Below are 144179 nucleotides of genomic sequence, written 5' to 3' on the forward strand. Positions count from 1 at the left end.
TTATGATGTGAGATTAACTTTGAGGGAAACCTTTTTCCTGCTTGAGGTCTGAGGAAGTAAGAGCTGCTCAAGTTTTTTCCTTTATTTTTATCCCAGGTATCAGTTTTTGAACAGTTATGCGTGTATATATATATATATATATATATATATATATATATTAAGATTTTATTTATTTGACAAACCGAGATCACAAGTAGGCAGAGAGGCAGGCAGAGGCGTGGGGGTGGGGGGAAGCAGGCTCCCTGATGAGCAGAGAGCCCCATGCGGGGCTCGATCCCTGGATCCTGAGATCATGACCTGAGCCAAAGGCAGAGGCTTAACCCACTGAGCCACCCAGGCGCCCTGCATCTATATTTTATATATTTAAAAATCACTCATCTTTAATTGAAATTGAAGTTTAAAATCTTGAGTATTTGTTTCTTTAGTTGTCTCCTCTATAATTTGTTATGTTCACTGTTTTCTAGGGGATTATAAAAAAGGAAAATAAGGTAAAATTGTCTTTTTCATTTAAATCGTAATTCCTTTCTTGATACTGGATATTTGGTACTAAACAGAAAAAACACATAGCTATTAATTTAGTTGTATTATTACTTCAATATATTTTTTGAAGATTTTATTTATTTATTTGACAGACAGAGATCACAAGTAGGCAGAGAGGCAGGCAGAGAGAGAGGGAAGAAGGCTCCCTGCTGAGCAGAAAGCCCCATGTGGGGCTCGATCCCAGGACTCTGAGATCAAGACCTGAGCCGAAGGTAGAGGCTTTAACCCACTGAGCCACCCAGGTGCCCCTACTTCAATATTTTTAAGTCAGATCTTGCATGTCTCAAGAGGAGTATATATCAAAGGTATAAAAAATTGATTCTAGAATTTCCAGTATTCCTCTTGAATTTAGTTCTTGTTTCTACCCAGTACTTCCCCTTGTACTTTTTTCACATAGAATTCTTGGGTCACAAACTTTCTGAGCTATCTTGCACGTATGCAAATAATTCTTGCTTTATAAGCCTATTTCTTTGGAATTGTGAAGCCACTGCAGAGATGCCAAGGCAGAAATTACAAACTTCCAGTTTCCAGGTAAGGACTCTTGCCGCATATGAAGCGCTAACCCTATACATCAGGAGATAATTTATTTTACTATTTTTGATTTTACCCTTTTCCAGGTGAAGGAGAAAATATTGCCTGTTTCCTGATCTCTGGTGTGGTTTTTGTGGTAGAGGCGGGGCAAAAGTTATGTGGTCAAAACAGTTTCCTTCAGATGAGCCACAGAAGTGTTACATGAGCCACGGAAGTGTTACATTCTTGCCTTTCTGATTCTAATCTACTTCACACCAGCTGCCCTTTGCCATTCCCCCTGAGATTTCAAGCAAATGAGTCATGCTGGGATGCCATAAGAAGGGGGGCAGAAGATGGCCGCTGGATGGCAGGAAGGGGATATTTGCAGAGTTTCAAGTATTTGTCTTTTCTAGTAAATAAGATTTGACCTTTATCTTAGATTGGAAACAGATGTAGGCCCTGCCTCACATAGTAGAAGGCTAGACATAAAATCCTCTTGTGTGTAGCGGGCGATACTGAACATCCAGTTTCTTAGCCCTGAACGACACTGCTAGCTTTGCCTCACCTCCATGCTGGGGGCTGTCATCCATTGTCCAGTGAGCACAAGATGGTGGCTGGCGAAGATGGAAAATGGCTGGGGTTGCTGGAAGCACACACAGACTCGGTACCTTTTTAACTTTTATTCTTGCCTACCATAGAGCATATTTTGCATATTCTGCAAAAATTATGAGTTAAATATAATTTAATGGAGATAGGGTATTTAAAATATAATCGTGACAATTTAAAAACGCTCATGAATACAGAAGGAGAAAGAGCCAGCCAGTAAACCAAACCAAAACCAAAACCAAACAAATGGGAGTAAGAACACAATCTCTTCAGTTTAGAGACAGTCCATCTATTCTTCTTTCCCAGGGGGCAGCTTCCCGGAGCCACTGTTGAGATCAGACTCCAGAGTAAAAGGTAATTTTTGCACCACGTGTGTACATCTGATTTACAGAAGCCAGTCTGTGTTTCCGCCCTGGCAGCCAAGGCCAAGCAGAGCCCATCACAGTCTGCCGCTGCTTGGAGGTCTCTGGGACACTTGAGGCCACTGCCTTAGTGCAGCTGTGCTTAATTTGCGTGGCTGCTCTCCTTGTCGGTCGTGTTCAGCTGCAAGTACTCCAGAGTGCCCCGTTTGTAGCTGGCCACCCGTGTGGGTTTTCGGCTTCTTATCCCCGCCGCCTGCCTTTTCTGTAAAGAGTTCGCGAGCATGTCAGAAAATTCGGCTTGCAAGCGCTGCTGATTCTCCCTGGGAAGAGAGTGGGGAGGGAAAACGGAACTTCTCAGCAATTCATAAAGACTATTTAGTCCTTCCGGAACAATCAGTTCCGTTTACCAAATACTTATTTGAGTGCTTAGTCCGCGCTAACCACGGGAAGCCCAGAGAACAGAGAAAGAGCCTTGCTTTTGATGGGCTTATAAGAGCTGTCATCCCTGCTCTGTGCATTTGTGGAAAAAGCAGGATACATTTCAAACAGAAAATTCTATTTCACCTTAGGTGAGCCTGGTGATGGGTACTAAGGAGGGCACGTATTGCATGGAGCACTGGGTGTGGTGCATAAACAATGAATCTTAGAACACTGAATAAATTAAAAAAAAATATATTTCAATTTCAAAGTGGAATGACACGCTGCTCGGCTTTGGAAGAGCGGTTACGTTTCCACATGCCACTGCAGGGAGGGCAAACAACGCCAGGACAATAGCGGCGGGGCCCTGCAACCCAACCCTGAGGACTTGGTCTCACACGTTCTGGGGTGTGGATCTTGTCTGGGGAGGCCTCCGAAGGGATGGAGGGTTTTAAGAGTTTGGAGTGGACCTGGGGGCTCCAATAAGGGGCCAGGTCCCCTGTGCCCCGGGAAGAGCTGGCTTGTTTCGGCTTCCCTAGAGGCTTGCCAGATCTGGGTCCAGCATCTGAGAATCTGCAAGCCAGGGTCTCTCGACCATATCAAGAGCCACCCCAACAGCCATGTGACTGATTGCAGCAACCAAATGTGCAATGGGGTGACCCTCTTGGTCACCATGAAGAGAACTGAAACCTGTTCGTTAGACCTGAAACTTGGCCTTCCTCATCTGTGGGAGAACACAGCTTCCATGTGATCACCCAGAACCACAGGCCTGGGGGAGAGGCGGGGGAGGGGAGGTCCTGTTTCCATCAGGCAGCCTAGCAGAAAGCTGCTGGCAGGGGTGCAGTTGCAGAGTGCCTCTTGGCCACCAGAACGCCCTCCTCTGGTCTGAACCAGATCTGTGGGAGGTGAGCTGTCCGCTCTCCTCCATTCTGAGTGTGCCTGGAACACCCAGCTTCTGGCAGCCAGAGAAAGGAGGTTTCTAGACTTCTCATGTAAGTAGTCCCTGGCCGTGTATTTGATGTATCATTGCCACAGGCGGAGCACTTGTCAACAGTTATGGCTGTACACAGCAGGGATGATAAAGCCAAGACTTCCACTGCCCTGCCCCGCCCTGCCACACCCAGCAGCTTACACAGTAGGAGGGGTCGGCAGGTTGTACTCCTGGCCCTTCACCCCCGTCAGCCAGTAGGTAGTCTCAGTTCCTCTTCCCTGGGGAGACAAGAAAGGTGGGCGCCATGGAGGTCAGTGAGATAGGTCTGTTCTAGCCCACCGCGCTGACAAACATCCATTTCCAAGAGACCCCTCACTTCCCTGTTTCTTATGAGTGTCCACACTTCAGCGGAACCCATGTTCTTTTTTTTTTTTTTAAAGATTTTATTTATTTATTTGACAGACAGAGATTACAAGTAGGCAGAGAGGCAGACAGAGAGAGAGAAGGGGAAGCAGGCTCCCTGCTGAGCAGAGAGCCCGATTCGGGGCTCGATCCCAGGACCCTGGGATCATGACCTGAGCCGAAGGCAGAGGCTTAACCCACTGAGCCACCCAGGCGCCCCCGGAACCCATGTTCTGATGAGATTTGCATTCCCTCCAGACACATGTTTCTTTCCAAGTGTCTTTTTAAAAATACATCTCTCGTTCCCCAGATGTATTTTTTTTTCAAAGTACAGTTCTCTTTTTTCCCCAAAAGATATTTCAAAGTGTCGTTATAGCAACATCAAAAGAACTCTAAATGAAAAAAGAAGAAAATTTGTGTCCAATCCTGCTTCACTAAGACATCCAACTGGTTTTCATCACCCACTTTTTCTTCGAGCCCTTTTTGCCACAAGATTTCATCACAAACCTTCTGCCAGTTTCCCCACCTTAAGCATGTAAATTACAAACATGTGTTCATCTTAAGACATGCTTATTAAGTGACATTTGCTGGACCCATCTGGAGACTATAAAATGAATGGAAATGTATTGGAAATCCTGTTTTCGCTAAAGCTTGAAAAGGAGATGAGAAGGCTATATATTTAAAAATCACTCTTCTTTAAAGGTTTATTTATTTGAGAGAGAACGAGAGTGCATGCATGGTAGGGAGAGGGAGAGAAAGAATCCCAAGCAGACTCTAGTGTGGAGTCTGATGCGGGAATTGATCTCACGACTCTGAGATCATGACCTAAGCCTAAACCAAGAGTCAGACACTCAACTGATTGAGCCACTAGGGTCCCCCTAAAAATCACTCATCTTTAAAACGGGTAGTTGGCTGGCTGGGTTTGGACTGCAGTCATCCACACACCACTCTTATGCTGGGGGGAATGCTCTGTGCAGAAGTGTACTGATAGTGAATGTGATATGAGGACACGGTCTACACGAAAGGAGGCTTTTCCAAGTTGCAGTCACATTGTAAAGGCCAGAAGCACTGTGGCTTCTGGAGACAGATCATCTTCCAATCAGTAGTTGGCTTCAGACCATTTGTGAAAGGACTTGAACGACCTTTGAAAAGCAGCCCAAGAGCCAACTGGAGACACTTGGAGATCAACAGCCTGGGGAAGAGAGACTGGTGATTCTCCATCCTTGGCATGCTTCCTGATCACCTCGAATACTCACTAAAAATCTAGATTACTGATCTATACCCACAGAGGGTCTTTCTCAGCAAGCCTGGGGCTGCAGGTGGCAATCATAGGTCCAAAGCTTCTGAATGGTAAAGCAACCCCTGGAGAGGTGGTTTTAGAGAGAAGCAGCATTGAGAGTAAGGAAGTAAGGGAGGTATGGGGGCTTTGGCTTAAGTTAAATAAGTCCCCAGGCACCTAAGCGGTGCAGCGGGTTGTGTCCGACTCTTGGTTTCACCTCAGGTCATGATCTCAGGTCGTGGGATCGAGCCCCGTGTTGGGCTCTGTGCTCAATGAAGAGTCTGCTTGATTTTCTCTCTCCCTCTCCTTCTGCTCCTCACCCTCCTCCCCGGGCTCTCTCTCTCTCAAATAAATAAATAAATCTTAAATAAGTAAATAAATAGATAAGTTCTATCCCAGATCTTAGCTCTCAGCTTTGTGGGAAGACATGGAAGCAAAACTTGGAGGTATGTCGAAGAAATGGTGGTAGCATTTTATAACATATCAGTCTTAGTTCAAAATATGAAAAAAGCTCCGAGTTTGCATTCTTCTGGGGGTGGCTTCTCCTATAGGGGGTAATGGGAGATCACCGCAGGGAGTGCAGAAAAGGATTCTTCATCTTTTTGCTCCTTGACATTATTGACCATGGGATGTCCCGTCTCCAAGGAGAGGACCCACAAGTGAGTGCTTTTTCTGGGTCCCCTCCCTGTGGACCCCTTACCTTTAAGTATGTTTCCCCTCTCACTTCGTACAGGAACTGGCATTCGGTTCTCTTCAGGATGGCTATTGTGGAGCCGCTAACATGAATTCTCAAGGCTGGAAATGCAAAATAGTCAATGAAAATCTCCATTTTGAAGTCTATTCTAGGAACACGTTTGTTTCCACTTGATTCAGGACAGTTGTTACAGGAGTTCTTGACAGCTGAGATATTTTGGTGAAAGGACCCTTAAAAATATGACCTGTGAGACAAATACTATCACACATGGGATGAAAAAGGACCTGGCATTGCTTTTTGGGGTCCTGAGTGAAGAGGCTCCCCAGGTCGTGCTCAAAAGATTCTCCCTCCTGCTCAGAGGGGTGCCTCCTGCGTCTTGGTTTGGATTTAGTTTGTGGTGCTGAGCTTGACAGCTGCAATTTGGTCCCTGTTGTGAAAGTTCTAATTAGCAGCTTAAGTGTTGGCAGCAAGATGGAGATTCAGGAGAGAGTGACAGGGTCATGACTTTTTTAGGTGTTACTCTTTTGGGGTACTGTCATCCTTCTGACAAGCACTTGGTGAAGTCACTGACATTCATGGTCCATCGTGATATACCACCGTTCCCACCGTGGGGGCCGCAGACAATGACAATAGTAAGGATAATGGCAGTCCTATATTATATGCCTGTCATGTATCTGAGGATTACTAAATGCTTAATATACATCATGTCAACTCCTTCCAGAGACCCTTCCAGCAAGACTGGTATCCCATCCTCTATTTATTCCTTCTACCTTCTGATGCCTAGAAAGATGAGTAACTACTCCCCCACCCCCGGCTTATACAGAGAGTGACCTGTACAGTTATAATGGTAACCCAAATCTGTCCTTTCCTTTATACCATGACTTTCCTGTACAAACCAGTAACAGCTTGTCAGTAGACTGCCAAGATAACCACTCTCGCACCTGTGTTTTTGTCAGCCCCACCTACCAAAGCTTGCTTTCTCTCTTATCTAGATTTCTGTTACTATCATGGTCTCCAATATTTATTGAGCATCGGGGCTCCTGGGTGGCTCAGTGGGTTAAGCCTCTGCCTTCCACTCAGGTCATGATCCCAGAGTCCTGGGATCGAGCTCCACATCGGGCTCCTTTCCCCTTTTCCCCTCTCTGTCTGCCTGCCTCTCTGCCTGCTTATGATCTCTGTTAAATAAATGAAATCTTTTTAAAAAAAAATTTATTGAGCATCTACTACCTGGAGCTCATGGTGCCTCCACCCTGTCAGGTGAATGCAATATAGGCTTCCGCATATAATAAATACTTATATTTTCCTTTACTAAAGCCAATTCTCAGGAAAACAAAAGAGGAATAGGAAAGCGAGCTAGCGTAAGCTCCATATCTAGCCCACTGAATTTTTTTTTTTAACTTACATGGATTTATGCTAAATTTCATGACTATTCCAGGTCGAGCATGCCTGAATGCATTGCAAATGAACCAAAACAAACAGAAATAGTCTACTAATGAGCTAAAAAGGAAGAACACAGAAATTCTCAGGCAGTGGCAACAACGAAAGCAAATGTTGCAAGAACTGGACTGACTGGGGCCCATGTCTAGTCCATGTGGAAGGTGACTCTTCATCTCACTAGTTCTTTGTAGCTCCTTATTGTGCATTTTATGTTACAGTTCCCCTCTCCTGCAAGACACAATCCTCCTCTACGAAAAGCGATCTACTTTCTTACGGAGGCCCGTGGATTCCATCCTCGAGGCTGTGTTGACGGTGTCTCCAAATAGGCAATAACGAGGCATCTTGATCCCCACGACTCCAGCGGCGCAGGGCCCTGAAATGCACAGAAAGCAGGAAGTGGCGGCAGAAGCAATCATGGTGTGGACTTAAGGTGGGGAAGCCTTTTCTCAGCGTCACAGTGCTGAATCCTTCATTCTATGGAGGTGTGAAAAGTGAGCTGTGACTTTTGTTAAATGGATATATTCAATGAGGAAAGCATTGTTACAGCAAGACAAGCTTCTAAAAGATATTTTGCTACAGATAGCACTTAAAAGTACATTTGCACAAAATAGGAAGGCATCCAGAGCTCCAGGCTGCTAAGGTGGGAAGTCCTTCTTAATATGTTTAATAGGAGGTTCTCGGGAAGGATGAAAACTCTTCCGCGGCTGGCCTACTGTGCCAGGCCACACAGCGCTGAGCTCTTAACGGCTGGAGGCCATGCTTCACTCAAAGGCTCAGGGGCCACATTTTGTTTAATTTACTCAGACTAGCATTCTCAGACTGGCGACACAATGATGGGAGACACAGAAGACGAGGACTTGCATTATTGTCCCTGGGCACTTCATGCGCTGCGGCATGAATACAGACGGATTGCAGAGCCTGCAGCACAAGGGCTTTCTTACAAGAACCCAGAAACCAAGGTGAGACCGGGCCCAGCAGCATACTGGGTAGGGAAGAAGGGTGGTTACCCAAGTATTTGTGTGGACTGACCTAATGAGGAGTGACAGATTTTAGACGTTAAAGAGTAACTCAGAAATTGCAAAACCGGTTTTGGATAAAGGGAACTTGATTTTCTAGTTGGCTTATTGGGTTTTGACCTACATGAGTTTCTTTGTAGGTTTATCCTATAGATTCTCTGTGATTATGAACATTGAAAAAAAAAAAATCAAAATACCGGATCTTCCTTTGAGTGCTGAGCCCTTTGTTAGGTTCAGTGCAAAGCAACAGAAAACAACCGAACAAGAGCAACGAGAAACAAAAGCAGCGGAAGCCTACGGAAGGGAAGGGGCAGGAGAGGCAGCGACTGATTCAAATCTCTGATCTGTGCCTGAGGTCCGCTAGGTCCAATTACGCTGCCTCTTTAACTCGGGAGTGAAGCCGGGAAGGGCCAGGTGGCAGAAGATTCCTGCAGAAGTCTTGCCTTCAACTATCAATATTTAACTGCCACCTCTTAATTTCTGAGAGCTAACCCCCTCCAGGTATGTGTGCTTAATATCTCTGCTCACTCCAGCCCAATGTGGTGAACCTGAGGCCCTGGTAGTCGCCTCAGGGTTGCGTTGGTCACAGTGGGAAAGAGATGGGGCCAGAACCCAGAGCTCTGTCCTTCCTGACTCGGCTCAGTCACTGTGCTGCTGGCTCTCCGTCCAGGCCTGGCAATCTGTGATAGGTCAGAAAAGGGACAGCCTGCTGTTGCTGGCTGGGGAAACGACTAAGAAGTCCCCTCATGTATATATGGAAACATCTCTGATATATAGCTGTGGTCATGATTGTGGCAGAAATTTTTAACTTCTATTTACTTTTACTTTGAGAATCTCCTGGATCATTATCAAATCAGTAAGTGTTTACTGCCAGGCTCTGTGCCAGGCATTGTGGACAGAGAATGACTTTTGCAATGCAGTTGTCTGGTCCTCGCCACACAGCCTGGAGTGATCTTGGGTTTTCTGTATTTTGAGTCTTCTGTGAGCCATGGAAGGCAGAAAAAAAGCAATTACAGGAAAGTGTAGGAAGATGTGATTTAATTTAATACAAGGAAAGGCTGTCTAATAATTATCACTAGTAATGGAGTGAGTTGACTTTGGAAACAGTGAGTTTTCAGGGAATCCTGGGATTATTTCAAAGGTAGTTATAGTATTACTTATCTTGGAACCTCTAAAAATAAGTTGTGCCCTATAAAGGATTACTCTAGATGACTTCCGAGTTCCTTTCCAACTTCATTTTTCTATAACGTTTGTAGCTCATTTTCTCAAATCTCTATGTTCTAGGGTGAGTATCTTTCATGGCCTTTGAAGTGATCCATGTATTTTCTGTACCATAGATGGGGGTGGGGAGGACATAAATGCCCTTTCATTGTAGGAATTTTACCACCTTTTTTTTTCCCTTGTAGATAATCCGATCTGTGAGAGATACTATATTAGTGTAATGGGGAAAACAAAACAAAACAATAACAATAACAGACGTTGGGGGCAAGGGAGAGGGAAGGAAGGGAGAGGAAATAAATTAAATAGTAAATATAGGGACTTAAATAGGAGGAAGTCTGGAGGCTGTCATTTTAGTCTGTGGTTGGGGTTTATCATTCCAGGAGCCAAAGGTTGCTACAGAAGGTGTTGTTCCCTAGAACTCTGGAAGGAGGTTCGAATTATGTCAGGATGTGTAATGGGATGTCATATTTGGCAGGCAGATTCAAGAGGAACTTCATGGGAAAATCGATCACATCTGGAGACCCTTTATCCTTTCTGATTTAGTTGGTGCACAGAGGTTCATATGATTCCCATTTGGTACCCTGCTTAACTCCGTACCAGAGTGAACTCCAATGCGAATCCATATGGGGAGGCCAGGAAGATGCTCCAGCTGGAAGGTCCCCATGAAGCTGAGGATGTCCAAGGCCATCTTGGCAATGTCGATTGCATGTCGGTTGCCATTCCTCTTGGGTAAACCACTGGCCACCATGTAGGCATCGCCAATGGTTTCCACCTGTGGAAATAGTTGTTCATTAGTGGTCCTACCCCTTCAAAAGGCAGAAGAAATAAAAAACAAGCAGTTGATGGCACATCAAAACAAAAGCTTTTGAGAACTCAGTGTGAGCACAGCCCCATACTACTTTTCCTGGAACTAGCTCAAGAGCAGGTCTCTGCTAATTTCTTTATGGTTTTATAGTCTAGTTAAATGAATGGTAAAGCAGCTATAAAATATTTTGACCTATGAAAGTACTTCATAATAATATAAACCATCTAGATGTGGTGACACTTTTATAATGTTTACATAGTCTGAATGGTTGTATATAATTTCAGGAACATTTATAAGTACCAGAAAAGTCACCTTTAACACTGAACATTTTTTCTCATGTCCTATTTGAATAATTGTAGGCTCCTTCAAGATGTAATGTACATTCTCTCTCTCTTTTTTTATTATTTATTTATTTTAAAGATTTTATTTATTCATTTGACAGAGATCACAAGTAGGCAGAGAGGCAGGCAGAGAGAGAGCGGAAGCAGGCTCCCCGCTGAGCAGGGAGCCCAATGGAACCTGAGCCAAAGGCAGAGGCTGAGCCACCCAGGCACCCCTCTCTTTTTTTTTTTTTTTTTTAAGATTTTCTTTATTTATTTGACAGAGAGATCACAAGTAGGCAGAGAGACAGGTCGGGGGGGAGGGGGAAGCAGGCTCCCCACTGAGCAGAGAGCCCAATGCGGGGCTCCATCCCAGGACCCTGAGATCATGACCCGAGCTGAAGGCAGAGGCTTAACCCACTGAACCACCCAGGCGCCCCTGTAATGTACATTCTTACAGTATAGCGATTTCAAACCCTTTTCATGGTAAGTAAATTTGTATCAACAGTATCCTGTAAACATTCTTTGATAAATGACCTCTTGTTTAAGTTTATTTTCATAATCATATAGTTCATGTTTGTTTGTAGTCAACTTCTCTCTGCCAACCATCTCTAAAATGCATAACCATTTCCTATCCAACAAGAACTATTGTTCATATGCCTTTATGACCTACATAGGGCGAAGACAGTGCTAAAGACAAACCCTGAAAGGGACATCTTCTCTGTGGGTAACAGGCATTATGACAGACTGTTACATGAGTGACCTCTAAACTTTACTTGAGCTTATAGTATTTCAGGCATATTGTTTATCTCAATAGCTTTCAAATACTAACCCACTGAGTTAGGTGTTATGATCATCCCATTCTACAGAAACTTGACAAGGTTAAATGTATTTTATGAGGTCACACAGGTAGGGCCAGCGGGGGATTTGAATGAATAGCTCTAAGTTACTTGTTCCACAAGCTCTGCTGTTTTTCCAACATGAAAATGTGGGAATTCAAGTCTCCTTTACTGTTCTCAGACATTATGAGCCAAAAATGTGTCTGCACTCGAGTCAGAGTAATGAACTTACAGAGCATTCTCCCTGTTCTTCTTTAGTCTTCTATGAATGCTGCTGGCTATTTCAACAACAGATTCCTATTCTACTTTATAACTCCAGTGTCTTCTCTGCTTCCTTGGCAATCAGTCTACACACTGTCCATTTTTTTTAAAAGATGATTTGAGAGAATGCCATCTTCTCTCAGTTTAGTACCCAAAGTTCATTCCTGATGAACTTTATGTTGTTTCTTTCAAACTGCTTCTTAAAATCACAAGGGCATTTCGACTTCTGACCCTTGTTACTCTTTTACTTCCCTGCATCTTTAGCTTCAGATTCAACCATAAATTCATGAAATCTTAAATTAGGACAAGATCTGAATAATAATAGGAACCAACCAACTTTGGCTGCTGGCCAGGGGTAGTACAACCATTTCAGCCTGTTAGGTGAAGTGGTTACCTTGTACACATCATGGTGATCAAGAATGTGGTCAAAACTCTTGTAGATGTCATTGAGCATGTCCACCACTTCCATGGGGGTGCTGTATTTGCAGATGGTGGTGAAACCCACAATGTCACTGAAGTAGATTGTCACTTCCTCATACAATTCAGGCTCCACAATTCCCTTCTCCTTCAGAGACTTTACCACTAGCCTAGATGAGAAAGGGGAAAAAATGACTTTGACTTCAGTAATTTTTTTTTAATCTTACATAAATCTTTGAGACAGTAGTAACAACCCACAAGGAATTCTAGAATTGGGGTGGGGGTGACCAGGAAGCAAAGACTGGTTGCACATACTGACTGTGGCAATATATTACTTACACACACATATGATATGTGCATTTGAACTCAGACGAATATACTCAGGTTTAGCATCAACTTGGTACTTGATTATTAACTCTAATAAGCCTGTTAATATAACTCTAGCACAGATATAACCCTCATATGTATACACACTTGCCCACTTTTTGCCACTCTATTGACAGTCAGCTTCTAGATGTAGCTCTACATTCAGAAGCTGAGGAGAGTGTGTCATTAATGTAAGAGTTTGAATCACTGCAGCTGTCAGAACTGACATTTTTCTTTAAAAAATTTTAAAAAGATTTTATTTATTTGAGAGAGTGAGTGAGACAGAGCATGAGAGGGTGGAAGCTCAGAGGGAGAAGCAGACTCCCCATGGAGCTGAGATCCCGATGCGGGACTTGATCTGAGACTCTGGGATCATGGCCTGAGCCACCCAGGCGCCCCAGACCTGACTTTTTTCATTAGAGCCAAGTTTTGCCTCCCAGGCATATTTTACACGGTACTGTTTAATATCACCATAAAGGAACAATGCATTTAAAAATTAACTTTGATATATTCTGAGCAAGAACTTATTTGATATATTTTTTGAGCTAGATTTGGGTCCTTTAAAAAGCAAAGTCAGTCACCAAGTAAACAAGTTAAAATTATGGTAAAACTGCAGAGGTCAGATAAAAACAACTTAGAATATCTTTGTTGCAGAAATCAAAGGAGTAGTATATCAGACTCAGAATTCAGAGAGAACCACAAAGAAGGAATTCCACACCATACTTTTTTGACATGCCAAGTTGTCCTTCCATTGAGAAAATGGGTGGGGCCAACATGAGGCTTGCTGCGCCCTGTCTGCCCTTAGGATCTCTCTGTAAAGGATCCAAGTATGGAACCACTAGAATCAGAACATGGCTGCTGGGAGGTGCTATGGAGGTCACTGAGATCACTGAGGCTTAAAAATAAAGTATGACGCTCACAAGGCCCCATAGCCACTAAGGGCAGAGCCAGTACTCAGTAACATCCCGCCTTTCGGTCTTTTTACTGCAGGGCATCTCCTCCACAACCCAGACCTTGGGTATTCATGGAGACAAGGAAGATCTGGAGGTATGCTGATTGTATCGAGGGAGGCATGTCTGCCATTCTCCCAGAAAACAGTTCATTAACTACAAGGACATGCAACACTCGTGGTGAGAACCTCCAAAGCATCGAGGGAAGTCTTTTCAATTGGTGCAATGATAAAGCCTGGGACCTTTGAGAAACATCCCTGTGATGTGGTTGGTTCGATTCTCAGGGCACTTCTGGGGAGGTTGTTCTTGACCTGCTCAGTATAAGGGTGCAAATTTTTTGAAGGCTACATAAACGTAATGATAAAATTGGACATTTAACCATCTTTACCCTTCTTATTACTGCTTATATCTGAAAAGTCATATGGCTTGGAAACTAGTACATTACCCAGAGAGAGAAACTAATGTTGGGGGATAAATGGAAGAGCAGTGACTCAACCTGGCGAGCTTTGGTAACAGGCTGTTGCTGACGTAAGCAGATTAGCGAACACAGTGGATGTCTTGGAGAGACCCCCCACAAGAAGAAAAAACTTCTATTTTACCGTCTCAAAAGCCAAGGGGCACTGTTTAAATAAGTTAAATAAGTGTTTAAGTAGTATCTGGTTCCTACATCCTGTCTTTGTTTATTTGCAATTTTGCCATAAATATTTCTTTTTGATTCTTATAGTTACTGTTGGTGTATGTTTTAGTTTTCTTGTACAAATATACATGCTTTTTACATGTACATTTTTTACAAGTGACTTGCACTGGAGGCACAGCGTATCGCAGGTGTTGATGAGAACCGTGTTATATAACCTTTGACAATCCAATGAAAACATCTACCCACGGAGATGAGAAGTAGAACACAGGGAATACAGTCAGTACTGTGGTAATACTGTTATATGGTGACAGACGGTAATTAAACTTACTGCAGTGAGCACTGAGAAATGTATAGAATCATCAAATTACTATGTTGTACACCTGAAACTAATAGAACACGGTCTGTCAACTGTACTCAATAATTAAAACAAATAAAACATCTACCATCTAGTAGTCGAAGTGGCACATTATACCAGGAGTAAGATTAAAAGTCTGAGGTGGCGAGCCAGCTGTTACGAATCCTTTGAGTATCATTATTGGTTAAGGCCACTGAGGATGACACTCTGGGAAGGCAGCCAGATTATCTGGATGTTTTTTGTCACCACTCAGCATGAAAGGCCGGGCAAGGAATTCTGCATCATACAACTAGCATTTATGAAGCTCTGATAGAAACTGCCATCTCTGATGGGAATATTAAGGGCTCCAGCCTATGCTCGGGGTACCACTCCCAGCCTGTTCCTTGGCACTCCGGGGACACAAGGATTCTGTGATAGGCTCCCTTAGGGCACAGATGACTGAACAAAGCATGTGTGTGTCTCCTACTTCTTCACTCAGGTTTGCCAAAGAGAAACTGTCTATTTAGAAGACAGTTCCCATGGACTCAAAATCATTCCTTTTGTAACGCAGAGTTGATATTCCAAATGAAGCATGGGTTCAGAATAAAATAATAATTAACACAAGTTAAATATAAAAGTCAGACATCGCATCAACTGAGCCACCTAGGTGTCCTTCTTCTAGATATTTAGAGTACAAACCAGACCAAGTTTTAACAAAGTATTTTTTTTTAAGCTCAGTAATTTGCTGAAGAATGTGGAAAAGGGAATGATCCTATATACATATAAAGGAAAAAACAATACTAGACAAAGATGCTGATGCTTTCTTTCTGCTGGAGGGAACAAGGCAGACCTGCGGAATCCTGTGAAACTTACCAGGCAGGAGGACTTGCCTTACCTTGGGAGCAACATAAAATTAAGTCTGTCGGCTCTGTCCCTCTCTGCCTTGTACAGCTGGGTCCTTTCCTCCACCAGGTGTTCCAGATTCCGAGAATAGAGCTGGAGACGTCGGATTAAAGTGTCCATATAACTTTCACTTTTCTGGTCGTGAAATAGGCTGTATATGGTAATAGATAAAGAGCATAAACATCCAGTAACAAAGTGGGAAAATATGATACGACAGTTAATGAAAGAAAAAAAATAAAAATGGCCAACACACATTTAACAAAATTAACCTCTGGAAAAATTAAATAGAAATAGATGTAAGTTTTTTTTGTTTTTGTTTTTAAAGAAAACCAAATGTTAGAACAAGGGTAATCAATGGAGGTAAGGAAGTAAAACATACACTATGACCCTTCTGGAGGGACGGCCTGGCAAAATGTGTCATGAACTTAAAAAGGACACACTGATCAGTCCACCAGTGCTACTTCTAGGAACTATCCAAAGGAAGCAACAGGAATGTGCTGAGAAGTAACTACAAGAGAAGCTGGAGCATTCTTTATAATAACAAACATATTAAGAAAAAAAAGTTGATAAAATGGCAAAAATGATTGTTTTTAACTTCTGAAAACCAGTGATCATCTACTGACAAATGGGTGATGTTTCTTCTTTCTTGTTTGCTTATACCTGTTTTCTGAAATTTTAATAATTTACAGTACAGGGAGAACTTTTTTTTTTTTTTTTTGAAGGTTCTAGCAGTGGTAAATGCAACGATAAGAGAAGGATCAAGAAAAGCAAAGCCGAGGGGTGCCTGGATGGCTCAGTCAGTTAAGCACCTGCCTCAGCTCGGGTGGTGATACTGGGGTCCTTGCATCGAGCCCTGCACTGGGCTCCCTGCCTCACCGGAAGCCTGCTGCTTCTCTCTCTCCTTCTGCTGTTCCTCCTGCTTATGCGCTCTCCCCCTCTCTTTCTCTCTCCTTCTGTCAAGTAAATAAATAAAATATTTAGAAACAACAACAACAACAACAACAACTCTGAGCCTTCTATTACCTCCTTAGAACAGAGAGCCGGGCTCCCACAGCAAAAAACCCAACTCGAATGATTTGTTAGGCCAAGGAGACTTAGAGCAGATGCCAGCTTTTGGCAATGCCAGGTGGGTCTCGGTGCAGGGCTTGTCAGGATGTACACTGAGTGCCCGCAGCATTGTTCAGGATAGAGATAATGTTTATAACATAAATGGTGCCATTGAATGGGCTAATAAACCCTACCACCGACTATTACACCAACAATCTAAGTGCCCACTTCCAAGCTCAAGGAGAAGATGGCCTCTGTCACAATCCCCTGGGTGGGGAGGGATGTTTGTTAAAAATTCGATGTTTCTGAGTCCTACCCAGACCTAAATGACTGGAAACCACTAAGCTTGGGATTGTGAAATGGTGTTTTTTTAACAAGTTCCCCAGGGGTCCTTCCTCGAGGCCAGTACAGCATCTAGTTTGGTGAGGGAGCAGGTGTAAAGGATGAAGATAGATTACCATCCTTCATGATGAATTGATTCAATTAAAACAGTTTTCTCAACCTTGACTGCATACTTTAATCACTGGAGGAGCTATTAATACTCCTGATGCCAGCCTGCTCCCCAGAGCAATGACATCAGACTCTCTGGGGCAGGACTCTGGCACTGGTTTTTCAACCCCCCCCACCAACCCACCCCAGGCCATCTCGGTGTGCAGCCAGTTTTGAGAACCACCCTATTCAAGGCCAAGTACTGGGGGCCCGGTTTATCTTCATGAGTTTACATTTCATCTGTCACACATACAGTCCCATTTGATCTTAGTAAAAGGTCTGTGAAGAAATGAAAAATGGGCAAGAATTGCATCGTTTATTATTTTCTGCTCCGTTCACACAAATGAAAGATTAGATGTACCAATCAATGACCACCCTTCCATGATTTCACTCGACCTCATCTCAGACCTGGGCTTTTCGGCTCATTAAGTATCTGAATCATTGACTTAATGACAACTACGGAGAATTAGGGCTGGAAGGAATTGCCAAAATCGTCCTATTCAAATACAGTTTTACTAATAAGAAAATTGACATCTAGTTAGGGTAAGCATTTTGCTCAATGTCCCACAGTAAGCTACTACTAGATCCTAGTCTAGAAATCAGAACTACTCTTACTTCACAGTTATTTTTCTCACTCTGCACTGTATATAACTGAAACATGGAAAATCTAGTATTGAAACTTACTGGGTAACTGTGTGCTTTTTTGTTTTTGTTTTTGTTTTGGGTCCTGAATTATAATCTGATTCAGGGCACAAGTCTTAAGTACCAAAGGCCAAAGTTGTTGATTTTAGGATCTTAAGAAACTTCTTGAGCTTAAGAATTATTCAATGGCTTTGCAGATTCATAGGACTCATGCCGGTCTCCTAAATACCAATTACCTGCAGAAGGGTCAGGGAACTTATTCACATTTAAAGATTTTACTTATTTATGAGAGAGAGCATGAGCACACGAGTAGGGGGGAGAGGCTAAAGGGAGAAGAAGACAGATTTCTGAGCACAGAGCCAGACAGGTGGTGGGGAGGGGAGGGCTTTATCCCAGAACCCTGGGATAAAGACCTGAGCCAAAGGCAGATGCCTAACCAACTGAGCCACCCAGGTGCCCCAGGGAACTATATTTTTAACAGACATATTTATGATCAGTCAGAATTTATTTTTTAATCGGGCAAGAGCCGCTCTCGAGTATTTAACTTTTCAAGTGATTATTCCATGAGAAAATGGTCTGCCTGTCCCCATCTCCTTGTATTTTTTTTTTAAGATTTTATTATTTATTTCACAGAGAGAGAGAGAGAGACAGCAAAAGAGGGAACACAAGCAGGGGGAGTGGGAGAGGGGGAAGCAGGGACTCAATCCCAGGACCCTGGGATCATGACCTGAGCCGAAGGCAGACACTTAATGACTGAGCCACTCAGGCGCCATCCTTGTAATTTTTTTGAGCAGGTGTTGTGGCCTGAGACTTTTCATTAGAACAGGCATTCCAATCTAAGGTGCCACTGAATGCCAACTCTTATTAGAAAAATCTGAAATTAGTAAGGAAATGTGTAAATTCCCATAATACCCAAATATCTTGGCCAGTGTAGACTCAATTTTCTTGAAATCTGGTCTCTTCTCCGGATCTTCCTCCCAGCAGTTTTTTACAAGTAGATAGACCTGAAAGAAAGAAGGGGTGGACTGGCTTAGGGGGCAGCATCCAATCCTACCGTCTTCCCTCCATGGGAGTAGTTGACGCAGGGAATATTTGCAAAACAACTCAGCTCTGACAATGAGGATGAGATTTCTGAGTTCCCCTGAGTCTGTCTCTGTTTCGCCCCCCCGCACCACCTTGCCTCACTGTTCTAATGGAATGAATGGAAGGAGGCATTTCCCCCCTGAAAGGACATGTGACAAAACTACAGATCTCTCAGTAAGAACTACAAAATGGCTATTTTCCCACTAGAGTGGTCTAGTTCAGGTGTTAAACAGACACACATCCTAAATTAATGAAAAATGTGATTTGGACAAGGCTAGATTATTGGGAGAGACAAAATGCTTTACAGACGTTTGCAAGGTTTCTGTTGCCAAGGACAATAAATTGTTGGGGTTAGTGGGTACGTGGCAGTGATTCTTATAGGAGGCTCTTCCACAAGGGTTTCCAACCAGAGGTACCATCGGAATCATGTGGGAAGGTTTCCAGTTTCTTACGCCCAGACCCTGCCTCAGGAGATTCTGATTTCCAGTAGTTCTTCCGTGTCTGAGTCAACCATGGTCCGGAATCAGATGACCCTCTTTCTGACCTATCAGCAGGGTCAACAGTAACCTAACAATACCTCACCACATCTGTGTCATTCACTTCACTCTGTCTCATCATGTGTCACTTTATCATCTCACATCAAGAAGGATGAGTACAGTATAAAAGAATATTTTTGAGAGAGAGAGAGAGACCATAGTCACATACCTTCTGTTTCACTATATTGTTACAATTGTTCTATAATTATTGTTGTTAATCTCGTACTCTGCCTGATTTATAAACTAAACTTTACCATAGGTATGTATTTGTAGGGAAAAAAAAGAACAGTATTTATAGGACTCAGTGTTATCCGTGGTTTCAGGCATCCACTGGGGGTCTTGGAATGTATCCTGTTTCTAGATGCTAACATACCATTTGTAAATCAGTAGGTAGGATTTACAAGCCTAATAAGGGTGTCACACGGATATCTTGATCTTCTAGGTCCTAAAAATTGAGAATGTGATACGGGCTTCAGGAGCCAGCTCTTTCTTGAGTTGGGAGAGGTGAGAAAGTACGTGGGGAGTGTGACAGGATGATAATAATGGTACCCAAAGGGAATGACCCAGATCTGCCTCTGGAGCCTGCGAATGTCACCTTATTTGGAACAGGGATTTTTGAAGATGTGATGAAGTAATGGACCTTGAGATGGGAACCTTACTGTGGAGTATCTTGGGAGGTACCTGCAATCCCATGAATCCTTATCCATGGGGGAAGTGGAGGGAGATTAGACCAAAGAAGAGATAAGATTGTAACCATGGAGGCAGAGATTGGAGTGTTGGGGCCACATACCAAGGAATGTCAGTAGCCCACAGAAGCTCCTGAAAGAAGAAAGGAATGCAATCTCCTCTAGAGCTTCTGGAGGAAGTATGACCCATTTCAGACCTCTGGCCTCCAGAACTATTAGGCAATAAATCTCAGTTGTTTTAACCCACCGAGTTGCTGACAATTTGTTAGAGCAGCCCAGAAACTCGTGTAGGGGGAGGCACTCACTTCCAGTTCTTTTTCCTCTGCCGTTTCTAGGAATAGATCTGGACGGAAGGGCTTTACTCCGTAGGCATTCTCCACTCTGAAAATCTTCTCTGATGGGATGAGAATAATTGAAATTACAAGAAAGAATGCAGCATGAAAACACTGTAGCTGCAGCCAGACTGAGTTCGTCCCAGCCCCACCCCACAGCGATGGGTGCCCAGGGTGAAGGTCACAGAGCCAAGGCCAGCACTCCAAAGGATGACTGGGCCACCAGGTAAATGGGTCCAATGCCCACTTATACTTGGGAGGTTAGCTTAAGGTTACTAAGCCTTTAAAATGTAACTCAGATACCACTACCTTTAGCAGTTTTCCTCTGAGACCCTAGCCCTCCCTCCCTCCATCCCTTAGACACCCACCCTCCAGAGAGTCAAGACCTGGGACGTAATTGCTCAGTAAGCAAGGACTGGATGAAAGCGAGGAAGCATTTGCCCCCGCGCTGAGAGGACACGTACAAAAACTACAGATCTCCTTTCAGTAGGAACTACAACACTTATGTCCCACTAGAGTGATCTAGTTCAGGTGTTAAACAGACACATGCCTTTTGTTAGACTCGGAAGGGAAGGGGGCGGGGACTATAAAGAGAGTCTTTAACTGACAATAATAATACTGCCAGTGACAACACCTGGCATGTTACGCTCTTCTGAGCGCTCTAACATTCACAGTCGACCCTTCCGTAGCCCTGTGCCATGTGCAGGGCGGATATGCCATCAGTTTTGCAGATGAGGGGACTGAGCTGTGATCACAAAGAGGTGAGGTCAGCCTGGAATGCAGGCTCCCCGAGAGCGCAGATGAATGAGTCCGACTCCTACCATTCTGGTCCCGGCAGCTCAACGTGTAGAAGGTTTCTCTCCGCAGGATGATCTCCTGGGCAATGATCCCGTAGCTGTACACGTCTCCTTTCTGGGAGATGTTGGCTTGGCGGAGGTGCTCCGGGGCTGTCCACAGGTCTGTGCATTCAGCATTGAGATTGCAAAGTCGAGGGAGATGAGTGGCCCATAGGTCTCCAACCCGCTTTTGTTCTTGAAGTCTCTATAACATGTACCCTGAATCCGAGTGGCCTTGAATTTATATGTCCCAAACTTTGGAGGAGTTTATGCTAATGCTGGTGACAGTGGTGGGGCGGGGGACACACACCCTTGCCTTTTAAGCGGACTATGAAATGTCAGGATTTGGGTGAGGTCACATAGCAACGTCTTCCCTAAAACTTCTGGGATCAAAGTGCTGAAAACCCTCCAGCCTATCTAGAGCAGCTCCTGGTGTACAGGAAGTGCTCGGGAAATATATGTAGAACGAGAGTGGTAGAATATGAGCAGCTGAGGATTTAATAGCTTTTGGGACGTATGGCATACATCTATGAAAACCTTCATAAATAAAAAAATATATAAATTTATATATTTTTATTGTAAAATATAAAATGCATTTATATATTTTGTGTCATGTAAAAATATTATGTTTAATATATATGAATGCATGTTTAAATACATTTAAATAAAGAGCCTATCACTGATATTTTGCAGATGGGACCTATTGGCAGCCTCTAAATCCGCCATTGCTCACAGATGTGTTTTTCTGGATTCCCAAGGTATCCTTTAAAAAATAATTCATGCAATTTGGGTGCCTGGGTGGCTCAGTTGGTTAAGTGTTTGCCTTCGGCTCAGGTTATGATCCCAGGGTTTGGGGATCGAGACCCGAGCCAGGCTCCCTGTTCAGCCAGGAGTCTGCTTCTCCCTCTGACCCCCTGCCCCACTCGTGCTCTCTCTTTTTCTCATAAAAATAAAAAAAATTAAAACAAAATAATGCATACGATTTTCTCACATTTTGTGCCTGCTACTTCTGAACACTTCCCATGTAGTTCACTTCATACCAGTGAAGCGCTTCTGTGTTCCATGGTTGGTTCCTACAGACACTTGGGTTTTGAACACTATTACATAGCTTATTTAGTAACAATAAGGGCATACCATTACCTTTCCTCCATCCCATGTAAATTTTCTAGGATCACCTAGCTAGCTCCTTCTAAACTTCTTGCGATTCCTGTCTTCAGTGGTTTCAGTGAAAAGAATCTATGGACCCATGTTGTGAGGTGCAGCGGCATGCCTGAGCTGAAGAAGGTTTTCCTCATTTGGTTTGCCATCTAAATGTTCATTACCTTTTTGAATTTATGTCTTCTTAATTTAGGTGACTTGTGATTCCTATACTATTGATCCTAATGGTTTGGGGTCATAGAAAAGGTAAGCAGATCTACGTGTTAAAATTTCAGGTAACCAACAGCACAGACAGGTAGGTATAACTGGTTGGTGTTCAAGAGAAGAGCATTTGACCAGCAATTCATCTGATTTTGGGTTGTGGTGAGTCCCTAATGAAGGAGATTTGTTCCTCCACATGTAGATATTTATCAAGGATTTACTGGATTGAGTCCAATGTCATGCTTGATGTGACTGAAGAAGTAGGAGAATTATAATTTTTCTTTCATTTATTTGTTTTTTAAAATTAATTTATTTTCATTTGTTTATTTTAAGCGGGCTCCATGCCCAGTGTGGAGCCCAGTGTGGGGCTTGAACTCCCGACCCTGAGACCAAGAACCGAGCTGAGTTCAAGAGTTGTACGCTTAACCAACTGAGCCACCCAGGTGCCCCATGATTTTTCTTTTATGAAGGGAAAACTGAAGGATTGCCAAAGAAAATTAGAAACAGAATTTAAGTTTTGGATCTAGGTGGTATTTTAAGGCATTATATATGAGGGCTAGATTTCTGAGGCTGTTTGACCCTGAGTTATAGTAAAAAATGGATAAATGTTCAACATGAAAGACCCTATAAACACTGCAAATCACTTTTCTTTGTGTTACTTTTTTTGATGCTTATTACAACCCAGAAAGGGATAGGTAAGAATAATTTTACTAGTAAGAGAGTTTTTCCCCTTATCATTATAATTTCTTATCATTATCACAGATAAATGAATGAGAGTTTGGAAATAGGTCTTCGGCCTTGAATTCTGTCTTCCTGGGCAAATATCTTGGGCTCTTGGAGCCTCAATTCTGTCTTCTACAAAGGAAGAGGGTTAGAGTGGTTGATTTCTATGTCTCTTAAGACTCTAACCTTGTCTATTTTTTCACCCAGTTCTGCTTCCACAGCCAGTAATTTCTTGGTGATTTCCTCCCTGATAATCAAGAACCACACAGATGAAGGAAAGCCACAGAGAGGGTTTGCTCGACTCAAGAAGGACTTGTTGGAAACTGACAAGGGTGACGTGCTGGAGGACCAGCCAGCTCTTTCCTCCTGTGGCTCCAAGTCTTTATTTTCTGACCAGCATCACCACACCCTTACATGGACTTGTGGGAATTTTTTTCAGGGAAACCAGTAAAAATGTCATTCATTACAGACCTTTTTTGGGAGGCAAAATGGAATTGCAGCCAAAATCAGTGATCTTCACCACCATTCTACTGTCTACCACACAGTTGGTGGACTTCAGGCGGCCATGGACTTCGGTCTTACTAGAGTGCAGGTATGACATACCCTGTAATTTTTCGGATGACAGGGAGACAGATAGGACACTCTTTAGCTTCTTGATTATTTAAAGAAAGAAGTGACATTCTGAAACCATTTCAGCATGCCGATAGAATCACATGACCAGATTTTAAATTTAGTTCCATTAATTTTACTTTAAAAATACTAATGCCTTAATATTTGCCTCAGCATTGCATCTTAAGAGGCAATTGACTGTGGTTAAATGGTTACATCTAATATGAAACAAAGTGTTGATCCTAATTTTTTTTTTTTAAGTGTTTCTGCTGACCACTTACTCCATCTGTGATCTTGGGTGTATCTCTGGTCTTCTACGTCAGTTAAAAAAATATGAATAATACAGCCTTGCCTTTCTGAAAGGATGAGCTAGGCTTGTTATGTTTTAAAATATAATTGGTCTCATTCTATTTTGAAAGAGTCTGTTTCCTTCAGTTATGAAAGGGGAAGGCTTCCCCTCCACCCCACCCTAGGTTTTCGGGCTGTAGTGTTTCCCTCTGGTGGCCAGATGTGTCCTTGCAGAAATTGGTTTTCAGCCTGGATCATAGGAATGAAAAGTGGCAAAGAGGGTGGGGATTCTATAATGTTTTAAAAAATTGATTCTGATCCTAGATGACTTTCAGGTGATTTAAGACTGTATCAAACAGGTCAATCTTGGGACGGATTTTTCTTCATTCTTGAATGAGGTCCTGGTCACTGCTATCCACTTCCTTTTTCATATCTTATCTGGGAATATTCATGTTCAAAGTCATTATTGCCTTATGCAAGAGGGTTGCCTGCCCTTAATAGATTCTTGTAAAAGGTTGAAGATTGGTGTCTTGCATGTAGCTTAATATGATTTTGCTTTCTAGGAAGTCTAAGAAAATGTGTGCCCCAAACTCAGAAAGAAAAAATATGAACATAAAACGTAGAGCTTGTGTATAGAACATTTACTTGTACTAAGCATCATATGAAGCACATGCATTATTTACAAAATCCTCAAAACAACCCTCTGACATAGGTTCTATTTTTATTATCATTTTACAGGTTAAGAAACCAATGCTCAGAGAGGTTGAAAGCCTGCTAGATCTGTTTTCCTTTTTCATTTTCATAAATGCCTTCATGTTTGCAGGTCTCTTACCTTAGCAATATCATACAAGACTGAGATCTTAAACTCCCAATCCATGAATGTACCATCGGGGTAGGAGATGGTGTCATTTAAAACTTCCTGAACAACAGAAAAAGAAAAGAAGTTGTCGCAAGGAGGGATACTGTGGAGAGACGATTAGAGGTTAATAATGATCTAATCACGGGGACCTGGGGCTCAGAAACAAACTGAAAAAACTCTGTCACCCTGGGTTTCTTAAAATGTATTTCTTTTCTTCCCTACGAAACATTGGGCGGCTCTCACAGCAATGAAATGAGCAGGAGATAACCCGAGTATCCCAAATCCTGGTTCTTCTACCTGCCAGGGGTGAAGGAATGAGCAGACACCTGCCTGGAACGTGGGTTGTTGGTCCACTTCGCAGGTGGCTGGGCTGCAGGGTCTTGCTCACTGAAATTCCCCTATTGTGTTTCAACCAGGAATTGCTATTCAGGAATCCCTTCCTTAGGCTTATGTTTTATGATCAGTTGCATCCATTAGCTTACAGCCCTAAGTTTTCTTTATGTTTACCAGGTCCCCTGTCAATAAGAGTGAGATCTTGTATTTTGCATGCATTGTTTCACCTAGAATTTTGCACTCACCATTTTAATACGATGATGGTTCTATCAAGATACAGGGTTTTAGCAAAGCTAGTAACTATTCTTCACAGTAAAACTTGAACAGCCGAACAATAGCTCCATCTGACCTTTAGTTTTAACTCAGGCACTGCACCAATAATTTCCAAAGAAGGGGCCAAAGTCATTAATCATGTCAGATAAGGCTGCCTTGGCTGTGGGTTCCAGGCCAGGCTAAGGGAGGGAAATTAGGAGCAGACAGACTCTAAAGTAATTCTTTCCCTTAGCACCTGACATATTTTGTATTTTTATTTAGGATCTCTTCTCCCTATGAAAATGTAAACTCTGTGATAATCTTTGCTCTGTATCTGCAATATCTAGACCAACGTCTGGCATGAATAGATGGCTCATAACTATTTGTTGCCTAAATGAATCAATTGTTCCTAATAAGGTTAGCCAACGCGTTGTTGTATATTTATGAGATGGGAAGCATATTGTCTTTATCTAGGGAGAGACTGGTCCATTTGTTTCCTTATAAAAGTAGGTTTGGATGGGATTTGCCATGGATGGAAGCCTAAAGGGATTATGTCAGGGAGGGAACTATAAAATTTGCATTGGCACAGCCTTTGCTTTGAGATTCAAGACACAAAGGAGTCATTTCCTGGAGAAGGGTCTGCTGTCTGCTCCCAACATGAGTTAGCAATGCCAGAAGGGGGCCTAGGACCGCTCAGGTAATAGTCGTTTCCTACTTTAGGGCAGAGCGCCGAAAAACGCTACCTAAATATTGACTGGGCATTTTAGGGATTAAAAGGCCAAATGAAACCCTTGACTAAGCCCTGTGAATTGGTATTCTAAAATTTCATCTCACAGAAATCAAATGAATCAGTTTTGGTCTAGCCCTCCTATGAACAACATTTCTATAGATGGTCGCTGACTTACAATGGTTCAACTTACAATTCTTTTACTTCGTAACAGTGGTGTGAAAGTGCTATGTATCCAGTAGAGACCCTACTCTAGATTTTGAATCTGGATCATTTCCCCTGGGCTGGCGATTCATGATGCTGGGCAGTGCGCCCCCAGCCAGCCACTTGATCACGGGGTAAATAACTAATACACTTACAACCGTTCTCTGCTCATAAAGCCCTCCCGTTTCTCATTTTCAGTACAGTGTTCAGTACATTACATGAGATACTCAACTCTTTATCATGAACAGGCTTTGTGTTAGAAGACTTTGCCCAGCTATAGGCTAATAATGTAAGCATTCTGAACACATTTAAGGTTGGCCAGGCTAAGCTACACTGTTTGGTTGTTTAGATGTATTAAATGCATTTTTGACTTGAGATATTTTCAACTTAGGATGGTTTTATGGGCATGTAACCCATTGTAAATCAAGGAAGCTCTATAATTTTGAAAGACCTGAAGCTGTTATTATTAGGAATGTATGTTTATTTTATATCAGCATCAATTTAAATAATAATTTTCAGCACTGATTAAAATCATCATATGAGTTTTCCATGACCTTTTGATAATGATGTATTATATTAATATTTTTTCTTTCATAGAATTAACCATATCTGACTATATTATGCTTTTTATACACACCTGGCTTAGAGTTACTAGTATTTCATTTATAACTTTTCCACCTAATTTCATAAATGTGGTTAGTCTTTAATCATATTTTACCATCAACTTTATGTTAGCCTTGTTGAATATTAAATGAATTTAGAAGATGTTCATTTTTCATTTAACATTAGAATAGTATTTATGTGAACAACAAGAATTATTTTTTGAAGTTTTAAAGAATTAAGTTGAATCTGGTATTATCTATAATGGAAATTATAATTTCTTGTTTTTTTTTTTTTTTTTTTTTTGTTAAAGAGAGGTAGACTGTCATGTGCAGCGCCTCATTTGTTTGGAGGTTCTAGTAGGGGAGTGCAGCTACTTGTAAACCCTTGACTGAAGGATGGTCCTCTCCTCTATCGGGGAAGGTTGTCGTCCTCTCTGATGGAGTGTGCAGCTTTGGGAGGGATGTACATGGAGTGGTAAGGAAGGAAGGGGACAACTGTCTAGCCAGCCAGATCAGCCGAATCAACCCTGGTGATCAATGGGGTGAAAGATATCACAGCCAGATGGCCCTCACATCCTCTTGTATTATTATTGTCCTAAAGTTTTTAGTTTTTGAGTCAAATTTCCATGATTATTTATATTGTTCTGAAATTTTTCTTTTTTTTAAGATTTCATAATTTAATAGCCATGAAGTAATCTTTCACAACTGAAAATACCTTTTTTTCATAGCTTTATTTTTTATTCCCATTTTCATTTAAAAATTTTAATTAGAAGTAGGAGAGGCTTTTATGGGCTTTTTTTCAGTCAAAGTTCTTATTTAAATTCCAATTAGTTAACAAACAGTGTAATATTAGTTTCAGGTATAGAATTTACTAATTCAACATTTACATATAACACCCAGTGCTCATCAAAACAAGTGCCTTCCTTAATCCACATCACCCATTTAACCCATCCCTACCCACCTCCCATCTGGTAACCATCAGTTGGTTCTCTACAAAGTCTTATTTTAAAAATAATCAATTTTTAAACTGGATTATTAGGTTTTTGGGTGTTGAGTTTTATAAGTTCTTTATAGATTTTGGATACTAGCCCTTTATCAGAGATGTCATTTGTAAATATCTTCTTCCATTCCATAGGTTGCCTTTAGTTTTGCTGCTTGTTTCCTTCACTGTGCAGAAGCTTTTTATTTTGATGAAGTCCCAATAATTCATTTTTGCTTTTGATTCCCTTGCCTCAGGAGACGTGTCTATTAAGAAGTTGTTGGGGCCAATGTCAAAGCTTTTATGTTTTATATTTAAAAAACCTCATGAAAGTACTTTAAAATTCTTTTTAATAATAATTAAACTTTGTAAGTTTCCTTTCCTTGGGCCATAGTTATTCTTCTAAATTTTTCATTGAATAGATTATTTTTTAAGGAGAAAATAGCATTTAGGGCTATTATTTTTTTCCTTGGGGGTAGTTTTGAGTTTATGCCACACATTTTGAAAGCTACTCTTCTTTTTTTTGAATTGAATCAAAGCTTATTTAAAAAAATTCTAAGTGATTAATTTTAAAATTTTATTATTTAAAAATTATATTGTATTGTGACTATTTGGACCTCTTTGAAGTTGCTGCTGCCCCGATTCTTAGTATTTTGGCTTTGTTGTAGGGCAGACAATGAGGTTATTTTTAATTAAGACAATTAAGAAACTATGTCTGAATGTAGCTCAAAGGCAGTGACCACACATCCTTGCTTGCTTGGATCCAGTTACAGTTTTTATCTGCTGTTCCAACATAATTGCTATAGTATCCCTTTCCTTCTCAAAGTATTCTGATAAACTATATGGTCACCCTACTCAAAGGTATTTAGAAGGCTGAAAGCTCTTGTAACATATGCCTAGAACGTGCTCAAGGTGAGGTGCAAATATTTCCATGCTCTTTGATCCAATTATCCTGGATTCCTTTCTGCTCCTGCCCATTTCCCCATTCCAGTCCTGTTTCTGCTTGAAACTTGACTTTGTTTCTTGTACGTAAATGGTTCTCATGTATTCCTGCCCTTCTGAACTACCCAGCGATTTGATATTCCTAGCTTGAAGCTTTGTTCTTCCCAAGAACTTGGTTCAGCCCTGTCTTACTTGTTCTTTCTGCTTTGGACTTGCTCAGCCAGAATGCCTGACCACATCTGGCAACTGCTGGGCCACCCTTAATCCCTCCCAAAGGAGAGAAAGGTGGGAATTTAGACTGTAGCAGAACCAGGACTTATGGACAAGTCTCCAGTGCTTATCTGATGCTATCATAATGACTATCCATTTTTCTTTTAGTATAAAAGCAAATTTGCAAGTAAAATAAAATGAATTTAGAGGTACTCACTTTCCCACATCTATTCTCCAGCTTTTCAATCTACACTCCTATTTTTGGCTTGGTTTTTGTGTTTTGTATTTTGGTAAAGATGTAATAAGACTGGTTGAGAAAGTCTAAGTGATCTAATTGGAAAGCATATGGACCTACCACTTTTTCCTAATAATTCTCTGATATTCTTTCACTGGGTAAACAATTTAACATTTCTACTCAACACTGTTTTTCCCATACGGCTGGCCAGTTAGGAAACAGGAAATGATCACAGTTCTTACCCGGAGGGATCCTCTCTCGCAGTATTCGATCACCCCGTAGATCATGGTATCAAGCTTCACTGTGCCGTAGAACTTAGTGAGGTTGTAGTAGTCAATCTGAAGCAACTAAGATAATGTGTTTAATTATAAAGCAAGTCAGCCAGAGAGCAGGGCCACGGTAAGAACTAATATGCTAATAAGACATGCATGCCATGCTTCAGGTCTTTGGGAAGACCTACTGTTCCTGGTATATTGGAATGTCAGCACATTCCTCATGGACACTATGTCTTCCTCAACAGTTTTTCTTTTATCAGCAAGGAGACTGGAAGATGAACCTCTGACAACGTTCTAATAATATCAGGGCCATTTTCAAGGACATGCTAGTAGATTTCTAATACATTTTACACCAGTAAACACCACTCTTCAACTTCTGTTGGCTGAATTTTCAACAAGGAGAAGTAGAGTCTCTCCCATTTCTTGGTCTGAGGGTTTTTTTTTTTTTTTTTTTTTTTTTTTAAATTCCATCCCCCATAGCATCTGTATCCACCAGGAACTTGAGTGCTCTGGAAAGATGGAGTGAAGCTATTTCTCATTTAAGAATTTCAAGTAAGGGACACATACCTTGTTCAATTCTATCTTCTGTTTCTCAGTGAAATTGCCATCGTTGTGCTTGAAATCCTTTAGAATGACTCGCTGCAAAGATCATTTGAATTAAGGAGATAATGTTGTAGCATGACCACGTACGTGCATATTATAGTAATTTGTTGTGTGTCTATCTTCCCCTCATACTGCAAGCTCTGGAGAGCAGTGACATGATTTTATTGATATTCACATCCTGGGTGCGTAGACCCTGGCATAGGCTCAGGTCTGCATGTTTCTTTAAGAATGGGTAAATGAAGAGGGATGGCCCAGGGAGGAAGGAAGATACAAAACCCCCTTATAGGATTATATCCCCACTGTGGCGAGCCACGGTGTCATCCTATGGTTGGTGGTTTGGGCAATTTTCTCTTTTTCCTTCCTACTCTCTACCCCTCTTAAAAATTCTATTTGTCCTTCAGTTTGTCCAGGACTATGAGTTTTGTAACTGTGAAGCACAGCCCTGCCCATCTCTGTGAAAAGTTCCAGGAACAACCCCGTGGGTCAACCCGCGCCATTACACGGTCAATGTCAGGGACCAGGGCAACAATGAGCAGAAGGCCTGGAACACAGCCTGACTGAGAGTTCAGAGAAGCAGAGGAGACTAGTCACCTTTTTGTCGTATTTGCACTGTCGGAGTCTCTGAATTGTATCTCGTCTCTTGTCATCATCGATCTGGCACAAGAAAAGACTGATTATTAGAGAAACTTTCTATCTTGTCCCATCTACTGCAAAGTCAGAGAAAGAGGCTCTGCTGGTGGGTTGTTGGTTCACAGTGTGCTGGGCAGGCTCCCAGCAACACTGTGACAATTGCCTTGTGTTTCCCTGTCACTACTACTTCCCTCCCCACCAAGGTCTTCCCTCCAGATATCTACCTCTCCTGGCCCATTCTGCTGGGAATCATAGTCTGTGGCTACAGACAGGTGCTCCCAGGGGAGCCTGTTGAGCCCTTGAGTTTCAAACTTACACCTCAGGGCCCAATTAGCAATGCAAGTAAGGACACTGGGTGGGGTGCCTCAGGGGGCAGCCATCAGCTCTGGGTTTAGCCTAGAGTTGCCCAATCACCTGATTTGTCAAAAGAAGCTAGTAATATGGATTTTCCTATGCCATTTCCCAAATTTTTATATTTGGCAATTAATTTTAAAAGATGTTAAATAGTGACTGAAACAAGATACAGACACACACACACACACACACACACATGCACATGCACATACACACACACACATACCACTGTAGGCTAGATATGGCTCTTGGTCTGCCAGACTTCTGGTGTCAAGGCAGAAAAAAAGATTGAGAACTATTGCATCTTATAATTTGGTTCTCATAGAAACCTGTGATGTATTATGATATTGGTTCAAACTTACCCCTCAGGACCTTTTGAAATGGGAGCAAAATAAACTATATCAAATTCCAAGCATGTAGCCTGGCACAGTGCCGATTCAAAAATGTCAGATGTCTTCTCTTCCTCTTCTCATTTTACTAATGGGCCACATGCAGGTTAAATGACACTAAGTGTCACATATGGGCACGTTAAAATCCGAGCTTGCTGCCTTGTCTCATATTCTTTTTTCTGGGCCCTCGATTAGGTCATTTAAACCATTTGAACCTCAGTACTTTCTCTGGGAAATTCTGACATGGGTATTGGGCATCAAACACAACAACGTTTGTGAATTTTTTTTGCAAATTTAAGTATTTTATCCTCAAATGAGTTATCTTCATCATTGTTTTCATCTGTCACTCTTCCCTTTGACCTTCCTGACTTCTCTCTGTGTCTGGCTGCTTTGGTTTTCTGTCCCTTTCTGAACTCGTACAGGGATGTAGTCTTTCTCATCCCGTCCCTTGGTCTTGTTTCCTTATCTCTGCTTTCAGCGTGCACCGGGGACTTGAACAGCTTCCTGTCTGGTGGTGTGGCATTTCCCCTCTGGCTGACCTTCTTGGGCTTTCTCCCTGTTCCACTTGACTCACAGCACTGGAAAACCTCTCCTGACAGCTCGTCCTTGTCCACCTGCTTCCCAGCTTGCCTGAAACTCAGAGTGACTGTGACTCCTCATGCCCCGAATCACCTCTTGGGTCTTAAGCTTATTGCCCCAAAGACTCTCTTAGGCAGGTGAGTGGCTAATCTGATGAATTAATGCATAAAAGTTCTGTAATGTCTGATGAGGGATGGATGGGTTCTATGTCTAGGAATATCTACATTTGAAGAAAACAGAGACACAGTATTTTAGGCTTCATTGAAAAGAACAAATATGAAATGTGGGCTTTGAGGCAGCAGGGGAGGCTCGTGAGGAGGGGAGGCACGGCTGGATGTGTGTGGAGGTGGGCCACGTGGGAGCCCATCCTGGTCTCACACCAGAGGTGGAGGAGCACTCACTCCTTCTAGAGGTCTCCTTCCTGCTTCCGGGGGTACTGCCAGTTCATCACTTAGGTCTAGAAATTCTCCCTCGGGGAGTCCAATAATGTTACGGTCATTTGTACCTTTCTATGAATTACTGCAGGATGGATTTTATCCTGATGCTTGCCTGAGGTAGAGTGGTCTTTGCAAATAGGAGTTTTATGTGTGAGGTTCCCAGCGCCACAGAGTGTCATTCAGAACAGAGCATTATTGGCGACAAGAGAGGTCTAGTCTTGGTACAGCATGAGGGGCTCCTAGTTCTTAGAGCATGACCTGTAGGGGACAGATGGAGTGCCAGGAGCTAAGCACACACCCAACCCAGGCTGCAATTTTACTTTTGCTGATTTTAGGCAGGGAGGCAACTCAAGTCACGCTCTCCTGTTGACTTGGCCCTGGGCTGGGGAACCCCGCTATGCCCTTCATGTGGAGGTTCTGGGTCTCCTTCTTCTCTTAGTGTGTTTTGGTATAAAAACTCTGTAAGAATATGGTGAATGGTAGGTTTTAGGATCTTAGACTTCACAGTTAGACACACTAGGTTCAAACTATGACCACGTTCCCCAGGTTCTAACCCTGTTACCTCACAGGGCTCATGGGAAGACAAAACAGGTCTAAGAAGGGTTCAGTAAGTGTCCACTCTTATTATTTGCAGTAATCCTGTTCATAAGCTGTGCATGACCCTGCACTGCTTTCTAACCCCACATCCTTTGGTTTCCTCATCAGCAAAGCCGTGATAAAGTTTAACTCGTGAATTCCTTGTGGTAAGCACCGCCGATGGGACCACTGGGCTCCAGCACTGGCTGCCCTGAAGGTGAGTGATTACTCCTGGCTGCTGTTGTATGTCCTGGCTGAGGGAGATGCAGGCAAATGTCAGCAGAGGCCTTTTTCTTCCACAGCCAGCAAGATAAGCCATACATCCTTAGCGTGGGCAGAGTTGCAGCCAAGGCTTAGGGGAGCGCAAAAGCTCTGTCCGTTTCTACATTGCTTCCATGACAAATGCACACCATATGCATTTCCCTTCTGGGTCAGAAGTAAAGAGGAAGTAACACACTAAATCTTGGCCTCCATGAAGGGTTCATTGGATCCACCAGCTGACATTTAGGGCACTGGAGGATCAAAGGGAAGACGGGAAGTTGAGAATCAGAAAATGTCTAAGTCTTAGATTCTCAAGCAAATGATCCCTGCTTGGCCCATTTCTTACTGTGCTACCAGTCTTGTCAAATACCTGGCAAGTTGCACCAGCCCTAGAATTCCTCAACAGGTGAGGTTTGCCTTACCTTCAGGCTAATTTGATTGGTCTCATTGGTCTCCAGAGGAAAGATATTTTCAGGAGGAATGTGGGACCATTTTTTCTGACGAAGTTCATGTTCTTTTTTATATTTTCTATGAAAGGAACAGAACCAGTCAATAGGTATTTATTAACATTCATGTCATTTTGCTTCTGGACACTAAGAGAAATTTAGAACCCTGATTTTCTCAGGTAGATATGTGGTGAGAGTTGTTAGCCCAATGGTATGACTCCATGTTCTCCAAACTGGTGAATGCTGATCATTAGGTCATCTGTAAGGATTTCTGATGATGGTTTATTTTTTTCTTCCTTCCTCCCTTCCTTTCTTTTATTTCTTTTCTTTCCATTTCATTTCATTGTCTTAGTCCTTCACTAAGGCAGCCCTTCACTATTATAAAGAATCTGAACAGATGATATGGAAAGAGTAAGGAAAAAACAGACACAATTCAAGACTGGTAAGCTTGAAAAGCAAATATGTTAATTTTTAAGCCACCAGAGAATACACTAAATTCCTAAACAAGCCTGTTCTTTTTATGCATTTATGCCTTTGAAAAACAAGTATATGAAGAAAATAGAAAAGCACGGAGAAAATGTAACATGTATTTCAGCATTCAAAATGTCACTGTTTTACATGTTTTCCCAGATAGTACAGATAAAGCAGAATTCTTGGGTTATAAGAAACACTTACAACTTTGCAGATATTGTCAAACTGTTTCCCAAAGTGGTTATACCACTTCCCAGCCTTCCAACATGAGAATTCCCATTTCTTCCAGATTCTTAACATTTGGTAATATCAAACTTTTTTTTTTTTTAACCATTATGATGTATGTGAGATGGTGTTTATTGTTTTGGGTTTCATTTCTTTTTTTTATTATAGAGAGATCCAGTATCTTTTCAAATACTTTCTAGCTATTTTACAGAATATATAGTTATATAAATTCATTCAAAATTTTGCCCATACGTCATAATTTCATGAGTTCCCTATATATTCTACAAAACAGATCCTTAGTCCTTTTGAGTTGAAGTATTTTCTTTTAGTTTATTGCTCATTTTAACTTTGTTGTATAGAACATTTAGTTTTTATTGTGGCCACATTTATTTTGTTTCTTTTATGACTTTTCTTTTTTATCTTAACTGAGAAACATTTTCCCACTTGAGATCATAAAGTCTTTTTCTATTAATGTCCTCTTAGTTTTGAGGTTTGAATTTCACCTTTAAGTCTTTATTCCATTTATAATCCATATGGAATGAATTCTATATTTGTGTATGGTTTCAGGTAGGATTTTAATTTCATTTTTTCCATGTTGCAAACTTACTATGCCAACATCATTTCCCAATTGACTTGTAATGTCACCCCTAGCATATTCCAAATTCTCATGCTTGCTGTATCTGCTTCTGGAATCTGAATTGGCCTGTTTGTCTTTGAGTTTATCTTTGCTTGTTTGCTTATCATTATTTGACAAACTTCTACCTACGCACCTTCTTAGGTCATTCGTGATGCCCTTCTTAATGGATTCTAAGCAGAAATGACTATTTTCTTCCTATGCTTCCATCTAGCTCCGAGTATTCCTCTATTAATCACATATAAAACAGCATATCATTGACCAATGATTATGATCCTGGAGCCAAGAAGGCTTTTGGCCTTAAAGGCTCTCATCTCTTCATTTGAAGAGACTCCACATTCCAAGAGTCATGTGTCCTTCATACTGGAACAGAGGTTGTCATAAATCATTCACTACTTTCCTTATATAAGCAGTTGTAATGGAAAACTCCAAGGATAACATGTATCTACCAGATCTCCTTGTGGACACACCATTGGGAAGCCCTGTCTCTGCCTGTTTCCATCTGTTACTGTCTCTCACCTTTGATTTCCTCCCTACCTTAACCTGACACTCATTTGGACTTGGTTTCTGAAGGAAAACAGCTGCATCTCTGACCTTGCTCTTGACTGGCTTTATTCTCCTCAAATTTTGGTTTCTGGTTATCTTCAACTAAATGGCCATCATACACAATATATGTGTATACACAGCTCAAATTTGGGGTAAGCAGTTACAGCAGTCAAGTTCTTCCTTCAGACTGAACAGAACAATCGACTTCCTTTCTTGGAGAAACCGTTACCTGACATATAATAGACTGGACTCTCTCGTGAGACAGTACAGTGCTACACAGATCAAAGTGTGTGATGTGAAGAGAAAAATTGTTGTCCGGTACAGTTAGGAAATGGAGGCGATCCTGACAATATAACAGGATGGAAAGTTTTATCTATTTAACATACACAGATTAGTGTAGTGTGGCATTCACTCATTCATTTATACGTTCAACAAATATTTCTGAGTATACACTATGCCTCTAACACTGTGCTGGGCATTTCCTCTGTCCAAATTGAGTAGAACAACCATGAAACTGAGGGTCAGAAGGCTTGAGTGCTAGTTTTGGTCCTACAGCTACCTGGTGATGTGACACCAGACAAGCCATTTGGTTTTTTGGGTCTCTTTCCCCATGCTACAATGGGAGGTTTGAAGTAGATAATTTCTGGACTTTTCCAGCCTGAACACTAAATAATATAGAGATTGAAATTTCCCACAACATACCAATAAGACAGCAGAAGAGCTATTTCCACCTATAGGATGCCTATTGTATAGTAGTCACTATCCACAGCTTATTTCAAGTTCTCACAACAGTTCGGATGAGGATACTGAAGTTAAGTAACATGTAATAATACACTAAAACCCCACCACTAGTAAGTCACAGAACTGAGACAGATATGAGTTCAGGTGTCTTGAACTGATCCATTCAATACTACTCTGCCCTTGGTGTGGTCTTTGATGCAGAATGCCTTCATGATCTTAGATCTGTCTAGACACCTTCTTGTGAATGTACATTATCCTTGAATGACATCAGACTTCTGCATCTCCCTGCCCTCCCCCACCCCAACCCACTCTCTGGACACAGCAAGACAAAAAGGGTGGTGGGTACCTCAGCACCAGAAGAGCAATGAGCAGGAGCAGAACCACAGCTCCTGTGAGAGTGAAGACTGCAATCAACAGGACGTGAGGGCCTGTGGCAGAAAAGACAGTGAAAAATGCATTAGTAAGGAAACACATTGAAAGGAATAAGAAAACACATAAGGAAACACATGAAAAACATTTCAAAGATTCTAGATGTATAATCTAATTTGAAGAAGGGAGAAGGAGAGAACTTTGAAAAAAAAAAAACTCATCTTTTACGAATCTCTTCATTGGTAATATAGGTCCTGTATCTGTGGTCTCTGAGGAAAACTACCTGGATTATGCTAGGGGAAGTGGTTTAATGTCAACAGTCCTTAGAGTCTGCACACTGTATCTCTTATGGGAATCACCAAAGGTTACAAGAACATGAAATAGTTTCCAGTATGTAAATAATTTTGGTGGAAACCCACCTGATGTCCTTGAAACCAATATACCTAAGAAGAATTCACAGAGGAAGAAAGAGTCAACTATGTTTTTAAAAGATTTTATATATTTATTTGAGAGGGAGAGAGAGAGAGAGAAAAAGAGGAAGAAAGAGACTCTGCAAGCGGTGGGAGGGAGAAAGACAAGCAGTCTCCACTTGCTGAGCGTGGAGACTGACGCAGGGCTTGATCTCACAATCCTGAATCATGACCTGAGTCGAAATCAAGAGTTGGACACTTAACCGACTGAGTCACCCGAGGCCCCAGAGTCAAGTATTTTTCAATACCAAGCACAATCAGAGGAAAAGACAGTCACTGTGGAATATTTAAAGTCAGTGTTGCCTGCTGGTTCTTCCCAAGGGCTCCCAAGAAGTCAATGAAGGATATAAGTGATTTAATTTATTAAAGCACACATATGCAGGTGGAGTTGTAAAGATGAAGGAATTTAAGAGACTGGCAGAAAGGCAAGTAGAATTCAGGAAAATGGGGATCCAACACAAGGAAGCATTGAATCAGAAACTGAAAACGCAGAGGAAGAGGCCTAAACTGAGAAGGACAACAACAGTAAAACTGTACAAGAAAGTCATGGTTCATATATGCCACAATGGATTCTGGTTAGAATAGGAAGTGAGTCCAAGAAGGAAAAATGGAATAGATTCTAAGCAATAGAGTCTTATTTCGCTTTATATAAATAATAATGATGAAAATGTTACTAATTTTCAACTTATAGAATCAACTTATAGGTAAATGACAGAGCATTTATATGGTTACCAAATAAATATTATCGGCTATGACATATTAAAGAAAAATACAGGAGAATCTGGGAGGTAGGAAGGAGGTAGTAGGAAGGATAGAGATAGTAATATCTTCATCTTACCAAATTGGGAAGCAAGAAGCTTTTATTTTATTTTATTTTTTAAAGATTTTATTTATTTATCTGAGAGAGAACAAGTGGAGGGAGAAGGGCAGAGGGAGAGGAACAAGCAGATTCCCCATTGAGCAGGGAGCCCAACATGGGGCTTGGTCCCAGGACCCTGGGATCATAACCTGAGCTGAAGGCAGATGCTTAACCGACTGAGCCACCCAGGAGCTCCATGAAGTTTTTTATATAGTTTGGTAGAACAATACTAGAAGCTTATGCATATTAACTAAAATTACAAAGGTACCCAACAAATGTACTGACAAATATAACTATATTGAGAAAAGGTTAGAAAAGAAGTAGGGGGTGAAGATGAACTAAATCTTTTATCAATACAAGAAATAAACAGATAAGATCCAAAGCTTATGAATCATGAACATATGCATATTATTTAGAAATATGCAATTATGAATACATGCATACTATTATGCATATGAATTATGAATATATGCATATTATTTAGAAATATGCAACAAACTAAAGGCAGAAGTGACTCAGAGACCAGATCTGACAAAGGAGGGACCAGGCACACTCACATTCCATTATGAACATTTTTACTATTGGATTTTAACAGCACGTGCATGAATTTTCTTCACTAAAAATGTCTCCATGCTTTCTATAAGGGGTAACTTGGAAGGATTTATGCTTTGATAACTAACACAGCCCTTGGTCTCTGCTTCTTATCTTGTTTTCTGCTAAGGGGAATTTTTATTTATTATTATTACATTACGTTGGTCACCATACCAGTACATCATTAGTTTTTGATGTAGTGTTCCAAAATTCATTGTTTACATATAACAACCAGTGCTCCATTCAATATGTGCCCTCCTTAATACCCCGACCAGGGTCACCCAGCTCCCCACCCACCTCCCCTCTAAAAGCCTCAGTTTGTTTCTTGGAGTCCACAGTCTCTCATGGTTTGTCTCCCCCTCTGATTCCCCCTTTCACTTTTCCCTTCCATCTCCTAATGTCCTCATGCTATTCCTTATGTTCCACATGTAAGTGGAACCATATGATAATTGACTGTCTCTGCTTGACTTATTTCACTCAGCATAATCTCCTCTAGTCCTGTCCATGTTGATAGAAAAGTTGGGTATTCATCCTTTCTGATGGAGGCATAATATTCCATGGTATATATGGACCATATCTTCTTTATCCACTCGCTTGTTGAAGAGCATCTTAGCTCTTCCCACAGTTTGGCTATTGTGGACATTGCTGCTATGAACATTGGGGTGCATGTAGCCCTTCTTTTCACTACATCTATATCTTTGGGGTAAATGCCCAGTAGTGCAATTGCCGGGTCATAGGGTAGCTCTATTTTTAATTTTTTGAGGAATCTCCACACTGTTTTCTGAAGTGGCTATACCAACTTGCATTCCCACCAACGGTGTAAGAGGGTTAAGGGGGAAATTTTTAACAGTGAAGATGTGAGCTCTGGATTTCTCTTCTCATCACGGCAGAAACAGATTAGTATTTTGCATTTGGATGGGCATATCTGATGGTGCGAATTCTGTTTATTACTGTAATCATCACTCCTATCACCCCCCACCACCAATGCTATTACCACCACTCTCAAGGTTGGTGTGAGAAATAAATTTCTACTCATCAGCAATTCTACTCATCAGTCTACTGAAATGACACATCCCCTAGACTACAGCATGAATTGGGAGAACTGAAGGACTTCTGTCTGCTGGGTCCTCCTGCATCTCAATTCCTATCTGCCCCCGACAGCATGAACATCTCGTCACACTAAATATACTTATGATATTTAAATATACTGTATACTATTTAAATATAATGGTTGTTAATTCAACATATTTTTCAGCTTTGCTTGGTCAAGTCACAGTGGGACATTAGTTCAAAGGTTAAGCTTCAGTTGCCTTCTGGTGGCTGCTATGGTTATCACAGTCTATTTAATTAGATTGACAGTGATGGTAAAATGAGTTTATAAAACCAGGTCATACAATCTGATAGTTGGAAAGAATCTTGGAATCAGTTAACAAATCTCCTGATCTGAAGAAGGAAGAAACTCACACTTAGAGAAGTAAAATGATTAAAATTAATACAGTGTGGCTACGTGTTGAGTAGAAACTCAGGATTTATAGTTATTGTCCTTCCTTCCTTTGTCCCTTCGAAGGCACTTTGTTGGGCATATGTGAATAAAGAATAGACCCAAAACCACAATGAGATACCACTTCACACCAGTCAGAATGGCTAAAATTAACCAGTCAGGAACAACAAATGTTGGCGAGGATGTGCAGAGAGGGGAACCTCCTACACTGTTGGTGGGAAGCAAACAGTATGGAAGTTCTCCAAGAAGTTAAAAATAGAGCTACCCTACAACCCAGCAACTGTACTACTAGGTATTTATCCCAAAGATACAAATGTAGTGATCTGAAGGGGCACCTGCACCACAATGTTTATAGAAGAAATTTCCACAATAGCCAAATTGTGGGAAGAGCTGAGATGTCCATCAACAGGTGAATGGATAAAGAAGATGTGGTATATATACAGAATGGAATATTACTCAGCCATCAAAAAGAATGAAATCTTAACCATTTACATCGACATGGATGGAACTGGACGGTATTATGCTGAGTGAAATAAGTCAATCAGAGGAAGATAATTATATCATTTCACTCATATGCAGAATTTAAAAAACAGAACAGGATCATAGGGGAAGAGAGGAAAAATGAAATGGGAAGAAATCAGAGAGGGAGACAAACCATGAGAGACTCTTAATCATAGGAAACAAACTGAAGGTTGTTGTAGGGGAGGTGGGTGGGCGTATGGGGTAACTGCGTAATGGGCATTGAGGAGGGCACATGATGTGATGAGCACCAGGTGTTAAACATGCAAAGTGACGAATCACTAAACTCTACAACTGAAACTAATGATGTTCTATATGTTGGCTAAGTGAATTTAAATAAAAAAAAATTAGACCCTACATTTAAACAGTGTAGGGTTTAAAAAATGTGTAAACAAGTAAGTATGATATAAATTCTATGTTAGAAGTCTGGTGGGATATAAGCGAGATCAATAGCCTCCTGGGATGCTGAGGAACGTAGAAAAATGAAATTTAAGTTAAATGTTGAAGATGAGCAGCTTCTCATCTTTAGAGGGAGTGATACATTTTAATCAGAGAGATTAGTATCACTAAGGGCCAGGGGCATGAAATTGCAAGACGCTTCACCCTCCCTTTTTTTAAGAAGTAGGTAGAAATTGAAGGAATGGGAAAGGGATTTCAGGTAAGAAGAAAGATAAGGCTGGAGAGGAGGGAAGATTAATGGACATTTTGTGCTATAATAAGCCACTTGGACTTTATGGTTAAAGGGGAGCTGCCAATTAAGTGTTAGCAAAATGTAACAACATGACTGGATCCACGCTTTCATTCTGGTGGCAATGTTGGTTGGATGGGAGGTCGACAGGAAGCAGAACTGAAGCAGGAAGTCAGGTGGATGTTATTGTAACCCAGGAGGCAGATGATGATGGTGTGGATGAGGAACAGGAACAAATGTACCTTGTCCATTGCTGTGTCCCAGGTGCTTCGAACACTGAATGGCACTTGTAAATCTTTGTAGAATGAATGAAATAACAGTGATGATGTTATCTCAGATGAAACATTCTGTTACTTAGGGGGCAGTTGTGTACCCAGATAAAAGACCAGAGGAATATCTTATTGGTATACTATTTGAAAGATTGAGTTACTTTATTTTTAAAGTTTAAAATTAAATGTAGGAATAGCTGAGTAATGAAAAGCTCTGGCTAAATGAATTTTCTGGTTAAACGAGGATGAAGTGAAGTTGCTCAGAATGATACAATGTCCGTGTAATAAGAATAATATAATGTGAATATTTAATGTGATCTCTTTGGGGTAAATAAGGAGAGCTCTCTCAAAAATTACTTTTTGAAGGGTGTCTGGGTGGCTCAGTGGGTTAAGTGTCTGCTTTTGGCTCAGGTCATCATCCCAGGGTCCTGGGATGGAGCCTCACATAGGGCTCCCTGCTCAGTGGGGAGTTTGCTTCTTCCTCTCCACACCTACCCACTCATGTTCTCTCTTGCTCAAATAAATACATAAAATATTTTTTAAAATTGCTTTTTGAAAAGTTGAGCATTTTACAAAGAACAGATCATTCTACTGAATGAAAAATACCTAAAAACTCTTAAAGAAATACATTAAAAATACAAACTAATATTGTCACTATAATTAAGGGAACATAAAAAATTTAAAAAATAATAGCAAAAAAAAAAAAAAAGAAAAAGTCCCAACCAACCAACCACCAACCAATGAACCAAACAAACAAGAAATACAAGAAAATAAGAAATATAAGAAAAAATAATTATAATTCAAAAAGTTATAAAAGAAAAAAGCAGAGAGTTGCAGAAACCCATGAGAAAATAGATATGTTTCAAAAGTAAGTTTGGTTTAAACCTACAAATCTTGCAGTTGGTTCTAGAGATAATTTAAAATAAAAAGCTTGTTAATGAAAAGAAATCAACTTTAAAAGGCAATGATAGTATTGCTTTTCTTTTTCAAGATTGCTTTGGATATTGGGAGTCTTTTGTGGGCCCATACAAATTTTAAGATTGGTCTAGCTCTGGAAAAATGCTGTTTGTATTTTGATAGGGATTGACTTAAATGTGTAGATTGCTTCGGGTAGTATGGACACTTTAATAATATTTGTTCTTCCAATACATAACCATGGAACGTCTTTTCATTTCTTTGTGTCATCTTCAATTTCATCAATGTTTTACAGTTTTCAGAGTACAGGTCTTTCACCTCTTTGGTTAGGTTTATTCCTAGGTATCTTATTATTTGGAATAGGGTTAAAGACCTAAAGATGATACCTAAAACCACAAAAGTCCTAGAAGAGAGCAGAGGCAGTAACTTCTTTGATATCAGTCATGCAATTTCTTTATAGGTATGTCTCCTCAGGCAAGGGAAACAAAAGCAAAAGCAAATTCTTGGGACTACATAAAAATAAAAGGCTCTGCAGAGCGAAGGAAACAATCAACAAAACTAAAAGGCAATCTACAGAATGGGAGAAGATATTTGCCAATGACATATCCAATAAAATGTTAGGATCCAAAATACATTGAGAACTTAGAAAACACTGAAGCGACAGTCCAGTTAAAAATGGGCAGAAGTGGCACTTGGGCAGCTCAGTGGGTTAAGCCTCTGCCTTTGGCTCAGGTTGTGGTCTTGGGGTCCTGGGATGGAGCCCTGCATCAGGCTCTCTGCTTAGCAGGGAGACTGCTTCCCCCCTGCCCTGCCTGCTTCTCTGCCTATTTGTGATGTCTCTCTCTGTCAAATAAATAAATAAAATATTTAAAAAAATATTTTAAAATGGGCAGAAGACATGAACAGACATATATTATTATAATTATTATATGTAATATATATTTTTATATAAATTTATATGTGTATATTATATATTATGTGTATATATGTATATGTATAGATATATGTAAATTATATAATATATAAAAATTTACATATAAACATACAACAGCATAGTATATTATAATTAACATAACTATAAAATATAATTAATAAATATATATTTATATATGTCACATCTTTATATGAAATGGAATATTAGTCAGCCATAAAAAAGAATGAAATCTTGCCATTGGCAATGACATGGATGGAGTTAGAGAGTATAGAGAGTTAGAGAATTAGCATAATGCTAAGTGAAAGAAGAGAAAAAGAAATACTATATTATTTCACTCCTATGTGGAATTTAAGAAACAAAATCAGCAAGCCAAGGGGACAGAGAGAAAGAGAGAGAGAAAGAAAGAAAGAAACTCTTAATTATAGAGAACAATCTTATGGTTACCAGAGGAGAGGGAGATGTGGGCATGGGTGAAATAGGTGATGGGGATGAAGGAGGACAGTTGCTGTGATGAGCACAGGGGGATGTATGGAAGTGCTGAATCACTATACTGAACACCTCAAACTAACACTGTATGTTAACTAACCAGAATTAAAATAAAAACTTGAAAAATGATAACAGTAAACTTGAAATCAGCTCAGGATTGCTTATTGTTTAGAAGAGTGGGAACCTCACTTCCCGCCTCCTCCTTGTTTCTTTGCCAACTGCTCATGGCTACTGAATAAAAATACAAGAATCATTTTTAACCATATTTGACTCATGGGATGCAAGAGGGCTGAAAATATAGTAAGTGTGTCAAACACATTAACACAATCAAGTGCATCAAACCAGAACTTTTCTCTTTATATCATATCAGCCTCAGTTTCTGGCTACAGACCAGGACTGGGAGAGAAATAGTTCTAGTTTATTTTTTAATATTTAAAAATGGTAAATTAATATACTCATTATGGAAAAACTTGGAAAATTAAGAAAAACATAAAATAGCAAAAAAAGAAAAAAGAAAAGAAAAAGTCCCAACCAACCAACCAATGAACCAAACAAACAAATAAATACTAAATACTTCTAGGATCCTATTACTCAGAAGCCACCACTGTTAACATTTTAGAATATTTCTTTATAGTCTATTTCTAACATTGTTTTACAAAGTTAGAATCTCATTAAATAAAAAAAATTGTTTATTTTCCTGTTAATTTACCTTATAAGTTTTCCTATGTCATTTAAAATTCTTTGTAAATAATTATTTTAATTGGCTTATGATATTCTATTTTGGATATATCATCATTTGCTAAATCGTTTTGTTAATGTTTCTTCCATTTTTTTTTGCATCTTTGGGCATAAATATTTGTCCAAATTTAAACTTTTTTTCTCAAGAAATAGATTAGTAACATGAAATTACTTACTATTCATTGTCATAAGCCTTGGCTAAGCCAGATTTTCCTGAGACATTGTTGTCCAGGACATACCTGGCTGGTCCTGTCCAGTGATGGCAAATGTTAGGTGGTTGCATCGGTAGTCGCATGGGTGAAGTCCTGCTCATGGTAGGGCTTTCCATGACATGATAGGAACTCATTTTAAGTAGGTGGGTAGCCATCATGATAACCCACGTATGTATCTGATGAGGAAATGGGGGAGACGTTTGAAGCCACGCTCACTGATGACCAATAGCTGATGGCATCTTGTGTTCTTTGCTGAAATATGTATACTTTGAATTTATTGCGATAAAATGGAATAAGTGGCATTAAGAATACATGTCTCGGGGTGCCTGGGTGGCTCAGTGGGTTAAGCCTCTGCCTTCGGCTCAGGTCATGATCTCAGGGTCCTGGGATCGAGCCCCACATCGGGCTCTTGGCTCAGTAGGGAGGCTGCTTTCCCCTCTCTCTCTGCCTGCCTCTCTGCCTACTTGTGATCTCTCTGTCAAATAAATAAATAAAATCTTAAAAAAAAAAAGAAAGATTACATGTCTTTGTGTTCATTTTGCCAACTGTCAAGTTTAATTTCTATAGGATAAATTTTGTTGGTAGGTAGGACATGTATTACAGAGAGGTATAGCTAAATTAGATTAGGGATATTTTCAGTGTTTAATCAGAAAGGTAATATTCATTAGGCAGGGAAGTAAAGTCCACATTTTACAAACTTGGCAAATCTAATTTAGACAAACAAAACAAATGAAAACATAAAAACGTGTGCTAATTGCATAAACCATTGAATGTACTTACCTTACCTGAAAAGCAACTTCATGGAAACAAAATTCACTAAAGGATATCTTACCCTGGCCTGGGAGATCATTAGGAAGTTTGTGGTTCATCCAGATGAACATGGGGTTGTTAGCCACTGGGGTAGTCTTATTTATATGGGTGTCATAGCTCAAGAGAACCTTGTACTGTGTCAGGGCATGAAAAAGAAGAAGGATGAGCAGAAAAAGACATTTTAGAACGACTTCTGATGAGACGGTCCTGCCCAATGACACTTGAATTTCATAGTAACAATTCTCAGCGAAACAAAGTAATGTTTAGCAGCCAGGAGCTAGCTAGTTAGCAACCATTTATTAGTTCACAGCATGAAAGTAGAGTTAAGCTTCAGGTGGGTCAATTATTTTTGTTTCTTTACAATCGTATGCTACTTTATGCTCATACCAGTAACTCCTACCCAACATGGATTCCTTGGGTCTTTAGAGAACTAGTTCAAGTCTCTCATATTACAAAAAAGTTTAAATAGAGACCAAAAGAAATTACATAGTTAGCTCCAAGTCACAAGATAAGTGAAGTACCAATATTTTTCACAATATTAAGTTGCTACTGAAAATAGTATCTTGAGAAAATGCACTACAGCTAAAATCCATTCATTACCCATTTTGGCAAATCAAGAGGCTCTGAAATAATTCACGTTTAAATTTGTCAATTACATAATTTTCAAATCTCTTCTATCATTTTGCTCTAATGTGCTATCTTGTATGTGATACTAATTAGGTTTCTGAGATAAAAGTTTTCTTTTTCAGCAATCTGCTGATGGGATATATTAGTACATCTTTTTATTGCTGCTGCATATAATGACCAACGTTCTAAATTCAACACCATTCCCTCAAAACTTCCTGGATAAAAGTTTTCTATCTTTAGAAATATACTTTTAACTTGAGAGCATGATCTATAATTGCATATACTAAGTGTAGTAAATATCCTAATATTAGAGGGCAGTACATTGATCTCTATTGAGACTTCCTCTAGATACAGAATAACTTATTCATATCCCTGTGTTTTGAGAACGAATCCCTGGTTTCCCTACATATACATATAATACAGCACAATTGATGGCATTAAATTATCAAAAAATTCAACTACATTTGCCTTCATTGAAAAACTCAGCTAGATTTTCCTTCAGACAGAATGAGTGCACAAAACATTTTTCATACTGAAGAGCAGTTATGAGGCTGATGTGGGATCTTTCTACATGCATTTGCTTCTCTCCAAGAGCATCATCCCAGACATAAATAACTTAAGAAGAGTATAGTTCTCTTTATAGTTACTATAATAACAGGAGCATTGATGAGACTTTATTTTAAAGTATTCCCATGAAGTGTATGTGAAATACAGCATTAAATTCAAGGTTTTTATAGTAACTGAAAACTATGGAGTACTTTTCTGAAACATTGCCCCCAAATTTCTGGTTTAACTTTCTCAATCTAGACATCTTCCCTCTCCTTTCCACATTTTCCATTACAGATATTTTTTAAGAAAGTGGGTCAATATATGCACTAAATATATGACTTAAAGATGTGATAATGATGACATCGGAATATCACATGAAAAAATGAATAATTTTTTCTCTTAGATTCCTAGTTATGTCAGGACATGATGTCTTAAAAAAACACTTTCTACTGACCATTTGGTTGGCAGAACAGGGGCTTTCATACTTTGTGATGGGCACAACTTTGGGTGACATAGAGACAGGTGTTTTATTTTTAAATTAAAAGCTGATCAGTCATCAACTACATGGCATATAAGAAGCCAAGCACTGGAGGCATAGAGAAGTAAGACCAATTCCCTCTATTTAAAGAATCTATATGTAGGTGAGGAGAGAAGAGATAACGTGAATAAGAGCATGACATCATAGGACTGTTTATATGTGTCAGAAAGATGCAAAATTAATGATTTTCATAAGTTCAGATGGAGAGAATAGAGAATGTTTCTTTGAAATTTTTAGCTGTGGAAATGAATAAACAATTCTTAGGAGAGCACAGTCATCCTCTCATTGGTATCCCATCAATAGTCTGGTCTTTATATCAATGTATTCTGGGTGGGTATTTTATATAGCCAATAGAGTGCAGACATTCTAAATAAGGTATGTGTCAAAATGTTTAAAGGATACAGTCCTAAGTAGGTTATAATTGTGACTCAAATAAATAACTTGCAGATTTTAAACACAACTTCTCTGATTCCTTTGTTATAACTCGCCTTGTAGTTATCCTTCTTCATCTAGTCCCTTCACCCCAAGTTCCTGATAAGAAGTTAGACATACTTGGTTGGTTTCCACAGAAGTATACAGAAGCACCATAGTGTTGTCAATATCCCCACAGTCGTCCAAAGTCACAGGACCTGCATGCCCTAGGGCAAAATGAGAAAAAGCTGGAGTTATTCTTTGACTTTTTGACTGAAAAACGAGTTAGATCCTTACACAGTGTATAAAATAGGTTCAGATTGCTCTATTTTACTGAAAAACTATGTTAGTGAGCTAACCAGAAGGAATATTCATTGGCTTTTGGCCCTGAGATCTCTGATGGATATTTTTAAGAGACATGCTATTTAGTATTTAGCTAGAAGAGAACATTTTTGCATTGCAGTTAGGATGAAAATATAATCAGCCAATTAAATCTACTTATTAGTGAAAAAGTTTTTGCTAAGAATATTTACTAAACCAGTAAAAATTCTCCATTTACCATGTGATTTCTAGGATTATTAGAATCAAATTATTAGAATTCAAATATCTAGTTGTCAACAAAAGTATCACAAGGCAGACAAAGAAACACGAAAATCTTGCCAATCAAAAGAAAAAGGAATAAACCAAGAGAAACTATCCCTGAAAAAGACCTGACAGTGGATCTAATGGACAAAGCCTTTAAAACTATCTTAAAGATGCTCAAAGAACTAAAAGAAGACGTACATAAAGTCAGGAAAATGACGTATGAACAAAAGGGAAATATCAATAAAGAGAAGGAAAACCTAAAAAGGAAACCCAGAGGAAATTTTAGAACTGAAAAATACAATAGCTGAAATGAAAAACTCACTAGGGAGATTCAAAGGCAGATCTGAGCAGGTAGAAGAAAGAATCAGTGAACTTAAAGATAGGACAATGGAAATTATCAAATCTGAGGAAGAGAAAAAAAAGTGAAGTGAACAGAGCCCGTGTAACACCATCAAGCAGAACACCATATGCGCTGAGGAAGTCGAAGAAGAAGAAGAAGAAGAAGAAGAAGAAGAAGAAGAAGAAGAAGAAGAAGAAGAAGCAGCAGCAGCAGCAGTAGCAGAAGAAGAAGAAGAAGAAGAAGAAGAGAAAGGGGTAAAGAGAATATCTCAAGAAATAATGGCCAAAAATTCTCAAATTTGATGAAACAAACACTTTCATCCAAGAATTCTTTATCAAAAGAATCTGTCAAAAATGAGGGGGAACTAAGACATTCTGAGATAAGCAAAAGCTGAGTTTGTAACCACCAGAACCTGCCCTGGGAGAAATGTTAAAGGTTGTCCTATAGGTTGAAGTGAAAGAACACTGGACAATAACTTGAAGCCAAACGAGGAAATAAAGATCTCAGTAAAGGCAGATACAGGGGCCGTTATAACATCTAGCATTAATACAACAATAGTCTTTAATTCCACTTTTTGCTTTCTACATGATTTAAGAGATGAATATGTTTTTTAAAACTATTCTAAAAACTACCACTATTGTAACTTTGGTTTGTAACTCTACTTTTTTGATATAATTTAAGAGACTAGTGTTTAAAACATCATGAGTTTATATTTTTGGACACACACGTATAAAGATGTAATTTTGCATCAATTTGCATCAACGTCAGAAGGAGGTGGGTATGGAAGTATTAAAGGAGTGGAGGTTTTGGATATTATTGAAGTTAAACTGGTATAAAGTCAAATTAGAATGTAATAACCTTAGGGTGTTAACTATAATATCTATAGTAACTACAAAGAAAATGGTTGAAGAGTATAAACAACACAATAAGACAGGAATTCAAACATTCCACTACAAAATAAATCAACTACCCATAAAAGAAGACAATAATGCAGAAAATCAGAGACAAAAAAGCTCTAAGACAACAGACAACAAAAAGCAAAATGATAAAAGTAAATCTCCACTATCAGTAATTACTTTAAATATAAAATAGATTAAATTCTCCAAGGATAGAGACTAGGGAATATCTTAAAAAAATAATTCTATATAATATCTATAAGAGATACATTTTAGATTCAAAATCACAAATAGGATGAAAGAGAAAGGATGGAAAAGGATATTCTATGCAAATAGTAACTGAAAGAGAGTGACAGAAACAGAGTAGTATATTCATATGCTAATATAAGACAAACTAGACTTTGTACCAAAAAAAAAAAACCTATAAAGTATTTCTGCACACAATTGGAGAAGATAAAAATAAATGGAAACCTCCATGTTTCCATTTTGCTCCATATTGTTGGAAGACAATATCGTTAAGAAGTCTGTATTACCCAAAGCAGTCTACAGATTTAATACAATCCCTGTCAAATAATGATTTTTTTCTTTGCAGAAATAGGAAAAGCCATCTTAAAATTCATATGGAATCTCAAAAGACCCTAAATAGTCAAGACAATCTTGAAAAAGAAGAACAAAGCTGAAGGACTAACTTCTTAATTTCAGAACTTGCTACAAAGCTACAGTAATCAAAACAGTATGGTACTGGCATAAAGTCAGATGTGTATACAAATGGAATAGAATAGGATGTCCAGAAATCAACCCTTACATATATGGTCAGATGATTTTTGCTAAGAGTGACAAGACCATTCACTGGGAGAAAAGAGAATCTTTAACAAATGGTGCTGGAAAAATTGGATATCCATATAGCTCAAAATGCATCCATGACCTAATTGTAAACCTACAAGTATAAAACTCTTAGAAGAAAACACATAACAAAGCTTTTTGACACTGGATTTGGCCCTGATTTCTTGGATATGATACTAAAGGCACAAGCAACCAATGAAAAAATAGCCAAATTGGACTTCGTGAAGATTTAAAAACTTTGTGCATGACATTATCAACAGGGTAAAAAGGATAGGAAATAGGAGAAAATATTTGAAAATCATATATCTCATTAGCTATTCATACCCAGACAAAAGCCTAAAAAGTAAACAAGTCAAAAAGGGGCAAAGTCTTGAAGAGATATTTTCTAAAGAACATACACAAATGGCCTATAAGCACATGAACAGGTGCTTGATATCACTATTCAATAGCAATTAGGGAGAGGCAATTTAAAATTACAGTAAGCAAACTTCACACTCAGAACATGTGTTGGGAACTTTGGGGTAATATTGTTATGAGAAGTTTTGGTAGTTTGAGAGTAATACAGGGTCCCAGATCCCTAAAGGATAGAAAGGAGATATGGAAGGACCAAAATCAAATTGCAGAGATTTCTCTTCTTGCTAGTCTCTAACACAGTCAGGACATCACTGTCCAAGATGACTTGTGATGAGTTTGTTCATAAGTACAAAGTCCAGGCCATATGCTCTTTCTTTAGTATTGAAAGATTCTGATATCCTGAAGATAAACTGGGGTCCAGATATCAATAATAGCAACCCTCAAATGTATGCAATGGTGTTTATGTCCAAGTAAATTCAAAGTTTAGCTATTGATCTATCTATGGCCAACCCTCCTCTTTGCTTCCCAAAGTCCGTCCATAAAGCCTGAATTTCTTCAGCTTTCTGCAGAAAGTGTTAGTTAAGTTTTGTTGCTGTTGTTGTCTGCTTTTAGGAAACCAGTACCTTCAAAAGTGAGGTTCCTGAAAGCCTGAGCAAATTTGGGGGTGGTAATTGCTTCTCCATTTTCAAGATATGTCTTCAGCACATGTCCAAATAGCAAGATTCCATTCAAGTAGGCAAGAGCAAAGTTATTTTTTGCCTGAATGGGAAAGAAAAATCTTAAAATGAGTTCCCCAAAAGAGATTCTGTTCTTGAGCCTGGAGCAAAACATTCTTGGAGACAGCAGAGTAACTGGAAAGGTAAAGGGATATTAGGAGAATGGTAGGGGTAACATTAAAGAAGTCTTTAGGAAACTATGTCCTTGAGCCAAGGCTCTTTTATTAGCCCTGTGTCAAAATTCTGCCTTTCCTTGGCAATCAATAAAACTGGAACACTGTCTTTAGGGAAGTAATTAAAAGAAATTGTATTTTTTCTTCCCATGATCCTGAAATCTTTCATTTTAATGAGGAAGAACAGCATGAAGCACTGTCATAATTCTTGTGAGATTTTATATAGAAAAAATGTTTGCTTGTAGTGTAATGTTTTCACAAAAAGTAAAAGAGAACAATAGTAAAAACAACTTTTGCCCTTCAGCACCCTGAATGGGGCAGGAAGGGAATTGACTGGATAATATCACTGAACTTGCTTTGAAGACAGTTCTCGACAGTTGCATGGTGGTTATCATAGAGTTGGGCTGGGGATTAAAAGTCTTATGCCCCCGAGACCAAGTAAATTCTGTGAGCTTGGGCATTTTAGACTGCCCACCTGTGAAGAATGACACTTTTGCCAGAGCCTAGCAGCTGGGCAAGTGATATCAGAATATTACACCCAAAAGTATATTTGTTAGAAATATAAAAAGAAAAAAAAGAAAATGTCTCTCATTGGTTTCAATGTCTTTTGCTGAAATCATCTTTTCATGAAACTAAAAGAATCCAGTTAAGATCCAACCCCGGAAGTGGTTTCAGCTCCTAATTTTGGCATGGTTGTAAAACAGAGGGTTTAGAACTGCTAGTCCAGGAAAAAACTGTGAGACTCCCCACGGTACCCAACTTCCCCTATAGCTCTTTGGGCCTGGCCTGTGGCTTGCCAACCCAAGGTTGTTGATGGTCCTCAACATCTCTTTCTCTTCCTTTCTCTTTCCAGTCCAAATCTGCTCTCAGCTGACACTGAGAGCAGAATATATCTGATGAATTTGTTCACACTAAATGTGCAGTGACAAGGCCCAAGGCGGTATTAGGGTCAGGGGCTCCTGCATTATAATAAGGTGGCCAGGATTTAATGTCCAGTTAGAGGTTCTTTTTTCTAGGATAAATGCTACACCAGATGAGATGCTAAGACTCTGCTGGACAAATTCACACAATGGTCAGTTTAATTATAATAGGGGACAATGTCTTAACATAGGAATACCTACCTCTAAAGGTACAATTTTGACATTCCTGACAGCAGAAAGTTGCTTTAGGGTGTAAAGAATGTCATCTTTTTTTTTTTTTTTTTTAAAAAACACTGTTTAGTTTCTACTCTCCTTCAATTAACAGGATTTCTTCCTGTCTTCCCACAGTGTCACTTCCATTCTGATGTAACAATTGTTATAATTGTTGTGTTGGTCCAGAGCCCAGCACAGTGACCTATGGTAAGAGCTTTAAAATCAGTAATCTTGCACATAGTTGATCTCAGTTAAAATTTGTTGAGTGAATGGGAGTAAAAAAAAAAAAATTGCTACTTCAGAATTTGGGTCTTACATAGGAGAATAATATCTTACCCTTGACAAAGAAAAGAGTAGCACTCATGAAACTTACCAGTGATAAACCCCTGGAGAAAGAGCTAATGGAGGTGAAATTCCCAGGAGGCAATGTCAGGACAAGGACATTTTTCATATAGTCGGGGGCTGTGACATTTTCCGTGAAGTAATGGTTACTGTAATAAAAAGCACAAGTTCCTCATGAAATCATACGGAGCTTCTACAACTCCCACAAATTATAGCATCAGCCTTGAAATAGTTGAAAACATTTTTTTTTCTGGTATCCTGGACAAATGTCTACCTTCCCAGATAGGGTTACTGATGTATGATGTGCTAGGCTGGGTCAGAGGGCTGTGCTTGCTTCACACCCACAAGTGGGAAGGAAGATCAGAACATAGAGACTTCTTCAAGGGAGGTTTTTTTGAGCTCTGGACATGTGAGCTAGTGCTTGCTTTCAAGGCTTACTGGCTTTTAGTTTATATGTGGAAACTTTCTTTTATGTGCTCATAATATCCCAGATATACTGGGATAGGATACAGAGAAATTTTATGAATTAAATTTATGGTGAAACATGAGTATGAAAAGACTAAACATTTTCTCTAATGCTGTAAGCTCTGTGACGTTAGTGTATGGTTGTGTATCCCCAATCCTAGGCAATAGTTGGCCCACCGTGGACTGTCAATACAGTCTAAGATTGTGTTGCAATTCTAAACTTCCAAATCATTTGAGTGTTTTAATATGCAAGAATCTGACATGTTTGAACTTGTATAACTAGGATAACCATAATTTACTATGCAAACAATAGGTGAACACATCTATGCTCTGGGGACTAGGTTGAATATTTTGCTCATATTATCACATCTAATCCTAAAAGTCCTCCTATGAAGTGGGCCTCTTTATTCTCATTTTACAAAAGAGAAGTTTTAATCTCAAGATTCTAAGTAATACCCAAGAGTTAAATGAACTCCAGATGGACAGTTTAAAAAAAAATTGTTTAACTGTGGTGTGATTTTGGGAAACCCAAATCAACTGTCCAGAAAAAAAAAAAGTCAAATGAACCGAAGTGTGAGAATTAGAATTCGAAACCCAGTTAATGTCAATTTTCAAATGAATCTCACGATCTTCCCCAAACATACCCAAGTGTCCTTTGAGAACAGTGACAAAGGGATGCCAACACTTTGTCAGCTGGTTGAGGATTTGCTAAAAGTAAGATTACACCAACCTGGCTACATCAAAGACTCCTTCCAGAGGGTAAAGCAACTATTGAAAGAAGCTGTCAATGTGACTGTAGGAATGAAATATCAATAACTTTGCCCTCTTTCCTGTATTTTGCAGCTAAAGTTGATTGATTAGATTATCTTCATGAACAACTAGTAATCAAATAGGCCTGCAGTTCCTATGCTTCATTCCTCTTAACACTGAGACAAGCATATACAGTGTGGGTGAGATGACTAGGCAAATATGGGAGATATCAGTGCAGTAACAGTATCCAGTCTGAGTACAGACAGGTAATGATTAATGATGTGGTCAGATAAGTGAGGTCATACGATCTAGTTAATGGGGCAAGGGGCACAGATGCACCAGAGACACCTTCTATAAACTTACTCTGACTCAGACACTAACTATCTTGGCATGGTTTGTTGGCTCTCCAACCATATTAGAAGATGAGTGGTAAAATATAACACTGTTAATTATACTCTAATTTAAAAAATAAAAATTGAAATATAAGAAAAGGAAGAATGAAAGAAAGAAAATGAAGGAAGGAATGAACAAAGGAAAATGGAAGGGGTTTGTATTCTCCAGAATTTTCTCTCCTTAGTTCCAGAGAATTACAGAGGATAAAATCACCACTGTGGCTGTACCACAGAGGGCAAAAAAGCAAATTATTATTTTTTTTTTGAAGATTTCTTTATTTGACAGAGAGAGAGAGTATACAAGTAGACAGAGTGGCAGGCAGAGGGAGAGGGAGAGGGAGAAGCAGGCTCCAGGCTGAGCAAATAGACTGATGTGGGGCTCGATCCCAGAACCCCAGGATCATGACCTGAGCTGAAGGGAGACGCTTAACCAACTGAGCCACCAAGGTGCCCCAACAGCAAACTCATTTAACTAGAACTTTCTTCTTACCAAAGGTGGCAAGGGAAAAATCATCTAGGATCAAAGGTCATTAGCAATAGAAGGCAGAGATATGGTCCACATTCTAAAAAATAATGCTACTGGGTTATTAGTTGATTTATCACTGCCTGGAAAAATACCTTACAATCAGGCTGGAGACCAGGGTCTGTGTAGATGAATGGACATGTGGGTTTAATGGGTCATTACACTTCTGTTTTAGACATGATAGTGATGTCAAAGGTATAGATGTCTGCTAAGGCTACAGTTAATTAAATCAATATGACAGTGTGTTAAAAGAATAAAACATTGATTTAAAATATTATCATACTGACCCCCATGCGAGTCTGTGAGAAGCAAGAGAAAAGAGAATGCATCTTGTGGAAATCCTGGGAGTCTTTCTGAAAAGAGGAGAGTTCTTTCCCATATTGTACCTACTTGAATAGATCCACTAGAATAATGACAATGTCTTCAGCCACTGCCCGGTCTCCCCTGAGGTTGCCAATGATGCTTGGTGAACCACACATAACAATCACTGGAGGAGAGAGAACAAGACAGGGAGGGAAATACACAACGGTCTATATACAAACAGGTGGGAACCAGTTACCTGAATCTGAACCCAGGATGTGCATGCTATATTTATGTTTTAAGATTAACATCAATTCTTCAATTACTCTGTCTTCCGATTTTTGTTTTGTTTTGTTTACAGGCGTAGAGTCAGAGTAGAGCTGTAAAGGATCTTAAAGAGAATCCTCTGGTCCATTCCCTTAATCTTATTGATTTAAGGAGACTGGAAGCCAAGATGTCAGAGGATTAAAAATGAGTCCATGGCAGAGCTCTAATTGTCAAGTTTATGAATCTGGTTCAGTGTTTATTCCATTTTACCAGGTTGGACTAGTTACAAAAACTATTTCATTCATAAGTGAAGTACACCTCAGCAACTGTGAAAAAGATATAGTTGAGTGAGAGAATTTACGTAGTGCTCCTAAGCAACTTTCTTTGGGCTTTGTTTATAGCTGCTGCTGCTGCTTTTTCTTCTTTTTTAAAGATTTTATTTATTTATCTATTTGACAGAGAGAGAGACAGTGAGAGAGGGGACACAAGCAGGGGGAGATGGAGAGGGAGAAGCAGGCTTCTCACTGAGCAGGAAGCCCGACATGGGGCTCAATCCCAGGACTCTGGGATCATGACCTGAGCCAAAGGCAGATGCTTAACTGACTGAGCCACCCAGGCACCCCTGTTTATAGCTTCTTAACTCAGAACTCAGTCTTAGGGATTCAGTGTCAGAGTCCAATCTGATTCTGCGAGCTTTACCACTCTTTGCTACCAGATTTCCTGAATGTGTGACTATGAGAAAGGGGAGATGGGGGACACTTCACTGGATCTTTTTATTTCTTTTATTTTTTTAAAGATTTTATTTATTTATTTATCTGAGAGAGTAAGAGTGAATTTTACCACTCTTTGCCACCAGATTTCCCAAATGTGTGACTATGAGAAAGAGGAGTTGGGGGACACTTCATTGGATCTTTTAATTTTTAAAAAATTTTTAATTTTTAAAAAGATTTTATTTATTTATTTGAGAGAGAGAGAGTGAGCGAGAGCATGAGAGGGGAGAAGGTCAGAGGGAGAAGCAGACTCCCCACAGAGCTGGGAGCTGGATGAGGGACTTGATTCTGGGATTCTGGGATCATGACCTGAGGTGAAGGCAGTGGCTTAACCAACTGAGCCACCCCTGTGCCCACTAGATCTTTTTATATACTATGTTGTCCAGTTGAATTGTAAACACCTTAGGAACATGAATACTTCTTTTAAGGGCATTTATGCTTCTTTTTCCCCCACATCTTGGCAATGTTTTGTACATGGAATTTTCTTTTTTGTTGTTGTTGTTGTTGTACATGGAAGATTCTCAATATGGCAAAAGCTTAATAATGACAGCAGATGATGATTTGAGTCATACTAGGAATTCCTGCCCAGCAAGCACCTTCCCTTGTAGGAAAGGTCTGTAATTGATTCTTTTGCTCCGATATATTCTTATTTGTAAAGATAATTCTTGGAAAGTGAAACAAAGTAAGGATGATTTTATCCCATACTTGACCTGTAACTGGGAGATCCCTGGGCCTCTAAGTACAGGGACAGAGGAAAGTGAGATGATCTGCTAACCTTATAATTTTAATTGAGGCCAGATATCAATAAACATATCCTCTTGGTCATCATGGGACCAGGGTTCAGAATATGTGAGGATTAGTCACAAATCCAATAACAGATGGCACTGAGGTCAACTTAAAAAGCAGTTTATCGATGGTGGGTCACGATGTCATTTTGGCTTATAAAGGCTAGGCTTTCATTATTACTTTCACATTATATTTAATTACCTTCCTCCTTTCTCTCATAGGATAAGGTTTTAATCAACAGGAGGAACAGTATGGTGGAGTTGCATGCAACTCGAGATCTCCTCAAGTGAACAAAATGTATGGAGGTAATGACAACAGCATTATTATCTACAGTGGTAGATCTGTCAAAACCACTCATAGAGTGAGTGGTAGTTGTGAGGAAGAAGTTGGCAAAAAATTATCTCCATGTCTCCTTACCATTGCTTTTCCTGTTCTGGTTCGTTAAGATATCCTGAAACTGGTCATTTCCCCTCAGTATTTCCTTGAAGCTGAGTTCCTGAGAAAAATAGGACACTCCAGCCTCCAGAGCATTGAGGTACCTAAGCAGATAAAAGACAAACTCTAAGAAACCAGCTTAGTTTCTTAATGGCCTCCAATGTTGTTTGCTCATGGTTTACTGGAACTTGTTCATCTAAAATTCATTCACTATCAACACAACAGATGATATACAATATGGTATCAATGGTCTGGATTGCAGACATGTAGTTTAGTAAAAGTATAGGAGAAGTTTTAGGGAATCTTCATGTATCTATACAAATGGTAGATATTTGGCAGGTCCCTTATAATGGCTTCCTGCTATGTGCAGGAGGAAGGCCGCTCTGCTCTATAAACCCCATTATCACAGACAAGTTGAAACCCATTGAGTCTATAGTATGAAAATTCAGAGTTGATAGAAATCTTTTATCCTCCCAGGGAAATGGACTTTCCCGGGTTCTAAGTTCACCCCAAAGTTTCTAGGACAAGGCCTTAGGGTTGGTTCTTGCCATTCCCTAGATGTGTGTTCCCAGTGGTACCCTTAGTCTTTCGCATATTTGGGTGGAGAGAGTGCGGAGCTAAGCAGCAGCCTGGTGGTGCTATGGTAATCCAACCAGAAGATTCTTTCTGCCACCTCTGCTGGAGCTGTGTGAATCTAGTAATTTTATTGTAGCCATGGTGCCCAATGGTCCATTCTCCTTCTGCCCCACTCAGTCCTCTGAAAAACTATGCGAAAACTATTTCTAACCAGTGGTAGGTATTGGCAGATGCATATTCTCTGGTATTATATCTTGGACCGTAATGTGAAAGCAGTAGCCACTGGTTTTCATGGTCCTTATGTGCAAAATGGAGGTCATAGTACTTGTTCTCTTTTCTCTAGAGAATTTACTGTAGGGAGTCCACAAACGTAATGTGAACGTACTTGGAAAAGCAGAGTGTTGCAAATATCATACATGCTGATTACATTTATAGATTCCTTTGACCCCTTTGCTTTCATGTGTGTAAGAAGGTGGGCTAGTGTCCATTCCCAGTGCTTTTACAGATGGAAGGAGCATCTGATAATAACCAGCCAGGATTCTGTGGCTTCTCTCCACAGCAAGGGCCAGAAGCATATTAAAGGTCTTGCTTACCAGAAACAGTCCTCGGTCTCGGTGCTACTCTTGAAAACATATGCAGTGTTCCAGGAAAAATCTTTGAATGGCAAATGATTGGCCTTCCAAAAGTTAACCAAGAAGTACAACAGCTTCCTAGCTGGAGACATCAGCCTGGTTAAAGTCTCTTTATAGTCACATGACAAGCCAAAACTCCCAGCTGAAATCATGGGATAGGTCAAATCTGTGTCAAGGCTATGCCAAGAGGTGAGAAAGAAACCAATGTCAGGATTAATGTAAGCAACACAAATGCGATTCCTCTTTAACCTATTTCAGCCTGTGATTGGTAATAAACGGTAAGAATAAAATAGGGTCTTCAAGCAGCTTTCTCCCTTAAAGAGGTGTCCCTCCCACACAGGTAGATTTTAAAACAATATTTATCAAGCAATGTATTATGTTTTAAGAAACTCTGGGTATTTTCATGTATACATGGTGGCTTGGTTACTTCAATTTATTCTGAAACGAGCTGTCATAACATCTAGGCTGGGACATATGCCTTTGGGGAGTAGGGCTAAGGAACCAGAGCATGGCCACCACAACTACCACAGATGTTCTAAAGCCCAAAAGATGTTCTCCATATTTCTCCCTCCATGCACTGCCTCACTTCTGGCTCTTCTACGGACTACTTTGAGAAACACATCACCTGATGACTTTACAATTTCCCTTCACTGTTTAATACATGGATCTTCTTGTGGTTCTTACTCACCCGTTGGGTTCTGGATTAAATATCTCTTTATCCACGAGAACGTTTCACTGATACCTGAAGTGGGTATGTGTTTAATATCTGTCTCTTCCACTAGACTGCAAGCTCCATGAAGGCGGGGATCATGGCTGGCTTGTTCACCTCCATATCTCCAGTCCTTTGGGGTCCTACGTAGGCCCTCAATGCACACTTGATAAAGGAAGCGAAGCAATATCCCCTTTTCCATCTTGAGTCCTGCACTGAAGGGTTTCACTAGGTGTCCTGCTTGCATCTCAGACTCCCCATGTTCACAGTCAAATGGACCTTTTATTTTTATTTCTCAAAACTGCTTTTTATCCTTATTTCCCTATTTCTTTTAGTGTTTTTTGTCTGCTTCCAACCCTCATTCCAACATCCAGTTGTCAAATGCTATTGATTCTACCCTTAAATATCTTTAAAGACCATCCTTTCTTTCCATGTCAACTGCTTCCATGCTAGTTCTGCCCTCCTCCTCCCCTCATGACTTTCCCATCTGTGTCTCCTGTGGGCTCTGGTTTTTCCTGTACACTGTGGGCCCCTATTCATCCCAAAGTTGAGCCACCGCTTATGGCACTTTCCTGCACAATCTTAATTGTTTCTGATGCAAATCTAATTAAATATATTCCCCTCACCTGGAACTCATGACCTCCCAAATACAGCCCTACTTCATGTTTCCGGTTTTCTCTACTTCATGTTTCTTATTATTCCTCTGCTCATCTCTTGCACTCCAGTTAATACAGACTTTCACGAAATTTCTGTACCTCTCTGCTTCTTTGCTCTTATATGTACTTCTCCCTCTGCCTGGATGGGATGCTTAACCGCTCATTTCTACCCATTAACATTTCACCTGTTCTTCAACACTCAACTCATACACCATCTCCTGCATGAAGTCCTTTTTTCTCTCTTGAGCTTCACTCTTCCAACCAGCGGAGGCTCTTTCCTTCTGTCCACCCCAGAGCAGCCTGTGTTTCTTTGGTGGAGTATGTTGTACTCTGCCTTGTACTGGTCCCCCAGGCTCTCGTCACCTATTTCACTGGGCAGGCGCTGTGTTTTACTTAATGCTCTCTACTCCGACAAAACCGAAAATCTTCTTTGCATATGGGAGGTCCTCACAAATAGTGAATCAATTTTCCTACTCCTCCTTTCCTTCCGAGCGCATTCACGGCATATCCGTAAGTGGTCGGATAAGACAACAATTGGGAATGAGTGCAAGGAAGACTAAGAGCCTGAATTTGCCTGTATTTCGGTTTAGAAGATGAGCTGAGAAAGGGCTTCTGTGGTGTTTCTGTGGCACGTGGTGGGTCTGAACACCCGAGTGTGTTTGTCCAGCTGAGAGGACATGTCAGAAGCAGACTTCATGACAGAAATTTCAGAAACTTAATTTTACTTTTTCCAGAATCTATTGCAAGGGCAGCGTAATTTTCTCCGTGTAGACAAAGGTGATCCTTGATTCAGGGGAAGACTGAACAGATGAAAGAAAGGCATGGGAGAGGGATTTTGATTTGGGGAAGAACAAAGTGTTTTGTGCTGATGAGCATTACACTGAGTGAAATAAAAGGAAAGGATGAGGGCGATTTTCCCAAAGGCAGAGAAATATTTTTATCGTGGCATTAACATATTGGCAGCTTTTCCCCCCTAAGCTGATAAGGGCGCTGGGCAAGGTGCCTTCATATATTAAGTGTATAATCCTCAGTGCTGTGAAGTCAGTACCTTGCTACTTCACTTATTCCTCTGGCCTAAGGAGGAGACAGACCCCTGCTAATGCTCCGGGTACAGCACTTTTTCTGTGTGTTTCCACACCCTGTGCTCACACCTTAGCGAAGATGTCCCTTGATTAAACTCCTCGGATTGTCCAAGTTCATTGTCTTCTCTGTCCCCTGCAGGACTCTAATATTTTACCTGTCCCATGTTGCCTCTCAGGCTCAGATGTTAGTAACTGGACCTGAACAGCTATGGTCATTCACCCCACGATAAGCAAAAGTCGAGTTACCTGGATAAGTATTTTGCTACAGAGAAGTAGCAAAACACGAGGGCCCCAACACCCCTCATGGCACTGCCTTGGCCAGCTGCTATTTGATTAATCACTTAAATTAGTATCATGGCCTGACTTCAACTTACGGTGGCATTAAAGCAACAACCAACCAAATTACTTACTACATCTGGAAGGTAGCGTATGTACATGAGGGCCCCATGAGGACACAGCCCATTCGTCTGTTTTTCTGTAGGGGGAAAAAAAAAAGAAAGAAAAAGGAAAAATGAATCTCTAAAATGAAAACAATGGGGGCACCTGGGTGGCTCAGTTGGTTAAGCGCCTGCCTTCGGCTCCCGTCATGATCCTGGGGGTCCTGGGATCAAGTCCAGCATCGGGCTCCCTGCTTAGTGGGGAGTCTGCTTCTCCCTCCCCATCCCCCACTACCTTTTCTCTCTCCCTTCTCTCTCAAAAAAATAAATAGAAGCTTTAAAAAAAATTAAAAATAAAATGAAAACAATGAACAAATGGATAGGAAAGAAATGGTAAGGGAAAAAGGCCCCAGAAAATTTGAAAGTGAGCCTGTCAAGAAAGGAGCAACATACGGTGCCTTGAGGTGGGCAAGAGGCACTAAGGGGTGGAGAAGTCTGAGGAAGCGATGATGCTGTGGGTGGAAGGAAGGAGATTTTGTTGGAGGTGAACTTGGATTCTTCGTCAAAAGGAGAACACAGAGTGGGGGAGAAGGACTGACTGTAACATGAGCAGTGTCTGTGGGCCGGATTGTGGGCAGGCTAGACTTGCAGGCGCTTTGGGGGAAGAGGGCAAGTTGCAGTTTTAAGGAGAGCTACAAAACACGGCTAAAGAGAACGAAGTGCAATGTGACCAGCCGGGTGATTACAGACGGTGTCTCGTACTATTTCTCAAAAGGAACATGATTAGGAACATGCCATCCCTGGCTTTAGGAAACCAGGATACACCTCTGTCCATAGAGATAAAGGGATGGAAGACACAACTCGTGGCATCATAACGTGGAGTTTGTATAAACTCCCCTTCCTCATTCCCGACCCTCTCAAGACTGAGAATGACTGCTGTCGTCAGTGTCTCTTCCTGACATGAGCCGACCTGTCTGGTCAGGGTCATGCTACTGACTAAACTTTTGTGTGGTTCTATGCCTAGAATTCTGCTTCTAGGAGAGCCTTGTCTTGGGTTTCTGTGGTAAAATGGCTGCTTGCACACCTACTTGCCTTTCGAGAGCTTGGAATATTCTTTCACTCCAGAAAGCCCTGGCTGGGAATGGGAGCTGGGAGGAGGAATTAGGCAAGAAGCTCTCCCTTTCTTTCTTTCTTTCTTTTTTTAAGATTTTATTTATTTATTTATTCATTCATTCATTTGACAGAGAGAGATCACAAGTAAGCAGAGAGGCAGGCAGAGAGAGAGAGGGAAGCAGGCTTCCTACCGAGCAGAGAGCCGGATGAGGGGCTCTATCCCAGGACCCTGAGATCATGACCCAAGCCGAAGGCAGACGCTTAACCCACTGAGTCACCCAGGCGCCCCTCCCTTTCTATTTCTACCCTTTAACATTACTGTTACTATTTTAAAATTCAGGTTTCAGATTCAGCCCTGAAGCCATTAACCTGTGGCCCCATGTAGGGTGACAACTTGAAACAGAGATCTCTGGTGTAGGACTTTGAAATACCTCAGGCACTTCCTGAGGGACACACAAGAAAACCAGTTAATGCCAACATTTAAAATTTTAAAATGTTTTGAAGACACTTAAAAGAATTCCCCTCCGTAATATTGAAAGTGCACAAATAGAACATAGAAAGTTCTCCCCACTTTCCTGGACTCCCAGAAGGCCCTCATCACTTGGGAAACATATGGGGCTGAAGTCAGATTACCCTCTCTCCAAAACACTCAGCTATGCGACTAGAGGTGACATACAAGAGGCTCATGGACAAGTGCTTAAGTTCCACACTGTGACTTTGGTATGCCGAGAGGCGTGAGCTCTACCTACGAAAGTGTTTACTTACAGAAATTTCCCTGAGTAGGTCAAGGCCTTCACAGGTGCTACTCCGGCAGTCATTTGACTTATAAATCACACTATCTGAATAGATGAATGTAGCATTCACAGTCACATTTATGCCTGTTTCCAGAAATGAGGGAAAAGAGAAAATGTGTTATTTTTCCGTAGTTTGTAGCCATGAGGTTTACTTTTTTACCAGTTGATCCTGGGAAAAAATGGATATTCCTCTTCAGGCCCAAGAATATTATATATAAGAATATATTTTATATTACTTCCTGTCACTTCTTTCCTCTGTCTCATTTCTGTCTGTCTCTCTCAACAGCCCTATTGAGGTATAATTTACCCTCCATAAAAATCGCCCATTTAAAGTGTACAGTTTGATGATTTTTATTAAGAGTGTATATTTGTGCAACCATCCCACAATCTGGTTTTATGACATTTTCATTCTGTTCATAGTTCTCTTCTTTTCACTCTTGTAGTCCCAGTAAGTTTCTTCTACACATCTGCAGAGCTTTAAGACAGCAAAGATACAGACAGTCTGATATCTATTCTTTCATGTTCCCAAAGTGCTGATTCTGTTTGCTGCCAATGTGCACACTGGTGAAATGTGTCCATCAGGGTCCAGGGTCTTTGGATAATGGGTCATCTTCAGATAAGGGCAAGAGCACTGAGGATGATATCCCTCATTGCTAGATTGCTAGAAATTCTCTCTTGGAAGGGAATAAAAAGACAGCACAACCATATGATCAAGGTCTGTCTCTTCCATTTCGTTTCCTCCGAATAAAAAAATATTGAGGACAGATGTGTGATTCCTAAGCAGTGGCATCCTTCATTTGGCCAAGCATTTACACAGGAAGTCTGAAAACCTCAGTCGCTCGTCACGCTGCTGGTTGAAGGATGCATGACTTTCTTTGTGTTCTTGCACAAGCCATCTGAATTTCTCTAACTGGGTGCCTTCATACATAAAATGGTCTTAAAACCATAACTGTCAAACATAATAATTTTGATACCTCTACAAGAGTAAAACACATCAACAACAGAAAAGGTTGTTGTTCTTCTGAACGTCCAAGTAACAGTGTTTTTCAAGACTGAGAATGAAATAGTCTTCATACTCTTTAGCTGCCTCAGAGGTTTGTCTGTCAACTAGGGAGCATTTTACCTCTTGCCTTTTTGGGGGAAGGAGGGTTGATTCAAGAACACGTGTCCTGATACTTTGTTCAGTAAGAGAGCTAAATAAAAGTTGGCAGTAGGTCTAGTCAAAAAGAAGAGGTCCATGCAAGAAGACCAGTCAGAGAAAATAAAAAGAAGAGGTGGGGCCAGCGATGGATATAAGAGCAATTAACACCTGAATGTGGCCCTGTGCCAGCCATAAGACAGAACACTTTGTACCCTTTTTGTTATTTAATTCTCATGGCAATAGGGAGACTATAGAGTATATGAAGCCAGGAGGATAGTATAAGTGAGGCTGTGGGAGGCCCAGGAGAAAAAGAGAGTACATGTTGGGACCAGTGGAAAATAGTACCGGAGCTGGTCTTAGAAAGCAGCAGGAGGAGTCAGGGGGTGGAGTGGAGGCCAGCACAGAGTCACACAACAGAAACAGGGGTTGGGAAGATGGCTACACCCACAGCTGTTGAAGTCTAAGATAGCTCTTCCTCCTCCCCCATGAGGGCTCTTCTCCCTCCTGCCACCAGGAGGGGCATTGAAGATGACCCACTTCAAAATCCAGTAGTCCAGGCAGCCCGTGGCAGACAAGTATAAATCCTGCACGGGATCTAGAAGAAGGGGTGCCAACATCTATTGAGTGTGACCTCAGGCAAGTGACTTCAACTCTGGGGCCCCAGTTCCTCATCCATTTATAGATAGAACAGAACGGGGCGATCTCTGTTACTATATGCCTAGCATTGGGCTCTGGATTTTGCAAGCATTATTTCAATCCTTAAGCCTCTCCTAAATCATAGGAGGTTAGTTAAAATTCCTAATTTAAAAATGAGAAAATGAAGGTCTAGAGAGGTAGATTGACTTGCTTAGCGTTACACAGCTGGGGTTTTGAACCTAGGACTGTCTGATTCTAGAATCAGACATACTGTAGAACGGTAGTTCACAATGTGTGGGCCACAGACCCCAGAGGTACCTTAAGAGTCTTTCAGGAGGGCTAGAAGGTCAAAGCTAGCCTAAGTAAATTAAGACATCTTTGTTTTTTCCACTCTTCTCTCATGAGCATATAGTAGAGTTTTGAAAGCCTACATGATATTAACTGTATTATAACAACAGATTAAATGCAGAAGCAGATATGAGAATCCAGCCATTTTCTATGAAGCCTGACATTAAAGATGTACAAAAATGTAAATTGATACCATTTTTACTACCTATTTTTATTTTTTGGCTTGAGAAATAGAGGTTTTCTTTAGTAAATTTTATCTATGTGAACAGATAAGGTGTTTGTAATTATTTTAAATTAATTAATAAGCAAATATTTAAACCATTTTTCAGTCTTAATATCCAATATAGTAAACGTCGGTAAATGTAACTATATATACAGAACTCTACAGAGCCTGCAATTATTTTGAAGGGTATAAAGAGGTCTTGAGACCACAAAATTTGAGAGCCATTTCTGTAGAAAATACGTTGCATGCTGCTGTCTCTCAAAAATTTTATGGTTATGTGAACTGTTTCTGCTTTTGCTTTTTAATTGGGTAGGGGAAGATGAAGATCCCTTCCCTTTTATCTTCCCAAATCCCAACTGATTTCTCAAGAAAACATGGAAAATTTTCAAACAATGTAATGACTTCAAATCAAAGCTTAACTTAAAATAAACAGTTCCCCCAAGTGCTGTTCCTCATCTTTATCCTGCCTGCACCTCCACCCCACCAGGATACCTCTGTCCTGGGAAGATGAGTGGAATGCTATAGAATACAGAGAATCCTTTCTCCCTACCTAGGGCTTTGAGGATGGGTTTGGACCACAGTGAATCTGAATATAGGTGCTGGAGTCTAGGAAAGGGACCCCTCAGCGCATGAGACCATTTGGCACGTATGAAAGAGATGTGCTTAGTCATGGAACATACATCCTTGAGGAGCTGATGTCCTTAAGTTGAAGGAATCTCTTTTTTTCATGTTTTCCACCAAATCCTATCTATTCTTCAAAACCTACAGGAGTTTCCTAAGTACTAGGAAAAAAATATTGTTTTCTTCCATTTGGACATCACCCACATTTGGATTCTTAATATTTTCTGCAATTTAGCTCTTTAAGTGTAGTCTTAGACTTAGAATTAGAATTTCTAAGAAGACTTAGAATTTCCCCCAGATAGTAATGCTCAGTGTGTTTAGAACATGAATCTATCTTTCCATTACAACCTGCACTTCTTGAGTTTCCTATGCATGAACACTCATCTGACAAAATGCATCATCATGTGCAAAAATCTGGGCATCGTTGTTTATCCCCCGACCAAATTCTCCACTTGTTTAATTCATTCAACCACCTCACGATGCCTAATTCTATTTGGTAAAGGAGATGAGTGGAACTTAGAATAAACAACCCAATAAAGCGTTTATAATTACTAGTGATTGATAGATCAGGAACTCCAATTCAGGTTATATGAGTCCAGACAGGTTATATGAGTCCAGAGATCAGATCTTAACACTACACTACACTGTATATTTTGTACCCTGGTAACTTGTTTAAGTAACAGCAGCAACAACACGACAGCAATAACACAACATTAATGTCCTCAACCAAAACAACAGTGACAACGATGAAACAACTGCTACTCTCTGAGTTCTTAGTATGTTTCAGTCTGTGTATTAGGTACTTTATACGAATTTCCTCATTTAATTCATACCATAGCCAACTACCGTTTATTGTGATTTCAAACAATAAGGGGATTGAGGTTCAGAAAACTTAATTTGCTCCAGGTTGCTGGTGATAAACAGTTGGTTCAAAAGCTGGAATACGAACCAAGATCTGATTCCAAATCTCTGCTTCTAACCACAGTGTTCCACTGCCTTATTTTAATGGAAAGTTAATTCATGATGGCTAACGATCTTACGGTGGCAATACAATATGCTCTTTGGAACCAGACAGATAGGGTTGGAATCTCATTTCCAATAGGCAACCTGTATGACTTCAGCAAAGTTATTAAACCTCCACTGTGAAACTGTGCCAATAATGCCAATCTTACAGAACTGTGATGACTAAAGAGATTATATATCTGACCTAATACACAACAGGTACTCAATAAAGAAGGAAACCAAGACTCGGAGAGACTAAGGGAAATTGCTCGTCCAGGGTCACAAAGCAAGAAAACTCTAGGACAGTGACTCCAATCCATGTTCTCATATTTCAGATCAAATACTCCTTCCATGATGCCACAGTCTTGGTAAATAAGGGGCTTTAATTAAATGACATTATAGTTCCATTACAGCTCTAGATCAGATCTATCTATCTACACCAGAATTGGTCTCAGGCAAGTCAAAGAAATGTATATTGCACAGCAAAATGTTATCACACATATGTGATGTATGATACCTCTTGCTTTTATTACCATAGAATTTTATTGCATTTTTAGTGGTTATTCAAATCTCACTTATGACAACTTCTCAGAACACACACGCCCAGTCTAGGAACAGCAATGTATAGCACGAGGGCTTAATTACCTTCCATACACTATGTAAAGTCATTGGCAGAGGTACCAAATAACATATAACATATACCTTGTGTTAGCCACATGGCATTACCACAAGGTAATGAAACCATGCAACTTGGGCACTAGAAAAGAGCTGATTACCACAGAATTTTAAATGGAGGAAATGAAGACATATCCTCTTTAGAACTACAAATAAACATTAAGATGTATGATCTAGTCATTGACTCAGTACTTATACTTTTGGCAATCTAGTCTCAAGAATAGAAAAAAATATATACATAGATGTGTGTATGTGTGTGTGTGTGTTTATTATAATATTTTAAAATAATCGTGAAAATTTAAAAACAATAGGAAATCATACAGTAGGGAATAATTAGATGGTTTGGGAAGGTATTGACTCCGAGGAATATTCTATATCTGCTCACATGATGTGATGAAGATTCACATGAAGATTACGCAGCTTTAGGAAAGTCACTTGCAGAATAATGTGACATAAAATCAGAAGAATAGAAGATTGTTTCTATACCATAGTGATCCCAACCATGTTCTTAAAAACAAGAAACTAAGAGGCATATATTAACAGACACTGGAAATGAAATATCCAGGTGGCTGAAAATTATCAGGCATGATTTTTTGCCTTTATGTATTTTATCTGATGTTATAAAGTTTATTTTAATAACTACTAGACACAATAAAGAACTGCAACACTGAATTTGGTTGCAAATTTGATTGTGTCTTATAATAACAGCCAACAGAGATGTAAGAGTGAACAGATGGATTAAAAACCCCAGAAAAAGAGTCCATGTCTGTACGAATTTAACTCTCTTAATTCATCTTCTTGACTGTAAGCCTGTAAAGTCTCAGGTTCAGACCAAATACTGCCTCTGAGCAGCTGCAGAAAGGAACACAATGTCCTCCTGAAACTGAGCCATCAATCGAGTTTTGTCTGGGGCAGTTCACTGCTGTGAACATCTGTAATTCCCTCTGTTGGGGCCATTCCAAGAGCAGGGTGGATTATGATGGAGCACAATGCAGTAGGACCTAAATCCTTCTCTCCGAGAACCTACTGCCTTGAAACAGAAAGGGGTTGTGGAGCCAGCCTTAGAAGAGAGTGGGTGATCAGGCAAATGGAAGGTCTTGGCTAAGCAACCCTTTGACCCCAGAGGTGGTAACAGGGAGGAGGTGGACTCTTTGACCATGTTCTTACCAGCAGTAAGCAGACGCTGTTTCACTATTTCCACTCCCTCATCCACCGCTTGTCTCAAGTTATCCAAGGACTCTGGGAAGGCTGAGTTGTTCATCATCAGGACGCTGATCTCGTAGCTGCCATTGTTGCAGTTCTGACTGATCTGGGAGGCCCAGAACGTCAGCCCTGGACGGAGGAGCAGTGACCACAAAGCTAAGCCCAATAGTGTCATCTTCGTGCCCTTGCTTACCTCAGAACCATACTCCTTGGGCTCACTTGTTTTACTCTGTGCCTTTAGGGAGGCAGGGACTCCAGCTGGGCAGCCTCTAGCTGGGTCCTTTGGTCCACTCTTCCCCACGCTCCTTTCTGGTCATGCCCCACTGGTCACGTGGACTATGGAATACAGCCTCCCTGCCAGCAATTAGGAGCTACATTATGATAGGAGATAAACCAAAGTTCACTTTGTGTGTTTGCTCACAGAAAGGCCAGAGTTATAAACAGGGAGATTGCCTGGGCCTCACCCAATAAAAATACATCAATTTGTGACACATCACTGGGAAGAGGAAAAAGGGAAGCAAGAAGTCTAGTATGTACATAAAAAGATGTGTAAAATGAAAAATAAGGGTCAAAGGGCTTAAAGGAAAGCACAAATATCATGGACTATTGGTGTTTAGGTTATATCTGCATACCGGAACTGAATCCTTAACTAGGAAGAACTGCGTTTCAATCACTGGTCAGCAACTGTTTACTGAGACTTGACTGGGTGCTGGGCGTTAGCTAGGCACTAGGTATACAGCTACAGGTGGTGTGGGTACTTTAATGTCTTCATGGAACATGCATTCTGGTGGTGAAGACACATATTAAATAAATAATTGTGAATAAATTCAACTGTGAAAAAAAGGGCAGAGTACTCTGAGGCACAGAGCAGATTAACAGCGTATTCTAGAAAGTCAAGGATGTTTTCCTGAGAAAGTGTCCTTTAAGTTAAACCCTGAAGGATGAACAGGAGTTAGCTCAATGGAAAGAGGAGAAGCATATGGAGGGCAGGGGGACAGCGTGTGCAAAGGCCCAGAAGTGGGAAGTAACATGGATATCTGAGGAACTGAAAGAAATACAGCATGGTTGGAGTAGAGAGAGCTAGGAGTCTAGGGGCAATAAAGGTTCTCAGTGGAGGGGCGCCTGGGTGGCTCAGTAGGTTAAAGTCTCTGCCTTCGGCTCAGGTCATGATCCCAGGGTCCTGGGATTGAGCCCCACATTGGGCTTTCTGCTCAGCAGGAAGACTGCTTCCTCCTCCTCCCTCTCTGCCTGCCTCTCTGCCTACTTGTGATCTCTGTCTGTCAAATAAATAAATAAAATCTTAAAAAAAAAAAAAAAAAGAAAAGGTTTTCAGTGGAGTAGACAGGGGTAGGCCATAGAGTTTCCTATAACCCATTAAGGATCTGGAACTTCACCCTAAAGGTCAAGAAAGGAACATGATCCAACGAATTTTATAAAGACCTCTTAGGCTGCCATGACAAGAATGACCTAGAGAGAGTGGGGACATGGAGTAAATTAGGGCAATGTTTCTGTGGTCCAAATGCGAGGTAAAGGAGATCTGGATGAGGGCAATGGCAGTGGAGATGGGTTCAAGAGATATCTAAAAGATGCAGACAAACCATAAGAGACCCTTAATCTCAGGAAGCAAACTGAGGGTTGCTGGAGTGGAGGGGGTGGGGCATGGGGTGGGTGGGTGATGGACACTGGGGAGGGTATGTGTTATGGTGAGACTTGTGTATAGTGTAAGACTGATGAATCACAGGCCTGTACCCCTGAAACAGATAATACATTATATGTTAATAATATAAAGATACCATAAATTAAAAAAAAACTAATTAAACTTTAACACAAGCTGAGGAAAAAAAATAAGTATCTAAAATGTATATGAAATAGTTTTAAAGATGCTCTCAATATGTATTTTCACTGTTTCAAAAAATAAAATGTGTTAAATATGAAAACTATAGGAAATTTCTTTAGTGTGAATAAAAAGATTTCCTACAAAAGGAAAAAAAAAAGAGAGAGATATCTAAGAAGTAAAATAGATGAGATTTGGTATTTATTGGATGTGGGAGCATTAGCTTAAGCTCAGTTGGGTAGGTGGGAAAGCTGTTAAGCAAGCTCTAGGATTCTGGAAGAGGAGCAGGTTTAAGGAAGAAGATCATGACATCTGTTTTTGGACATGCTGATTTTAAGGAACCTGTGCAGATGTGGAGTAGCCTAGAGTTTTGGGAAGAGGACCTGAATCTAAATGGAGGTTTGGAAATATAGTCAGAAATGTAGTACAATTGACAAAATAATGTCATTATTTACACCACTGACTTGATGACCACTCAAGCCAAGTTTATGTTTCAAACTTAAAGCAAGTAACATCAACAAGATGGAGGGCTAGGAAGCCCCAGCTTTCATCCCTCCATGAAAACAACTGCCCACAGATGAAAATAGCTCTGGGAAGGCTTTGGGAGTGCAATGAAGAAGCTGCAGCAACCCAGTGGAACAAAAAAATCAAGATGGCCCCATAGGAAAACACAAGCATTTTATGTGTGTCATTCCATCCTCCCATGTGGTCCTGCTCCACACCAAGAGGGATCTCCTTGGCCATGACATTTTACTGCAGGGAAAGGAGAGCAAGAGGACCCAAGCAGCCTTTGCCACTGGTAGAAAACTTGCAGTTTTCATCATCAAGGACCTTTGCGGTGTTTGCTGACACTAACTCCAGCTGACAGAGATGCCTGAAGTACACACTGCTGTGTCTCCTTTGAGAAGGAGCTGTTGGTGCACCCTCATTGGGACCGGAGCCACTGCACCACCCTCCCCAGTGCCTTGGTGTCTGCACCACAGACCCCAGGACCCAGAGGGATCTCATTGGCCAGGAACTCCCCTATGGGGTAGAAGTAGAGCAAGAGAAGGCTAACGGAACTTGCTGCTGTAGTTTTGGTATCAAGGATGCTTGCAGTCTTCACCAGTGCTGACCTCAGCTGACAGAACTGCCTGTTTTTAATGAGTACATGCGATAAAAAGAAGCACTCATGATAAGAACACAAAATGTAGGGATAGGAGAGTAAAAGTATAAAATTTTGCATGCAATTAAAGTCAATAAATACAAAAAAAAAGAAAGAAAAAATAAGAGCAAATCACTACAAAAAAATCATCACATAGCAAAGAAGAGTGGAAGAGAGGTACAAAACAGGAGCAAAACAACAGAAAACAAAGAAGGAAATGGCAATAATAAATCCTCTCATATCAGTAATTACTTTTTATTTTGTTTGTTTCAGGTTTTTAAATTCTAGTTAGTTTAACATATAGTATAATATTGGTTGAAGGAGTAGAATTTAGTGATTAGCTTAAATATAATACCCAGTGCTCATCACAACAGGTGTCCTCCTTAATCCCCATCACCCATTTAGCCCAACCCCCACTGATCCAGCCACCCTCAGTTTGTTCTTAATAGTTAAGAATCTCTTAGGTCTGCCTCCCTCTCTTAAGAATTAATTTAAATGTAAATATGTTAAACTCACTAAACAAAAGGCACAAGTGCCTGATTGAACAGATCAAAAAACCCCACTAATATTCATCGACAATGTACAAAAGATTCACTTTAGATTTAAAGACACAGATAGGCTGAAAGTGAAGAATAGGAAAAGATATTCCATGCAAATGGTAACCAGGAAAAAGAAGGGGGCTATACTTACATCAAACAAATTATACAAAGAAGGACATTATACAATGATAAAAGGGTTAATTCAATAGGAAAGTATAATAATTATAAACACATGCACTCAACACAAGAGCACTTACATGTATACAGCAAATACCAACACACCTGAAAGAAAAACTCAACAATTGACAAATTGACAACAATCTAATAGCAAGGGATTTCAATATTTACTTGCAATAATGGATAGAATACCAAGACAAAAAAATCAATGAAAAAACAGCTGATTTGAACAATACTACAGACCAAATGGACATACACCAACTTTCCGTCCAATAGCAAAGAATACATATTTCTTAAGTGTACAAAGCTCATTTTCTAGGATATAACAATGTTACGTCGAAAAAACAAGTTTTAACAATTTCAAGAAGATTAAAACCATTCCAAGAATTTTTTTCTGACCACAGTGGAATAAAGCTAGATGTCAATAACAGCAAAATATAAATAAAATAAAATTTAAAAAAGAGAATAAGTAAATAATGGAAAATTCATGAATGTGTGAAAACGAAACAACACATTCTAAAACAACCCTTGGGTAAAAGTGGTAATCAAAAGAACTTAAAGAGTATCTTGAGACAAATAAAAAAGAAAACCAAACCCATACCAAAACTTATGGGATGGAGCAGAAGCAGTATTAAGGGGGAAATTTATACCAATAGACATTTACATTAAGAAAGATCTCAAATAAACAATCTAATTTTATACATCGAGAAACTAGAAGAACAAACTAAACCCAAATTTAGCAGACAGAAGGAAGTGATAAAAATTAGAGGAGAAATAAGTCAAACAGGGAATAGAAAAAAATCAACAAAACTAATAATTGGTTTTTTGAAAAGATAAAACTGACAAACCCTTAACTAAGGAACAAAGAGAAAATGCATATAAATAAAGAAAGAAGTGAAAGAGTGGACATTACAATGGATGTCTCAGAAATAAAAAGAATCAGAAGGGACAATTATAAGCAGTTATACACACTTAATAATTAACTGGGTAACCTAGAAGAGTTGAATAAATTTCTAGAAACATACAACCTACCAAAACTGAATGAAGAAAAAATGAAAAACATGAAACAAATAACAAATAAGGAGATTGAATCAGTAATTGAAAACCTCAACAAAGAAGTCCAGGACCAGGTGTCTTCATGCATAAATTCCACCAAGTATTCAAAGAAGAATATCAATCCTTCTTAAAGTCTTTCAAATACAGAAAAAGAGAGAATACTTCCAAACTCATTTTATGAAGTTAGCATCATGTTAATACCAAAACCAGATAAAGAGATCAGAAAAGAAAATTATAGACAGCATTCCTGACGAACACACATGAAAAATCCTCAATAAAATATTAGCAAACTGAATTCAATAGCACATTGAAAGGACCATACATCATGATCAAGTGAAATTTCTCTCTCATATGGAGGGATACTTCAATATATTCAAATCAATGTGATTTACCACATTACCAAATAAAAGGGAAAAAAAACCCATGATCATCTCCCTAGATTAAGAAAGAGCATATGACAAAGTCCACTGATTAATGATTACAATTCTTGGGGCTCCTGGGGGGCTTAGTCAGTAGGACATGTGACTCTTGATCTCAGGGATGTGAATTCAAGCCCCACCGCTCCATAGTCCCACACTGGGTATAGAGTTTACTTAAAAAAAGTACATGATTAAAATTCTCAATAGAAAAGTATAAAGGAAATTTACCTCAACACAATAAAGGCTATCTATGAAAATCTCACAGCTAAAATAATTAACAGGGAAAACCTGAAATCTTTCCCTTGAAGATCTGGTACAAGGCAAGGATGCCCACTCTTGCTACTTCTTTTCAAAATAGTACTGGAAGTCCTAGCCAGAGCAATCAGGCAAGAAAAAGAAAAGACATCCATAAAAGAAAAACTCCCTTCTATTTCTCCTTTACTCTCACACTACACCCATATTCTGACCCCAGGTATGCGGTCTTTCCCCACACCAACTAATCCTCTCGCATTGCAGGGCCTACAGGGAGAATGGACTTCCTTAGGACATGACTTGAGAGAGATCCTGAGAGTGATGATGAGAAGTCAGTCTTCAGGCCTTTGGGATAGGACAGTGATGGCCTGATGTAACACTCTGGTTACCCTGATTTAGCCTCGCTTGTTCTACGGTTCATCCCAGGTAGATTAAGAAATGCATTCTGGGTACTCAATTAACCAAACCTTAGTAGAAGGGATTAGTAAAACTGAATGGTACTAGTTGTGATTCTCATCATTTTATAGTAGATAAGAACCTGAAGGAAGGGCTGGTTCTGGAAATGTACTCAATTATTGAAAACAAGCACAACTTATGCTTCTCTTACCAGAAGCAGAGTGGAGAAAGAGATGGGTAACCAGAAAAAGGTAAGATTATGGGAGGATATTCATGTAACAATAAATGAGGGAGAACAACCAGTATTTTGGCACTCAACAGGGGTTGACCAAAAGGGATGGAGAGTACCATAGCTGGCTGGTGTTTGCCTCAAAGAAACAGAGGTTGGTTTTTTAAAAAAAAATTGTTAAATTATGAAGTAGATAATTCATATTAAGACATAGTCTGTAATGAATATATACAAATTAAAAAATTAAAAAGTGAACACTCATGTACCTACATTATAGTTTAAGATACACCAGGTCACCAGGGCCTTTGCACCTGTGTGTACCCCATCCCTAAGGTGGCACCTCTCCTGATCCCAGCATAGCCAGGAGGTTGAGGGAAGAGCCCATAAAGAGATCAGGATATTGAGGCATTTGTTGATCACAGCATATTAGCATGGGGATGAAACATGCTGGAGAAGTTGGGACACGAAAGGCCCATATTGGTGGGATGGTTGATGTGGAATAGGGCAGCTTTAGTCATGGTGTCTCCTGAAGTCTCTGACTTCACCGAACTTAGCTTTGATTTAGATTGAAGGTGCTGGGATTATTTTATGGGTGGGGCAGGTGGTGGTGGGCGACTGGCAGAGGTCAGAAGGTCAGGTCAGGAATGGGTGTTCCCTGGAGGCTTAGTGGACGTCAGGAAGACTGGAACACCAGGCTGCAGAGAGGCACGTGGTCATCCCAGCTCGGATTAACCTCTGCTACAGGCAACGGTTTTATGTTGTGCATCTGGCGGCCAAGCTGGAACCCCCCAGTGGCTTTCTAACTTGTTGCTCTTGCCGCTTCCCATGGTAGGAGAAAGAGCAGACTTTTTGCTTTGGTTCATTTGGTCTAGAAATGAATGAAAGCCATGTCTAGGGTGGAGAAAATGAGGTAGATAACTGCCCGGTGCTTTTAATTCAGATATGAAAACAGGTACATGTGGTTCTGGGAATCCTCTGATTACAGCATATAACCAGGAAAAGATTTCCAAATGGGAAGACCAAGATAACAGCTCTTCCTGGATCCTAAAACCACTAGCACGTAGATCATAATTAAAGGGAGGCAGGTTTGCTGGGAGCGTTTCAAGGGTCAGAAGCAAATAATAAAACACTGGGGCTGGCAGAGTTAAAGACACACTCCATCGGGAAACAAAACCTCTCAAAGACAGGAGAAAAGAAGGGAAACGACTCCATAGGGGAAGGGATAACTGAATAAGCTGCTTGCACGTGGCACTCTCTGTTTCTACTTTGGGTCTCTCTTACAGGCTTCCTGCTAAGCCCACCTTCTCACCTTCGGGGCTGGAGGAGCCCAGCTCCTCCGCACTCCACAGCAGTCCAAGGCCGCCTCCATCTTGTTAGCTCAGCGGAGAGGCAAAAATGAGTTTTTCAAAAGGAATTTTACCAACTAAGGGAACTAAAACATGACCATTTTTTTATTAAGTAGAACATTAGAAGTTCTGATCTGAATTTATTGAGAAGAAATGGCAACAGTGACATATTTCTTTTCTTTTTTTTTTTTTTAAGTTTTAGTTATTGATTTGACAGAGAGAGAGAGAGAGGGCGTGCACAAGCAGGCAGAGGGGCAGGCAAAGGGAGAAGCAGGCTCCCTGCTGAGTAGAGAGCCCGATGTGGGGCTGGTGATCTAGGATCATGAGCTGAGCCCAAGGCAGACACTTAACTGACTGAGCCACCCAGGCGCCCCAGTGACGTGTTTCTCACCTGATGACCAAATAGACTCACGAGATTAACTGAAACACACACTGGATGCCGGGAGCCAGAAGTCACAAATGATTCTGCTCCCTGTAATGAAGTTGTTTGTTTAGTAAGGGTCCCTTGCATTTGGGTCTAAATTTGCCAAGTTTACTTATGAAGTTATATCCTCAATTAAATGTTATATAATCTGATAGAAATAGCTATGAAAAATGTTGGAAATCTTAAAAGCAATTTACTAAGAAAATTGCTGTGGCAAGATTGCTATAAAACACTGGGGAATAACATAAAAAAAAAAACAACCTAAAAATAATCTGCCCTTACAGAATTCATCAACTGTCTTCAAACAGCAAACACTAAAATCTGCAGCAAATACCCTAGGGGTTTGGTTTACTTAAGAAAGCTGATTCAGAGCTCCAATCAGGGGGACTCCTGCTCCAAGAGAAGTCCTTGGCCTAATGTTAACCAACTGGAGAATAAGTGAACATGAATATGCTTTGACATAAAATTAAAAATGTAAGGTGTAAATATATACTTTTAAATAATTCCTGCCTTCACTGATTTTTTTTTTTTCCTGAAAAGCACTTCCTGGTCTTGTTCACATAGGATAACATAATGCCAAGATGGATTAGGTAGCAAAAAGGCTAAGAGGTTTTGTTGAGTACTCAAGTGGTTTTGGATATGTAAGCCTTGGGAATTAGAGGGGAATACAAATTGCTTTCTTTTCTTTTTTTTTTTTTTTTAAGATTTTATTTATTTATTGACAGACAGAAATCACAAGTAGGCAGAGAGGCAGGCAGAGAGAGAGGAGGAAGCAGGCTCCCTGCTGAGCAGAGAGCCTGATGCTGGGCTCCATCCCAGGACCCTGAGATTATGACCTGAGCTGAAGGCAGAGGCTTTAAACCACTGAGCCACCCAGGCGCCCCACAAATAGCTTTCTATAATAAAATGCAGAAAATTTGAATTTCCCAGCGCCAATCCAGGAAAAAGGGAGTAAGGAGGAGAGATGGGAAGAGGAACAAGAAGAATGGCTCGTGGCTGGAAGTGATATAGAAAAAAATGGCCAGTGAGAAAGGCCTAGTGGGATGAGGCTAAAGACTTTTAAGAACAAAGATGTATAATATAAACAGAAGTTGCTTGTGTTTTCCTTGAAGACAAGATGCCTCACTTTATCCATGCAGCTGACTCTCTCTGAGCGTTCTCTTGTTGTTTTCAACATTATAGTACGCAAGACCAAATGTCTCCCTTTGTGATCACTGTATGCTAGTGGGAATCTAAAACTGAAAACCCAAAACTTCAGTGAAGTCTGTGGCATCCACCGCTTGTCTACTCTGTGGGAATTACAGAAAGGTGCTTGGATCTGCATCCAGACTGACAGGGTAAGAACAGAAACAGGACGGCTGGGTGATTTGCCAATGCAGGAATCTGAAGTCGGAGATGATCACGATAACTCAAGACTTCAGGATTTAATGCAACACTGGGGACGATTTTTAGACTTTCTACTAGAATGGAATGAGATTCAGAGGAACCTTATCTAGGTCACAAGGTAGGGTGATCCCTGAATCACTATCACAGACCAGGGCTGAATCTCCGAAGTTAGCACCAGAGCTTGAGATGGGTCAGGCTGACAAGTTCATTTCTTTTCCTTATCAGAGTCCTTTCCTGGGGTCTTCCCCCTTCCCCATCCTAAGAGAAACTCTATTTAATCCTTGAGCAATGTTTCCTCTTCCACCTTCCCGAGCCCATGTTGTACAGTATTCCTTGGCGCTCAGGAAGGGCTGGCGTAGGTAATCATTAGACACTTGCCAGCAGTATTTAGGAATCTATTAAATTTCCTCGTGACTCTTGGGTTGGCTCCTCCCTCCAGGTGGCTGTGTTTGTATATATGAATGGGAGGTAAATGTTGGAGTCAGTAGTAGTAGTGTTTCTCGGCTGTAACAACATTGTCTACCTTCCAGAAACGGCTTGATTTGCCTTCTCTTACCTCAAACACAACAGACCAAAAAAGGCACAGTCCATTTCCTAGGCTGCCAAAGAGGGGTTAGTTGGGCTGATGTGTCAGTCCTGAAAAAGGAACTCTGTATTTTCCTATAGAGAAGTGAGATATTACTCTTGTTTTTCCTCCCTGGGGTGGCTGAGGGATTACTTTCTCATTGTTATATGGGTTAAAATAGTAGCTTGGGAAAGAAGGAAAGAAGACAGTGATCAGTTCCCTGAAGTGTGAACTCCTCAGAAACAGAGATGGTTTTATTTATTGATGCTCCCTTAGTAGGTGGTTGGAAAGGCAGGAAAAGCATTTAAAGAACCAAATGGTATATCTGAGGTAAAGAAGAGCTTCTTTGAGTTCCAGGAAATAGTTTGATATTCTTAAACAAAACCCCTCAAAACCCACAAAACTTGGGGCTGGATTTTGAATCTTGTTTTGGCTATTTCCTAAACCTATGAGCTCAGACAGATAACCTAAATTTGCTGATCTTTATTTTTCTCATTTTTAAAATAAATTAAATTTCTCTTCTAGCCAATAAGCCTAGCGGGGTCCCTTGTTGGAATCTGGACATGGATCACTGTGCCAGATGATTGATGGGATCTGCCCAAACAATATCCACTTACCCGGTATTGAAGAGCCACGTTGGGGGTAATTCATTCTCAGGGACACTGCCCATCACTGAACCATAGAGCTTAGTGGCCATATTACTCAAATCTGATTCTGCACCAGCCCATAAATACATGTTTTAGTTCAGGGGAGAAAAAGGCCTGGAATGAAAAAGTGAAAGAGCAATGTGACACTTAGCAAAATATTCAGTCCGAGTTATCATTTCCTAGCGGCCCCATAATAGACTCCATCACATAATGGAAAGGGATGCTATTCCATACTTGGTCAAAGATGGACACACTGCTCTGGCACTCTGGGGATCCTGGATGGTTGTGTCAGGGCCTGCTGGAGCTGTGGCAGCACCAGATGGGGACTTCTGTGTATTAGCAAATTGCACCTGCCAGAGGCTAGGACCCACCAGGAACCCTCATGCATTGTGCGCCTGTAGCAATACGCAGCATAAGTAGGCTTACTGGACAATATGCAAGGCATGCCCAGCAATTTTCAGAAACATGGGAGCAACAATAAGTAAAAATTAACTTACTACTGTTGCTGTGAACTTTGCAGATTCCAGTGTGGAGAAGTTAAATATATAAATATTTATGTTAAATATGTAAATATGTAATATGTAAATGAGAAGTTAAATATGTAAATATGTAGTTAAATAAATTAGAAAATGGTATTATAAAGTGCTTATCACACAGTAGGTCCTCAACAGCTGTTGGTTATTGTTATTCCAAATGCCCTTCTCTAAACAGCAGAACTGATTAATCTTCCCTTTGTGTCACTTCTGTGCACAGCAGGTATTTCTTTTCTCACTTCAATTAAAATCGTATTTAACTGAACTTAACTGAAATATTTAAGCACATGCCAGCTTGACTATATTGGAAAAAAGATATATGATAGTGGAAAGAAATTTCAGTTGTGTCCAAGAAATGATGATATGCCTAGATGTGGTTTAGAAATTATCCATAAAGCAAATATTTGGAAATTGACTATGTTTATGTAGATAGACTTCTTTATTGCCTGAAGTATATTTACAGTGAACCAGGATATATCTGAAAGAAAGAAACAAGTTCTGAAATGTAGATTGGTAGATATTTCTTTTCATGTTATATAGGAGGAAAAACTAATTTGTTAAATGTTTAAAATTTGGCAAGATTTGAAGGATTTGTTCATCAACAAATGCCTGATAAAATAGGACTGGATTCAAAGTGGTAAGAAGATCAGAGGGGAAAAATTCTTCTTAATGCTTTAAGATTGCAAAAATCAGTTGCCCCTGGGGCGCCTGGGTGGCTCAGTGGGTTAAAGCCTCTGCCTTCCACTGGGGTCATGATCTCAGGGTCCTGGGATGGAGCCCCGCATTGGGCTCTCTGCTCGGCGAGGAGCCTTCTTCCTCCTCCCTCCCTCTCTCTCTGCCTGCCTCTCTGCCTACTTGTGATCTCTATCAAATAAATTAAAAAAAAAAAAATCAGTTGCCCAAAGACACAACATATCAAGTGTACTAAATGGAAGCACATCGCACACATATGATTTTTCTTTTGAAACTTGAAAGAACTTTTATAGTTTTGCTATTGGAATAAAATATAAAATATCAGTTTTGACTTTACAGTTATTTTATTTTTGTATTTATTTTGTATTTATTTTGTATTTATTTTTGTATTTCTCTCTGGTCTCAAACATCTTTATAGGCTTTTAAATTCTCAGAGATCTAGACAGTGATTAAATGACCCTGATAAGTAAGGGTGTAAAATAGACATGAATAAAAGCCAAGCCCGTTTACAGCCATCACCCACAACATCCCAGTGAAATAAGCAAGAGTGTGTGAGGTGTTTCCCAGAGAAGCAGAAACTGAGTCAACAAAACAAAGTACAAAGCTGTAGATTTGTCTGCTAAGAAAATACAATCACACTGATGATGGGAATGTGGGACTATGAGAATTCTTGGGAAAATTTTAGAGCGAGAGCTTTAAGGGTAGATGGAAACATAAACATGAAGTTAGCAGGAATAGTAATGATGAGGCAAGAGGTTTGGATTTTATTATGAGGAAATGGCAGTCAGTCAAGTTTCTGGTGTCAGTCTTCTTGGTGTTATTTATTGTCATATAATGTGTGTGGTGCTGCTGATGGAAACTTGAGTTTAACTTTAAAAAGGGAGTCAGAGATGACAGCAGTTGAGATACAAGTTTCAAATTCTCCCTGTTCAAATTGAGGGATTCCTAAAACAGTATATGCAGATGAAGAACAAGAAATGCCCCAGTGGAACATGTGAAAAGCATAGTGAAGGATGGAGAGGGTTGAGGACCTAGGATAGAAGCTCAGGAAAGATGAACAGAAGAAAAGGATGAAAATAGGGGGCAGGGGACAGAGCTGGACTTCATCAAACCAGCTTTGCCTCATTTCCTGATAAGTGTTCACTTAAAAGATTTCTGTATGTGAGGCAGACAACAAATAGCATATCTATATATAACATAGAAATTATTGGGCTTGAATAAAAGAGCCTGAAAAATCATGGGAGTGTCACTGAAATATAAGAGGGAGGAAGCTTAAGTGGTTAAGAATTAACACCTTCATTTCACTGAGCACCTACTGGGCACTTGCTACTCCAACTGTCCTATTTATAGTCATTATTTAATTGACACACCAACCATATTTTGGAGATTTTATTATCATTATTTTGTGGAGGAAGGAAGCTCTTTGGGTCCAAGATTACACATATGCTAAGTGATAGAGCCAGAATTTGGATGGATTTTGCCACACTCCACAGGCAAGGGTCTTTCTCCTCTGAGCCTATTAATGGAGAGTGGAGGTTGGGAGCTGACTGCGGGGCAAGAAATTACACCAACTCAAATAACAAAGAAAGAATTTAGAATTTAGTCAAATTGTGGAAGCAGCCAAAGTATCCATCAATAGATAAATGGATACATAAATATATATTATATATATATCGTATATCTATAAAATATAATTTTATATAGGAAAAATAGAATATTATTCAGTCATAAAAAAGAATGAAATCTTTCCATTTGCAGAAGACCTAGAGAGTAAAATGCTAAGTGAAATAAGTCAGAGAAAGACAAATGCCATATGATTTCACTCATATATGGAATCTTAAAAAAATATTTATTTATTTATTTTGGAAAGAATTTGGGGAAGAGAGAGAATCTCAAGCAGTCAGCACTGAGCATGGAGCCTGACTCCAGGCTCTGTCTCACGACCCTGAGATCACGACCTGAGCGGAAACCAAGAGTCAGATACTTATCTGATTGAGCCACCACATATGTGGAATTTAAGAAACAAAACAAACAATAAAGAAACACACTAAAAAACAGACTCCTAAATATAAGAATCTATTTTTTTTTTTGAAGATTTTATTTATTTGACACAAAGAGAGACAGAGAGAGCACATGCAGGGGGAGTAGCAGGCAGAGGGAGAGGGAGAAGCAGGCTTGCCACTGGGCAGGGAGCCCGATGTAGGGCTCTATCCCGGGACCCTGAGATCATGACCTGAGCCAAAGGCAGATACTTAACCAACTGAACCACCCAGGTACCCCCAGACTCTTAAATATAAATAACAAACTGGTGGTTACCCAAGGGGAGGTAGGTGGGAGGTAGGATGGATGAAAAGAGGAAAAGGGGATTAAGAGTACACTTATCTTGATGAACACTTAGAAATGCATAGAATTGCTGAATCACTGTATTGTATACCTGAAACTAATATAACTCTGTTTGTTAATTATATTAGAAAATAAAATTAAAAAAAGAAAACAGAAACAAGTTTGTTATTTAATTATAAATAATAACTTTAAACCCATTCTTTTTCTTTTTTTTAAAAAGATTTTATTTATTTATTTGAGAGAGAGAGTGAGTGAGAGAGAGAGCATGAGAGGCAAGAAGGTCAGAGGGAGAAGCAGGCTCCCTGTGATGCTTGGAGCCCGATGTGGGACTTGATCCCGGAACTCCGGGATCATGATGGTAGCTGAAGGCAGTGGCCCAACCAACTGAGTCACCCAGGCACTCAACCCATTACATTTTAGCATCAATATATTTTTATGGAAAAAACTGTATTTTCTAAAACCAAAAAAAGTTGATGGGAATTATGGCATTGTTTTATATTTTTGCAAATCTTTTAATAGAAGACAGCTGGATTCATTTTTTCTTTTTTATAAGCAACAGAAATTTATTTCTTGGAGTGTCTGGGTGGCTCAGTCAGTTAAGCATTCAACTCTATTTATTTATTTAAAAATTCAATTAATTAACGTATAGTGTATTACTAGTTTCAGAGGTAGAGCTGGACACTCGACTGATGCACATAGGCATCCCTGACAAATAACAGTCTCTTAAATGTTCATTGCAGTTTGAAATCTTGAACCATATCAAGGTACATTCATATTCTTATATATTAAAATTTATTGGGCTATCATATATATCATGTATCAGTTAATTTGGAAAATATTGTTTATACTTATGCAGATCTTTCAAATGTTAACACATTTCATTATCACATTTCAATATAAAAATATCACATTTGGGGCCACCTGGGTGGCTCAGTGGGTTAGGCCTCTGCCTTCGGCTCAGGTCATGATCTCAGGGTTCTGGGATGGAGCCCCACATCAGGCTCTCTGCTCAGCAGGGAGCCTACTTCCCCCTCTCTCTCTGCCTGCCTCTCTGCCTACTTGTGATCTCTCTCTCTCTCTCTCTCTGTGTCAAATAAATAAATAAAATCTTTAAAAAATATATCATATTTGTTATATCATCCTTGATCTCATTAGAAAAGTCAGTATCAGGAAGATGTCAAGCTCATAGTAGCTGATCCAAGTTTTCTGAAATTTTAATTTTAACTTGTGTGCTCAAATTTCATCACTGGTAACAAATACTGTCAGTGTGTTCTTAAGGTGACAAGCTCATTGGATTTACTTTTTAAGAAAATGTCTGCTAAACCCCAAGTCTGAATAATCATGATTTTTCTTTCAAATACAAATGGTTTCCAAAAAAAGGTGACTAGTTCAGCTTGCAACTTGGTCACACAAATGATATGTGGTGAGTGAAGAATGCAATGACCACTAGTATCATTTGGGGATTTGTGTTGAGGTACAGTAGTCTTACCTACTGTTGCTTCTGAGCTATTAACACTAATATCAACAGAAGAGAATAAGACGAAAAGGCAAATGTCATCTTAGTATTCTTATGAAAATAGTTTTCCCTTTGCTGACCTCTTAAAGTGTCGTGTGGACCCTTACCCAAATGCACCAGACTTTGAGAACCACTATTCTACGTGATAATCATCTTGCCACATTACGGGTCTCATCTCCTATCACTCCACCCACCTGAGGGCCTTTGCATCAGCTGTTCCCTCTGCAGGCAGCTTTCCACAACATGGTGTCCCTACTGTTAACAGATTACAGCTCAAATGGCACCTCCTAGAGGCATTTCTTTTGATTACTCCTTTTAAAAGATATCTTTCCCTAAGTTATTCTCCATTATATCACCTTGCTTTATTTTCTTTATGAGTTATAACCATTTAATTATTTAATACTATCTTGTTAATGAATTAATTTGCTTCCCCCACTAGAATTTAAGCTCTGTTAATTCAAGGAATTAATCTCACTCATTTCTCTATCTCCATCTCCTCAAACAATGTAGTCAGACTTTGGTAAACATTTATTTAAAAAATAGATCTTTTAAAGGACCCTGAGGAATTAAAAGGGTGGACTTGGCAGTAATTTGAAAAGTACAAAGTCTTATAAAGTTAGTTTATTATAGTTTTCAATATTTATTTCCTGATGACTATAATTTCCTGACAACTATTTCCCATTTTGAAATGATTACACTCAGACTTTCATATTGCCTTCAAACAAATATAGAACTTATATTCTTCTATTTTCCCCTTCTCATTGTTACACTTGGGTGAAGTGCAAAATATTTTAGGGTATAGATGATGCTAGAAAGACACTTAATATAAACCTCTTTACTCGTTAAAAAAAAATTTCTTCCATAAAGGTTAAAAACTATGAACATAATCAAACTTGGGAATATCTGAAATCTTTACTATAAAGAGACTTCTTATTCAAGAACATGGTTAGTCTGTCCTTTTATTTATATCTTTATGGATGTATCTAAATGAAGTTTTATAATTATATACATAAGAATATCATACATTATAATTATTCATAACTTCTATATATTTGTTAATTGTAAGTAAATTGCAAATCATATTTAAATCTGTAACTGTTTGTGGTTAGAAATTAAAAGGTTTTGGAGCCCCTGGGTGGCTCAGTGGGTTAAAGCCTCTGCCTTCAGCTTGGGTCATGATCCCAGGGTCCTGGGATCCAGCCCTGTGTCGGGATCTCTGCTCGGTGGGGAGTCTGCTTCTCCCTTCTCTCTGTCTCTGCCTGCCTCTCTGCCTACTTGTGTTCTGTCTGTCAAATAAATAAATAAGATCTTTAAAAAAAAGAAATTAAAAGGTTTTTATATTGATCTTATATCTGACAACCTTGCTAAACTCTTATTACATACTAATTAATGTAGTTGATAAAATAAATTTTCTGTATGTGAAAACATTGTTAACTAAATGATATTTTTCTCTTTTTTCTTTTCTTATTATGTTGTTTTAAACTGGAGTAGGGAGATAGATTGTGCATTTTAGTTTGCCTGTGTGGGAAAGTAAGACAATTTTTATATGATTTCCCCTCCTTTCTTATTTCCTGTTTTTACCTGACAGTATACATCTTGCATTGTTTCTTATTTTAAAGATAATGCTTTTTAACATTTCATCACTAAGTGTGATGTATACTCGGAGGATTTAGTTTTGATTTATTTTATTTAAATTCTTTTATCATGTTAGTGTTATTTTCTTCTATTACAAGTTTTCCAAGTTTTTCATCATAAAGCAATGCTTTAATTGTATTATGTTTCTGCATCTGTTGAGATGATCAAGTGCTTTTTCTACTTTTATTTTTTAATGAGAAAATTATATCAGCATAGTTTATCATGTTCAATTTTCCTGTAATATTTGCATTCCTGGAATATATCCCCCTAGGTCATAATATATTTATTTTCTTATTTACAGATTGTGAGATTTGGTTTGCTGATATTGTACTTAGATTTTTGCAGCCATGTCTTGAGTGATACTGGTCTGTAACTAATCTTCGTATGAGAAAGGGCTATTTTTATCTGGTTTGTGGTGTCAACATTGTAAGAATCTCATGAGTTGAGACATATTATTTCTCTTTTTATTCTTTGAAAGAGTTTGTATAAGATGGGAATGATCTGTTTTTAAATGTTTATGGAAGGTATGTTTTGTAAAACAAACTCGAAAATGTAAAAATAACAAAGGGATAGCTAGGTTTCCCCTCCTGCATTAGAATTAAGAACTTCTACTCATCAAGTACACTCTAAAGGGAGGGAAAATACAACTCAGAGAACTAACTGTACTATATGTAATTGCCAAAAGATTAATATGTGCAGATTACCTTAAAACATCTACAAACACAGGTGCCTGGGCAGCTCAGTTGGTTAAGCATCTGCCTTCAGCTTAGGTCATGATCCCAAGGTTCTGGGATGAAGCCCCATGTCCAGCCCTGCTCAGCAAGGAGACTACATCTCCCTCTCTTAAAAAAACCCCAAACATCTACAAATCAGTATGAAACAAGCAATAAAATATTAAAATGATCTATATAACTTCATTCTAAACATTGTCTCCCTCTATTCTGTTCCATTCATCTTACATAGGTAACAATTTTTGTTAGTTTTACTTTAATTATCTCAGGTTTTTAAATGCATATGTATATGTATTATATTACGAATATATATACTGAATATATATATATAAATATATTCTTATTTAACCTACTTTCTTATCTACTGACATCACTTAATAGTAAAAATCCTAGAAGTATTTCCACATCTGCACATAGACAGCTTCTTCATTCTTATTTTTAAAACAGCTGCACAGTATTTCATCCTGTAGATTTTTCATTTATATTGTAAGAGGCAGTCTCCTATGTTATGAACATGGATTTCCCATCTTTGTCTATTAGAAATATCACTACAGAGTGATGTGCATGTGTTATTGTACAGTTGTATAAGTGCTTATGAGAAAAAGGTTCCCAGAAGGGAGACACTTGGGTCAAAGAGTAAATGGAAGCTATAGTTCTAGTAGACGTTGCTGGATTACCTATCTTGGCCTTATATCATGTGAGGCAATAACCCCTGGAATATGGGAAAGTACCTGCTTCTTCATAGCCCCCATATAGAATCTGTTGTTCAACTTTTAGACTTTGGGTTATTTAATAGGTGAGAAATTATATTTCAGTAGAGTTCTAATCACATTGCTCTTATTAAGAGTTATGTTAAGAGGTGCCTGGGTGGCTCAGTCAGTTAAGCAACCAGGGTCCTTGGGATCCAGCCTCACATTGGGCTCCCTGCTCAGTGGGGACTCTGCTTCTCCCTCATCCTCTGTCTCCCCCCTGCTCATGTTCTCTCTCTTGCCCTCTCTCAAATAAATGAATAAAATCTTTTTAAAAAAGTTATATTAAGAATCTTTTTAGAAGTTTAAAGAAATTTTCACAAGCTATACAATTTTAGGGTGACAGGACTCTGAAGACATAGTCTCCTGTCTGACTTCCATTAATCTTGTCAAGAATTCATCTGTCTAATCATGATTCTTTTTTTTTTTTTACTTTATTTATTTATTTAAGAGAGAGAGAGCAAAAGCAGAGGGAGAAGCAGTGGTAGGGGAGAGGAAAAGGGAAAGAATCTCCAGCAGACTTTATGTTGAGCCCCTTGTGGGGCTCAACCCCAAATCCCACCACCCTGAGATCATGATCTGAGCCTAAACCAAGAGTTGGATGTCCAACCGAGTCACCCAAGCACCCCAATCATGATTCTTTTTTAAATTTTCTTTCTAAAGGTTTTTAAAAACCATCTTTTTGTCTTTCGGGTTCTACAGTTCTACCACAAAGTTCTAGGTTATTCCTTTTTATTTTTCTATTTGGGATTCACTGATAATTCTGATTATGAGCATTGGTTTCTTTGATCATTCCTGGATTGTCCTAACTAGTAGCTCTTCAAATATTCTCTTTCTCTCTATTCTTCCTTGTTTTAAAAGTTCTATTAGAGGTATACCTTCTTATTTTAGTTTCTATAGTTCTTAATACCACTCTCATATTGTTTTAATTTTCCATATCTGTATTGCACTCTGGGTAATTTATTCAAATTCATCTTATAGCTCTCCAAATCTTTTTTCAGCTATGCCAAAGACATGCTTAATCTGTACATTAAGAGTTTAACTTTAGGAGCTGTAATTTTAATTTCTCTAAGGTTTAGCTTTTTTCTCCTAATTTACTAAATAAGTTTTGGCAGTTTATCATGTTTTTAAACCCCTCTTTTACTTTTTTTTTCTTTTTAAAGATTTTATGTATTTATTTGACAAAGAGAGCACAAGTAGAGGAAGCAGCAGGCAGAGAGGGAGAAGCAGGCTCCCTGCTGAGCAGGGAGCTCACTCAGCACAGGGCTTGATCCCAGGACCCTAAGTCAAAGATGGCCGCTTAACGACTAAGCCACCCAGGCACCCCTCAAACCCCTTTTATTAGAAAAATAAAACTTACTACTCTTGTAGTGTGTGTGCAGAATCTGGAGTGCTATCCCCTATTTCATTCTTGATACTAGTAATTTGTCTTTTTTTTTCTTTATGAGTCTTGCTAGAGTTTTATCAATTTTATTGATCTTTTCAATAATTGTTGTTACCTTGATTTCTGTACTATTCTGTTTTTAATTTCATTCATTTATTGCTCTTATTCTTGGATTTTTTTTTTCATCCACCAGCTTTGAATTTACTTTGCTCTTCTTTTTCCATGTGAAAGCTTTTTCACTGGAGACTTCCCCTCTTTTCTAATGTATTCATTTAATCTTACAAGTTTCCCTTTTAGTAATGCTTTACTATATCCCATAAATTGATATATTTTCATTTTTTAACAATTCAATGCATTTTTTAATTTCCTTGAGGTTTCCATTTTGAGATAGAACCATGTAGAAGTGCATTGTTTAGTTTTCAAGTCTGGAGATTTTCTTGTTTTCTTTCTGCTATTGATTTTTAGTTTGATTCCATATGGTCAGAAAAAATACTCTGTATGATTTAAATTTTAAAAAGTATTTTGAAGTTTGTCTAATGGCCCATGAACACTTGAAAATAATGTGTTTGTTGTTGTTGTTGGGTGGTATGTTCTATAAATCTTGATAAGATCTTGTTGTTTGATGGTGCTATTGACTTGCATATCTTTGCTAATTTTCTGTCTAGTTGTTCTAACAATTATTGAAGGATGGATGTTGAAGTTTCTAGTTATGATTGTTTTCCATTTCCTTTCCATTTTTTTTTTTTTTTTTGCTGCACATATTTTTCAGCTCCATTATGTGGTGCAAACACATTTAGCATTAATATGTCTTCTTAGTGGATTAGCACTTTTATCATTATACTACGTTCCTCTGGCACTGGCAGGGTTTTTTGTTTTTTTTTGGCTCTGAAGTTTACTTTATCTGATATTAATATAATCCTTTATGGTTTCTTTTAATTAATGTTTGTGTGATAGAAATGTTTGCATCCTTTTACTTTCAACCTAACTACACCTTTACACTTAAAATGAGTTTCTTTTAGATATCACAGTCCTATTTTCAGGTCTACTCTGCCCAGATTACTTTTAATTTGTTTATTTGGACCATTTACTTTTGATGTAATTACTGGTATGTTGGGGCTCATGTCTGCCATTTTTTGTGTTTGTTTTTTACTTATTCTGCTTTCATTTTTTGTGTTTTATTTTTCTTGTCTTCCTGTGGGTTTCTTGAAAGTTTTGTGGAATTCTATTTTGGTTTTTCTATAGTTTTTATCTCTATGTATAACTTTTTTTCAGGTTGCTCTAGGTATTACCTACAAATAATTTATCATAGTTTACTAATGTAACTGTTTGACAAGTTCAAGTGAATAACAAAAACTCACTCCCATTTACAATTCTTTTAGCCTTCCCCATTGATAATATAATTGTCTTAAATATTTACTTTACATATATATTTGGAACCAAATTACATAGTGTTATAATTTTTGTTTCAACCATCAAACATAGTTTAGGAAACCTAAAAGAAAAAACTCTATTGTAATTATTCATATTTTTGCTTACCATATTCTCTCTTCCCATGTGATATTTCATGATTCCTCCAATTGTTTTAAGTTTAAAGAACTTCTGGAGCCATTATTTTAGAATGGGTCTGCTGGTGACAAATTCTACTACTGTTCCTTAATTTGAGGATGTCTTGAGTTCCCCTTCATTCCTAAGTGTATTTTCGCTAGAATTCTGGGTCGTCCATTCTTTTTTTTCAGCACTTGAAAGTTGTGCCACTTTCTTCTGGCTTTCATAATTCCTGATGTGAAATTGTGCTGTCTTTGGAATTTTCTCCTGAATACAGGGTGTCATTTCTCTCTCACTGTTTTAAAGAATTTTTGTCTTTCAGTGTTCAGGAGTTTGACTTCAATGTGCCTGGATAGAATTCTTTTTTGGTTAACCTCTTTAAAGTTCACTCAGCTTATTAAATTTTGGTTTATGTCTTTTGCCAAATTTGAGAAGTTTCAGACATTATTTCTTTGAATACTTTTTCAGTTCTCCTTTTTCTTTTCCTTTTGGGATTCTAATGACAAGAATGTTGGATTTTTGCTATATTCCTACAAGTTCCTGAGGTTCTGTTTGTTTTTCTTGTCTATTGTCTTTCTGTTATTCAGACTGGGTGTTTCTATTGATCTGTCTTCAAGATCATTGATCCTTTCCTTCGTCCTCTATGTTTTGCTTTTCTGCCTACCCACTGAATATTTTATTTAAGTTAATGTATTTTTAGTTCTAGATTTTACATTTGGTTCTTTCAGCAGGCCTTATTTTTTAAGAGCAATTTTAGGTTCACAGAAAAATTGAGCAGAAAATACAACTTCCCATCTGTCCATAGCCCCTCCACCTCACCACATGCAGTCTTCTCCATTATCAACATCACACCAGAGTGGTACATTTGTTACAAGTGATGAACCTAACTTACACATTATTATTACTCAAAATCTATTAAGTTAGGGTTCACTCTTGATGTTATACATTCTATAGGTTTGGACAAATGTACAGTGACAGGTATCCACCAATAGAGTAGCATACAGAATAATTACACTGTCCTCAAAAAATCATCTGTGCAGTTCTTTTTTATATCTTCTGTTTCTTTGATGAAGTTTTATTTTTAAATTTGTTTCAAGTGTGTTCATAATTTTACATGAAGTATTATGGTGGCTGCTTTAAAATACTGGACAGATGATTTTAACATCTCTATCCTTTCAATGTTGGCATCTATTGATTATCTATTTCATTCAGTTTGAGATCATTCTGGTTCTTGGTATCATGTGATTTTTCTCTTGAAATTTGAACATTTGGGTATTATATTATGAGACACTGGATTTTATTGAGACTTCTGTTTTATCTGGCTTCCTTAAACATCACTCTGGAAGGGAAAGGGAGAAACACAGCCTTATTACTCCTCAGTGGTGGTAGAAGTCTAGGTGTCCACTCATGCCTCCTGACACCTGACAAAGGTGGAAATCTAGATTCCGTACTCGATTTTTTGGGTTTTTTTGGTGGCAGGAGTGAGGTGAGGTTATAGTTTTTCTATGCTATTTTGGTTGGAATAGAGTGCTTACCATCTAAAAATGTTCTGTCTTGCTAGGCTGCCCTTTCCTGGTCCTCCAGCTACAGAGAGCACTTTTTTTGGCACTTGTTTTGTTTGTACTGTTAGGGTTTCCAAATTGCCAGCTTCTTAAGTTCCATGTCTGGATATATAAGCCAAAAATAAACCAAAAACCAAATAACAATAAAAGGGAAATGTTCTATACTTCTGGGTAATTATATTACTCACTCAAATTATGAATTGCTATGTTTCTCCAAATGGATCTTTTCTAAAAAGTCAATAAAGTAATATGAGTATATGGTATTAAATCAAACAGAAAAAAATAATCTTATGATGTCCCTACATTTCAGTCCCACTTGACATAGGAAATTTTAAGTTCCAACTCACTATGTTGTAAATTGAAAATATGATTGCCTCCTTCATTGCCTCTATGGTTCCTGCATATCTTTCATTCCAACAGTGTGAAAGTGATATTGTCGAGATTGCTAACATGTATCATATGCCCTGCAAAAACAAAGAAAAAGAGCTCACTGTGTGACTAGCATAGCAATCTAGATTCTACTATCAATTTTATATGAAGCCACCTGCCCTATGGACACAAATAGGAATATCTATATTCCTTACATTGTTCGAATTTAAGACACGTGAAAAGGTAAATTTTATGGCTGAATAGAGTTGACATACCTCGCTTACATCTAGAGCTGGTAATAGAGTCAATCACTAAAGGAGAGGTTTAGATCTTGTTAGCACAATGAAGTGTGGTCTTCTATGCAGAAGGACTAAAATGAGTTAATTTTAAGTTCTTTCTTGATTTTAGTAATTTTAAATTAAAAGTCAATGTATAAATTCAAGACTGTTTAGAGCAGCATCTATGGATGAAAAAGTAAAAATAACTTTTACCCCTTCCCTAATACCACCACTCTTCTCAAAGTAGCAATGACTACCAGTTAAGCTTTTTCTGATCTTTTAATATTTACATTTAGGTACTTTTCTGTTTACCTTATTTCCCCTTTCTACCCTTAATTCCTTTTCTACTTATGTCAAAAAACTTTTTTTCCCAGAAGGAACAATACCATATCCAAAACTCGACAGAATATTTTTTTTTTAAGATTTTTCTTTATTCAACAGACAGAGATCACAAGTAGGCAGAGAGGCAGGCACAGAGAAAGGGGGAAGCAGGCTCCCCGCTGTGCAGAGAGCCCAATGTGGGACTCGATCCCAGGACCCTGGGATCATGACTTGAGCCAAGGCAGAGGCTTAACCCACCGAGCCACCCAGGCACCTCTGACAGAATATTTATATAGCAAGCAGATATACTAGATGGGTGCTACCTTTGCATGTATCAATATTCAAGTTACAACAAATTATTTTCATTCAGTGGTATCTTAATCATTTTGATGTGTACTAGAAAATTAATTGACCTTCCAAAATAATGGATCAGTCTTTTTAAAAAAAGTTCATAGTTAAAAAAGGAAAATAAAAATGACTGAAAAAAATGTTCTAAGTAAAGCCAAATAGTCAAGTGGACAATAAGCAACATATCTTTTTGCTATTTGTGATTTAGTTTTAGCAAAACATCATTATCAGTCCCCCTAAATTTTGTAAAAATATAATTTATAGTTCTTTTGGTAATTAATTTATCAATTCTGTTCAGTTTTATAGTTTTTAAGTAAGAAATGTGAGCATAGAAAGTAAATATATCTCATTGTTAGCATTTATTTGAGTAACAAGAACATAAAAAACAAACTAATGCAGGGAATCTGTGAAGAATTTTTCCCTTCACTCAAATTTGAGAAGTCCTAGGTTGATGTAATCTTTTATAGACACAAAAAGACAAATGGAAGAGGGGCCCCTGGGTGGCTCAGTTGGTTGAGTGTGACACTTGATTTCAGCTTAGGTCATGATCTCAGGGTCATGGGATCTCGGAATCATGGGATCAGGCCCTGTGAGGGGCTCAGTGCCGGAGTCCGCTTAAGATTCTCTCTCTCCCCTTCCCCCTGCTCTTCCATCTGCTCAAGTGCATGTGTGTGTAGGCACACTCTTTCTCTCTCAATAAAAATCTAAATAAAAGTCTAAAAAAAAAAAAAAAGAAAGACAGGTGGAAAATACAAAAAAAGAAAGAAAATACTGAATGAATGAGATAGCTGAGGAAATGGACAGTGAAGAGAAATGAAAAAATACTCTTAGGCCCTCTTATACTGTTGGTGGGAATGCAAGCTGGTACAGCCACTTTGGAGAACAGTGTGGAGATTCCTTAAGAAATTAAAAATAGAGCTACCCTATGACCCTGCAATTGCACTACTGAGTATTTACCCCAAAGATACAGATGTAGTGAAAAGAAGGGCCATCACCCCAATGTTTATAGCAGCAATGGCCACGGTTGCCAAACTGTAGAAAGAACCAAGATGCCCTTCAACGGACGAATGGATAAGGAAGATGTGGTCCATATACACTATGGAGTATTATGCCTCCATCAGAAAGGATGAATACCCAACTTCTGTATCAACATGGACAGAACTGGAAGAGATTATGCTGAGTGAAATAAGTCAAGCGAAGAGAGTCAATTATCATATGGTTTCACTTATTTGTGGAGCATAACAAATAACATGGAGGACATGGGGAGATGGAAAGGGGAAGGGAGTTGAGGGAAATTGGAAGGGGAGATGAACCATGAGAGACTATGGACTCTGAAAAACAATCTGAGGTTTTTTTTGGGTCAGTTTATTGTTGATAGATATATATATATATATATATATATATATATTTTCCCCCAGGGGTACAGGTCTGTGAATCTCCACGTTTACAAACTTCACAGCACTCACCATAGCACATACCCTACCCAATGTCCATAACCCCCCCCAACCCCCCTCTGCCCAGCAACCCTCAGTTTGTTTTGTGAGATTAAGAGTCACTTATGGTTTGTCTCCCTCCCAATCCCAACTTGTTTCATTTACTCTTCTCCTACCACATTAACCCCCCATGTTGCATCTCCTCTCCCTCATATCAGGGAGATCATATGATAGTTGTCTTTCTCCGATTGACTTATTTCGCTAAGCATGATACCCTCTAGTTCCATCCACGTTGTCGCAAATGGCAAGATTTCATTTCTTTTGATGGCTGCATAGTATTCCATTGTATATATATACCACATCTTCTTTATCCATTCGTCTGTTGATGGACATCTAGGTTCTTTCCATAGTTTGGCTATTGTAGACATTGCTGCTATAAACATTCGGGTGCACGTGCCCCTTCGGATCACTACGTTTGTATCTTTAGGGTAAATACCCAGCAGTGCAATTGCTGGGTCATAGGGTAGTTCTATTTTCAACATTTTGAGGAACCTCCATGCTGTTTTCCAGAGTGGTTGCACCAGCTTACATTCCCACCAACAGTGTAGGAGGGTTCCCCTTTCTCCACATCCTCGCCAGCATCTGTCATTTCTGGACTTGTTAATTTTAGCCATTCTGACTGGTGTGAGGTGGTATCTCATTGTGGTTTTGATTTGTATTTCCCTGATGCCGAGTGATATGGAGCACTTTTTCATGTGTCTGTTGGCCATCTGGATGTCTTCTTTGCAGAAATGTCTGTTCATGTCTTCTGCCCATTTCTTGATTGGATTCTTTGTTCTTTGGGTGTTGAGCTTGCTAAGTTCTTTATAGATTTTGGACATTAGCCCTTTATCTGATATGTCGTTTGCAAATATCTTCTCCCATTCTGTCAGTTGTCTTTTGGTTTTGTGAACTGTTTCCTTTGCTGTACAAAAGCTTTTGATCTTGATAAAATCCCAATAGTTCATTTTTGCCCTTGCTTCCCTTGCCTTTGGCGATGTTCCTAGGAAGAATTTGCTGCGGCTGAGGTCAAAGAGGTTGCTGCCTGTGTTCTCCTCAAGGATGTTGATGGATTCCTTTCTCACATTGAGGTCCTTCATCCATTTTGAGTCTATTTTCGTGCGTGGTGTAAGGAAATGATCCAATTTCATTTTTCTGCATGTGGCTGTCCAATTTTCCCAACACCATTTATTGAAGAGGCTGTCTTTTTTCCATTGGACATTCTTTCCTGCTTTGTCAAAGATTAGTTGACCATAGAGTTGAGGGTCTATTTCTGGGCTCTCTATTCTGTTCCATTGATCTATGTGTCTGTTTTTGTGCCAGTACCATGCTGTCTTGATGATGACAGATTTGTAATAGAGCTTGAATCCGGAATTATGATGCCACCAACTCTGGCTTTCTTTTTCAATATTCCTTTGGCTATTCGCGGTCTTTTCTGGTTCCATATAAATTTTAGGATTATTTGTTCCATTTCTTTGAAAAAAATGGATGGTACTTTGATAGGAATTGCATTAAATGTGTAGATTGCTTTAGGTAGCATAGACATTTTCACAATATTTATTCTTCCAATCCAGGAGCATGGAACATTTTTCCATTTCTTTGTGTCTTCCTCAATTTCTTTCATGAGTACTTTATAGTTTTCTGTGTATAGATTCTTAGTCTCTTTGGTTAGGTTTATTCCTAGGTATCTTATAGTTTTGGGTGCAATTGTAAATGGGATGGACTCCTTAATTTCTCTTTCTTCTGTCTTGTTGTTGGTGTAGAGAAATGCGACTGATTTCTGTGCATTGATTTTATATCCTGACACGTTACTGAATTCCTGTACAAGTTCTAGCAGTTTTGGAGTGGAGTCTTTTGGGTTTTCCACATAGAGTATCATATCATCTGCGAAGAGTGATAGTTTGACTTCTTCTTTGCCGATTTGGATGCCTTTAATTTCTTTTTGTTGTCTGATTGCTGAGGCTAGGACTTCTAGTACTATGTTGAATAGCAGTGGTGATAACGGACATCCCTGCCGTGTTCCTGACCTTAGCGGAAAAGCTTTCAGTTTTTCTCCATTGAGAATGATATTTGCGATGGGTTTTTCATAGATGGCTTTGATAATATTGAGGTATGTGCCCTCTATCCCTACACTTTGAAGAGTTTTGATCAGGAAGGGATGCTGTACTTTGTCAAATGCTTTTTCAGCATCTATGGAGAGTATCATATGGTTCCTGTTTTTTCTTTTATTAATGTGTTGTATCACATTGATTGATTTGCGGATGTTGAACCAACCTTGCAGCCCTGGAATAAATCCCACTTGGTCGTGGTGAATAATCCTTTTAATGTACTGTTGAATCCTATTGGCTAGTATTTTGGTGAGAATTTTTGCATCTGTGTTCATCAAGGATATTGGTCTGTAGTTCTCTTTTTTGATGGGATCCTTGTCTGGTTTGGGGATCAAGATGATGCTGGCCTCATAAAATGAGTTTGGAAGTTTTCCTTCCATTTCTATTTTTTGGAACAGTTTCAGGAGAATAGGAATTAGTTCTTCTTTAAATGTTTGGTAGAATTCCCCCGGGAAGCCGTCTGGCCCTGGGCTTTTGTTTGTTTGGAGATTTTTGATGACTGTTTCAATCTCCTTACTGGTTATGGGTCTGTTCAGGCTTTCTATTTCTTCCTGGTTCTGTTGTGGTAGTTTATATGTTTCTAGGAATGCATCCATTTCTTCCAGATTGTCAAATTTGTTGGCATAGAGTTGCTCATAATATGTTCTTATAATTGTCTGTATTTCTTTGGTGTTAGTTGTGATCTCTCCTCTTTCATTCATGATTTTATTTATTTGGGTCCTTTCTCTTTTCTTTTTGATAAATCTGGCCAGAGGCTTATCAATCTTATTAATTCTTTCAAAGAACCAGCTCCTAGTTTCGTTGATTTGTTCTATTGTTTTTTTTGGTTTCTATTTCATTGATTTCTGCTCTGATCTTTATGACTTCTCTTCTCCTGCTGGGTTTAGGGTTTCTTTCTTGTTCTTTCTCCAGCTCCTTTAGGTGTAGGGTTAGGTTGTGTACCTGAGACCTTTCTTGTTTCTTGAGAAAGGCTTGTACCGCTATATATTTTCCTCTCAGGACTGCCTTTGTTGTGTCCCACAGATTTTGAACTGTTGTATTTTCATTATCATTTGTTTCCATGAATTTTTTCAATTCTTCTTTAATTTCCTGGTTGACCCATTCATTCTTTAGAAGGATGCTGTTTAGTCGCCATATATTTGGGTTCTTTCCAAATTTCCTCTTGCGATTGAGTTCTAGCTTCAGAGCATTGTGGTCTGAAAATATGCAGGGAATGATCCCAATTTTTTGATAACAGTTAAGACCTGATTTAGAACCAAGGATGTGATCTATTCTGGAGAATGCTCCATGTGCACTAGAGAAGAATGTGTATTCTGTTGCTTTGGGATGAAATGTTCTGAATATATCTGTGATGTCCATCTGGTCCAGTGTGTCATTTAAGGCCTTTATTTCCTTATTGATCTTTTGCTTGGATGATCTGTCCATTTCAGTGAGGGGAGTGTTAAAGTCCCCTACTATTATTGTATGATTGTCGATGTGTTTCTTTGATTTTGTTATTAATTGGTTTATATAGTTGGCTGCTCCCACGTTAGGGGCATAGATATTTACAATTGTTAGATCTTCTTGTTGGACAGATCCTTTGAGTATGATATAGTGTCCATCTTCATCTCTTATTATAGTCTTTGGTTTAAAATCTAAGTGATCTGATATAAGGATTGCCACTCCTGCTTTCTTCTGATGTCCATTTGCATGGTAAATTCTTTTCCACCCCCTCACTTTAAATCTGAAAGTGTCTTCGGGTTTAAAATGAGTTTCTTGTAGGCAACATATAGATGGGTTTTGTTTTTTTATCCATTCTGATACCCTGTGTCTTTTGATTGGGGCATTTAGCCCATTAACATTCAGGGTAACTATTGAGAGATATGAATTTAGTGCAATTGTATTGCCTGTAAGGTGACTGCTATTGTATATTGTTTCTGTTCCTTTCTGATCTACTACTTTTAGGCTCTCTCTTTGCTTAGAGGACCCCTTTCAATATTTCCTGTAGAGCTGGCTTGGTGTTTGCAAATTCTTTCAGTTTTTGTTTGTCCTGGAAGCTTTTAATCTCTCCTTCTATTTTCAATGATAGCCTAGCTGGATATAGTATTCTTGGCTGCATGTTTTTCTCGTTTAGTACTCTGAATATATCATGCCAGCTCTTTCTGGCCTGCCAGGTCTCTGTGGATAAGTCTGCTGCCAATCTAATATTTTTACCATTGTATGTTACAGACTTCTTCTCCCGGGCTGCTTTCAGGATTTTCTCTTTGTCACTAAGACTTGTAAATTTTACTATTAGGTGACGGGGTGTGGACCTATTCTTATTGATTTTGAGTGGGGTTCTCTGAACCTCCTGGATTTTGATGCTTGTTCCCTTTGCCATATTGGGGAAATTCTCTCCAATAATTCTCTCCAATATACCTTCTGTTCCCCTCTCTCTTTCTTCTTCTTCTGGAATCCCAATTATTCTAATGTTGTTTCGTCTTATGGTGTCACTTATCTCTCGAATTCTGCCCTCGTGGTCCAGTAGTTTTTTGTCCCTCTTTTGTTCAGCTTCCTTATTCTCTGTCATTTGGTCTTCTATATCGCTAATTCTTTCTTCTGCCTCATTTATCCTAGCAGTGAGAGCCTCCATTTTTGATTGCACCTCATTAATAGCTTTTTTTATTTCAACTTGATTAGATTTTAGTTATTTTATTTCTCCAGAAAGGGCTTTTATATCTCCCGAGAGGGTTTCTCTAATATCTTCCATGCCTTTTTCGAGCCCAGCTAGAACCTTGAGAATAGTCATTCTGAACTCTAAATCTGACATATTACCAATGTCTGTATTGATTAGGTCCTTAGCCTTTGGTACTGCCTCTTGTTCTTTTTTTTGTGGTGAATTTTTCAGCCTTGTCATTTTGTCCAGATAAGAGTATATGAATGAGTAAGTAAAATACTAAAAGGGTGGCAACAACCCCAGGAAAATATGCTTTAGCCAAATCAGAAGAGATCCCAAATCATGAGGGGGTGGGGGGGAAGGGGATAAAAAGAGGTTCAGAAAAAAAAAAAAAGAAAGAAACCAATAAAAAAGAAAACCAATAATGAAAAAAATATAAAAAGGAAAAAATATATATATATTAGATAAACTAGTTAAAAAACGTTAAAAAAGAAAAGGGTAAAAGTTTAAAAAAATTTAGCAGAAGAAGAGAAAAAAAAAAAAGAAAAAAAAATTAAATTAACTGCAAGGCTAAAGAATCATGGGGAGAAAGCCATGAGTTCTGTGCTTTGCTTTCTCCTCCTCTGGAATTCTGCTGCTCTCCTTGGTATTGAAACTGCACTCCTCGTTAGTGAACTTGGTCCTGGCTGGGTTTCTTATTGATCTTCTGGGGGAGGGGCCTGTTGTAGTGATTCTCAAGTGTCTTTGCCCCAGGTGGAGTTGCACCGCCCTTACCAGGGGCGGGCTGAGTAATCCGCTCAGGTTTGCTTTCGGGAGCTTTTGTTCCCTGAGCGCTTTCCATAGAGTTCCGGAGGACGGGAATGAAGATGGCGGCCTCCCAGTCTCCGGCCCGGAGGAGCCGAGAGCTCGGGGTCCCACTCCTCAGTGCGCCCTCAGGGAACAGCGTCCAATTACTCCCGTCTGCCTGGCCTCCAGCCGCGCTCCGAGCTCACCGAGCCTGCGACCGGTTCAAGGTAAGCCCGAGCTGTGAGCTCACTCCTCGGCTCCGTCTCTGTAGCCGGCTTCCCTGTTCTAATACCTGCAAGCTCTGCGACACTCAGACACCCCGATCCTTCTGTGACCCTGCAGGACCTGAGGCCACACTGGCCCCGCGTGGGCTTCACCCCATTTAAGCCTCTGGAGCGATGTCCCTCAGCGGAACAGACTTTTAAAAGTCCTGATTTTGTGCTCTGTTGCTCCGCCTCTTGCCGGGAGCCGGCCCCTCCCCCCGGGGTCTATCTTCCCGTCCCTTTGGATTCACTTCTCCGCCAGTCCTACCTTTCAGAAAGTGGTTGATTTTCTGTTTCTAGAATTGCTGTTCTTCTTCTCTTCGATCTCCCATTGGATTTGTAGGTGTTTGCAATCTTTAGATAAGTTATCTAGCTGATCTCCCGCAACCTGAAGTAGTCTCAGCTGCTACTTCTCCACCATCTTGACTCCTACTGGTCCGTCCATCACCGCTTGGCTGGGAGTTCGGTTTTCACTCTCATTCCAGGGTCCAGGCTGCTGGAACTGCCACAGAATGGAACACTGTCTTTTTTGTCCAGTTGGCTAGAAGGCAGGGTCCACGGATAGCTAAGAAAAATCATCTCCAGACAGAAGTCTTCCAGAGCACTGCTCTTGTGTTTTAAGGCTTGGATTCTTCCTTCTTCTCCTATCTCCTCACCTTTTCATTCCTCCCTCAACTCCAATCTGAGGGTTTTGAAGGGGCGTGGGGTGGGAGGTTGGGGGGAGCCAGGTGGTGGGTATTATGGAGCACTAGGTGTGGTGCATAAACAATGAATTCTGTTACGCTGAAAAGAAATAAATAAAAAAAAATTCTGCTAAGTGAAACAATTCAGATACAAAAGAAAAAAAAATGTGCAGCAGTTAATGTAATCACTATCCATCCTATATTGCTTCTTCATATATGTGAAATAGAAATTGGAAATAGGATCATTTCTAAATAAAAAAAAATACTCTTAGGAAGATTATGAGGTCAGGGTAACAGCATCATTAAACATTTCAATTTCCATTTTATTTAATATGAAGAACACTGTCCTCCCTCTTATATTTCATGATGTAATGGAATAACTGAATAAATTAATAAAATGCCCTATTAGGAAAATGTACGTAACACCCACGGGTCCATATAGCTTTTGATATAGACAAAACTGGGGATGGGCCAAAGACTTGCATTTCACACAAAGTGAGGATATGTTTCTTACCTGGAATGCTGACAATCACATATCTTCCTCTGATTCTCCCACATCTAAGAGATTCTAATACCCTACAGAGTGAATGATGCCAAATCTGAAGAGAAAGAAAAATTAATTTCAGGCTTGATATTGTTAGTATGATCAAAAAAATCACATAACTTAAATTAGAAATCAATGAAGGTTCAGAGAAATATCTTGAAATCAGATGTTCTGTTCTTTCTTTATCTGGTAGTTGGAAAGCAATGACTTAATTCATAAAAAATTATTGATTATGGTAATCTTACAGTCATTATCAGTTCTGGCATCAATATCTTCACTTTCCTCCAGCTACATTTTATAAGCGAGGCCCATCATTTCTTTTGTAAATTATTTTACTAAGGAAAAAAATCTTTATTATTCAACATCTTTCTATGCATATATAAATTATTTCTATGAAATTGTCAGATGTTATTTTGTAGCATGAATTTTCACATAATACAGTTAATAATGAACATATAGTTGATTCCATACCCCCAATAAACATCCTTTTGGAATTGGGTGATTATTTTAAGTGTATAGAATAATCTATAAAAATTTATATGCTTATAGTATCTATATTAAAGTACAGCACAGATGTTTTTGAACAAGATCAAGGTATGTCATTTAACATATTCAAGTCATTCAGGTATTTGAGAAGTCCTAGATTGGCAGCATTTTTAGTTACATTCCTCCCTAAATTTAATTTAAAGAAAATACGTGTTTAAAATATTTTGTATGAATTTTCTCCCTAGCATTAAAACCTTTTTGTTGCTGTTGAAAATGGGATTTTTTTATTATACTATCATTATATGTTCCAACTGATTATTGTTTATATACAGAAATATATTACTTTTTGTATTTTAATTTTTTAAAAGATTTTATTTATTTATTTGACAGAGAGAGACAAAGTGAAAGCGAGAGCAGCAGGCTTCCTACTGAGCAGAGAGTCTGATGTGAGGCTTGATCCCAGGACTCTGGGATCATGACTTGAGCCAAATGTAGATGCTTAATGACTGAGCCACCCAGGCACCCCTGTATTTTAATTTTAACAAGTCACAATATTGAATTATCTTACTGTTTCTAGTCATTTCTAACTTGAGTGCTTTGGTTTTGTAGATTTACAATGACATAATCTGGAAAAATACTTTTCCCTCTTCCTTGAAGAATTTTATGTCTCTAATTTATTTTACTTGGCTAACTGCACAGGCTAGTAATTTCAGACACCAATCATCACCACTGCTGATTTAAGTAATATGTATTTTGTTTTGATTTCCTTCCTAGTATTTAAACTTTAGACAAAGAAAAATTTAAAAGCAGCATGAGAAAAAAAAAAAAAAAATTCCTCACATACAAGGGAATGCCCATAAGGCTTTCAGTGGATTTCTCAGCAGAAACCTTTCAGGCCAGGAAAGATTGGGACGATATATTCAAAGTGCTGAAAGAAAAAAAAAAAAAAAAAGCTGCCAAAATAGAATAGCTTACATAGCAAAATGTTCCTTCAGAAATGAAGGAGAGAGAAAGATATTCTGAAACAAGCAAAAAAAAAAAAAAAAAAAAAAGGGAGTTTATGACCCTTAGACCAGTCTTATAAGCAATGCCAAAAGAAGTCTTTATTTTTTTTTTAAAAGATTTTATTTATTTATTTAACAGACAGAGATCAGAAATAGGCAGAGAGGAAGGCAGAGAGAGAGGGAAACGGGTTCCCTGCTGAGCAGAGAGCCTGATGCGGGGCTCGATCCCAGGACCCTGGGATTATGACCTGAGCCGAAAGCAGCCACTTAACCAACTGAGCCACCCAGGAGCCCCCAAAAGGAGTCTTTAAAGCTGAAATATGAAACACACTGTTAAAGTAAGAATAATGTCAAAATTTAGAATACTCTAATCCTGAATATGATGGTGTGTTAATCACTTAACTCTAGTATAAAAGTCAAAAACAAAAGTATTAAAAATAACTGACTATAATAATTTGTTAATGGATATACAATATAAAAAGATGCAAATTGTGACAAAAAATGTAAAATATGAAGGGGGAGTAAAAAGGTAGAATTTTTGTAAGTAATCAAAGTTATTATTAGTTTAAAATAGGCTCTTATATCTATGTTATGTTATGATGTTAAAATGTTACGTAAGCCTCATAATAACCACAAAGCAAAAATATACAGTAGGTACTCAAAAGATAAAGAGAAGGTAGTCAAAACATACTACTACATAAAATCATCATTGTAACCGTCCTTCAGAACAACGTATTTCTTAAAATATAACCCATAAGAAATTATACTAGTTACCAAGCATGCTTAAAGATAGCCTTGAAAAAAACATGTACTAGCTACAGGCCTCTGGGGGAGAGGATGATATACATCCTTGAAGCCAAGCAGCTGGGAACACTTGGTTTGCTCAGGGTGGAATGCCACATGCTTCATTTTTCTGATATCTCCCCTTCCCCAGAGAGTACCTGCAGTTAGTCAGACAATCCCTTTTGTTTGGGCTTGCTCAACTGCAGGTCATATACTATGTGACCAGACATATTTTGCCTGTCTTCCTACTTATCTACAAGACTCGTGGTCAATGTGTAACCTACTTCGGCTTCTTTCCTGGTTGTTACCTACTTTCCAATAAATATGAGACTGAAGGGTTGTTCGGGGGACAGTCTTTTCTACTGTCACCCCCTGCCCCCTCGCTCCCTTTCTTTTGCAGCTGACTTGTTTGTGCCTCATTCTTCTCCCATGTGCTGTCAGGAAACGGCATATCGAATCACAAAGAATGATAGGAAGAGAAGAAAAAAGAAACAAGGGAACTGGAAAACAGCCAGAAAACAACTAATAAGATGACATTAGTAAGTCCTTACTTATCAATAATTACTTTAAATGTAAATGGGTTGGTTTCTTAATCAAAAGGCACAGCATGACTAAAAAAATTGTAACAACAAAGAAAAGACCAACTATATTCTGCCTATAAGAGATTCATTTCAGCTTTAAAAACACACAAACTCAAAGTGAAGGGATGGAAAAGATATTCCATATAAAGAAACCAAAACAAAACAGAGGCAGTTATATTTCTATCAGACAAGATAAACTTCAGGTCACTCTGCCAAGAGATAAAGGAGTCACTGTATAATGACAAAGAGGTCAATTCATCAAGAGGACTTAACAACTATAAACATATATGCACACAACATTGGAACACCTAAATATATTAAGCAAATGCCAACAGATTTGAAGGGAGAAATAGCCAATAATACAATTAATAGTAGGGGACTTCAGTACCCCACTTTAAGAATGGATGGATCATCTAGACAGAAAATCAATAAGGAAACTTTGGACTTGAACTATACTTTAGATCAAAGGGACCTACAACACAAATATAGAAGATTCCATTCAGCATTCCCCAGGATAGATCATATTAGGTCACAAAACACATCTTAGCAAATTTAAAAAGATTCAAATCATACCAAGTGTCTTCTCCAACCACAACAGTATGAAACCAGTAATAGAGAACATAAAGAAAACTGGAAAATTCATAAATACATATAATTTAAACAACACACTCCCGAGCAACCAATGGGACAAAGAAGAAATAAAAAGTAAATCATAAATATCTTGAATCAAATGAAAATGGAAGCACTACATATCAAAACTTACAGATGCAGCAAAAGCTGATCTAAGAGTGAAGTTTATAGTAATAGATGCCTATAAAAAAGAGAGATCTCAAATCAACAACCTAACTTTACACTTCTAGAAACTAGAAAAAAAGGAACTAAGCCCAAAGTTAGCAGAAGGAAGGAAATAACAAAGATTTAAAAAAAAATAGAAAAGGTCAATGAAATTAAGAGATGGGTTTTTTTTTTTGTGAAAAGATAAACAAAATCAACAATTTTAGCTACACTGAATAAGGAAAGACTGAAATGATATTAAAAAGAGGAGGTGTTACAACTGATACTGCAGAAATAAAAAGGATTTTAAGAGACTACTATGGGGCACCTGGGTGGCTCAGTTGGTTAAGTGACTGCCTTCGGCTCAGGTCATGATCCTGGAGTCCCGGGATCGAGTCCCACATGGGGCTTCCTGCTCAGCAAGGAGTCCGCTTCTCCCTCTGACCTTCTCCCCTCTCATGCTCGCTCGCTCTCTCTCTCTCTCAAATAAATAAAATCTTAAAAAAAAAGAGAGAGAGAGAGACTACTATGAACATTACATACCAACAAATTGGATAACCTAAAAGGATAAATTACTAGAAACATACACCCTAATAAGACCAAATCAGAAGAAATAGAAAATCTGAATAGACTACTAACAAGTAAGGAGATTAAACCAGTAACCAAAAACCTCCCAAGAAAGAAAAGCCCAGGATCAGGTGATTTTCACTGGTGAATTCTACCAAACACTTAAAAATGAATACCAACCCTCAAACTCTTCCAAAAAATTGAAGAGGAGGGAACACACTCAAACTCATATTACAAAGCCAGCATTACCCTGATACCAAAGCCAGATAAGGATACTACAAGAAAAGCAAACTATAGGCTAATTTCCCTGGTGAATACAGAGGCAATATTTTTCAACAAAATACTAACAAAACAACAGCATATTAAAAGGGTCACATACCCCATGATCAAGTGAGATTTATCCCTGACATGCAAGGATAGTTCAACACATCAAATCAATAAATATTATACTAATACAGTGAAAGATAAAAAATCATCTTATGCTCATCTCAACAGATGCAGAAAAAGCATTTGACAAAATTCAACATCTTTTCAGGATTAAAATTGTCAACAGATTTAGTTCACAAAGAACATATCTCAATGTAATAAAGGCTATATATGACAAGCTTATAGTAACATCATATTCAGTGGTGAAAGCTGAAAGATCTTCTAACATCAGGAACAAGACAAATGTGCCTACTTTCACAACTCTTACGCAACATAGTATTGGGATTCCTACCCAGAGCAATTAGGTAAGAAACAGAATTAAAAGGCACCCAAGCTTTAAATTTTATTTTGTTTCAACACCAATTACATATTTGTATGCCTCCTATACTCCTAGTTTCAGAAAAAGTAGCTAGCTACTTTCTTCCTTGTATACTTTGGACTTACTGCCATTGTAGTTCCCTCATATTGTGTGTGTGTATGTGTGTGTGTGTGTGTGTGTGTGTGTGTGTGTGTAATCTCCTTCTTCAGGGGCTTCCTGGCATTCTCAGAACTGAGTTCCAAAGGGCTTCAGCACATTCTGCTGACCTGTGACCAATCCTTCACAAAACACCAGAAGCTTTATTCTCCTGCTAATGATCATAGTCACTTATCTTCCCTTCATTCCTCCACAGCTGAAAGCCTTTGTATCCCCAGGACCCAGGAAAGAAATGGTTGGAAGGTAAAACTGCATTGTCACCATGGATAATCCTTAAATGATTATTCTGGCCTGGATTATTTGTTTATGCTGTTTGATGATATTAATTAGTAATTGTTTTTCCTTTGTCATTTCCAGTATGATTCTTTTATTTCATCTCAATTTACTCATTAAGCACAGCGATATATACCCATGTCCTCTGTCAAAAATATGGTTCAATGCAGAGTACTCTCTTAAAATACAGTTATTGGTTGTGTTTTTCCAGCAAGTTCATAGGCCATCATATATTTTGAAGAAAATTCTACTCATCTGTAATCCTTTTCTCCCTTACTTACAGATTTATAAAGACGTCACTGCAAAATAACTAACTGATAGTCAAATAATTACTTGGGAAATTTCTGCACTTTTAATTTTATTTATTGAATTTCCAGAATGCGTAGCCATTACTCATTTAGTCCTTGAAAGTTTAACCTGTTTTCAAAGTCAATTTTTAAACTTCCCTGAAAAAGTCAGTAACTGATATTATCAGACACAGTTGTTGCCAAATCTTTCTGCTATATACCACTATGACAGTTCTTACACTTTTATATCTTTGATTTTTTACACATTAACTTTTTGCCATTAATGAAAGCTAGACAAAAAAGAATGCTTTACTCAGCTTTATAGCCTCTGTTACTAGGACAGTCTCTTATTTTTTAAGATTTTATTTATTTATTTGAGAGAAAGAGTGTGAGAGAGAGAGAAAGGAGCAGGGGGAGGGTCAAAGAGAGAGGGAGAAACAGGCTCCCTGCTGAGCAGGAAGCCCAATGCAGAGCTCTATCCCAGGATTCTAGGATCATGACCTGAGCTGAAGGCAGACGCTTAACTGACTGAGCCACTCAGGCTCCCCAAAAAACTTACTTTTTAAATCATGAGATCTAGTACATTAAGACATATAATGACTAAAACCTTGCAAATTTACTTTCTCCATAAATATTCAAATAGAAGCTACTTGTTATTTCTTGGAGATAGGATAGAAAATATCACTTCATTATAAATCCTGCTAAACTAGAAAAACTGTAAGGATCTATATAACTTTAAAATTTGAAGATTTTTCAGATTCAATTTTATTTTTTATTTCAATGTTTAAATTTTAAATTGTCTTCAGTTTTTTTTTAGGTCAGTCATTGTAACTATTAAGTAATTGTGTTGATTGATTTTTTCATGTGAATCAACTGTGTTCTTTAATATGTAATTTTTTAAAAATACAAAAAATCCTTCCTAAATGAAGTTTTGGAAATCTTGAGAGTCGTACATACTATCTTGATATTTCAAAGTAGATTAATAAATTTTCAAATAATTTAACAACAACAAAAAAAGAGAATTCTTTGATGAGACTGTATTTCCAAATCTTGGTATTTACCAAACAATACCAGATTCATTGTAAAATTCTGGTGTGTGCACACATCTGCCTCTTTGGTATTTGACAAAGTATAAGCCTATACCCAATAAAGACTGTTGAGAAGTTGAGAACTCATCAAGAGGTCTATGAACTGGTTACTACTTAAGAGAGTTACATATTCCACGTACAAGGTTATGAATTTTAATCTTGAAACCAGACTGCCTAGTTCAATTCTTGGCTATACTACATCTATCATCTAGATGACCTTGGCTAAATTATGAATCTTTATGTCTAAGGGTCATAGATGTAAAATAAATTGATACTACCCACTTTATAAGGTTATAGAGGGGATTAAATAAGTTAAGATTTGTAAAGTACTAATAACAGTGTCTTGCACATAAATACCATAGTAAGTGTTTTTTATTAAAAATATAATTAAAAAATAAAACTTCCTGTTTGATACTAATGAAAAATTCATCAGCAGAAATTTTTAATGGAATCAGAGTCAGAGCAATTGTTTGGCTCACTTAGATCTTATTTCACACTATCTTTATTTCACCCTATTAATTAAGAACAGTTAACAAAGAGATCTGCGTGAAAGACAGCTACCAATTTGATGAGCAAGATGCCATAGGATGGTTCTACCTGAATCAAAGGGTTAAATTTTATCAAGCAATCTGTGTGTTCCCTGAAATAATCATGCTATTTCTTTACAGAAAATGATGGATTAGGTTTTTAAAGATTGAATTGCAGAACTTACTAAAACTTTTCAAAATTTAATTAGTCAAAATGTCCAAATTTAACCATTCACCTGGCTGCATATGACCTCTTTCCTCTTAAAACTGGAGAGGAGAAGTGAGTTGGGGGAAATCTGAGGGGGAGATGAACCATGAGAGACTGTGGACTCTGAGAAATAAACTGAGGGTTTTGGAGGGGTGGGGGGTTGGTGAGGATGGTGGTGGGTATTAAGGAGGGCACGTATTGCATGGAGCACTGGGTGTGGTGCATAAGCAATGAATTTTGGAACACTGAAAAAAAAAAAAGCTGGCAGTCAGCATCTATCTAGTAGAGACAAACTTTGGCAGAAAATGTATTTAATATCATAATCAATATCAACAAATGTTAATATATTTTAAAATATTTTAATTATAATTTTTAAAAGCTGTTTATGACTGTTTATACTCATTGTACAAAACTGGAAAAAATATATAGAAGGAGTGAAAACTTCACCCTAATATTACTCCTCAGAAAAAAATAAACTTTAACATTTGGTAGATTTTTATGTATTTTTTTTCCTATGCATATTTTTCTCAGTTGAGATCACACTCTGTTCTCCATTGTCCATGTGGCCTTTTTCCATCTGAAATTATAATCTGGTTATTAATACTAATGATACGAATTTTCGTAACTATTAAACTAATGTAGTTTTTTCTATGAAGCACTGTATTTTATCATTTTCATTAATGTAACATTTAAATTGTCTTTTTTTTTCTTTTTAAAATACTGCTGCAGAAAAATTATACTGTGTGGAAAGTTTTGTTGTTTTTTTTTTTAAGATTTTATTTATTTGAGAACAAGAGCAATAGAGAGTGTACAGCAGGGGGGAAGGGCAAAGGGAGAGGAAGAAGCAGACTCCCTGCTGAGCAGGGACCCAGCCTCAGGACCCCATCCCAGTACCCTGATATCATGATCTGAGCCAAAGACAGATGCTTCCGACTGAGCCACCCAAGCACCCTGTGTGGGGAGTTTTCTACCTGTATTTTGGATCCTTTCCCTACAGCAGGTCCCTGAATGCAGAATAGTTAAGCCTTACAATGCTTATTTCAAATGTTAGTTGTGACTCAGCTAAATAGATTTCATGTCATATGATTGATATTTAAATTGTTTCTAATTAGAACCTAAAAATACAGCTAATAGTTTTAATTGTTATTTCAGCTTTGATATATGAATTTTGTCCTCTTTCTACTTAAGAATTCAGCTTCTCAGGTTGGAAGTAGATACATTCACAAATCTAGTCAGACTTAATACCTGTTTTTAAATTATGTAGGAGAATCAGATTTTATATTTCTACAAGTTTCTATTAATTTTTCGAAGGCACCTTAAAGAGAAGCCTAACTCATGCCAGGATGTGAAGAAAAAAGGTGAAATGGATGATTTGGGTTCCCAAATGTTTTCACTTGAATTATTTGGATAGATTACAGTATTGATAGGGAAGTCAATAACTATAAAGATCATGGGGAAGATAAACAACATTACCCTTACCTTTATATTCACAATCAACAATACATTTCTTTTTTAAGATTTAAAAAGTGAGCATGGGAGCAGGGCGAGGGGCGGGGGGGGTGGGCAAAGGAGGGAAGCAAACTCCCCTCTGAGCACAGAACCCCATGGGAATGGGTGGGAGTGAAGGGTTCCATTCCACCACCCTGAGATCATGACCTGAAAAAGCAAGAGCATCGAGGATGCTTAACTGATTCAGCCACCCAGGCACCCCCAAAGGATTTCTTAAGAGTATGCTCTCTTAACTGCAGTAACCAGCTTGGGCTTTGATTATATGAATGATTATATGAATGACTGCATCCACTTTGGCCCTAAAGTGGGATTTATGCAAGATTTCATATTCAACAAAAATGGGAAATGGTAAGAGTAATAAATTTGGACCATAAAAATGTTCCAATCTGGCTTCTGTTAATCGGTGCGAAACCAGAGAATTCACAGATGAGATGGTGACAGCTGTTCCCACCTATTGCTAAGCAGCCAATAAAAGTTCTAAAAATGTCTTTCATTCTCATCTCAGAGCCCCCCTTTGAAAGAAGAGTAAGAACTGATGTGGAATCTACTGGTGAGGTAACTACTTAACAACTTTCATCAGTTTCTATTTAAATTAGCAAAAGTGTGGCTCTGTCTCTAACTTGGTCAAATCTACAAGCTGTTTGGAACAGAAATCAAAACTTTTGACTAGAAGTTTAAAAAAAGGTAAAGAGTAAAACATGTTCCTTAAGAATTCAAGAAATTGAGGAAGGAACTGAAATATTTATGAAACATGATTCATTTGAAAAATGAGGAGTATAGGTATTGTTTATGGGTACAACTTTGGAGTGGGTAAGTTTATAAGCCCCAGAGAAGGCTCCATATAATGAATATGGACAACAATGCTGTATTATAATCCTCAAACTTGCTAAGAGACGGGCACTTAAGTATTCCAACCGCTAAAGAAAAGGATAATTATGGAACATGACTGAGGTGCTAATTATCACCATAGTGGCATTCATGTTAAAATATATAAATGAATTAACATGTGTGCCTTAAATTTACAGTTATATGTCCAAATATATTTGTATCAAATGGCATTTTTGAAAAAAAGAAAAGAAAATGGAGAAGAATAATTCCATTAGTAGAGGAAGAAAGCAAGTGATAGAGGGGAAAGGATAAAGAAGTGGTAGAAGGAAGATTCTTTGCCAGCCCCTAACCAAAAGGATAAGATTCAAATTCCATCCATGCGAAGTGAGCTTTTGTCACTGACTTGAAAGTGTTCCTTAATGAATTCCTAAAATTGCAAGTCAAAACAACACTTACATGGGAAACATATTGTGGTAAAGTCATTTTGACAACAACAAACATTTGAGTCAAAAGTAATGTCAAGCTGCTCTATAAACTTCACATGCTGTCGAGGGTAAACACAAGAAGATTACCATTCTTACATAAATTCGCAACATACATTTTTCTGAGCTCAAATTACAGTCCTAGATAGCATTTTTTTCTGACCTTATTGTAGGTGCAAAGGCTATTTCCATACTTCAAATTCCATTTAATTATGCAGTTGAGGAATGTCCACCTATACTTCAATTGGAAGTAGTAATTAAACTGCAATGTAGTGACAGGCTGCAAGGTCAAAAATGCCACCCAAACGACGAGTAATACGCTCAACTGAAATCATAAGCGTGTGAGTTAACGCCCATACTTGGCAGTACCTATGTGAAAAGCAAATTTTCAGAATTAAAATACATAAAATCTTGAAACACATTAACAGATGAACATTTATAATTTATTTTGATGAGAATATCAACTTTGGAATCCCAAATAAGCAGAAGGTTATCTTCCTGGCTTCAGAATTCCATTTTTCTCCTAATAGATCTATACTACCAAAATATTTTAGTCAATTATTATTAGCTTTTGAAATTCATTAATCAAAATTGTGGAAATTTATTTTCCCTCTTTTTATATAAATATTTACGTAATATCCTTGGCTTTGACTCTTATCCAGCTATTACAGCCTGAAGTATGTACTATCTGGACCTTCATAGAAGTTTGTCAATCCCTGACATAAAATATTATCAATATATTGTAGTTTTCTTATCAAGTATGTGCTTTGGGGTACCTGATTGACTCAGTAGAGCATGTGACTTTTGGTCTCAGGGTCGTGTGTTCAAGCCCCATGTTGGGCGTGGAGACTACTTAAAAAAAAAAAGTATTTGCACTGATTGTAGTATTAAACATGAACATATTGCCAAACGAGTCATTGTTAAGAGACTAAGTTCTAGTGATGATTTTTCTATGCTCCTTGTATTTCTATGAATATTTTATGCAGAAAGCAGGAGTTACATTTATAGTTATTTAAATTTTATTTAATAAACATTTACTATTCAATATGATAAAATTATTTTTTCTATTAAGAAGTAAGTATATACAAATTTTTACATAAAAATGAAGGCATAATATTGATACAGGATAGGATAGAGATAAAGAAGCTTAAACAACTAGGACAGTAGAGAATAAAAGACACTTGAAAATATTGCAAATTTTTTGATAAATGGAAATTATATTTTGCTGTGGTAGAGCAAAACCAAAAATCTATCTTTTGTGTTAAGAAAAATAAAGTTTAAGGGTACATGGGTGGTTCAGTTGGTTAATTGTCTGCCTTTGGCTCAGGTCATGATCTCCAGGTCCTGGAATCCAGCCCTGGGTCAGGTTCCCCACTCAGCAAGCAGGGAGTCTGATTCTCTCTCTCCCTCTACCCCTCCCTCTTGCTCTTTCTCTCTTTCTCTCTCAAATATTAAATAAAATCTTCAAAAAAAAAGTTTATAATATTATGAGACATTTTCAGCAAATACATAGTGAATCTGATAAGTTATCTCCATCAAAAGTTAAAAAAGAATTGATAAAATTCGTTAGCTAGGACTAGAATTAAACGTGCAAAAAACATTTTTTAAAAATAATTTTAAAATAATCTGAGCTTTTAACCATTAAATTAAGCTTGGTTCTTACACAAAAAATAATTTTTAGGTGGAGAAATGGGAAAATACATTATTATATCAATTATGAAAATTTGGTAGAAAATTATGAGAAAAAGACTTTAAAAAGGTATTTCACAAAAAGTGAAAGATTTCAATTAAGCTACCAAACAACTGCCCGTGGAATGCAAAACCTTTCTATAACATCAAGGATCGATGGATTCAAACTTGGGAAAACTGCAAGAACTTGTCCTTAGCCTCTTGCCTGTAGATGAGCCATGGAATGTAGAATCACCGCCAAAGTAACATTGGATATGTACTTCTCAAGGACAGCCATATTTGCGTAGTAATGTTGTTAATTCATGGTCTAGCAAATAGAACGAGGAGCATAGCTATTTTTGAATTTCATATGTCAGCCAAAGAATTTTAGATACGGAATATTATTTTCTATCACAACAGAGAGTCTCCAACTCTCTTAAGCCAAAAGTACTGGTTTAATGAAATTAAAAAAAGAAAACATGTTTCCCTTCCTGCTTTGTTTCCATCTGTGATGCAGACTGAAAATGCATACGCCCCGGTATTCTGAAGAAAACTATGAACACTACCATAGCATTTACTGCATTTAAAGTCATTCAGGGAATATGTGCAAATGCTATGAGCCATCAGAAATTTTTGGAATTACTGAAAGAAACAGAAAACAATGAATTTAATCATCTTGTGTTCTTTGCCACTCTTGGTTGAACTGTGGAAGAGTTGCACAAAGATTAGCTGCATTGTTAATTCCAATTCAATATTTTCTTAAAAGAAAAAGGAATGCTTGGCAAATACTCACAATTAATCACAATTTCCCCCACAATTTTCTAAATAATATATTTCTAGATGGAGAGATGTACATTAAAGATTTATTTTTGAATATTCTATTAGTTCTGTCTTTAAATATTCCAAAAGATTAAGTACTTAGATGTGTTGGGAATGGCAGGGATGAATTCCCCAGTCAATATAAATTTGGTACATTATAGAGTGGTCATATAACTTTTATCATCATGCCTTCAAGTTTCCTTTTTTTTCCCCCAAAGAAAGAGAGAGAGATCCTGTGAGCACACAGGGGTAGGAGTAGGAGGGGCAGAGGGAGAAAGAGAATATTACGGTCTGTGCTGGGCATAGAGCCAGACACAGGACTTGATCTCACAATCCTAAGATCATGACCTGAGCCAAAATCAAGAGTCGGATGCTTAACCAAATGAACTACCCAGGTGCCTCTGCTTTTTGACTTTTCAGTAAGCCTCTTGTACAAAGCTTTTTCTTTCTTTTTAAAAATTTCATGGGAAGAAAAAAACCCAATTGTACTGTATCGAGCACCCTCATCTTAGACCTGTGCAGATTTCATGGCCCTACTTCTAATCACCCCAACAACTGCATGGTCATAGTACCTCCACCAACTCCACTGATAAGCAACAAGTCATCTTTTTGTTGTTGTTGTTGTTTTTGTTAAAAAGGAATTTTTTTAATAATTTATTTTAATTTTATTTTTTTTTATTTTCAGCATAACAGTATTCCTTGTTTTTGCACCACACCCAGTGCTCCATGCAATCCGTGCCCTCTCTAATACCCACCACCTGGTTCCCCCAACCTCCCACCCCACCGCCGCTTCAAACCCCTCAGATTGTTTTTCAGAGTCCATAGTCTCTCATGGTTCACCTTCCCTTCCAATTTCCCCCAACTCCCTTCTCCTCTCTAACTCCCCTTGTCCTCCATGTTATTTGTTATGCTCCACAAATAAGTGAAACCATATGATAATTGACTCTCTCTGCTTGACTTATTTCACTCAGCATAATCTCTTCCAACAAGTCATCTTTTAATATTTCTTGAAACCTAGTTGTTTTATAGGAAATTTCTTGGATCAACATGCATCAGCAGGATTCTTCATTACTTAGCAATGCCCCATTAAGTTCTGTTTCACTTAGGTGAGAAGATAGGTCAGTGTTAAAGAAGACTTTCATTTAGCTTCACCTGAGTAAAAGCAAAGCATACTCACATACACACCTAAATCAAATCAGGAAAAAATGCTCTCTTTTGACCACACATACCTGTCCTCATCGGACTACCATAATAGCAAGATGTTCTTTTGTATTGCATTAAGCCTCTGAATGTTTGGGATTTGTTCAGTATCAACATTTGTAACAGAAAATATTGTTCACAGTTATGATTGATCATAAGGGTCAGTTTGGAGGAAGAAGATATCTGCTAACTTAGAAAGTGTATTTGTGAATAATATTACCCAGGTAAACCAGATAAAAGAAGACAAAGAGAATATGGATAGAATGCTGCAAAACACTTGCATTTAAAAGGATAAGCAAGGAAATAGAGATAGCAAAGGAAATTGCCCAAAAGTAAAGGTTACAAACATGGTTGTGAAAGACAAAAGATTAAAGTTCCTAGAAAAAGAGAGCTGTTAACTGTGCAAAATGTTATAGAGAGAGCAAACCAAAATATTCTGTTCCTCTGCCTCTTGGGCACACATATTCTTCCTTTCTCCATGATTACACAGCCAAATAGAAAGATAAGATTTTTGATGTGACCCCCTGAAATGGCCCACCTTTCCCTTTCTATTTTTAAAGATTAAATGTTTACTATGAAACTTGAAGTCAACCACAAGAAAAAATATGGAAAGACCACAAATTCAAGGAAGTTAAAAAACATCCTACTAAGGAATGGAATGGGTTAACCAGGAAATTAAAGAAGAATTTTAAAAAAGATATGGAAGCAAATGAAAATGAAAACACAACAGTACAAAATCTTTGGGGTTCAGCAAAGGTGGTCCTAAGAGGATTGTATATTGTATATTGTATATAAGAGGACTGTATATTGTAGTACAGGCCCACCTCAAGAAGCAGGAAAAGTCTCAATTATACAACCTAACCTTACATTTAAAGGAGATAGAGAAAAACTTCAAATAAAGCTAAACCCAGTAGGAGAAGGGAAATAAAGATTAGAGCAGCAATGAATTATAAAGAAACTTAAAAAAAAAAAACAAAACAAAACAGTAGAGCAGATGAGTTAAACTAGGAGCTGGTTCTTTGAAAGAATTAACAAAACTGATAAATCCCTGGCCAGACTTATAAAAAGGAAAAGAGAAAGGACCCAAATAAATAAAATCATGAATGAAACAGAGAGAACATAACCAACATCACAAAAATACAGTCAACTATAAGAGAATATTGTGAGCAATTATATGACAACAGATTAGGCAATTTGGAAGAAATGGATAAATTCCTAGAAACATATAAACTACCAAAACTGAATCAGAAAGAAATTAAAATCTTAATAGACCTATAACCAGCAAAGAAATTGAATCAGTACTCAAAAATCTCCCAACAAACAAGACTCCAGGGCTAGATGGCTTCCCAGGGGGAATTCTACCAAACATCTCAAGAAAAATTAATACTTATTCTTCTGAAACTCTCTCACAAAACAGAAATGGAAGGAAAACTTCCAAACCCATTTCATGAGGCCAGCATTATTACCTTGATTCCAAAATCAGACAAAGATCCCACTAAAAAGGAGAATTATCATATGGTTTCACTTACTTATGGATCATAAGGAATAACATAGAGGATACTGGGAGTAAGAAAGGAGAAGTGAGTTGGGGGAAATCGGAGGGGGAGATGAACCATGAGAGACTGTGGACACTGAGAAACAAACTAAGGGTTTTGGAGGGGAGGAGGATGGGGGGATGGGTGAGCCTGGTGGTGGGTATTAAGGAGGGCACGTATTACATGGAGCACTGGGTGTGGCGCATAAACAATGAATCTTGGAACAATGAAAAAAATTAAATTTAAAAAATAAAATAAAATAAAAAGTTCATTTGAATTAAAAAAAAAAAGAAGAATTACAGACCATTATCCCTGATGAACATGGATACAAAAATTCTCACCAAGATACTAACTAATCAAATCCAAGAGTACATTAAAAGAATCATTCACCACAATCAAGTGGGATTTATTCCGTGCTGCAGGGGTGGTTCAACAGTCACAAATCAGTCAATCAACGTGATACAGCACATTAATAAAAGAAAGGTAAGAACAATATGGACCTCTCAATAGATGCAGAAAACGCATTTGACAAAATACAGCATCCATTCTTGATAAAAACCCTCAAGAGGGATGCCTGGTGGCACAGCTGCTTAACTATCTGACTCTTGGTTTTGGCTCAGGTTGTGATCTCAGGGTCGTGAGATTGCACTCTCAGGGTCGGGTTCTGCACTCAGTGTGGAGTCTGCTTGGAGTTTCTCTCTCCCTCTCCCTCTGTCCCTCCCTCCACTCAAATAAATAAATAAATAAATAAAACAACTATAAAAAGCCTCAAGAAAGTAGGGGTATTAGGAAAATATCTCAATATCATAAAGGTCATATACAAAGACCCAAAACTAGTATCATCCTCAATGGGGAAAAACCTGACAGCTTTTCCCCTAAGGTCAGGAACAAAACAGTGATGTCCACTCTCACCACTGTGGTTAAATATAATACTCGAAGTCCTAGCCTCAGCAATCAGACAACAAAAAGAAACAAAAGGCATCCCAATCAGCAATAAGAAGTTAAGTATTCATTCTTTACAGGTCACATGATACTCTATGTAGAAAATCTGAAAGATTACACCAAAAAATTGGTAGAACTGATACAGGAATTCAGGAAAGGTGCAGGACATAAAGTCAATGCACAGAAGTCTGTTGCATTTCTATACAACAGTAATGAAGCAGCAGAAAGAGAATTCAAGTAATCAATCCCACTTATAATTGCACCAAACCCAGTAAGATACCTAGGAATAAACCTAACCAAAGAGGTAAAAGACCTGAACTCTGAAATTAACAGAAAACTTATTTAAGAAGTTGAGGAAGACACAAAGAAATGGAAAACCATTTCATGTTTATGGACTAAAAGAACACATATTGTTAAAACATCTATAGTATCCATCTATAGTATCCAAAGCAATCTACACAGTCAATGTAATCCCTATCAAAATAACACCAGCACTTTTCACAGAGCTAGAACAAATAATTCTAAGATGTGTATGGAACCAGAAAAGACCCAAAATAGCCAAGTCATGTTGAAAAAGAAAATCAAAGCTGGAGGCATCATAATTCTGGACTTCAAGCTGTATTACAAAGCTATAGTCATTAAGACAGTATGGTACTGGTACAAAAACAGACACATAGATCAATGGGACAAAATAGAGAACCCAGGAATGGACCCACAACTGTATGGTCAATTAATCTTCAACAAAGCAGGAAAGAATATCCAACCCATCTGTTCAACAAATGGTGTTGGGAAAATTGGACAGCCCCATGCAGAAGAATGAAACCGAACCACCTTCTTACTCCATACACAAAAATAAATTCAAAATGGATGAAAGGCCTAAATGTGAGATAGGAATCCATTAAAATTCTAGGCAAACACAGGCAACAACCTCTTTGACCTTGGCCCCAGCAACTTCTTACTAGACATGTCTCTAGAGGCAAGGGAAACAAAAGCAAAAATGAACTATTGGAACTTCATCAGGATAAAAAGCTTCTGCACAGCAATGGAAACAATCAACAGAACCAAAAGTCAACCACTGGAAAGGGACAAGATATTTGCAAATGACACATTGGATAAAGGGCTAGTATCAATAAAGAACTTATTAAGTCAATCAGAGAAAGAAAATTATCACATGACCTCCCTGATATGAGGAAGTTGAGAGGTAATGTGGGGGGTTTGGGGGTAGGAAAAGAATAAATGAAAAAAGATGGCATTGGGAGGGAGACAAGCCATAATAGACTCTTAATCTCACAAAACAAACTGAGGGTTGCCAGGGTGGGTAGGAGGGGTAGGGAGAGGGAGGCAGGGTTATGGACACTGGGGAAGGTATATGCTATGGTGAGTACTGTGAAGTGTGTAAACCTGGCGAGTCATAGACCTGTACCCCTGGGGCTAATAATACATTATATGTTAATAAAACAAAACAAAAAGCTTATCAAACACCCCCAAATTTAAAAATCTAGTTAAGAAGTGGGGAGAACACATGAACAGGCATTTCTTCAAAGACATACAAATGGCTAACAGACATATGAAAAAATTCTCAACATCACTCATCATCAATGAAATACAAATCAAAAACACAATGAGATACCACCTCACATCAGTCAGAATGGCTAAAATTAACAAGTCAGGAAACAATAGATGTTAGTGAGAAGGTGAAGAAAGGGGAGCCCTCTTACACTCTTGATGTAATGCAACCTGGTGCAGCTACTCTGGAAAGCAGTATGAGGTTCCTCAAAAAGTTAAAAATAGAACTACCCTATGACTCAGCAATTGCACTACTAGGTATTTATCCAAAGGATACAAACATAGTGATTGGGAGAGGCACATGCACCACAATGTTTATAGCAACAATGTCCACAATAGCCAAACTATGGAAAAAGCCCAAATGTCCATTGAATGATGAATGGATAAAGATGTGGTACACATATATAATGGAATATTACTCAACCATCAAAAAGAACGAAATCTTGCCATTTGTAAGGATGTGGATAGAACTAGAATGTATTATGCTAAGTGAAATAAATCAGAGAAAGACAAATGCCATATCATTTCACTCATATGTGGAATTTAAGAAACAAAACAGATGAAGGGGCACCTGGGTGGCTCAGTGGGTTAAAGCCTCTGCCTTCAGCTCGGGTCATGATCCCAGGGTCCTGGGATCGAGCCCCGTATCGGGCTCTCTGCTCAGTGGGGATCCTGCTTCCTCCTCTCTTTCTCTCTCTGCCTGCCTCTCCGCCTACTTGTGATCTCTCTCTCTCTCTGTCAAATAAATAAAATCTTAAAAAAAAAATTAAAAAAAAAAAGAAAGAAACAAAACAGATGAACATAGGGGAAGGGAAGGAGAAATAAAATAAGATAGAAACAGAGAGGGAGGCAAAGCATAAAAGACTGTTAACTAAAGGGAACAAACAGGGTTGCTGGAAGGAAGGTGGGTTTGAGGTTGGGGTAACTGGGTGATGGCATAAAGGAGGGTACCTGTAATGAGCACTGGTTGTTATATGCAAATAATGAATCATTAAATTCTACCCCTGAAACTAACATTACACTATATATATATAAACTAACTTGAATTCAAATAAAATCTTGAAAGAAAAATAAATAAAGATAAATGTTCAAAGATCCCACACCTACACAAATCAAACAAACACATAATTTGCTATCTGGAGGGGCAAATATTATTATTGAATTCTGAGTTTAAAACATTAATGAATATTTATTTTATAATGTTCACATAACTCAATATCATGTCTCAGGCTTTTAGTTAAAACCTGTGTAATTTTTAAATGTTTCTTTCATTAATCAAGAAAACTTCTAAATCATTCTAAAAGTATGTTCAACTTTTGGTTTTGTTGAAAACTAAAATAAAAAGGAAAAGGAGAGTTGGGAAAATAAAGCTGAAAATACTGACATACCAGTGATCGTATTTCTAATATAGGAATGATTCTTTAAAGCAATTTCAGGGCACCTGGATGGCTCAGTCGGTTGGGTGGCTGCCTTGGGCTCAGGTCATGATCCCAGGACCCTGGCATCGAGTCCTGCTTCTGGCTCCCTGCTCAGCAGGGAGCCTGCTTCTCCCTGTCCTCCTTGCTCCTACTCTCTCACACTATCTCCGTCTGCCTCTCTTTCAAATAGATAATAAATAAAATCTTAAAAAAAATAATTTCAAAAACACTAACATTCCTATTGGAAATAAAAGATAGTAAAACCAAAAAGTCACAAAAAAAGAAAATCCAAATGACCTATCAAGATATGAAAGAGTAAGCAATCTTTTTAAAATAATTCCTTTCAAAATAATTCCAGTTTCAAAATAATCCGACAAATACTTATTGAGACATATTTTGAAGCTTTTTCAGATGAAAAAGCAAAATACCACTTTCAGGTAAAAAAAAAATGGTAGTTTAAAAAATATGACTATTCAGGGTTGATAAGAGAGTGGAGAAATGAACACTCTACTATCTAAACGGGGGAATTTCCAAAAGGTATAATATTTCTCCATGGCAGGTTAGCTGCATATTTCAAAAGTTGGGCATTTTCCTTCACCTAGAAATTCTACCTCTAGGAATATATATTCAAGTAAATAAGCAGAGATGTTCATTGGATTTATGTGCAATAATATTTATCGTGGCATTATTTATAGCAGCTCCCAAGGAAACAAGCAAAATGTCAAGCAATGAGAAATTGGTTAAATAAATCATCGTATGTTTATACGACAACTAATAAAAGTCATGTTGTGGGAAAATAGTTAATGACACGGAAAATATTTTTGGCATGCTGACAATTTTAAAAAGCAAATATTAAAATAATACATATACTCTCAACCTGATTTTCTGACTGCTTATAAATGTTTGAATGTTCTCCTAAATATAAACAAATATAGTTACATGTGAATATAATCTTTACATATAATACTATAATATAAACTAAAATGTTGACAGTGATGACCACTGAGGGCAGGGCTTAGGAGAGTCTTTAAAAATTTGTTTCCTCGTGCTTTTTCTATATATTCTGTTGTTTCCCAATGAAATATGCACTGCTTTTATAATAAGAAAAAAGTTACAAAATCAGATTTTTAAAATTAGGGCCTTGATAACCTGAGAGTCATTTCAGTACGGTATGAGGGTGGAAGATTTTTAAATTTGGGTAAGTAGTGAGTGTGAATTGAAGAAGTGAAGGCAATGCACCTCGGAACAGCTGACATTCAAGTGCAAGAGGGGATCCAAGGATAGATTTAGGGGGAGGTTAAGATGAGGTCAAAGAAAATATATATTCTAGTTATATATATATATATAAAATATAGTATTATATAGTAATTATACACACACACACACATACACACATATATGTTACTAGGATAAAGAGAAAAAGACTGTGGAGATAAATGTTTGTACACAGATTATGGACCTCTAGAGATGTAGTGTCTCCTTATCCAAAAAAATGGTAGTTTTAAAACTACCATTTTTTTTACCTGAAAGTGGTATTTTGCTTTTTCATCTGAACTGAAAAGAAAAGGAAAAATGCAAAATAGTGTGCTAACATATAGTAAAACACATGTAAATATGATGACATGTTAGGTTGTACTAGCCAAGAGTCTCAGAGAGACAGAACTGATAGAATGTATGTGTATACACACACACACACACACACACACACGAAGAAAAATTTATTTTAAGAAACTGGCTTTCATGATTATGCAGGCTAACAAGTTCAAAATCTTCAGGGTGGGCCAGCGAACTGGAGACGCAAGAAGAGCTGATGTTTCAGTTCAAGTTCAAAGACCAGTCTGTGGGCAGAATTCATTCTTGCTCTGGGAAGGACAGCCTTTGTTACCATTAAGACCTTCAAATGATTGCCCACATTATGCGCAAGTCCACTGATTTAAATGCTAATCTCATCAACAAAAAATCACCCTCACAGAAACATCCAAAGTACCATTTGGCCAAATTTCCTGGCCCCATCAAGGTGACACATAAAGTTAATCATCACAGAAGTACTATGAAAAATGACAATAGTTCTGCTGGGTAGCAAGATTGTGAGTTTCTCTTAATACTGTCTTTAATTTTGTTACCTTAAAGGTTAACTATAATTTTTTCACAATTAATTCATACACGCTATTCAAAATTCAGAAGGACTTCAACTTGTATAATGCCTTGTCTTCAACCACATAAGAGGTAATTATACTATCTATATGTTATCACTGACTCATAAAATTTTTACCAAACATCAGTATGTAATAACATTCCTGACCTAATTTGAATATGTCCCATCAACATTTCACGGAGTGGTCCTATGTAGTTACACATATATAAGTACAGCAACACTGGTATAAATATGTGCCATTCGTGTCTTTTGGGAAGCAGAAGTCAAGCAGCCTGCTGTAGCCAGAGCGTGACTTACCAATCAGCTGTGGCAACTTGAACAATTATTCAAGGGACATGAGTCTGACAAACTATAAGAAATAAGAGGGACACTTGCACACAAGCCTTAATGAGGTGTTTTAAGGAACAGATGGAATAACAGATTTTGCTTTGAAAATATAAAGAGGTCCAAAAAGAAGTAAGTATTTCTCCAGGGTCTTAGGGATAAAGAGGAATCAAAAAGATGTTAAGGAAGAACTTAACTGTAATCTCTCTGTGCTTGAGTCACTCATAAGCTAGTCAGAACTCCCAAACCAGAGTCAGACAACATCATCCCTTATAACTGACATTAAATCCTGAGAGGTATTTTTTTTTTAAATATGTGGGTTTTTTTTTTTTAAGATTTTTCATTTATTTATTTGACAGAGAGAGAGATCACAAGTAGGCAGAGAGACAGGCGGGGGGGGGGCGGGGGGGACGGGGAAGCAGGCTCCCCGCTGAGCAGAGAGCCCAATGCAGGGCTTGATCCCAGGACCCTGAGACCATGACCTGAGCCGAAGGCAGAGGCTTAACCCACTGAGCCACCCCGGCGCCCTTAAATCTGTGGGTTTTAAAAAAAAATATTTAGTTTATTTGTCAGAGAGAGAGAAAGCACAGGCACAAGCAGGGGAAGTGGCAGGCAGAGGGGGAAGCAGGCTCCTTGAGCAGGGAGCCTGATGCAGGACTTGATCCAGAACACTGGGATATGACCTGACCTGGAAGCAGATGCTTAACTGTCTGAGCTACTCAGGCATCCCAATCCTGAGAAGTATTATTGCCATGTTAAATAGATGTAGAAAATGACACTCGAGATTTGTTAAGGAACTTACCCAAAGCAAATACATGTGGCATGATGCTTACTGGAACTTTCCTGTGCCCCACAATTGGTGAAAAGGGACCCCAATGCATTCCAGGTTTTTTATAGTGGGAAGAAAAGTGGAAGTACAAGTCATCCCCTCCCACTCTGAATCTATTGAGGCTTCTCATAGCCAGTCATGGAGGAAGGGAAAGTTGTTTTTTATTCTTTTTTAAAGATGATTTATTTCAGAGAGAGAGAGAAAAAAAAACGCACTAGCAGGAGGGGCAGAGGGAGAGAATCTCAAGCAGACTCCACATTGAGCACAGAGCCTGGCACAGGGCTGGATCTCACCACCATGAGACCATGACCTGAGCCCAAACCAAGAGTCAGCTGCTTAACTAACTTTGCCACCCAGGCACCCCAGAAAGGAAAGTTTTTTATACTGAGTAAGAGATTGAAGCTTTAAATAGATTTGACTTTTAATAACTGGGAGTGACGAAGAAGTAATGGAATTTTTTCAAGATATCATGAAATGAAAAGATAGAGAACGGAGGAAGTTTTCACATTTATCTCCTGAATTGAGAACATTCAACAAAACAGTTACATTTTGGCGGTGGGAAATGTAGCAGTTATCCAGGATCTTTCAAGAATCTCCACATGGACATAAATATGTATCCTGGGTTCATCAAAAAATTCTAGACACAAAATTGGAATGGGAACTATACCACCATATAGAGATAAGAAGAACCAATGGAAAATATTTAAAGCTGTATGTATTATGAACAGAAATTACCTGTGGATTATAGTATTTATGAGGACGTCAGAAGATGTTGGGTGAATCTTCTTTTGTGTCCCAGAATTGATAACTAGGGCCCCAGCCATGGCTAAAGAGGCATCACGTACCTCAAATTCCAAAGCCATCATCGCGATCAGATGTTGCCATTCCAGGCTTACTACAAAGGAGGCCACCTTAGCTCCACCACCACAAGACACTGGTTCAGTGGGGAGAGAGGGATAAGCACTGTTACGCATTGTCAGTCTGGAGAGGCGTTTGACAGCTCTTTCTTCCTCCTTCCTTAGGGGGGCCTGCAAGAAGGGAATTAATCTCCTGTTCTGGACAGACATCTGCACAGGCAATCAACTTATGTTCTGCCTGCAGCTACCAAAGCAGGAGAAAAGAGAATGGACACAGATGGTAAGGTTGACAGAAGGGATGGCCACAACCTGAAACTTGACCTGATTATCTTCTTTCTCTAACAACTGAATTTAGAAACCACTGCAAAAATTTTACTTCATTATATATTTAAGCAAGATTACTCCCCTGCAGAATTTAAATGTGAATGATTACGTTTAGAATCCTTATCTCTCTTCTGAGTTTTCCCCTATAATTTGAGGACTCTTTTTTTTTTTTAAGATTTAATTTATTTATTTGACAGAGAGAGACAGTGAGAGGGAACACAAACAGGGAAGTGGGAGAGGGAGAAGCAGGTTTCCTGCTAAGCAGGAGTCCAGCATGGGACTTGATTCCAGGACCCTGTGATCATGACCTGAGTGGAAGGCATCTGCCTTAAGGACTAAGCCACCAGGTGCCCCCAGGGACTTTTTTTTTCAAAGGGACGGCTGGCATATCTACTTGAGGAAACTAAGTCTGTTCACATTCTTATCCCTTACATGTGAAATGTAAGCTAGGCAAGAGATACATACAAAGCTATTTTGGTAAGGTATATATAACCTATAGATAGTATCACATATAATAGAGTCCAGTAATGTGAGGGATATATTCTTCCCACTTGTAATATACACATACATATGTATGGATATATGTACTATAGGACCTTTCCATTAATCCTCTAGTCACGGCATGCCTGGGTGGCTCAGCTGGTTGAGCAACTAACTCTTGATTTTGGCCCAGGTGTGATCTCGGGGTCATGGAATCGAGCCCTGCGTCAGGCTCCCTGCCCAGTGGGGAGTCTGCCCCCATTCACTCATGCTCTCTCTCTCAAATAAATAAATTCGTTTAGAAAAAAATCTTCTGGTCATATTATGTTTGTGAAATTCATTTCTAACTGAAAACTTTAAAATACTGATTTAATTATGAAAATATTCTTGTAGAAAACGTAACAATATTTAAAGATGAAAATTTTAAAAATCATAACCTCAGGGACTCCTGGGTGGCTCAGTTGGTTAAGCATCTGCTTTCAGCTCAGGTCAGGATCCCACGGTCCTGGGATCAAGTACCACATCAGTCTCCCTGCCCAGCGGGGATCTTGCTTCTTCCTCTGCCTCTGCCGATCCCCCCTGCTTATACACTCTGTCTCTCTCTCCCTCTGACAAATAAATAAAATCTTTTTTTTTAAGATTTTATTTATTTATTTGACAGATAGAGATCACAAGTAGGCAGAAAGGCAGGCAGAGAGAGAGAGAGGAGGAAGCAGGCTCCCTGCCGAGCAGAGAGCCCGATATGGGGCTCGATCCCAGGACCCTGGGATCATGACCTGAGCCTAAGGCAGAGGCTTTAACCCACTGAGCCACCCAGGCGCCCCAAAATAAATAAAATCTTAAAAAAAAAATCATAAACCTCTACCCATTAAAAACTACTTAACATGGTAAAGGGAAAGACTGATTGTACTATTTTACTATATCAATATTATGCAGTTTTATATCCCACTTTGAAATTCTTACTTATATACATATTTGTGCTTATGAATAAAAGACCTGAAAATAAATGTTTATGAATGTAGAATACTATCTATAGCAATAATAGCTCTGGGGTGGTAACATAAGATGCATGAAAAATAATAGGTTTCCAGGTCAAAAAAGAGACCTTAGAAATCGAGTGATATTTAAAATATTTAACAAATGGCTATGAGAAAATCATTGACCAATCAGAACTGACATCAGACACAAACAACTGGTTTGTCTCCACACTCATGTGTCTGTGTTACTTGTGCACAAGAGAAGACAAAAGCCTTGAGAAGCCAAATAATCAAAGGTCACACTGATATTTGGCAACAAAACTATGATTACCATCTAAGACTAATTTCCCAACCAGGGTTTTTCCTACTACATCAAGTTGGTTCCCTATATGAAAGCTTTTTGAAATATATAAAGTGCTATTTAAGTACATTCTAATTAATATTATGAACACGGTCAAACAAATACATGGAAATTAGTATCCAGGCTCCAAGGTGCTATTAGGCAAAGCAGTGTACATGTTTTTAAGAAAGTGTTTTTCATAAAGAAATCTGAAAATCCATATGGCTTTTATTATAGGTATATTATATACACCTAGTATATAGTATATATTATTATATACCTATAATTTATTTATTGTGTATTCTATAATTATTTATAATAAATTTATAATCATTTATAATTATATATAAATTATATACATATAAAAATTATATAATATATATAAATAATATATAATTATATATAATTATTTATAATAAATAATTATGTCCTATAATTATTTATTCTATATTCTATAATTTATTCTATATAAATTCTTGTTGAAGGCAATACTCTTCAACTTTTTGTACACATTTAGTATTGCATAGTAATGTTATGTAAAATTTCAATTATAACTGGTCATGTCATGAATAAAATACATTTTTCCAAGTTCTCTGTAAATTCATCTTGACTTAATATTTAAGTCAAATATTTAAAGCTTTAAATACTAAATCTTTAAATATTAAAAAAAATATTTAGCAAACTGTTTCTTTCCTTTCTAATTAAATACAAGCTAATTCATTCTTATACGTACCTGTGAATTTTTCCACTTGCAAGTATAGTGCAGGGGTTTATTTACTGTATTGCCAGAATACCTAACCTGATAGGAGCAAACCTGATGCATTTTCAGGTAACAGTTCGAAGACTGTATTCATTGGACAAAGTTGGTCGAACACCTGCTTTGTACAGAGCATTCTGCTAGGTGCTCAGTATAAAGAGGAAACAAAGTTAGGTCATCCTTGTCCTACTGGAGCTTAAGGTCTAGGACATTAAAAAACAAACTAACTAGCCTACAGCAAAACTCTGAAATACTATGCACATTGCCTAAAGTATCAGAGCTTTAGAGAACCTGCATCACAAACATTCTCCAGTCAACATCATTCTAGAAGGACACATGTTCCAGTCATTCAGTATTATCTTCCCAGGCAAATGCATAATAATTGTCCCTCTGCGAAACTATTAGAAAACACTGTAAAGGAAGTAGGAGGTGCTATCTGGGGGAGTTGAGTTGTAAATACTTCCTGTGTTTGTTGATGAATTTATCAAACAGAAGTGGACGTTTGAAACCATGAGGGGGATACTGTTGGGAGATCTCTATGAGAGTTGTCGCGGACTCTACTCTTTTGAAACTGAGTCAATTTTACCATCGTTTAATGGTATTGTAAAGAGTAGTCTATTTTCTATTAACCAGGGTAACCAGGGAGAGCACTGATAGCCTTAGTTAGGTAGCCTTTCTTTATGGTCTATGATACTGTTTCTCCTCTTAAAACTATTTGACACACTGCATTATATTTTCTCACTTCCTTGTTTGTATCTCCCACTAACTAGACTTATATTCTGTGAAGGCAGCCAACATTTGTTTTGTTCACCATTGTGTATCATTATTTCTTCAACGCCTAATGTGGTCTGGCACAGATTAAGGGCTTGGTATGTATTGAATCAATGAATGGATGGATGGACAGTATTGCGTGGACTCTGAATCCCAAGAGAATGGGGAACATACATGTATCCCCAGCATCTAGCATGTTACCTGGAACTTCATAGGTATTCCACAAAAGTTCCAACTTGAAATGATAGAGTTGTTCAAGCTCCTTCAGATCAAAGATTTTGAGGTTGCTGGAACCTAACAGTACATGTTATCAGTTTCCAGGTAGTTGAGCAAGTACATTGTCCTACAAAAGATAAAAGTCAGAGCAAACTTAAGGTCTGTGATAACAGTTCTTTGAAACTGTGAGATAAAGCTATATCTGGTGTTAAAACAAAAGTTTAAATCTGCCTCAGTTCTCTTCATTTCATGAAATCTGGATGGGGAAAAATTACTCCCAAAGATTATGGTTTTCCATCTAACAGATCTTTTTGCAATTTCATTCTCCTGCATATAAATATTCTGTATATTAAATGAATAATAAAAGGCTAACATAATTTTCAGTTGAAGGTCACATTGCAGAGTTGTTAAAGGAAAACACAAACTTTAACAGTTATACGGGAAGAATTTCATATAGAATAGCTCAAGACAAACATGCACATTTAAGAAGCTTGCGTTTTCTTATTTTAAGGAACAAAATCAGTATAAATTATATCTAAATTAACTAGTCTCTCTGTGAGGCCTAAATACACTTTCTTATTAACAGAATCTTATTTTTTGTTCAAGTATCAAGTGTCCCTGAGCAAGACAATAGGTAGGATGCCTTATAGCTCCAGATGTAAATCTTAATTAGGATAAGAAAAACGACTCAATTCCCTTTATCTATGATTGACTTAATCTTTGACAATAAATGAAAATATTCCTCCCTTACCCCCTTTTCACATATTCATTACTTCAAGGATTACTTATTGAGTGCTTACTATGTACCAGATTAAATCAGTGAAACTCTGGTTGCAGATTTTATAGCTGCCCCATCCCAAGTGTTTGATATAACCAAAACTCTAATGTTAACTAGGGACTCCATGAAGTAATGAAACACTTAGCTGAATGATTTTTTTAAAGATTTTATTTTATTTGTCAGACAGAGAGAGAGAGAGCGTAAGTAGGGGGATCAGCTGGCAGAGGGAAAAGCAAGCTCCTCATACAGGACTCGATCCCAGGACCCCTGGATCATGACCTCAACCAAAGGCAGATGCTTAACTATTTTTTTTTTTTAAGCAGGCCCCACTCCCAGCATGCAGCTCAATACAAGACTTGAACTCAAGACCCTGAGATTAAGACCTGAGCTGATCAAGAGTCAGACACCTAACTGACTAAGCCACACAGGTATCCCCTGAATGATTCTTTGTAGAATGATCTTGAAAAAGTTACTCATCTTGGGTAGGAGAAATAAAGCCATGCGATGCCTAACAAAACTCTGTATCAAATAATTTAAGTTTATTTTTCTAATGTTGTAAGCCAAATTGTTCTTATAATTTTATTGCCCCTGAATTATAGGTGTAGATATTTTATGCATTACCTAAATAATCAAAATAGTTAAAATGGGGAGTCATTTTAATTAGTGTATTAAGAATTAGAAATTTTTAATTTTTTAATTTTTTAATTTTAATGTTTTTAATTTTTAAGAATTAGAAATATTTTAGTTAGTGTATTAAGGGCTGCAGATGCCAAACAGCACTTGAGGTAAGGTTCATACAAATTTTATGTTCATAAAAATTTAACTAATTGAAATTCAACTTAATTGATACGTAAGGGACCAAAAAAGGGGGGGGTCAAAATAGCTATTCATATTGATTAAAGGTATAGCCCATAGAGAAGGTATGGCAGTCATACCAAAAATACCAAATCACACATGACCAAATTATATGAAATAAATATTATTTAAAATGAGGATAAATTGACAGAAAGAAAAATATAGCAGGAGGCAACACAGTATCATCAGGCACAATATACACTGAGTATACAAAAACAGAGATCCAGGTTGTATTTTTGGAATATAATTAATAATTAACAATGTTGAACAGGGGCTCCTGGGTGGCTCAGTCAGTTAAGCCTCTGCCTTTGACTCAGGTCATGATCCCAGAGTCCTCGGATGGGGTGTTTTTTTGTTTTTTTTTTTAAGATTTTCTTTATTTATTTGACAGAGATCACAAGTAGGCAGAAAGACAGGTAGAGATGGGTAAGAGTAGGGGGAGCAGGCTCCCTGCTGAGTAGAAAGCCCAATGCACAGCTTGATCCCAGGACCCTGAGATCATGACCTGAGCCAAAGGCAGAGGCTTAACCCACTGAGCCACCCAAGCACCCCAAAAAATTTCAAGTTTTTAAAAGGATAAATGACTAATTTTTTTCTTTGAAGAAGCTAATATATGCCAGACTTCTGAAAAATATAACCAGAAGACAACACAAAATTCAAAATAAGAAAGGTAGACAAGGTTTTTAATATTAGAATATGATATGTGTATAATTTTCTAATTTTTTAATAAAATATATAGCTTTATAGGAAAACAAATTACCAAAACTAACTCAAGAAAAAGTAGAAAGTCTAAATAGACTTTAGTCTAAGTAAAAATGTGAAAGAATCAGAAAATGTAACCAAAACGAAACTTACAGAGCAGGACTTCAAGGCAAATAGTTTGCAGGACTTCAAGGCAAATAGTTTACTAATTCAAGGATCAGCTAACTGTCACGGTATATAATCTTTTCAGAAAATAGAAATGCTTGGAAAACAACTCAATTTACTTTGTTACCATATTATCAAATATACAAATAGACAATTTTCCCAAAACATTAATAAGTGCCTGTGTCTATTCAAATTCTAAATCAGAGAGCTATTCGAGGGGTACAGATCTGAGTGATTCCTGCTCTCAAGGAGTTCAGAGACTGGTGAGGGAAGACATATAAAATCAAATGTTATTGTTAGCAAAATCCACTGCAAGTAGTTTGGCAAACTACACAGTCTGAATGAACTTTCTAGCACAAATGTTGCATTACAGTGGTCCCAGGATAATCTTCAAAGGGCAAAAAATTTAAAAATAGAGAAATTACAACTAAAAGCAAGGGATAAGCAAGCATTAAATTTAGGATGGTAAATGATAAGTCTTGGGGCTCCTATAAGGATGTGAAGTGGGATCTGAGACTCTTCCATCAAGCTGAGATACTCTCGAGGGGTCAGAAGTTGATAGAAGCGTCTGGCCCAAAGGCGAAGCAAATGTCAATTTTCTTTGGAGGGCAACATGCTCCATTAGTTCCTCAGGGCTCCCACAGATGGTAATCAAGCATGTATTAGTTCAGAATAAAAATTCGCCAAATGAAGGCTTAAGTTTTCATGTGTGTCAGCAGAAGAACCAGACACTGGATGTAGACCACCCTAAGTTTATATTGTGTTTATCAGTTCATTCTGATTGCCAAATCCGATTTCACCATCATATAATTCATCCACTCTCTTGTCAACATGCATTTGGATTCTTTGATTTTGCTACTTTGAACAGTTTTTTTTTTTTTTTTTTAAAGACTTCATTTATTCATTGTGAGAGAGAGACAGAGAGAATGAGCGGGGGGTGGGGTGTAGAGTGGAGAGGGAGAAGCAGACTCCCCGCTGAGCTGGGAGCCTGATGTGGGTTCAATCCCAGGACCTGGAGATCATGACCTAAGCTGAAGGCAGATGCTTAACCATCTGAGCCACCCAAGTGCCCAGCTACTCTGAACAGTTCTAAGGTAAACCTTAGCGAACATGGGTCCTCATATATGTGGGCAATAATCTCCCTTAGGTAAACACCCAGAAGTGGAACTGCTGGGTCAGCATCTATGTGCATCTATCTTTAAGTTTACAAGATAATGACAACCTTTTTGTTTCAAAAATAGTTGAATGTATATTCTTACTAGCAATTTAAGAGATTTCCTGCAGCACTTGCTATTGTCACTTTGTTTTTACCGATCTAGCGAGCACGCAATTACATTTCATTGTGGTCTTGGATTGCAATTCCCTGACTGACTGACTAATCAAGCTGAACATCTCTTTTTGTACTTATTGGCCATGTTGCTCCGCTGTCTCTTGTCCACTTTTGTACTGGTTTGTTTGGACTTGGTTTCAGTTTTTGTCCAACTGTTGACCCAGTCCATTGCACTATTCTGGGACCACAGGACAAATTAAACATCCAATATTAGGAGGTCCCCAGTACAGCATGCCTGGAAACTACTGTGGCATTTGTTCACGGTGTTTGTTCTCTAAACTTGGTGTGACTTCCCCTTCTCCAATGGACCTTCAGCTCAGAACAACTACCATCTGATCTTTGAAGATAGCCCAAATCTGACAAAAATCTGTTCTGTACACCAATAGCACTTAAATCATAGGCCTCCATTAGAATAAACCACATGTGTACAACAACCCAGATGATGTTCTCCTCCCTCTCTACTTGGAAAACAGAAGCTTCTCGATAGCAGGGACTATGCTTATTTATCTCAGAATCTTCAAGAGTTAACGTAGTTGGAACAAATGAGGCATTAAATGTTCAAAAATCAAAAAAGATGACTTTGCTAATTTCAAAAGCGTCCCATTCACACTGTTAAAAGAGAGCCATTACAAAGATTTAAATTCTTTAACAAACATTTGTAGTAAGGCATTTTATTAGTCAATCAGTCAATCTCAGTTCCAATTTCAGATACATTATTGTGTTCTCAATCATGTGACCCAGTTTAGGTTTGGAAAACATGATTACTTTAGGACTGGATACTACTACCATGGGACTTACACAGACAAATATAAAGATTTCCTGTGCTCAAATAATTTGGTTACAATTTATAAGCAGCATAAAACACGAACAAAAATAGCTATGTTATAAGGGCAGATATAAATTGTATTATGCAGCCAGGAAGAATTGAGGCCATCACCAAAAATACAAGCTAAATAAATAAATAAATAAAACAACCAATTCCTTGTAAGATAAATACTTAAGGAATAGATATATTGAACTGCCATATACTTATTTCCATGCTCCACTGGGGTCCTAATCTTCATCCTTAAATTTTTAAAAGGATTTTATTTATTTATTTGAGAGAGAAAGAAAGCACAAGAGGGGAAGAGGGGCAGAGGAAGAGGGAGAAACTCCCAGCTGAGCGGGGAGCTGGATGGGGTGCTCAGTCCCAAGACCCCCAGATCATGACCTGAGCCAAAGGCAGACACTTAACCCACTGAGCCACCCAGAAATCCCCTCAATAATTTGATTCATATTAGATTAGAGATTTGATAGGTACATTATCCATCTATTCAAATTCACACTCAACAAATAGAGAGGCACAAAGGTGTGCCAGATTTTGCTCTCTTAAGTAACTTTTTGCACTTCTATTAAAGAAAGCAGAGCTTCTGGGACTCAGTGCCCTAAAAATTTAATTAATACCTGAATGACGAACACACTTCAGTCTTTATGGACTAGAGAGAAGTACTTACAACTAAAATATCAGAAAGTAGGGCCAAGAGGCCTCTGGCAGAAGCAGAGTCATAAACGGGTTAAGGTCAAAGGGTGAGGGGTCCAACAGGGTTGGGATCAAATCCTGCCTCCAGTTCGTACACCCCTGCCCCCCCCCCCCCATTATCAGTTTCCTCATCTGTAAAACAGTAATAACAATACTTCATAAATTTGCCGGAGAATCAAACGCAGTAACGGAACACAAAGTGCCAAAGCGCCTGACCCCCGATAAACGGTATAATGCCAGCCTCCGCTAAGAAACACTAGAAATGTTTCAAACTCGGTTTCAAGCTCGGTTCCCGCGGCGCCCCACGGGCCGCCCCTGCAGGTTCGCACCGCACCGGGTCCCCCTGTGTCCCGCCGCCTGGGCAAAGCGCCCTCAAACTTGGCCGTGCCTGGCTCCGGGTGCCACGCCGCCGCGCTGAATCACGGAGCAGGAAGACCCGCGACCACACAGCTGTCTGGCCCACGCCATTTGCGCGGAATTTATTAGAACGCGGCCCTCCACTCATCTCCCTCCTCCAGCCGCACCGGCAGCTCAGAAAAGGGCCTTTACTCCTAAGCCAGGACTTATCTCCCGGCTGCTACCGGGTCACACGACACTGACTCCTGAGCAGCAGCAGGATGCTGCCCCGCGCGCCTGGCCGCACTGCAGGCACCTCCGTCGTCAGCAAAGTTCGAGCACCTCTGCCAGGTACTCGGGCCGGGACGCCCACCCGCCAGGTGCTGCGCATACCCCGTAGAGCCGCGGCCGCGAGCTAGGCCCCGCCTTCGAAAGTGCCCGCGCTCTGCCGCCTCCAATAAGCGTCGGGACTCGGTCCCCGCCTATTCAGACGTCAGCAAAGAAATAAAATGCTCACACTCTGCGGCACTCCGGGGCGCCACTAGGACAGCACCTAGCACTTTCGCGCCATCCCACTCCCGCGTTCTTCGGGGACCGGTCTACCGTGGGGAGCCGCCCCCTCTGACACGCGGCCCTCCGAGCCAATCGGAGGCAGTACCAGCCAGCCCTAATTTGCATAGAAGCTTCTCTATATAGGCTCGGGAACAGAAGGCCGGGTTGCTTAGAAGCCGTTCGCTCTCACACACAGCTCTTACTGCACAAGGAACCCGAAATCAAGACGAAAGCCCAGTCTCTATGCCCCAAGCCCGCCACCCGCAGACCGGAGCCACCCGCCAGGGCAGGTCTTCCTCGGACCTTTATCCGCACCTAGGTCCCATTCACACGGTATATAAAGTGTTAGCTCTTTTCTTGACGTTCTGGGGGCCCTTAAAAGGGCCTTTATGAGTTCGAAAAGAAGCCGCAGAAACTGCTCAGCCGCCAAAGCCGTACAAGGTGCGGCCCTGGCGTTTCAGCGCGTACACCACGTCCATGGCGGTGACCGTCTTGCGCTTGGCGTGCTCGGTGTAAGTCACCGCATCGCGGATCACGTTCTCCAGAAAGACTTTCAGGACTCCCCTGGTCTCCTCATAGATGAGCCCAGAAATGCGCTTGACACCACCTCGGCGAGCGAGCCGGCGGATGGCGGGCTTCGTGATGCCCTGGATGTTATCCCGGAGAACTTTCCGGTGCCGCTTAGCGCCTCCCTTTCCCAGCCCTTTGCCACCTTTCCCGCGACCAGACATCTTCTTAGAACACGACGAAACCCAAACCTCAGAACAAGCTGCTAATGACGGTAGGCGTGGAGACCAGGGCTTATATGTCCTGGTAGCGGACCTGTTTGAAAACCTTAAGAAAATGGGCGGAGCTCTAGGCCTCAGAAGGCTTTTGTCTTTCCTCCAATGGTGAGTGAAGGAGCCTTAATCAGAACGAGACAGATTTTTGTTTGCTTTCTTGGAAATACTTTTTATTTTCGTCATAAAATTGAGGAAAGAGTCAATGGGATTTATGCTGCGTTTTTTCAGTGCTCAGTACAATCCCCTCCCTCCTTCCCATCTCCCCTCACCCCCATATCGCGCGCGCGAATTTTAATTGTTTATTTTTCAAAAGGAATGCTTCCTTTAACAATACCATTCCTAGACTAATAGGAAAATAAATAGTAACCAGAAATGCGTTACGTCTTGTTAGATTTCAAAGCAGTTGTTTTACACCTTTTCTTCTTCAGTCACTAGTGGGGGGAGAGGACATTTTAAATAATAGCTCTTTTTTTCTCTTTCGTGACGCCTCGCAAAGAAAGAATTAAAATTCTTCCAAAAAGTCTAACCTTACCCCTTCCTCCCGTCTCCCAGACTTTTCCCTTTCAGAGGTTCTTGCCTCATGTAGATTATCTGGCCTCCTCTGCGCACTCCCAACCCGGCGCATCTTTGCTTTTCAACCAAATAATTATTTCTATGGTTTTTTAGTTGAAATATCGTAAATTTCTTCTTATTGCATTCAAACCTGAGGTTCTCACATCTCCCACTTAGAAATTCAAAGTTCTTAAAATATGAGATGCCACGACGGTAGCTTTAAAAGGTGATTTGTACTGCAAATCGCCCATCAGGAGGCTCTCAATCCTTTCTTGAGAATCCCTGAACAAGAATGAAACTTTCAGTAATGTCACTGCTCTAGAACGCAGGACTCTCTTCCCAAACGGTTTATTGCAATAAAAGGTAACAATATTTAGAGGATGATTCAAAATTCTTATTTTAGTAAATTGTGCTCCCTGTCCCGAATCTTCAAAGATAAGCCTTTCCAGGAAAAGCTTTATAGTAAATATTTGTCTGTGTCTAAATGCTTATAATTTACCCATTCTTACCCATTTGCATAACACAGAAAGTACTTTTTATTGTTAAAGATAAATTAAAAGTGCCCTCAGAGGGGTGCCTGGGTCTCTCAGTCAGTAAGCCTCCCACTCTTGTTTTCAGCTAGGTCATGATCTCAGGGTCCTGAGATTGAGACCCAGCATGCCCCCCACCCCCAATCTGCTTGTCCCTCTTCACTCCCCTTCTCCTCCACTCGCACACCCACGTGCATTCTCTCTCTCTATAAAAAGTAACTCTAAAAAAAAAAAAAAACCCTTAGAATACTGTTTGTATGGCTGCAAAAATCCTGAATAGTCATATTGTACTACACGATTTTTATTTTTGACTCACAGGGAAGAAGAGAAGTCTATCAGATCTGGAAGAGATCAGGATTCTTACAATGGTAAATTAGTTGATTATATATATTAAGACTAAAAAATCAAGGTTAAAACAAAATTTTCAAGTTAGAAAACCTTTTTGCTTACAAGAATAAAAGGAAAAAGTGTCCAAAATAATAACAATAATTGTTAAAAATTTCCTTTGATATGAGCAAAAATTTAAGCAAAATTTACAAAACTTATTTCAGGAACATGTTAATAACTGCATCAGAGACTTGTATGTCCATTTATCTAGCTCATCTAGCAGTTATTGGATGCTTACTAACGTATTTAATCTTCAAAATAACACTTTGGGGTAGGCCCCGAGCTTATCCAAGGTCAGCTGGTAAATGGTAGAGCCAGGATTTGGACCATGGCGGTCCGGCTCCAGGACGACTGACTTAATCATGACAATATGCTGCTTCTCAACTCTAAAGACATTTATTGAGTTCCTACTGTATATAGATTAATCAGTGTTCTAGGCAATAAGAACATATGCGGATGTCTCTGAAAATGTGATTTCACTCAAATCAAATCTTTATTAGGATGGTGGGAGGGTAAATTTTACTTTTAAACGGATACTATAATCCACATAAAATGTCGTTTATTTTAATGTGCTTACGATACATAGCAGTGTAATTGTATAATTATGGGAAATGTTGAGGTAAGTGAAATTACATCAATGAATTAGTAAAAAATAATTTCTAATTTAAAAAGGAACTTATTTTGTTCCAAATGCTATGGCTCTGCAATTTGGGTAAGGACGGTTACTACCGTTCTTCCTCTAGTCTTTTCATGACCTCTGAGCGTCGCATGGACAGTAGAGGGCTAGAAAAAGGGACAGCTAAGTGCCACCACAATGTCACAATGTCTTATGCGACCTTGTATATACGTCTGGGCTCCCAAGTCTCAGTGGAGAACATGATCAGCAGCGTGGTGATCAATAAGGAGGAAGCCAAGGCCAAAACTTTGTGCCTCACTGCAGCCTCTCCCTGGAATCCAGAGACTCTTTTCAGGCTCATAATCTCAAAAGACAATAGATGTTAAGTTTTGGCTAAGCGACTTTGTTCCGCAGTCTGTGAAGACAGCATTCACGTCTAGTGTAGCACTCTGGTTTCACAGCCGCTGGAAGCGAAGATTGGCAACCTGTGAGCGGTGGAACTGCGTCAGGGGTCCCGTGTCATCTGGGCTGGTTAAGAAAGTTCAGACGGCCAGATCAGGCCCAGGCATCTTTTGGAGCCAGCTCCCCACACTGCTGAGTAAGAGCAGACGCATCTGGGTTTGCAGGAGACAAGACGCTTGTTTAAAGAAACGGCAGGCCGAGAGATATGTGTGTCTGCAGTCAGACAGGCTGGCTAGGATGCTATATAATGTGAGAAAACCCACCTGGGGGACACAGCACCCTAGGGATCACCTTGGACCTCAACTGCTTGAGGCATTTCTTGCTTGAGTGCTTTGTACTTGTACCTGGTAGCTCTCCCGGATTTTTCTGTTTCTAACCGTGGTTCCTTAATTCTTAAGACGGTCTTTTCCTAGGAGCGAACTTGAACGTTGAAATATCAGGAGCCAATCAATTCAACGGAAGCCCCAAATGCGGAGCGGTCGGGCCTGGGTATTCATATGAGAGGCTATGTAAATGAGGGCTAGGAGTTTGCTCTTTTGACTGGACAGAGCTGGAAAAGGCGGGCCCTCTGCCGGAGCGCTGGTTGGAAGCGGAGCCTGCCTGTCATTGGTCACGAATACGTCGCTGCGCCCAATGGGAAGGCGCTGCCTAGTGTCAGCAAAGTGATAGAAGCAGTTCCGGTGTTGGTACATTACATTCACTTATTCGGACCTGGTTGCTGTGTTTTTCCTCTCGCAGGAGTTTTAGGCGAGAGGTAACCATGTCTGGTCGCGGAAAGCAGGGCGGCAAAGTGCGGGCCAAGGCCAAGTCTCGATCCTCCCGCGCGGGCCTGCAGTTCCCGGTGGGCCGAGTTCACAGACTGCTGCGCAAAGGTAACTACGCGGAGCGAGTGGGCGCTGGGGCGCCCGTGTACCTGGCGGCGGTGTTGGAGTACCTGACCGCCGAGATCCTGGAGTTGGCTGGCAATGCCGCTCGTGACAACAAGAAGACCAGGATAATCCCGCGCCACCTGCAACTCGCCATCCGCAACGACGAGGAGCTCAACAAGCTGCTGGGGAAAGTCACCATTGCTCAGGGCGGTGTCCTGCCCAACATCCAGGCCGTGCTGTTGCCCAAGAAGACGGAGAGTCAGAAGGCGAAGAGCAAGTGACCCTGATGCCACCGCCACAGGGGAGCTGGCTTCCCCAGCAAAGGCTCTTTCCATAGCCACCCCGCAGTATTTTTCAATATACTCGATGTCATGGGAGTCTGCGGCGATCTAGTGGGGAGGTGGGTGGCGAGGGGCCCGCCGAGTCCGGGGCCAATAAAGTCGGTGAAAATCATGTGGTCGAGAGAGCTATGTAGTCTCGGGGACCTTCCGGATAACCCGGGGGGCAGCCAGGAGACCTCTGGAGCAGGTACTGGGGGGTTGGTTTCTGCCGCTTTGTGGACTACTTTGGTCAGCACCCTCGAGGTGTTTTGTGGGTGGGGCGAGGGAGACCACGAGGACCCCACTGGCTGGAGGTGGGCAGAGTTGGGATCTCTCCCTGCTTGCCTTAATGCAAAAGAGAGGCAGAATTGGGTGCAGGGGCATCAGGGGGATTATTTTTATGTCATTCCCAGGGCCTTCACTCTCCTGTCTTGTCTGGGCAGTTCAGGAGGACCCAGTTGTGCAGAAGCGGTGGGGGCCAGCTGGTGTCACGCAGGAAGTTGGCTCTTTGGCCGTACTTTTCGAAGGTGGAGTAACTTTCCGTCTTGGAAGAGTGCTTCTGATGACACAGGGCCAACATATTTTTCTTAGCCCAATAGCCGTTGTGTTTTCAGGTTTTGGATATCAGATATTTTTGTATACACACTTATGTTCACATTTCTTTAAAATGAAGGGAACACCCAGTAATATGTGTAATACAGAAGCATGAGTCAGGAGTAAATTTGTTCCCTGACACTCATGTTGCGTAACAGTGCAGTGTCTTTAGTCATGAGTTACATGCTTAGGAGCCGTTAAGACAATTTTCTCAAGATGGTTCTGTCTCCGTCATATGGTATTCCTTTGTAATTGTAATCAGTTTGATTTTGCTTCCTAACAACAAATAACCTGCTTGAAGTCTCTTCATGTTCCTTCCCCCACTAAAGTCCGGTAGGGGTCACATTGCTTGATTGTACAGCAGCACTTTAATAAACATGAAATGTGAGAATATGTAAGGATTAATTACCTAAGTGCCAGAAGTAACACATTTCGGATCCAGAATCCACATTTAAAAGTTAAACAGTAGCCATCCTATTCTGTCCTTAATTGACCCTTCCATTTCACCCTTTTCCACAAGCTTCATCCTGGCCCACAGGGCCCACAGCACAGATCCCAGTTCAGATATCACATCTTCGGAGTCATCTTTCCTATGAGTCAGAGTTGAAGTCTTCCTGAAAAAAACATTATGGTTTTTCTTCATCCTTAGCAGTGGGTGGCCCATTTTCCCACATGGACCTTCTTTATTTCTTCCCCAGTATTGAGATTTTCAATGTGCCATGCTCGTTACCAGATTATGGGAATACAGCTGTGCATAAGGCCAACTAGATTTCTACTCTTTTGGAATGCACTTCTTTTTCTTGGTACTTGATGACAGAACAATGAACAAATAAGTTAATATCGGAGAAAGGATTCATCTTCAGCTTCTTTAATACTTGTGTCTCTCTGCTGCTTGTGCAATGAATGTTGGGATCACTTCTCCCATGTGGTCATCTTTTTGAGGTGAACAAAGATCAGGCTACACATACCTCTGTTAGGCAGGTAGATTATTGCCCCAGAGTCCTGAGGAGAATAGATTCTGAGGCTGCCATGGGCAGCAGGTGCCAAGATGACCACAACTATTTACTCCACTCCCACCTTCCATATGGAAGGCTTCTTCATATGTAAAACAGTCCTAATTCCAATTTTGAGGACTGAGATTGTTCATTTATACACATATAAGGCATATATTAGGTGCTGAATAAATTAAAAGAAGCTCCATTTCCTACAAGGTATGGGCTTACCCTTATAGATTAAAGTATAGGTAACTGTAATTAATAGGATTTTGTTTTGTTTTGTTTTGTTTTTAATGCTCAATCATTAAGATCTCAGTATTACCACTTTGGGGACATGGTGGGCAGTGGAGGAAAAAAAAAAGTCGTGTATATATATATAAAATATAGATGTCCAAAGCTGGTTTTGAACTTTAAGTGTTTATTTCCTTAAAGATTTGAGACACCTGAAAGATTATTACTAAAAGCATGGCATTTATAAGAAAAAAGCAATTATTCCTTTCTCTCTGAAGATTCAGAGGAGTCTGTCTGTCTAACCCTGTTACCTGAAGAGCAAGACAGACATGATAGAAAGTACAAAGACCGCCCCCTTCACCACACCACCTCCGCTGGCCCAGGGATTCTGTTTCCTCTCAAATCCTTTCCCTGCTGCAGATTTCTGTCAGTCTCTCACCATTTCTGTTTCACCATTTCTGTTTTTGAGGGGTTTCTAAAACCTGAATAATTTATTGGCAGCTAAAAATTCATACCTCCTGCAAAATCAATTCAGCTTGTGATCCTTGGTGAACAAATAGTTCTTGCCAACAAATGATTGTTAATTTAAAAGGACAATATTTCTTCAAGCACAAGACCACGTAGAAGATGACTTAGGACAGAACTGGGTGGGACCTGGATTCTGATTCATAATCCATAGTTGTATTTATAGACACACATATTCTTTCCTGCCAAGATTAAGCCATTTGGGTGGCAGCCTGTGAATTGGGCAGGTTTCGTGTTTTGTTTTTCCTGTAGGGCCAGTCTCGTCTTTGTGTCTCTGAGAACTGGTCCGTTCAGTTTTGTTTGCCTGGAACCAAAAGGTTTAGTCTGGCCCCATAATTGGAGATCCCTGGCCTACTGTATGCAAACTTTTCACAAATGCCCTTGGAATGACATATGCCATGGTGTCTAAGGACTCCAGCTCTAAGGAACAACACTCAAGTTCAAAGCCATTCTGTTCCCTTACTAGTTAGATGATTTTGGAAATATCACTCAATTTCCTTAAACCTCAGTTTTATTTATAAAGTGGGCATAATAGTAGAGTTTACATCAGTGGATTTTGCAGAGGATTCCTTGAGTGAATGTGAATGCGAACACTAGAGTTTCCCATGTAGAAACATGCTCGGCGAATAGTAACTATTCTTATTTTTATGTGCAAATGGACTTAGAGTGGGTTGCAACAATTCTGGGACCTACTGAAATAGAAAAACATGGCATTCTAGCAATCCTGTGACTTTTCTGGTAGCAAACCATAAAAACAAGTTTAGTGGCTGTTCTACTAATTACAAGATATCCACCACTAATCTGTAACAATAAAGAGAGTAATAAATGGTTTGAGCTTGTTAACCATTCAGGTTAAAACCTTAATTTGCATTTCCCCCCTCCCTAAAGATGACCTAGTTTGGAATTAAAGGCTTACCTATACCCATGCAAATTAAAAACGGAAACCTTTGGTTCAACAAC

At 39.0% G+C, this 144179-nt stretch overlaps 3 protein-coding genes across 4 annotated transcripts; 1 reads left to right on the plus strand and 2 right to left on the minus strand.

The window, feature by feature from the left end:
• Positions 1–1766: 1766 nt before the first annotated feature.
• On the minus strand, positions 1767–80159 carry GUCY2C (guanylate cyclase 2C). Of its 2 annotated transcripts, XM_032855049.1 has the most exons (28): positions 80116–80159; positions 69696–70102; positions 63854–63966; positions 62009–62073; positions 59113–59328; positions 57926–58047; positions 55776–55872; positions 53287–53404; positions 51515–51650; positions 48015–48100; positions 45771–45882; positions 36734–36815; positions 33747–33852; positions 30690–30752; positions 30063–30134; positions 29463–29567; positions 24710–24796; positions 23452–23584; positions 20884–21021; positions 20036–20124; positions 18338–18429; positions 15240–15398; positions 12035–12227; positions 10013–10187; positions 7453–7551; positions 5748–5842; positions 3568–3644; positions 1767–2338 (listed from the first exon to the last, which is right to left on the minus strand). In XM_032855049.1, exons 2-28 carry the CDS (start codon positions 69904–69906, stop codon positions 2161–2163), a joined length of 3219 nt encoding a protein of 1072 aa, XP_032710940.1. In that variant the 5' UTR covers positions 69907–70102; positions 80116–80159; the 3' UTR covers positions 1767–2160. The 2 variants fall into 2 exon arrangements, with proteins under 2 accessions (XP_032710940.1, XP_032710941.1); XM_032855050.1 differs by lacking the exon at positions 80116–80159 and having other exon boundaries at positions 69696–70201.
• A 56543-nt stretch (positions 80160–136702) lies between these two features.
• Positions 136703–137090, minus strand: LOC116866429 (histone H4). Its single transcript, XM_032855419.1, has one exon. The coding sequence runs from the start codon at positions 137085–137087 to the stop codon at positions 136776–136778; it is 312 nt and encodes a 103-aa protein (XP_032711310.1). The 5' UTR covers positions 137088–137090; the 3' UTR covers positions 136703–136775.
• Positions 137091–140358: 3268 nt separating this feature from the next.
• LOC116866243 (histone H2A.J) lies at positions 140359–141007 on the plus strand. The gene has a single exon (XM_032855052.1). The coding sequence runs from the start codon at positions 140446–140448 to the stop codon at positions 140833–140835; it is 390 nt and encodes a 129-aa protein (XP_032710943.1). The 5' UTR covers positions 140359–140445; the 3' UTR covers positions 140836–141007.
• Positions 141008–144179: the final 3172 nt, after the last annotated feature.

The sequence above is a fragment of the Lontra canadensis genome, unplaced genomic scaffold (genome assembly GCF_010015895.1).
Source record: "Lontra canadensis isolate GAN:19392208 unplaced genomic scaffold, GSC_riverotter_1.0 scaffold9, whole genome shotgun sequence".
NCBI lineage: Eukaryota > Metazoa > Chordata > Mammalia > Carnivora > Mustelidae > Lontra > Lontra canadensis.

What these genes read in the sequence shown, in the direction of transcription:
- GUCY2C (XM_032855049.1), bottom strand. Translation starts at nt 69,906, where the DNA reads ATGACACTATTGGGCTTAGCTTTGTGGTCACTGCTCCTCCGTCCAGGG. An exon ending in ACCTACTCAGGGAAATTTCT is followed by an intron (nt 62,074 to 63,853) that starts GTAAGTAAACAC and finishes TTCCCCCTACAG; the next exon opens with AAAAACAGACGAATGGGCTG. An exon ending in TCGCATTGGAGTTCACTCTG is followed by an intron (nt 7,552 to 10,012) that starts GTACGGAGTTAA and finishes TGTGCATTTCAG; the next exon opens with GGCCCTGCGCCGCTGGAGTC.
- LOC116866429 (XM_032855419.1), bottom strand. Translation starts at nt 137,087, where the DNA reads ATGTCTGGTCGCGGGAAAGGTGGCAAAGGGCTGGGAAAGGGAGGCGCT.
- LOC116866243 (XM_032855052.1), top strand. Translation starts at nt 140,446, where the DNA reads ATGTCTGGTCGCGGAAAGCAGGGCGGCAAAGTGCGGGCCAAGGCCAAG.